Source organism: Xiphias gladius, chromosome 23 (genome assembly GCF_016859285.1).
Source record: "Xiphias gladius isolate SHS-SW01 ecotype Sanya breed wild chromosome 23, ASM1685928v1, whole genome shotgun sequence".
In the NCBI taxonomy this organism is placed as follows: domain Eukaryota; kingdom Metazoa; phylum Chordata; class Actinopteri; order Istiophoriformes; family Xiphiidae; genus Xiphias; species Xiphias gladius.
The window spans coordinates 8,045,286-8,189,464 of NC_053422.1; the positions used below are offsets into that span (position 1 = coordinate 8,045,286).

Sequence of the window (144,179 nt, forward strand, 5' to 3'; positions counted from 1 at the left end):
TTATGCTAATGACCCAATTTCATGAACCGGTGGCGTTCATTTGGTTGAAAAGATCAATTAACAGTTTGGGCAGTTGAGAGAGTTCGCTGAATCCAGCTCGGAACGCTGGTTCAAGCAAATCTTAGTTAGAATATGAAAACAAATATATTCTTGCATGAGGCCAAGTTTGTTGCTGGTCTTTTGCAGGGTATTATTCTCCTAGAAAATTTGTTCATATCCAACTGCACTGTTTTCCCAAATACTTTATGTTTTGTTTTGGGGTTTTTTTTAATGAATGAATGAATAAAGTGCTAATAAACAACAGCAGAGGTCAGTCCCAGCTACAGTTGGGTTTATGCAACAAAAGCACTGTGGTTTCGGTCAGGTGTAAATAAACACATTGTGTCTGATGTCACTGTGAACTTTTTGGATTTTAAGCCAGACCACAATTTTTTCTCAACCAAGTGCTGCGAGTGTCCAAACATAGTCATAACTGTAACGCCCTCCACCCCTGAGTAGCCTGTATTCCCCCTCTCTCTCCCTCTCTCTCTCCCTCTCTCCCTGTGCGTCTGTGTGAGTGTGATTGTCTGAGTGGAGACAGGTGTGCTGGAGAGCCCCACCAGCTGCATCCCATCCTGCAATCAAGACTTATACAAATACCCAGCTCCGCACTTCCACTGTGCCAGAATGTAGTACCTGCTTTCTCAGTCTGCATTCAAGCCATTCAAAGATATATTTTTCTGGTTGCCTGTTACTCCTTGGCTAAATCTCTCCTTTCCTTACAGTCCCTTCTGGTCTGCTCCGGCGCCTGTCTTCAGCCCCTCGTCCTGTCAAACCTCCTCCCCTGCCCTGGACCCCACTCAACTCAGTTTCCTAGTCTAGACACTCTGCTCAGCTCAGCCCTGGCTTTCCCCCCTGCTCAGCACAACCAGCCACCAGCCCAGTCCCCGAGCTCCCAGCCTTCCCCTTTGCCCTGCTCGTCCCCAGCTCAATCTCATTCCTTTAACCCAGCAATAAATATTCTTCTGTTCTACGCCATTCTCTTTGCCTTTCTGTGTGTTCTGCCTTCTTTCTTTTTCTTTTGGACTCACTAGCCTAGCCTTAACAATAACAAGTTTAATAATGTCACTACAAATGCATGTCATACTGCAAGATCAGATATTTTTTGTGGAAAACAAATACATAATCTGTGAACATTTTACTGATACAGTCAGTACCAACCTATTTCCAATCTGCAAAACACTTAAATTAACATCGTCATGACGTTAAAAAAAAAAATGTAATCCAGTTGCAATTACATTTCCTTCAAAATTTATTTGCTGTTGCAAATTAGTTGTACAGAAGCGCAATTTGTAGGAGACTGGGTTGGTTCACACTTGACATGAGTCTAGACATAGCACAACTGCATATAAAGTCAAGGGAGAGACAAAAATAGAGGCAGAGTTCCCAGTGAGTTTGGTGAGCAAAGACAAACACATGTACCTGTTTGCTAGCTAGCTGCAGCTAAAGTCTGTCCAAGCAGTATACTGGGTGTTTGGTGCAAATAAACACAGGCTGCAAAAGTGATTTAACAGTCAGATAATGAACCACGGGAACAAATTGCTTTGTGTTTGACACGCCTCAGTCTGAACCACTTCCTATGCTGTATATCCAAGTATCAACAGATGTAGGATGTTGGAAACCCAATCCTAGCAAGAACTCTATCCTCACATTTCATTGCCCATTTTTTTTCTTGTACATAACATATCTCTATCCCCTCTTAAACCTTTTTCCTCATTCTCTGTCAAACACGGCACACTGTCCATTCAAGCTCTGACTCCCTACTGTGCTATTTCGCTCAGTGGATATTGTCACACTTCCTTTCTTTCGCAGCTGCCTTGTCCTCGCTGATGCTAGTTAGACCATTAGCCTCTCTCTGACCTTGAAGAATCCATCAATGGTCTGCACCGTTGGTGGATACAGTTAAACCAAACAGAGAATTCCAAGACATCACAACAACAACATTCTGGTACCCTTTTTTTTGAACTCTTTCGACCATACATAAGTCACCAGCACCTTCTCTTTACACTCCACATTATGGCTTCCAGGATCCAGGGGAATCTGTTTAGCCTTCCCTTCCAGTTTTCTCATCACGTACTTTCAGTCGATGCCTTGGGATGTTTTAAATTGCCGCTTACTGCTTTAACTTGGCTGCTAAAGTGGATTGTGGTAGTGTGATATCATTAGTAGACCATTATCACTGCCCCAGCACCATTCAAGATCGACTGCAACGTAGTGTGTCAGGAAACTCACTTACGTTCTCCTTTCTCTATATCAGCATTATTAGTCACTTTTACACGTAATGGTTGTAAAGGAGTCTTCCATTCACACTGCCATTGATAAGCAAACATTCATTACACACGTTTAGCAGAGCCTTTTGTCCAAAACAACTTATAATGACAGGAACAAGAGCTACACTTTGTCTCACATTTTTATGGAAATAGATGTTAGTAACTGCTAGGTGCTGAAAAGGTGGGTTGCACCCTGCAGCAGCAGAAGGTTGGTGACTCTACTGTTCTGACCTCAGCTGGGAGTTCATTCAAACACTGTGGGGCCAGGAGAGAGGAGAGCCTTGAGTGAGAGATGAGTGACCACAGGGTCCTCTGAGTGACGGGCAGGCAATCATCCAGGGGCAGCGGAGCACAGTGGTTGAGCTGGGGTGCAGGGTGTGACTGTAGCTTGGAGATAGGAGGGAGCAGTTCCCTTCAGTGCCCAGTAGACCAGCACAGAGTCTCAAAGTGGGTGCAAACTGCAGCAGGGAGCCAGTGTAGTGGTGTTGAAAAAAATAGGCATTGCCACTAAACCTTTGGACTATTGGCACAGATCTAGTGGCACATGTAAGGGCATCAGTAAGGAGTTGCTGTATTGTATTCTAGAAGGGAGATGACGAACGCCTGCATGAGTCACTTACCTAGTGAGGAAGGGGTCAATCCTTCGGGGGCCAGATGTATATAATACAAAGACCATGCATACACCATTTCCCACACACACCAAAGAATGTGTGTTGAGAATGCGAGCACTTCCCCCAGATGTCAGACCAGGTGCACACAGCTTTCTAGAGACAGCTGCAGTTGATATGATGTGGTGGACATGAAATATAAGGTGGGAGACATAACCTTGGACTAAAAGAGGTTGTTTTTCCTTTTTTTTTTTTTAGGTTGCTTGCCAATTTCACTGAATGTGCTGTTGATTTTGCAGTCTACACAACCTTCTGTAAAATGCCAATCAAAGGCATATTTATAAAGTTCATTTTAAATTATCTATGCCTAAGCTATCATTTCCCTGTGTTAATGATTGTTTAATGTTATTCTGAAATGCGACGGCATATGTATCAATATGCAAACAGATGTTTAAGGGCGTTTCTTCATCCATTTATGACGAACTGTTGGAGTGGAAATGAGGCTCGTGCACATGCTCTCAGTTCCACAGTTTCTTGAGATTTGTAAAACAGAACCAGGTATAAACTCGACTTCATAAATCTGGCAAAAAGAATTTAGATGCATATTTCTGCAATGTTTAGGGTTTCTTTTAACCATGACCACAATCGACCGCTAACCTTAACCGAGACAATTTTGTGCCCAAGCCTAAGCGGACCATAGCAGAAAACACTTATTTGTGGCGTCCTAGAAGGCAGTTACAAACAATGTATTTTAGATGATTTGTTGGCTGCGCCAACCTCCCCAGGGACCCTTATTACCTCTAACTCAGATCCGCGATGGTTCAGGTAGTGCAAATTTCCAGCACTGCTGTGGCCCACCATCACTTCCTGATGATCACTGTCAGTGACTTTTCTGCCGACAGCCTGCACCTTTTTTAAGTGGCAAGTTATTCCTTTAACCACTGACTTCAGCCACTTTTAAGACACACACAGAATTGTACAGTGCTGTTTGAAAAGACTACAAATGTACACAAGCTTTTTCCCTGACGTAGTATATGAATGAGGCAGTCATTTTAATTTTGAAAAACATTTAGTCCTTTTATTAGTTCTGTCTTTCAGTATTCAGAAACGCATTAGGCAGTTAAACGAAATGAGTATTTTCTGGAATTGAATGAGAGTGAATGAGTCTGACAAACTGATTTCAAAATATCTTCAATTGTCGCACATTGAGTCTATAATACCCTTGTTTTTTTAAAATTGCGAAACTGATGGCTGTTGCAGAAGAAATTCTTCCATATTCTTTAAAATCAGCACATCATCATGGTTCGTAGACTGCTTTACATTTTCTTCATGCAGCTGTGGTTGAGCCTATAGTAACTATGGAGCATAGATGATGACCTGAGGCTATTAAATGTGCACACAGACACAGGTAGCATCAGCTGGGGAGCCAATGTTTTTCTCTCTTATTCTCCCTCTCTAACACAAAGGGACACAGATACACACCATATAGAGACTGACAAAGGAAGAGGCTAAGAGGAGTTTCTGAGCAAACAATAGAATAAAATTAGATGTATGTAGGGTGTTCAAATGCTATCTATCAGGAATAAAAAAAACACATTAATTCTCCCGTGTTATTGATGATTGACAGACTGTGTCTTCATACAAAATAGATTTGGTATTTAATATTCAATGAAGAAGGTTTGTCATCGCGGGAATGCTGGGGCAGGTCATTTTTGACCCGGAAGACATGTGGTGCATACAAAATAGGAAGATTTACAAGAGTTAAAATAATAGAAAATGAAAAAAATGTTAATAGGAATATATATATATATATATCTAAAAAAACGTGTGTGTGTGTGTGTGTGTGTGTGTTTGTGTGTGTGTGTGTGTGTGTGTGTGTGTGTGTGTGTGTGTGTGTGTGTGTGTGTCTCTGTGTGCGTGTGATTGTTGACTGACAGTTGTTGCCATACCTCAGATATACAGTGTTCTACACTGTGTAGTGTTTCCGATAGCAAAAGGGTTTTGTGAAACATGCGGTGAGGCCAATTTAGGTCAGGAATCAGGCTTGCTGACAAAAGTGTGCTCCGCAGGAAGGAATTGATGTGTAGTATGCAGGGTGACAGGATTCCCGGCTCGACATATATCCAACCTGCTGACAAATAAATGAGACGACTGAATGTTCCAACTGTGGAAAATAAACCGGAATTTCGGCTGACATTTTGAATTGATTGCACTAAAAATTAACTGACCCCACCTGTGCTGCGGAGAGATAAGAGATTTACAATGCACGCAGGTCCTAGTCAGCAGCACATGGCTCTCCTTCCATGTAAAATGAATACAACGTCAGGGAATAATAATACAATTTTATCCGGTTGTTTCATCTCCTTCTTTTTCCTCCTTCTAGAGGGACTTCAAGAACTCCTTATTTAGTCTGTGAGATGAAGTTATTTTCCCATGCTATTGTGTTAGAGGCCACCTGAGTTCGGATACGCTGGAACAGGGAATGTCACACCTCTCGGCAAGAGAAGATCAAAGCCGCACCTCCGGGCTTTGTTACACATTGAGTTAATTTCCAGCGCTCACGACACATCTCTCTCTCTCCCTGAGCTCTTACCCCGTTTTGGTGAAAGAGCGAATTAAACTCGACTCGTGTCATCATACGTAATCCGTCTTCATTTGCGAAGGCGTCGGGGCCGGTTGTTGCTGCATTGTGAGTAGAAACCAAGTAGCCACGCTTGCTTCACGGCTCGTCATTCCACCAGGGCTGTCGCCTGGTCCTCAAGGCCCCTGACAGCGATGCCGCTTTCCAGCGATGGATTTGTCACCGCTGGCAGAGGAGAGGAGAGAGCAAGGCAACAGTGTGGATGCGTGCCATGTTGGTACATGATGTGTGTCGAGCCCTTTTTATCATGACCCGAAGGTCACTCCATATAAATTATACAGTTGCGCACCTTTTTTTTTTTTTCCTACACATACTTCTCTTTGATTAATTTACCTTGCCTGACATTAAGGAGGAAACTGAATCATTCTGGCGGAGACAAAGATGCCACATGTCAAACGCAAAGATGAATGACAATCCACCTGAAATTCATTATATCGTCAGTTACCCCGCTGGCATGCATGTATTTTTTTTTGTTTGTTTTTGTACTAAAAAGTTTTGAGCACATTTGTACCATAAACAAGCTTTGAATATCCATTTCATTTATAATCAAAATGTTTTTTAATACTGCACCTTCTAATGTAAAGCTGTTGTTGAAGCGCTTCATTAATTTGATCTATAATGTCACATCTGTTCAACACCGTACATAGAATTAATTTCCCAGTCACTCAGGGGATGATATAATAGGGAAATGTCTCAAAATTGTTTAGACATGTTACGAGCAGTGAACAAACATTTATTGAGTCCAAAGACCCAACCTCTGGATCAATGTCACCGTATCAACTGCAGTTTGTATCACTTATGACATCAATGTGGTGTTCTGCAAATGACGACAGGGATAAGGAGGAATCCGGAGAAGGGCAATTCATGTGCCCTTAAAAGAGAAATCACTAAAATGGATTTCACGGTGGGTATAATGTAATATACAGAGAGAAGGATAAGTCTGTAAAATGCCTTTTGTGGCAGACAGTTTAAATCTAAAGTTATTTCAAGATCCTGCCACAGGTGGCGGCACAAAGGCGATTACTTAAACAACCCGCACCCGAATTTGATCCTCGATGCTTCTGCACCTGATGAAGAGTCAGTTTGGGCTCAAAACTGTGTTTTTGTTTCATCGCATCAATTTTAAAAAATTAAAAAAGCACACTCACACAAAGTAGCATTTGACTGTGTCGCACAGCTTCCCAGAGATGCTCTTCAAAAATTTTGGACAAAATTGGATTCAAGCCTATACATTTCACACTGAGAAAATATTACTGAACTGCCAGTATTACGTTGAGACTCAAAGCTTAATTAGCGAGAGAGTCCTTGACGATCATTACTGTGCACAAAGCACACATTGATTTCAGTCTGTATTTTTCCTAATTCTTAACTTATCAGTGTTCACCTTGATTAAACATTTTGAAAAATCTGTAGTACAAAATTCTGGGTAAAAATCTGAATTTAAAAATACTGTTTATTTGCAGCACAAACACTGTGCACTGTAGCTTAACTGTCTATTGTTGTTTTTACTCTGTGACTGGTGCATAATCAGCTGCTTGTTTGCTCTTTTCTCCTCACTTTCTATGAGTTGAAGTTGCAGTTATGAAGACTTTTTTTTTTTTTTTTTTTTTGAGGTCACCGTTCCTACTATAAAATCCAGTGATCAGTTTCTTCCTGCTGCTGGAAACAAAGACTTTTTGGTATGTGGTCACAGAAAAGTTATGTGAAAGTCGGATTCAAATCTAGTGGTTTTTTTTCATGGAAATCAGTAAAAAACTAAAAAACAGGGAGCCCTGTTGAAAACAGCCTGCCCCGCTGATACTCCCAATCCAACCTGCCAATCAACCATGTCCCTCTTAAAATGTCTTCATTTTTATTTTTCTTTAAAATATTTCTCATTGGGGTAACATATATAAATAAAAACAACAGGTAAAACTTTTCATTTTCAACTTCAAGCTTTAAGAGGTGAAGGTGCCCTTCATTGTCTTTAGTCTCTGCCTCCTTTAAACTGCCATTGCTTGGTCAGTGTTGCAGCACAGGATTTGCAGTAAACTTCTAAAGAACTATAATATATTAAGTGCTTTCTGAAGTTGGTTCAAGTATTTGGCTTGTGACCCAACAACTCCCTTTAACTGCCAGTTGTATTAATCAGAATTTGTCCCGTGCCAGACCGAAAGTTTATCCTGTACTGAGACACATCTGGATTGACATGACACATGTCAACACATGACAAGTAAAAGTTCCAGTACAACAGTCTAGGCGGGGCTAGTTTTACTACTTTACATACAGTTAGGTAGTTTTGTTAAGTGTTTTCCAACCTAGGGTTAGGGCCCCTCCAAAGGGTAAGATAAATGAGAGAGGTCGTGAGATGATTAAAAACTTAATGCCGCAGCACTAATCTGTTTTCATTTGTTGGACTTTCTTTCTAATCCCTGCCTTTGTTGTGAACTTTTTGGATAATTTGACCTCCTTAGGCCTCATTTATTTTAATGAAACCCTCCGAGAGGTTTAGACAGGAAATTTCTCTTTGGTGAAACTGCTAACAACAAACACACATCGATAGAAGCCCCAACTAGACACCGCTTTTTGGAAGGAGTCACAAGCCAAAAAAAGGTTGGGATACACTGGTTTAATCTATAAACATGTTTTGTATTTTATAATCTTATAATCTCTTCTTTTAATGTAAAATCTTGATCTGAAAAATAACTAGTAACTGTAGCTGTCATATAAATGAAGTATAGTTAAAAAGTACCATATTTCCTTCCGACATGTAGTGAAGTAGAAGCGTAAACTGGAAACAATCTAGTAAAGAACTCTATAGTCCAGTCATTTAGCATTGGACTCAGGTTGGACTCGTGGTTTTTACAGTTTTTCAATTGATGCAGCAGAACAGGGGCGGCGTGGGAATAAAAATCATCTCGGAACAAAACCCATCAGGAGACACGCCATCACATACGGCCCGTGTCACACTTTACAAGAATCATGTAGCGAACAGAGGTTAAATGAACTATGGTGACTTGTAGAACAATGTACATAAATTATTTTCATATCATTTTGTTATAGTCATAGTCTAACTGTTATTTACACAGTTCAGTGACAGATTCTATGATGATTATATTACTTCAGTTTGTGAAGAAAACCTGTATCAGAAACAACTTTTCATATTAGAGTCCACAACTACAACTGAAGGGGCTACAGTCTCAAAAATGGCCACGTAACTGAATTGTCACACTAACAAGTAATAAAAACGGAGCATTAATAAGTGAGGTAACTGCTATTTTCTGCTGTTCAGTTTGAATTGTATGAAACTGTTTTCGTGTTTTTCACTTTCCACTTTCTATAACTACGAGTTAGTAGCTATAGAGAGAGTGAGATTAGAGTCAAATTGCTCAGTACAGCAGTAAATACAGCACCAAACGTATTTTAATTTTAGTGGCTTTACTTCCTTCATTGGATATTTCTGTAATAAAATCCTGTTTATTTGAGCAAATCACGCAGACTGTGAGTACTGTAAGTAGCTCATTAGAATTTCTGATGAATCGAGAGCAGAAAGCAACGCTATACAACATTATCCTGCTAAATAAACTCAGACTAGCTTCCTGTTGTCTTCTGCCTACCGCTAATGCTGTAAAACTTAACTGATGTTTGTACTGGACTCACTGGGAGCTGTGGCCTCTTCCCTCTCTGTTGTCTGCAGAGTTACTGCTGCTAGATGCACAACAATTGGAAGCGTGTGGATTTTTCTGGATTTAACTTCTTTACTCGGAGCCTTTCAGCCACACCTTTGCTTTTGGTATGTTTTTGTTTTTTGTTTGTTTGGTTGTTTTGGGGGTTTTTTTTGTTTGTTTTGTTTTTTTGACTTTGTTATTAATGTATAGTGAGTCAGCAGTCGGCAGTCTGCTGCCGGCTGCCTCAGTGTTTAAACAAAGATAAAGAAAGTCCTATTTCTCCCAATGGCCACTCCACCATTGCAGCAGAGCCAGAGATCATCTATTTTATTTTGCACATTCTTCTTGTTTGTCAAAACCTGGCGCCTACATCAGACACAATGCAACTCAACCGCCGACAGTTTGATCGACTGGCAGACTATTCAAAGCTCCCTCTGCAGCCACAAAAGGCTTTATACAACATTTTTTACATATGCAGCAGTACTCCCCAGGACCTGTAAGCACGCTTTCATGTGTATCGGTGGAGTTCTCCTTCAAGTACAGCACTTGAGCTTAGTTACGTTCCACGATCCATCTTCAAACCACCTGTTCCGCCACACACTGGGCTCGTCAGAGTTGACCCCAGACATGTCACCAGTCCGTCACAGTGGTAACACACAGCGACAGACAACCACATTCGCACCTACAGGCAATTTGTGTGTCTCCATTTCACTTAACCTGCATGTCATTGGGCTGTGGGAGGAAGCCCACACGGATGCAGGGAGAGCATGAAACCTTGTGGCGGGGAGGTGACCACCGAGCAGCCGCGCCACACTGACATTTAACCTGAGCTGCTGTGGTTCAAATTAAATGTATCTTTCCACCTGCCCCTTGTACCTCCACTCTCCCAGTTTTCCCCTGCACCATTTCCATGTCAAAGTGCTCGCTAGGCCTATTTGTCTCCCGCACATAATCCTTTTTGTGGTGGAAGAACACATTTCTCTCATTTTTCACACCAGGCATTTATTTGCATTTTAAAACATCACGCTCATCTCACAAATTTTCATGCATCCAGGCTGAAAGTATTGCAAAAATAAAGCCCGCATGCCGCAGTGTACGGTCAAGAGTATTTTTCTTCTGAATCCAAAGTGAGTGTCTCACTCATCTGAATTTCCTGTTTATTTGTTCCAGCATTCAGAAATTCATGGACTTTCAGCAAGTTATGAATACCATTAAAGTCAGCAGCTGATGCCACGCTGAGATGACAGCTGACACGTGCAGTGTAAACCACTCTGGATAAATAGCTCTAAAAGGATAAATGAGAGCGTGATAACATAGTGTTTGTTGCGAGATGGATAGTAAAATTGCTAGGAATTACAGTTTTGATTTAAACCAGACAATATAACAAACGGCTTTGTTTTTTATAGCCTGTGAAAGTCATCTTCTAACATTTGGGAGTGTAGCTGTGCTGTTGATGTCTCGAGCTGGTGAACGCTGTTATACCTTGGATCTTAAACGCCTCAGTAGTTTTCCTCGTGGCAAGAGGATTTCATACATAAAGTACATTTATTTAAGGGTTACATCTAGGTCCATTCATATGTTCCAGATCCCCTTACACCTTTTAGCAAGACGTAAGGAAAAGTACATTTTTCTTTCAACTTGAATTTAAGTTTTGTGGCTGCAGCCATCACCTCTACTGGTAAGGGCGACATTGTACTTACCTGCATGCTACATGCTGGGAGCTCAGTGTTATCACTGAAAGTCACAGGGCTACAAGAACGAGTAGTCCGATGATTATACAAACCCCTGGGTTAGTCAGAATTATTTGAAAGAGGGAATGAAGGCAAGCTGTGAAATAATGACCCAAAGTATAAACACCCATCGCCGCTAACAGCCTGACTTCCTGGTCCATCTTTGACCTACCGTAGCGGTTTTACTGCGTAATGAGGGATTATGAGCAGTACTACAGGTGCGCTCACTTTTGGTTTTACCTCCAAGTAACGTGGTGATTAAACTGATACATTTTTTTGGTTTGTTTAAAACCAGTATAATTATCTGACCGCCCATGCTCAGAGCTGTGACAGTAAAACCTATGGTATGTCAAAGCACAGTTTTCCTTTTAAGGCCCCAGTATGCTTCAAACAAAATGCTTGAGGAACAGCTTGAAAATCACCACCCTCTACATCTGTCTAACATCAGAAGTGGGCAGGAGGCGGGTGGGGTGTGCTGGTGAATTTTTATAACTTCTGAAAACAATAGTCTGACATTTTAGGGCAGGTTTTGAGCTTCTCTCTCTAGGTCTTCTGTTCGTTTTCTTTTTTCTTTTTTTTTTTTTAACAACTGAATGCAACATTGTGAACGCATTTTAGGAGACAGTGTCCAAAAGTGTGCGCTGTTATAACCATCTGCGCAATCGTGTCCTGCGCCTGCACCTCTGTCAACAGCAAATACATTTTGAAGGAAACAACATTGCGACCAGATTACATTTTTAATGAACGTAATAAGGATGCGTTGTTAATTTACGTATTTGGCAAGTTGCAAATATTGATGTTAAACGTATCATAAAAACGTTAACAGACACGAAACGTATTTGTTTTCCGCTAAGATATCCAGTCGTGCAGTACACGGTCCACTTGTAGTGACTATGGTATTATTAAACTTCTGCTCTTATTTTTATTACAGAGACACCTTACTCAAATTATATTTGTTCTGTTCAGAGGAGTTCAGCTGGATGGCTGATGAAAAAATGGCCCAGGTATATGATTTTATACTATCTTACTTTCTTACTTACCTTACAGAGGACCTGTGGTTTTGTGTCAAATACTCTACAGTGACCATATACAGGGATCATTGAGCGGGTATTTCTGTTCTTTTTGAGGGCACTATATAGTGGATACATTTACACACTCACACAGTCAGTGTCTTTTATTTGATGGTACCAATAGTGGTCACCAAAGTAACATATTTTTTTTTAAATCTTACCCATTGGTGGTTTTAACCAGGAATACCATCTTTACCTTATCTTCAACCAAGTTGTTTTAGTTGAACACTTTAACTGCTGCGTTTTTATTGCTGCTGCATTGGTTTGTTTGTTTTTCACCCCTTCATTTATATATTAGTCACTTTGGACGCGTTAGAGAGTTTAGGCCTTTTTTAAGTCAGACTGAACTCCGTGCACATGGAACAAGGTGAGAACTTGACCTGTCCTCACTGAAATTAGCGGAGAGCAAATTCTGGTGTGACTGCACCTTTTAACCATAAAAATATATGAATGAATGGGAACAAAAAGGTTTGAGCAATGAATGGACATAGCTGATCTTTGGGTAAGATGGTGTAGAGATTCCCTGGTAGACAAGACTTCAATTAACACTTTATAATTACATTTTTTGCATAGATAATAGACAGGTTAATAGTCCAGTGACTATATAAATGTTTTTGTATAAAGGTAAAACTGATTTCAAGAACAGAATGGCGCAATAGTAATTAAGATCAGAAATATCAGATTTTGATTAAAACTTTGTTCTCACAGTGATTTGCATGATTTGCAATTATTTTAATTGATAAGGACACCAGACCGAACTTGCAAATTCAAAACGAGATCCCATGAAGATTTATATAATGGTAGAAATTTATCCTTGCCTAAATGTGGAAAAGTTCTTTTGATTAATGGCACCACAGCGTTTGCCTTTTTGTTTTTTTTCCGAAATGTGCAAGTGGGAATCAAGTGAACTATCAACCGCTACACCTAGATCCTTTTTTATTTCCTTCCAGATTAAATGGAAAACGCTTCCTTTTTTTTCTTAATTGTTTGCCCTCCAGAAAGACATGCAAACATTTTCTGATCTGACAGCCCTATCAGCAGAACATCATCATTTTTCAGTGTCCTTACACATCCACTGTAGGAAATATAAAACAATTTTGACACAGCTATGATTAAAGGATTTTGTGACCGAAGACTGAAAGACCGAAATTTGCTTCCCATGCATTTCTGTGTGAAACGGGGCAAGAACCATTTGACCCCATCTGACGAACTGAACCCCTACCCTGAGTCAGTCTGATTGAATTTTGACCTGTGAGGCTGCAGTGTGTCCGGCTGGTTTGAGGGACTGACCTCTCAATCAGGAAATGTTGTTGTTTGTTTTACGTTCTTGTTTTTAAAACTGCGCAATGAAATAAAACAAGCAGCAGCGGAGGACGCTGATTGGCTGTGGTGGGTGTAAGGGCAGCGACAGAGGTTTATGACAGTAAAATGTTTGATAAAATCACTCTGTAATTAACGACTCCATCCTTTTGATGAAGACCCGGAGATGCAGTTACTAAATGGACCTTGATGTGTTAATGTTTTGTTAATCTACACCCCCAGTTTCTAACGTAGGTTTTCTGCCACGAATTTGTTTTTGCTAAGTCCGGCAACTGAGGAGACCCTGATGACATAACCCGGGGTTATTTTGCCTGACTTTAGAAAGCTCCCTTTAAAACCACTGAAGAAATCGTTCATAGGCTGATAAGTGTTACATCATGATAAGTACACTTGACTTTTATATGTAAAACAAAGAGTTCCCCTCTAATTATGCACCTTTCAGTAATTTATTTAATTTTTTTTACGTAGGTGTGGACTCAGGGCCTACAAACGGATGTCATTTTCTCTCTTTTGGGAAGTGTGTGATCAAATCTCTCAAATCGCCACGAGCCAGGACTTTGTCACATTTTATTCACAGAGAGAAACAAACTTGTGATAAAAAGCTAGCAGCAGTTCTGAAGCCCTGAAATAAACTAAAACTTGATTTTCTTTTTCCAATATTTTTTCACCAGCTCAGTAATAAAAATCTATAAAGCAGTTTTTTTTTTTTTTTTTTTTTTACAAAGCCCAAAGCACTAATTCATAGGCACTCTGAGCTTTTCCTCTTCAAATTGCCTGCTGTAGTTAATTTATATCCTATGTTAAATATTTAGATGACCTCCCTCCTCTCGACTAAATGCAAAGGCCTTGATATTTAATAGTACAATTGTCTGTGATTCCAGTCTGTGAGAGCGCTGAGCATTGAGGCAGAACACTCCATTGTAATATTCAACACGACTGGTGCACGGTGAAGTGATTCATGAGGAGCAGTTAAATTCTTCCATGTCAAGTTACGCACGCTGCGCTGTAAAACCAAGTGATGTTATCCAAGGGTTTTTTATCAGGGCAGAGCAGCGCATTCATTAACGGGGATAAATTATGAGATCAGATGCCTTTTTAAAATGAATTTCCCCCATATCTCATTGAAGTGGTTTGACCCAAGGATTTATGGGTATGTGTGCTATTTTAAGGGCGCAGGTTTCTTTAGAGAGAGAGAACATCTGCTGGGATGTTTTCCGGTTTTAACTGAGTCCTACATAATCTGCACCTACATCCAGCCACCAAAGTATTTTCCTCTATAAGATATTTATTTTCCACCGCAAAAGTGTGTTTCTATGTTTGTGTGTTTCAGGGCATCTGTTTGAAAAGGAATTACTGCCAAGTTGAAACAGGGAATCTGCAGAATGTTTTTTCAGGAATAGAACAAACAGGACCATTTCTCATTGTTAAGTATGCATTTACAAAAGCTTTTTTTCCCCCGACTCCAGTCAAATGCAACACATTTTTTTATTTATTTCATTTTAATACAGAAACCTCTCTACATATAATATTATTCTTAAGGGATTTACTGTATTTCGAAGTCTAATTGACCAACAAATCATCGACATTAAGGCTTAGTAAGCTTTGGTGGATTCAAATTTAAACCAAATTATCAAACGCTATCATGAAAGCTGTTTGGTTTTCTGTTTGAGTAAACACTTATTTACTTTATTTAATTTCAGTTCAGGCAGTGTTGAGTTGCTGTCCTGACACTTTGAAACTAACTGACTAACAGATCCAACCATAGTAAACTGATGCTGCACTTTGTGTGTAGGCTCACACCTTGACCTGGCCAAGGCCACTTGAAGAGCTGCCCGCTACAGATTGTGAGGTATTTTGTGTTTTTATTCAATTTGAACTCTGGTTTCCCAGCTTTTAAATCATTGCATTTACAGTAATGGTTTTATTTCCCCAAGAATGTTAATTAATAGTCTTTGTAATCACCTACTCCTGTTTTTCCCTTTTTGATCTCTTTTATTCAGTTTGGGCTGGACCATTTGTACGCTTTTATTGGCATAATGTATTTCTTGTTGTCGATATTGTGTGTGTTTTAAAGGCTAACCAACATCTCTTTTTAACCTTTTTTATCAGGCTCTTGGAGCCTGGTATGGCTGACAGTGGGCGGGAGTTAAGGGCCGCCCTCCCTCTACACTTGCATGTGGTGATTTTGTGCACATTATAATATATAATTAATTATACATTTGAATATATAATACAAATGTCTGTTGTTGGTTTGCAATGACTTTCCAGTGGAGTTGGATATCCTCTTTCCCTCTAAATATAGGCTTACCTTTTAATGATCTTTTGTCTTTGCCTTTTTAATCTGTATTTGTAATATTAAGCTTATTTTTATAAAACCACTATTGACTGACTTATCTTTCTTATATGGACATGTCTAAATAAATACATGTTGTTTTGAATTTAAGGCTTTAAGTTCAAAAGACATCTGACCTCTTTATAGCCTTACTTGTGTTTGTTAACCCCCTTGTTCTAGTTTTTGGGTTTTTTTCTTGCATACATCCCAAATTTGTGCACACAACAAGCAAAAAGTGCACAAGGGAGTGTGTGAACTGAAATAAAGTGAAAGTAACACATCTGCCTCACACCTAATCTATTTAGCAGTCTATTAGGAACACTGTACTTATATGGGGTAGAGCTTCTCTTTGCTCCCAGAACAGCCTTAATCCATTGTGGCATGGATTCCACAAGACGTTGGAAACATTTCTCTGAGATTCTGGTCGGTGTCGACATGACTGCATCGCATCATTTCTGCAGATTTGTCAGCTGCACAGTCATGCTGCAAAGATCCCTTTCTACCACATCGCAAAGGTGTTCTATTGGATTCAGATCTGGTGACTGGGGAGGTCACTGAAGTTCACTGGACTCATTGTCACGTTCATGAAACCAGTTGAGACGACTTTTGCTTTGTGACATGGTGCATTATCCTGCTGGAAGTAGCCATTACAAGATGGTAAATTGTGGCTATAAATGGTTGCACATGGTCAACAATAACACTCAGATAGGCTGTGGCATTCAAACGATGATTGATTGGTATTAAGGGGCCCAAAGTGAGCCAAGAAAACATTTCCCACACCATTACACCACCACCAGCAGCCTGTACTATTGACACAAGGCAGGCTGGGTCCATTGATTCTGATCCTACCATCTGCCTCAGCTGAAATCCAGATTCATCAGCCCAGGCTACATTTTTTCCATTCTTCAGATGTCCAGTTTGGCCAGTCCGGCCATTCTCCTCTGACATCTCTCATCAACAAGGCATTTCCGTCTGCAGAACTGCCGCTCACTGGGTGTTTTTTGTTTTTCGCACCATTCTGAGTAAAACTCTAGAAACTGTTGTGCATGAAAATACCAGGAGGTCAGCAGTTTCAGAAACACTCAAACCAGCCCGTCTGGCACCAACTATCATGCCATGGTCAAAATCACTGAGATCACATTATTTCCCCTTTATCTGCATGATTTTATGCATCTCACTTGTGCCACATGATTGGCTGAATGGATAATTGCATGAATAAGCAGGTGTGCACCTGTAGGGTCAAGTACATGTGAAAATGCCTTTGCGGGATCATGGAAGATTGAAATACATGTAAATAGAGTCTGTGTCATTTTTACCTCACCATCTAAAGTAGGTGATAGTATATTGCAGTCACTTGTATGACGGCAAATTCAAAATGTCTACAAAAATCCTACACATGCATACATGTACCCATATTATTGTTTCGTGGGGCCACGTTGTTTAATGTCACTGCTCAAAAATTCACAACACGTTAGCTTTACTCATCTTTTTATCCCTAAGTGTAAAAAACAAGTTTGGAATGACACGTCATGGCTGTGTGATGACACCTTGGGTACTTTTCAGCCACGGCGAACCATCTGTGTACTAGAGATCCTAAGACAGCTGTCACTTCACAGCCTATTTAGCTCCTATTTTGACAGCAACCTTTGTATATGAATGATTTTATAACAACAATAAATAAAAACACAATCAGTTCATCTGCAAGATCAAGTTAACTCAATAGCAGAAATGTCAAACACAAACCTCAACAGTTTTATCCTTTTTCCTGACACCTTTGTATATGAATGACTTAAAAACACAATCAGTTCATATGCAGAAATGTCACAGACAATGATCACAATCTTAGACAAACCTCAAGTATAACCTTCTTTTTAAGGAAGTAAATATTATCTTCAGAAAAGAGAGCTCTGGGTAATCTGTAATGACTGAGTTCAGACAAGTGTGAATTAGAGGAAGAGCTCTTCAAGGATCTGTGAGAAATTTATTTTCTTAGGAAGCTCAAAGTCTGTGAAAAGAAGGTTTTAATGATTTCTATCCCCCTGCTCTTGTTAGAATGAGCAATGCACTGGTTTTCTAGAAAGGAAAACTATCAAAAAGGCTGTGCAGCAAATACAAGAAAATTGTATAATAAATATTGGATATAATCACATGATGAACAACAGATACAACAGATCCAGCTATGTCACAGATTAAAATGTACTGTTATAACACCTGCTTCACCACTCACTTACACCTCCTCCAAAAATTGCCTGCGGAGGAGTTTCAATTTTACTCTTTTTTTTTTTTTAACCCAAATTGTGAAATAATTATGACAGATTTTTGCCTGAACTGTGTCTAGTTTAGCATGCTACACTGGATATAACCATACATCTACCAAAATCTGACAATTGCAAAATGTGTGCAAAAAGAATTTCCTAAGTGACCGATTTGTATTTACAGCTCTGATCACATTTGGCCCAACTGTGAAAACTTGAAAATGTTGAGACTTAGACTGAAAAACTTGCAGAAAATGTTGGAAATTTCACTTTTTGTCTTATTTTTTTATTTACTTTGTTATTATTAGTGCACAGATGCTAACTCGTCTTTGTTCCTTTATCTGCTGCCCACCGTTATGTATGACACACGCAACACTGTTTTCTGGACCAAACAACCTCTGAACCTTTTCAGACTGAATTTCCCCACAGACAATAAGCAGCACTGTGTCATGTCATGTGAGCAGAGACCTGAGGAACCGACTGCAGAGAGAAAGTCCTCTTGTGTAGCCAGACCAGAGCTTAACTTTCAGGCATCCTGCCAGGACAGCTGCGCCCGTTTGGGAGACTTGCAGCCGGAGCCACGCGGCGCCTCAGAGGAGCGTTTGATGCATGAATATCGCTGCTTAACCTGAGAGATGAAGCAGGAAGAGGCACAGAGGGGTGCAGAGAGAGGAGACCAGTGCGGTGTGTATACAGAAGATGGTGACAACGGCCACGTCAAGGTCAACAAGGGGAGAAAACAAACCCTGCCTTGTTGCAGGTGCATTGGCTGGTAAATCCCACAATGTGCCACCAGTATAATACCGGATTATACTGGTGGCATGCCTTTGTAGCTCTTTTACTACAAATTTGAAATATTGTCCATTATTGGTGACCATTTTCCAAAGCACACAGCAAGCTAACAGTACATTTAATATTGATTTTCTTAGGAAGCTCAAAGTCTGTGAAAAGAAGGTTTTAATGATTTCTATCACCCTGCTCTTGTTAGAATGAGCAATGCACTGGTTTTCTAGAAAGGAAAACTATCAAAAAGGCTGTGCAGCAAATACAAGAAAATTGTATAATAAATATTGGATATAATCACATGATGAACAACAGATCCAGCTATGTCACAGATTAAAATGTACTGTTATAACACCTGCTTCACCACTCACTTACACCTCCTCCAAAAATTGCCTGCGGAGGAGTTTCAATTTTACTCTTTTTTTTTTTTTAACCCAAATTGTGAAATAATTATGACAGATTTTTGCCTGAACTGTGTCTAGTTTAGCATGCTACACTGGATATAACCATACATCTACCAAAATCTGACAATTGCAAAATGTGTGCAAAAAGAATTTCCTAAGTGACCGATTTGTATTTACAGCTCTGATCACATTTGGCCCAACTGTGAAAACTTGAAAATGTTGAGACTTAGACTGAAAAACTTGCAGAAAATGTTGGAAATTTCACTTTTTGTCTTATTTTTTTATTTACTTTGTTATTATTAGTGCACAGATGCTAACTCGTCTTTGTTCCTTTATCTGCTGCCCACCGTTATGTATGACACACGCAACACTGTTTTCTGGACCAAACAACCTCTGAACCTTTTCAGACTGAATTTCCCCACAGACAATAAGCAGCACTGTGTCATGTCATGTGAGCAGAGACCTGAGGAACCGACTGCAGAGAGAAAGTCCTCTTGTGTAGCCAGACCAGAGCTTAACTTTCAGGCATCCTGCCAGGACAGCTGCGCCCGTTTGGGAGACTTGCAGCCGGAGCCACGCGGCGCCTCAGAGGAGCGTTTGATGCATGAATATCGCTGCTTAACCTGAGAGATGAAGCAGGAAGAGGCACAGAGGGGTGCAGAGAGAGGAGACCAGTGCGGTGTGTATACAGAAGATGGTGACAACGGCCACGTCAAGGTCAACAAGGGGAGAAAACAAACCCTGCCTTGTTGCAGGTGCATTGGCTGGTAAATCCCACAATGTGCCACCAGTATAATACCGGATTATACTGGTGGCATGCCTTTGTAGCTCTTTTACTACAAATTTGAAATATTGTCCATTATTGGTGACCATTTTCCAAAGCACACAGCAAGCTAACAGTACATTTAATATTGATTTTTTTTTTTTTTTTTTCCTACTTTCTGGGCAGCAATAGATTTCATTTCATTTTAATATGGTATGAAAATCATCTCACGAACAACATATTTTTTAAGGTAGTTAATCCATTATAGTGAACCCTGTAGTTGTTTGACAAAGTTCTGTTCGCATGGTAATATAGTTGCGAGCAAAAGCCTTTTCTTAAATATGGAAAATATCTGTTTGTACATTGAAGGGCACTCAATGTATATACAAATGTATATTTTCCCCTTTACAAAAACTACTTTCCTATTATGGCAACACTTTACTTTATTGTAAAATAATGTAAATTGATAAACACTTGTAAATTTCATTATAGCTGCTTACCCCTACATTAAAGTGTGTTAAATACCTTGCATTATATGTTAATATAGTGCTTATGAATGCTGAATAGGGGGTCTTAAAGTAAAGTGTTAACCCTATTGTTTGTCTTCTGAGTTTGATATTCAAACAAATCTTTAGCGCAATGCTTTGTGCCAGCTATCTCTCGGATGGTGGATGAGGGACTGTCTTTAAATGCACCAACAAAGAGTTTCAAAATCATCCCTGTTCACAACTGTATTAAACCACAATAATAACATAACTTTGGCAAAATCATTTCAAATCAGCTAAATGTTCACTATGATGGTATCTTTCTCCAGAAAGTTTCAAACTTCTAATAAGTATATTTTTATATCACTGTGAAAGTTAAGATCCCTAAAGATATTCTAGAAATATTAAGGTATGGTTTGAAATATATCTTGATGAAATCTATGGTGAATTTATTGGCTTGAGGGTCCAAGCCAACCCAGGACTGGTGCGTCTCTCGTGCCTTCAGGTGAGGTCACTTCAGCCTTCGGGACAATGACATTACCCTGCATTCAGCCCCTAAAAAGATGTGATGTCTTCTGCCACCAAATGAATATTGAACAGAGCTATCACGTATTAATCAGTGTATGACCGCAAAACTACATACGTCTGGCTCTGTAATGTTCTACAAAACATGGTGGTGAAACATGCGAGAATACCAAACACAGAGCGTTGTGCAGCCTTTAATAGAAATGAATGGGACGTGGAGCAAGAATTAGTATTTGTGAAGGACATGATTTAGAAGTGTTATACCTTTCATTGTTATACCTTTCCTAATCGAGAACATTCTTGGTATTAAGAAAGTAATTGATGCAAACATTTACCTTGGCCTTTTCTACATACAAACTGCCCTTTGCGCTAGCTTTTAGCTGCACCAAGCGGTGCTTCTGGGTTGTCCTGTTTTTAAAAGCGAGGTGAAGAAACATAGATTTATGTGTATTATTCATACCCATTTCCTGAAAATTATAAAACTAATTTGTTTCACCCGTTATGCAATTGTAATGCTGCCTGAATGTTTTCTTTCAGCGGCAGCATAAGTCACAGGGAGGTGTTTGGGCTGCGTGGTGTGCGTACAAAGTGAAGGCCTTGACACCAGAGACTGGGGTTTGCATCCTGACTGCTGTGTGTGTGGTTTGATTTAGACGACAAAAGCACTCTGGTTAAGGCCAGGGAAAATCTGTGGTATTGGTTAAATAATAAAGTAAACACACCGTGACTCCCGTTTCACATCACCCTGGGCTTTTTCCGGATTTAGCTAAGACCACCATCTTTACTCAAACTGCCGTGAGTACCTAAAAATAAGAACATAAAAGTGTAATCATGATTGTGTTGCAAGAGTGGGTATAACAGAAAAACAAATGACATAAATTGTTTGTGAACATTTTGCTGAATATGTTAAGTATGGGCATTTTGTGACTCGGCAGATGAAGTACATTCCGTAACAAAATCTCCTCATTATGTTGTCAAAAACCCATTCTGGGCACCATTAAGTGTCTTTCAAAATGTATTTGCTGGTGTAAATTATAACTATATAAGTGTCATTTTTAGGGGACAGGGTTATATCTACAGCTAATTTAGGCCAAAGGACAAAAAAGCCAAAAGTGAATTGGCCCAAGGTAACAAGGACTTCTGTGATGCACTGCATGTGACAGTCCATTCCGTTGAAGAAAGCTAGTTGCGCCTAAAAACTGTAATTATAATTTAGCTGCGAAACTGTTGAGATGAAGGAATGAGGCTGCTCGTTCAAATTAGACTAAATCCACATATTCCATTTGTATCTCTGTGTTCCCCTTAAATGTCTAAGATTAGACAAAAAACCCCTGGGTGAAAATGAGTTATTCATGAACAGAGGAACTGCACTTGGCACCTAGTATTCAAATGAAAGGAGCATCAGATAGATGAATACTAAATGGGGAAGTCAACAGCAGCGTCCCAAGAGATTTAGACTCGGAACAGAAGCTTTGGTATGTGAACTACTATAATGGTTTACAAATATATATACAAAATGTAATAACAGGAAAACAAACAACCCAAAATTTTCTGCATCTCTGTTAAATTACTGCTGTTAGAGAGGACAAACACAGACTGGTCTGCAGGTAAAAACATAAACTGAAAACACACCATTTTGATTAAGTTATATCACATGGTAGATTATTGGTAAACCAATAACTGTCACTGGATAAATATCTCGATAAAAAAAAAAATACGCTGTCTTCTGCTAGATGTTATTACCTTTTGATTAACCTACAATATTTTAAGGATCTATTGTGTTTCATTATCAAAATAATTAACATCGTAACAAAAAGGTGAAGGGAAAGTGATGTCAATGCTGAAGTGTCCTCATGCACTTGAATTTTCTGCAGATTCCTCCATCTCCCTGAACACAAACAAGAGGTGAAGTACAGTCCCAGTCTTTATGTAAACTCAGAGTTGCACGAGCACATGCAAGTGTGGGAAGGGTCCTACATAGACGTCGGACCTAACATCTGGTTGAGCGGGGCACTATTTTTGATTTTCAGTATGATATTTATCATTTTCCATATAGTGCTATTTGTTGAGTTTAATAAATCTTAATAAAACTAAAAGTACTCTGTGTATTCTGCTTTTACCTGGGAATAATGAGTAACAAAATATTCGCATTTACTCTACAGGAATTAGCCGGAATCATTTTGAGCAGTTTGAAAAGGTGCAGAGACGCTTCATGACATGATTCAATAATGCTAAATATGTGAAATAATAAATGCAAGGTACGTAACTTTTTTTCTGTTAAGTTGGGTTTTTAGTTTTTATCTCAGACCAACAACATCAAATTTACAGAAGATGTCTTTTGATAATATATATACAAATCCAGAATAATGCATAATATATACACCCACACTTAAGAGAAATAGTGGTGTTCTATCTTTTAATGCTAACTTTTCATTTTAGAGATGCTTGCTCGAGCACTCACTAAAATCATGACTCAAACAGGATGACATTAGGATTCATTGGGAGTACCGGTTCTCCCACCTGTGGAATGCAAGTCAAATTTCCACACTCTTTCGGCCGTGTTTTAGTCTCCACCAACTGCTGGGAGAAAAATCTGTAACTTTAGCTTTTTTGGATTAAACCACTTTCCCCAGCAAGCCGCTAAATTTGTCCGCTCGCAGTTTGGTGCTGCGCAGGGAGCCTACGGTGGGTTAATGAGAGCTATTTTGCTAGACAAAGCTGACTGACTGACTGACTGACTGACTGACTGACTGACTGACTGGCTCTGAGTGAACTACAAAAAAAAAAAAAAAAACACTAAAATGCTCCATTAACCTGCAGAGTTGGATGATAAGTCCCAGTGATGTTTGCACTCAGCATTAAAATAAAGAAAATGATTAATTAAATCATTAAAGAAATTATTTATTTGGGTTCCCAAAAGGCACAAAAATGTTAGAGGAAAAGTTAAAAAAATCTCTGTTGGTAGGAGATGCAGCCAACTATCCACCTCATCTTTCACCGTCAGACTTTTTACAGCTACTTTCGCCTTTTCCACTTGGATAAGGACAGTCATTATTTCTGCAATTAAAAGAGGTCACGTCAGGAAACAGAGGTCACATAGCTCATTTTGAGCAAGCACTTTTGAACAAATTACCAATTCTGTTTCTCTGGTGAGGACAGTCTTAAAAAATGGAGAATTAGGCACAAACACAAAACAGTATTGATTCCATTGAAGCCACCAAGAACCTTGGACAGAGCTCTGGCAGCTGGTAGTTTTTGTCACAGTGTTGTTAGTTTGTCTCGGGAATCTGTAATGACTGCAATAATAAGTCGGAAAATGCCAGTCTCCTAATACTGGCACATGTTTACCAGAGAGAAGAAACTTGTCGAGCTGAATGGGGCCAAGGCTCATATTTTGCATTTCTTTAATGAAAGCACTTTGGCTGACAGATGTTTTTGGATTGTTAATGTGGCGAGGATGAGTGGGTGCGCTGTATGGTGCTTGTTTCCATGGTGTTGTATTCTGCTGGCCTAACTTACATTCAGTTGGACCAATTTACACCAGTGCTGAGAACTTCTGCCGATGCAGTGAGGGATATTTTAAATGAAGTGTTTGCGTCAGTGGTTTTACAGGAAAGCCTTATTTATGGTCAATGAGTTGTTCTCCCAAAAAAAAAAAAAAAAAAACCCTAGAGAGGTGATATTGCTTCAACACTAAGCCTTTGCTTTTAGCAAGGCAATAACAATTAAACTCCTTGATGTTCATGCGACAATAACCCTCAATCCGTCAATATGTCTGTGTTACACAGAGGACTGGTGCCGAGAAGGGTTGATATATAGATCAAATTATCAAGGAGGAGATTAAATAAATCTGTTCTTCTACTTTTATGGCCATCTCTTTTTGTCAGCGAGATGATAAAGCTCAGTAATCCTTTGTCAAAGACAAAAGAATTAGAGCTGGGTTTATTCCAGGGAAGAGGAGTGACCTGTATGGATTGGAAAAAAAATAAAAACAGCGGCTTCTATTGATTTTTACCTCACTTTGTCAAGGTCACTGAAATGACCGTGTAATTAAAGTTTGTAAATGGACCCAATGAAATATTATTGGTCAGATGAGAGGGACCACAGAGACCGACCCGAGGAGATAACCCCCGTCGTCCATGTGTAAATGTATTGTCCAGAGCGGAGCAGATAAAATAGAGTATGTAAGGAGATTAAACATTTACATTAATATAATATGACAAAATGCTGATTCAGCCTCTCGCACGCAGAACTGTGTGAATTCATTAATTTTCGCTGCTTATTTAGTCCTTTGCAAGGTTACCATAGATCTTCAGTTCAGACAAGCAAAGAGAGTCTCCTTGTGTGGCTCAGTGGAGAATCATATTTAATAATAAAGTTTTGATGTCTACCTAAAAAAGATTTGATTTCACACCTTCCCTTTACTTCCGGTCCACCGGTTCAGTCATATATTTCCATGCGGCCGCTCTCATCACATTCGGCGTGAAATGACTGAGGATTTGATTCTTGGGAATTTTCATTTTAAAGTATCAAAAGTACTTATTCTGCAGTAAAATGAGCCCTGTGACCGATAAATGACATTATTAGTTTGTTACAACAGACGCATCGATATGTAAGCAGCATTTTTACTGTTGTACCCGGTTGAGGCGGAGCTGGTTTCAACTACCGCATGTAACCTACGGTAGTTTAGTCCAGTCTTTCCCAACATCACGAGGTGTTTAAAAGGAAACGTAAAGAAAAGAAAATTAAATTCTAAAGTCATCTGAAACATGATAAGGAGCCAAACATGATAAGGAGAGTTGGAAACCACTGGTTTAATCTTTAAAAAATATTTGTATTTTATAAACTCATAATAATGAATATTTTAAATGTAAAATCTTAATGTGGAAACTAACTATAGGCATCAGATAATTGTAGTGCAGTAAAATATATAATATTTCCCTCTGAAAGGAAGCAGTGGGTTAGAATTATAAAGTCTGATCAAATGGAAATACTCGAGTACAGGAGAGGTACCTTAAACCTGTACCCCTCTCAAGTCCAGGTTCATTTTGGCTCATTATTGCCGACTTTCTACGCATTTGTTTTTGTATTTGTTTGGCATCTTTTAAACTGTCCTCATCCTACATGCAGAGTATTTTTTTAATCCAGTCAAAATTGTACAAATCTTTAGTGATAATCATTCAAAATATTACTATAGTACAGTTCAAGGTTTTACATAACTGCTTCTTGTGCCTTTTTCATGGAAAGTCTACTGTATATGTGCCATTGTAAATAATTGAACAGTTCAAAGTGTTAAGAATTTCTCTCAAAAAGAGGTTTATGTTCTGAGGATATACATTTCATCAAAAAACATGTAATGGCTGGGGATATTTATTTTATTTTATCTTTCAGCTTCAATTAAACAGCTCTTTCCTTCTCCTTGGCCGACAAAGTAAGTCAACAAATCTCTTTAATCTACCTGCCAGTACTTTAAATAATCCATTTGTCTGCCACTGTATTCGCTAGCGGCATTGATCGTCTCTTTAATTGCTGTTTTATTCCTATCATGTGCACTTTGATTCAGCATTTGGATGCTATAGATGATCTCCTCACTCATTCCAGGCACAATATGTCCCATATCTGTTCTATGTTAAATTCATAACCTCCCTCTTCTCCTCCTTCATCCACCCTCCCCACATCTAACTTGTCTTTTTTATCTCTATTCTTTGCACAGGCATTGTGTCCTCTGGCAGTCTAAGTAGCTCATTGTTGTGGGGAGAATGTTCTCTCAGGGGAGCCATAGCCAGTCAAGAGTGGATTGCCTCGGTGAGATGCATTTTTAGTTTTTCTGTCACTTGTGATGAGGGATAAGAAACATTGTGTTATTTTGAGACACAAATGAATCAAATATGGGAATTGTGAAATGCCTAATAAAAACAGTTTTTTTTAAATATAGTTGTTAAGGGAAGAGTTATGGAAAGATGGAGCTATATCAATTCCCCAGGTGGTGTAAGACCTGGCTGAATGTATACCTGTGCACCCAGGGTAATACACGCTCCCTGCTGTTTATCATCGTCGCCATGCACTAAATGTGAAATATTGCTGTCCCTGTAACATGTGTATTGGTTTTTGTTACGGTCTCAGTTGTTGACGTGTTGCTGCGCTAATGTCACAAAGAGAAATTAGTGTTGTGTAACGGACCTCGGCAGAAAACAGCGATCTGGTTGTGACCTTGATGGTAGGGTTTTGTACAAGAAGTGCATAATGGTAAACAGGGTTTGATATAACGTACATGCCGCTTTCATACACCTTTTAGTCCGTGTCACGGTCACGTCATATGGGATGGATGTTAGGGATGGGAAAGATTCTTGTGTTTGCAGCTTGCATCACACACTTCAAGAGCGTTGTTTGAATGTAGAGCTGTTATCCAGTTGATTGGTTCATTGCTTAGGGCATAAAATGACTGCAAACCGTGAAAAAAATACAGGTGGGAGACTGGTGATTGGGTTAGGTCTGATTTGTTATGAATGTGACTGTGCTGTCTGGGTCAAACCAGCAACCTGCTCTACTCACTTAACTACCTTAAGCTTGTCATTAGAGCTCAAACAATGAGTCCATTCGTAAATTAACCGGCAACTATTTTATTAAGGAATTAATTGTTTAAGTCATTTTTCAAGCACAAACATTGTCTGGTTCCTGTGTGTTGTGAGGATTTGCTGCAATTCTTTGTCATATGTGGGTTCCGACCGATCGAAGGTGTAAAATTTGCCTTTAGGAAATTGAGATGTGATTTTTTCTTTGCTCATTTTACAGACTAGAAAATTACTCTAATTGAAAAGATTATCTGAAGATTCACCAATAATGAAAATAATTGTTAGATGCTACCCTAGTTGTTGTGCAGCAGTTGCGCCAACAGTAGAGTTTAAATGTAACTCCTGACTAATTAAAAGGGACCAGCTATTACATCCTTTGTGCAGCTTTATAGGAGGTGAGCAAATTACAAATCAGCATGCGTCTGCGTCACCCTAAATGACACAGTTAGGGGTAAAAATGAAAACATGTATATACTAAATTCTTTTTTAAAATATATTATTACTTCGGTGCATTTTTCTTGTTTGTGTTTTTTTTTTTTAGGTTCAAACTGTGAAATTACTGATGAATGATGAAGTTATTAGAAATGTGTTTACCTGATACGCTTGTTAACCTGATGTCCTATAGGGAAAGTCAACACATGTCTCATTACAGTTCCTGCAAACATCAACACAGTTTGTTGATGTTTACCTACCAAGTTGCATGCTGCACACAGCTTCTGAAACTGTAAGGACTCATTTCACTTGTATTGACCAATCATTGCTTAGTGTAGTTACTGGACAATACAGGAGATTTGAAACTGTCTGTAAAGGTGCGATTATAATGCTGCTGCTACTACAATATCACAATCATAATCATAATCAAGTCCTTTGTTTGTTCTAACTCCTCAGTGTTTCAAAGGAGCTTTCAAGGGCCCCTCGCAGTTAAAGAAACCAGAAAGAAAGGGGTCACCATGTAGCTAATTTTGCTGCAGAGCTGTGAGAGCCCACCAGCAACTCCAACTTTGTCTGTGATCTCTCCCCAATCCCTCTGCCCTGCAGCAATCCCCTCAGCAGCCAGCAAGTTCTAAGTGACCCCTGAGGGCTGTCCAGCCAATGAACTCCTCATGAAGGGAGAGACTCTAACACAAAGGGGCTCTAATGATCGAAAAAGAAGAAGAGGAAGAAGAGCAGCTCCGTGTGGTATGAGAGACTAATCACCACACTCATGGGCTTCTCGAGACGGAAGGTGCCAGACTTCGCCATGGAGCTAAAAACCATCCTAAGGGAGCAGAAATCAATGAAGTACACTCAGCCTAAGATATGTGTATGACCTGCTTTCGAAGCACTGTTGTGCTCTAAAATACTGAAACAGCTTATCTCAACGTTTTTCAACTTTCAAATCACTGTCTTGGGAATATGTGTGAGTACATTACTCCAAAGAACAAAGCAGACAGTTCATTGATGGGTCCAAAGTATTCTGCAAAGTATAAAACACCAGATGACGAAGCAAACTATCAAACTCTCAGTCTGACATTGCATATTGTACATTTTTGAAGAGCGCACAAAGGTATTTGATTTTTTTACCTGTGAAAAATCCTTCGAGGTATGTCTTTTTAGGATATTTCCAAATAGTTTCCATCTGTCCAAAATCATCCACAACATTTTGGAGTAAACATAAATGCACATAGTAAAACAGCTCCCTCTTTCAGTCGGTTATGCAGAAAATAACGAGGCGGTGCTACCTTCAGATTGTTCAGGGAAGTCCCACTTAAATTCCTGCACCCTAAGATCACATCAGGATGCGTTTTCCACACAAACTAGATGATTTAGCAATAAACAATAAAAAGCATCACCTCCAGCTCACTAATGACTACCCGTGATCCTCCACTACTTCCTCCACATATACACCAGGGAGAGGGAGAGTGATGTGGGATGTGCCTGAAGTTTTCTGCTTACCCTTATTGCTTTTGCTGCCGAAGACAATATTATTATCTCCAGCTGCAGGCCTCAGAGCACACAACTTGTAAATAATAAACCAAGCTGGACAGAAGCCTGTGAGGCCACTGCTAATCCTGGTATTATTCCACTTTTATTGTTGTTATTTCCTCATTATTTCTCATCTCCTCTGGCTGAAGACAGCCAGTTAAATTATTTTCACCCCATTGTTTTCTTCTGCCACAAAGGCCAAATTAGCATTGAGGATAGGCAACATTTAGAAATTCCTTTATTCCTTTTTAGCCCTCCTTTCCTCACTCTTGACCCCTCTAGCACCCACAAGGCATCACAAACTGTCACTGTGGGTGTTAGCAGATGCTCTAAGTTCTAAGCATAATTATGAATAATGTTTTTTATTATGTTTTAATTTGCAACATCTTCACACTTAGGGAGGATCAGGAAACAGTGGGTGGCAATCTCCTGATTCAAGCTATAACATTATTGGGTCCCTCATGGAAGTTTTGGGAGGATGAGACATAGACAAAGCCAACCCAGATTGATGTTTTTCTGAAATGCAATTCGAGTAGTTATAATCAGCCGTCTCAGGGTGGTGTTTGAGCCTCCAGAGAGCGGCAATATTCTGTTTTTGCTGGGAATGGTAACGTTTCACCCACGTTTGACTCTGCAACATCCTTCTTATGGGAGGAATGACTCTGACAAAGCCTTGGGGCAAAACTAGTTGTTCGCTTCACTGTGCTCATTGTTGCTCTGAAGACACCTAAAGATATGCCGCTAATGAAATGGCTGTGAAGACTCTATATGGAACATTTCTTTCAGAGCGGTATGAATAATTATGCTTGCTCTTGCCACATCTGATAAAAGTTCTCCTACACAGAAAATCTGCACATCTAATTCTAATAAACCAACCCAAGGAAAAAAAAATTACTAATTAGTGATGTTTAAGCTTTCAAGATACTTTACTCATTAGAGTCTGTTTACAGGTTTTGGGGAGTACTACTGCTCATTACAAAAAAGTTGTGTGGAGCCTTTTGTAGCTCCAGAGGGAGCTGCACAAAATCTGATGAATGTCCCCAAGTGATACCACTTGAGTCAGCGTTGGTTGGGGCTGACAACTACAAGTTTAAATATGAAAAAAATCTGGGGGCGTGGAGTTACAAAGAATAGTGTTTACCAGACCTCTGTCACTCGCTCCTCATCTCTGCTTGCGACTACATCAGCTTCTCCCTCAGCATAACACACCTGAATCTCAAACTTAAGTGTCGAGATGCATTAGGGGTAATGTAGGCGCCAGGTATCGACAAGGAAGAAAAATGGCGTGGAGGAAAAAAAACGATATCTCTGGATCTGTTGCATCAATTATGATTTTATTTAACTGTCCATCATTAGTCCAACAATGTTAAAGATGTGCAATGCTAAATCAGTGGAGCACTGTTTACATGTTTTCATCAACTGAAGGTTACCAGTGCATCCTCAATAATCACATGATACATTTAGTCTTTTTTTTTCCTCAAAGTGTTAATTTTAAATCATACACCAGTCTGCAGGTGTGTTACTCCATTTACAATATTCAAAACTGGGGGAAAAAAAGTGGAAAAGAAATAGTTGGTCTCAAGTGGTTTGGAGTGATGATGGGTGAAAAGCTGTGATGACAGCCTTCATTAGTCAGCGGGTCATTCAATTAGGAGAAAAAAATAAAGAGTAGAAGATCTCAGTTTTAATGGTGATGTCTAAATCCTCAAGACAAATGGTGAGGAGAGAAAACTGCGCTCACTTTGAAACATAAAATGAGCAGGTAGGTTGTAATTGCAGCTTTATATCTCTTTTTTTTTACCTCTCTAATACTGATCAGTAAATCCAGCATCTTAAAAACCAGTACAGTCCATGAGAGTCCTGGATTAAGATTACGTCTCTCAGCTGCAAAAAGAACTGGAGCCAAATGTGAGGGAAAACAGACGTAGAGATCCTCACTGTGCTTTATCACGGCTCCAGTGAAGCAGAAATCCTCCTCGGCACTCAGGTATAAGATTCGCAGTGAACACTGATTTCCCAGCGCCAAGAGCAGAGCACACCCAAGGCCTTGGGCTAGTTCTACAGTAACTGTATGACTGTGAAGCCGTGCATTGCTAATGAAGAGCTTGTATGTAAAAACAGACAATGCAGTTGGGTAATTTGCATGTGCGCACCGAAAGCTCAGATGCCAGATATCAGCTTGAAATAAAGCAGGACAGAATAGATTAGGCTGTTTGTTTGTTGAATAGGTATAGCTGCTGGTTTTTATATTTTACAGTCATTAAAAATGCAAACGGTACGTTGGTGCCAGACTTCGGGGAATTGAGGCCTTCTTGTAACATAATTTCTTATCCACTGTTTTCTCGAATTAAAGGAGGCTAAAAAAAAAAAAGTAGGGCATTGTGAAAATCTTGAATTCACTCAATCTGATAAAATTATCCAAGATTATTCTGCTCAACACAGCTAAATCAGATCCAGTATGTAAATTCACACCTGGTTAAAATAGAACTTCAAGCACAACTTTGCATCAGCTCACAGTAAAGAAGAAGGTGGAGACTTGTAGTCAGCTGTTATGCTAAGAGCAGAACAATATGCTAATGAAAAATAAAAATATTTTAGTGGAAAAAAACAACTACCATAAAGTAAGTCAAAGTCGTTAATTATGTGAATTAAACATCTTACAGTCACGGGGATTCCAGTATCTCAGAAATGGCTGATCAGTTGCAGGCTTGGGGCCAAAAAATAGTTCTCCTTCCAGTGAGAAAATGTAGAGGCAATTTGCCAGACCCGCTTACAAGACAGCCACATGCACATACATATATGCACTGTATAATGTTGGGATCGGACTGCACAGTATCCCTGTCTTTCAAATTAGTCACTGTATTAGATTTGACGATCTCAGAGCCATAAGTCATTGCTGAGAGAAATGGCCCGCTACAGATTAGTCCCTAACCAATCATGGCCTGCCATCTTTCACAATTTGTTAAGTGTACATAAATTAATGAGAAGGAGGTACGAGGGACCGACTTCACCGTTCCACCTGACAGCACACACAACATTATTTGCTTTGCCGTGTTTACAGTTGTGCGCAGTCGTATGGTTCAGTGTAATGGAACACATTGTAAAAGAGTCAACAGCCATGGTAGTGACACAGCGAGGCTGTGCTTTGAGCTAAATGCTAACGTCAGCATGCTAACAAGCTCACAATGTCAATGCTATCATGCTGATGCTAAGCAGGTATAATAGCATGTACGTATATAGCATAAACACAAAGTATAGCTGACTCATGGGAATGTCATTAGTTATGAAAGTATTTGACCATAAGCCAAAGTATTGGACAAATTAAAATTATCCCCTGATGATAGTATTAAAGGAAAAGTCAGGGGATCACCAAGGCGATTACAGTTTATCCTGAGTTGTGGTTTGAATGTGTCCAGAAAATTTCATGGCAAACCATCAAACGGTTGTTGACATATTGAACTTGGTGGTGCTAGCGGAAAAAAATCCGAGGATCGAAAAAGTCACGAGGATTCATCGGCTAATTTTCGGCGAGGGATGCATGTCAGTCAGGTCAGGTAATTCCCGAGCTGATAATGTATAGGATGAGTCGGTCATCAATGTCTTTCGGTCCAACACATCTCAGACTCTGTTCTAGCATGCCGAAGTTACTGCTCTGCACGCTGGCTGACCTCAACAGAATGAATTACGACTCCTTCGTAACACGGTATGTGACATTTTTTTGGCATGGCGAGAGATAAAGGAGACAAAGTTTATCTACAACTTGCCACCGGGGTATGATACAGTAAACTCCTCCCAGACTTCCTCACTGACAGCAAGACATACAGTTACATATTGCCATATAACAGTGGCATACAAGCTTAACTGCATGTAATACAGCCATTGTGTTTTGTGTATAAAAGAGGAACGCTGCCATCTTATAGACGACTTCCTGTCACAGACATACCTTTTGGAGAAAGACAGACTTCTGGCGAAGTGGCTGCACCTGTCGCCTTCTTCAAAGGGTCTTCGTGCATCTTGTCAAACCTTTCCCATCCCCCATTGTGTAGGGAGCACAGGCTGGCAGGTCTCCATTGATCTGTTCCAGAGCTGTGATAATTGTGCCATTAAGATCTCAAAAAGACACCCGGCATGGGGCAGAGATAGACTCTAACAGTCTGCCAAGAAAAAGGACTTCCATTAAATACTGTAAGTGTAGGAACAGCATGCTGTTTTTACTTGTTATACTTTGAGAGATAAAAGGCGGTAGAATGGATTAAATAGAGACTTATTAAATGCACTGAAGTAGGCTATAGAGGTAAGACGCTTCCGTGGGAAATTACAATCACATTAACTGACATGTACTGTTCACTAAATGTAAAACCATCATAATGATTTCTATTGAACTGACTTGGCAAAATAATTTAAAAGCTGCAACTGAAGCTCTGCTGACCTGGGACAGATGCAAAATGACCTCAAAGCTGATGTGAAATGACCACAAACAGACACAAAATGAACAGTGAGGAGACACCAAACAACTTCAAAGAGACACAAAATGACCACAAAGAGACACAAAATGACCACAGAGAGACACCAAACAACTACAAAGAGTCACCAGAATGACCACAGGGAGACACAAAATGACTGCACATGACGCATGTCTCTTTCACTCTGAGTTGCTCCTATGTGTGTGTGTGTGTGTGTGTGTGTGTGTGTGTGTGTGTGTGTGTGTGTGTGTGTGTGTGTGTGTGTGGCAGGAGGGGGGGGGGTCTTTTACATGTCCGTGCCTAGTGGCCCGTTGTGTCATAATCTGTCCATGGGTAAGTGTAAAAACTCATTACTGCAAAACTGGAAGTTAACGTTAGACGTGCTCAAGAAAACACACACACATCTGGCTAGCCTGGCAGGGATTGCACGACAGACCCATGAAAAAGCATGGAAATCAGTTGGAAGGGAAATCAGTTGCAACTGCCAACACTAGTAAATCGTGATAAGGTTTCTTTCTGCCACATTAAGCATCTCCACTCTGGTGTCCTTCCCATCAGAAGCCCAAATACTCATCACCCAACTGTATTAAGTGGATTCTTTATCAAATCAAATCCAACACATGACGGAATTTAGATGGGGAAACGCGACAGAGATGTAGCACTTCTGTGTCAAGAATGAACAGAGTCCGTAGATCGTATCTCTGTAAATGATTTTGAAATGGTCCAGCTTGGCCAGAAAGACTGGGCCACCTCTGCATACACAGTACATACAGTGTGACGATGCATCTTTTACACACATAAGAAATATGTATATTTAAATTTTCACAACCAGTTTTGGTCATCGTTTCCATCAGTTATGACAACACTGTAATCACCAAAGTAATGGTCTTATGGTGGGAACGCTTCAGTAAAATGAGAGGAGGAACAAGTGGTCAGATGATCAGACCTACTGTAAGCAAGCCAACAGCTTGGCCAGATTATCTAAACCTCTTCATTTGAGGGAAAAATCTGAAGTGAGCGCACTCACAATGTTTGGGGGAAAAACAATCTGTGCGTGCACAACTACAGTTCGGCAGGTCAAATTTGAACTAGGTATTCCGTCCATAAACTGTCACTGATGGTTATAGGAGGGGTAATCATTTTAATGTTTGCTTCTGTTTCCTTTTCCAAATGAGTTAACCTGGTGGTTTGTGTAAAACCTGTGTCTAACTGCTCATATTTAACTTGTAAACTCAGGTAAGGAAACAATTAGTGGCACCAAAACATCAGTTTGTAATTGTAGAAACATGGTTATTATAAAGTTAACTTATAAAACATGTTATATTTGCTGTAAGATTAAAATATCTTGAAAAAAACACACAAATTATATATTGTCCTGGCACAGTAGGAGACACATAAACAGCAGTGATGTACATATGCTGCTGGAAATCTTTGTCACATTCGTTTTGTTACCACAGCTTTCAGGTGACAGAACACACCCACGCATTTACTGGGGAGTGTTCCTGCGAAGACACATTTTTGCCACTGATCCATACGGACTGATTATGTGATTAGCAAGCTCATTACAGTATTCTATCAATTATCCCTCACAGGCTTGTTCCTAACACTCAACACCTCTGGTTCAGAATCTATTTGCACACGGTTTTAAGTGGTTTTACGTCACTGGCGCTTATTTCTTTGCTTTGTAGAAAGCTAAAAAAAAAAGCAAATCCATTATATTTAGCTCAAATATACTATGGAAAGCTTGTATATGAACCTACATGATGGCCATAGATGCCATCTGTTTGGAATAGGAATACTTTCTAAATTTTACACATCTTTAAATGATCATTTTGGCTTCAACAGATGGTTTAAGTTTCTGTACAACAGTCAGAAAAATGAAATTTAATTGAGTTTTTTCGGGCTGCACTCGATGACCTTGCTTTCCCGCCTGCTCAAGGCTTTCACTCATTGTCGGTGATGGTGTGCTGCCGTTACGTAAGCTTAAGGTTCCTGGGGGGTCGTTTCACTTATGCCATTGTGCTGCAATGCCCTGATGCCCCTCACATGTCTTATCCAACCTTTCCTACACTGCCTTTTTTGCAGATCGTCTCAGATTGAGCAAAGGGGTTTGCTTTTCTAACGGTGTGATGAAACTTGATCAAGAAAAGCAGTCAGAGCAGTCCTTTTAAGTGCTTCAAATTAAAACTCTGAAAACACATACATGAAGGTTGCGCCAGTTTTTAGATAGTTCATTTGTGACAGGATCAGGAAATGGTTTCTTTCTTCTTTTCAACCAGAGAGCAGAGTGCCATGTTTTGAAAAGCAAGAAAAAACAGGATTTGCCCCCTGCTTAACTGACTAATTATTCCATTATGTAACCACTATTACAGGCAGCAGTTGCTACAATTACAGAGACAAGTAAGGAAACATACGATAAGTAATTGTCAGGAAGGTTATATATCGAGTGTTCAAATTTTATCTCATGCAGTCATTTAACCTTTGTTTGTGAAAAATTATGGTGCTGATTAAATCACCACTACATCTCGCAGTAAATGTAGTCTGTACTTATTTTCTGTCACCTAGAAAATCATCTTGAAATTTCCGCTGACCTGAAATAAATCCCTCATTTTTAAATAATGGGATCCGGACAGGCATATATAAGCTGTACTAGTTCACTTCATATACCTACAATATACCTTTTCCCCTCTTAGTATTTTGATATCTGATGCAGAGAAAGACAAAGTTGAAACAACTGGTTTTTAAGTTCAATTTTCAGGGTTTTCACACGGTCAGTGTTATTGCTAGTTGTTTAATTAACTACAACAATTAACAATTTTAGCCAACAGGAATCACACAAAAATTAAAAGAAAAAAGTAATGTATTAGTCTGATAATTTAACTGAATCCTAAAGATACATGCCATGAATCGCTCTGTCTTCTGTATTGGATTGCATTAGATGTATGCAGATGTGGGCAATAAACGAGAACTCCGTGTAATATCACGAAAAAATTCTACTGGTGAAATATTCACAGTCACGAAATGTCACAAAATATCAACTTATGGCAAATTAAGTATTGATAAAAGTTTTGGCAGCTCGAGATTGTTTAAGATTAGGCAGCAACTGGTGAATGTTAGGTTGTCGTCATGGTTAAGAAATTTAACTATTAATTAGTCAACTCCGCCCCAGTTGCAAGATAAGAATGTCAGTATTGGACAAATCTGGATCCCAGGATAACATTCAGTGTCAATTTTGTTTTAAATTCTCACTTTCTACAGTACCTGTGCATGGTAAGTACAAAATGCTTAAGCATAGGAAAAGACTGTTTTTTACAGCATGTCTACACAGAAAGCCTTTCAGCCGTCTCACGTGTGTCTGACAGGACACATACACTCCTGTTTTTAATCAGTCCAGCTTTCCACACCGGCCACTTAACGGCTAAGATTTTACTCACACTATACACCCGTAAGTGTGAGCTGAGGCATATTTTTACGCTCCAAATCTATTTCCATGCGTTTTACGTCTGTACCTACTGTGGGACCTCATCCTTGCCGAAACACGGGTGACCTATACCTCAGTACTGTGCCTGAACACCTCCTATGTAGACACGCACGGAGCACTGGAGCTGCCACTGCTGCTCTGCTAACGTGCTGCCCACGCTACGCCCTGTGTGTAGACACAGTGTCAGGCTACTAAAACACTTGGTTAAGGTTATTGAAAGACTGTGATTAAGAATTTTTGGTGTATTAAGAGGTGAACATTAATTGCAGGCGTGTGACAGGACGGGACCTCCGCTCTCCTGCGTGACAGTTTTGTGGTTTTGTGTGCCACACACCCATCCACCAGCATAAAAACAAGCATCTGCTTGTAGTAACATAAAGGTTTGTTTTCCTGAAACTGCATGGATGCGGTGAGAATTACCTTTTTTAGGTGTTGGATTTAGGGGATGGGTGAGAGCAGTGCTGAGCCTGTAAAGGGAAAGACATGTCTCATGATGGTATCACTTTCAGACTGAAGGTCAGGACAAATGATGTCCAACTCCCCCATGTAATAAATAGTGTTGCCCACAGGAGAAAAACCCGGAAAAGCTGGTCAGTGTCTATGTGGTTTTCCTTCGGCGCCAGGATCAATGCTACAGAATTACTCCCTCCAGCCACCATATTTTTTAATTGCTGAAGTGTCACTTCTGATGGCAACGTTGCTTTGGGAAGTAATTAGGCATAGGGCAAACCTTTGCAAGTTTTCCAACTCGCTCTCATACCAATAGAGATGATACCAATCATTTAAAAGTTAAAGTTTAATTTTTGACCCTGCTAAACATACAGTAGCTTTAGGAAAGTCTGCCTCTGTTTCTTTATAGTTACTCCGAAAAAAAAAAAGATATATTCATAGGTACAGTATTTATATGTATAGATTTATAGCCAGCACTACTATATTATTCTTTATTATATTGATGCTTTATATCCATTTAACCTCAACCCCATTCATGAAAAGTCATTCAAGCTCAACAAAAACACCCTGCAATGAAGAAAAGGTCCAGCTCCAACTAAACATCCCACCAGATTGTTTCTCCGTGGCATCTTTTCATGGTGTGAGGAGTGCGTATTTAGATGTTTGGCCTTGCCCTGGCTTTGTTGCCAGTGTAATTGAGGTGTAGGCTTTCATTGGAAAGGTTCTATCACTACAGTGAAGAGACCTGGCAAGCCATAGTACGCGGGGAGACCAGCACAGCCAAACCCATTTGGCATGCCAGGCGTTTCACATCATGGTCAATTCCATCAGCGCTGTGCCTTAGGCAGACAGGATGCAAAAAAAAAAAAATCATCCTCAAAAATAATTAGCCAATGGAGAACTTCTTGTTACCAGCAACTTGCCATCTTGCTTCTTGTACAGTTTTGAGTGTCCATCTGCATCTTTCACAGATAATTTATTAAGTTTTTAAATTTAGGGGATTTAACTCTCCTTCCCCACCACTCCTTCAATTGCAGGTCTCTCTGTTAACCATGAAGGCAGCGTTCCTGAACACACGTTGAGTACATTGTGTTCTGTTACTCTTCTATTCCTTTATTCTTATCGTCTTTTCATCAAAGAGCTCACAGCTTACTATTCACATGCGTGTGTATTTTACGCATCTGGGACTGGGGCTTCACTTTGAATTTACCAATGTCACTAAGCCTAACCAGCCTAATAGCTAGCCAATCACATGCAGCATCATTAACTCAAACGTTAACTCTACACTCTAAAACTATTGATCCATATGGGGAAGTTGGGCATTGCAGTGGACAATGTAACATCATTTAGCAAGGACAAAGATACAGTATATAACATTTAATAATAATAATGATAATAATTATGTGACAACCCAAATCCATTTTGCAACCCCTTGTGGGGGCTGAGCCTCATCTGGGAAACAGGTATTGGGACCACATGAAGGAGGTTGGGTTGAATGGTTGCTGTATCGGCCTCGGGTTGGTGAATATATGTTTCAGATTGTGTGGAAGTGTAATGTAAGTTGCAAGTGTAATGTAAGTGGCATAACCCAATTACATGGGTTTGAGTTTTTTGCTTTGCTTCGTGGTAGTTCAGAAATTATTTCAGAAACCCCTCACTGCCATTGAAGCATATACAAACTCATATATTTCAGCTTTAATTTAGAAAGGTAGCACAGGTGTCAACATTCTTGATCTGCATGACCTTTAGCTGACTCATCTCTGCTTTACACTAGTCAACACCCACAAACCTCTTCCAAGCTCTTAGTCATGTCCCTGTTTTTGCTGTGTTAAGCCTCAGAAACCTGTTTATCATTCTTTATGGAACATGGATTTGACCTTGTTTGGACAGCCATGAGAAATTATGTTATGTAAATAAAATTATTTTATTAAGCTGTAATTTTTTTAAATCTCGATACCTAAATTAATTTAAATGTTTTGATATGAAGAATTATTCAGAAGTAGTTTAGTCTACATTTAGAGAAGTACAGTATCTCTAAGTTTTTTTTTATCAGACAACACAAACACAAATTTGTGAGTACCCTGACTGTCACACACATTGAGTAAGAAAAAAAAAAGAATATATATGATGATTTTTTTCTTACCACATCCATCTGAAATAATCTGTTCACAACCGCCCCTCTGAGATACTCAAATTAGTTTATGTCAAGCACGTGTTTACCTCTCAAAAGACAAAATCCAAGGAGAACGGTCTTCACAGTCGGTAATGTATAGCATGGCGCTCCGACGCAGCTCTTGATTAAGTGAGTCAATCGGCCCAGGGAGGACATTTTTCTCCTGTTGACCCTGCTGATGTGTCATCAGCAATAATCTCAGCGAGTGTTTGATAGGAAGTGCTGCTTCCATCGAGCAAAGGCATCTCTACTTCCTGACACCCTCATCCCTCCCATGCTTCAGGAGAATTGCCAGATGATTTTAAATGAGGGCCAGCTGACACCCTTCAGCAAGTGTAGATGAATCAAACTGCATGGTGTCATTCAAACAAAGCTATCAGGAGTTGAACACAAAGGTAAGAAAATTACTTCTGGTTGAAAGTTCAGTGTGTACATGCAGGTGCCTCTATCACAAATTCCAGACAGACTCTTTATTTCTATCTGGCTTGACGAAACCAATCCTCGATGACCCCTTGATAACCAGTCTCATAAAGCTGGCTATTAACTGGCTGTTTTAACCCTACATTTTCTTATCCAGATTTGAGTGCGCCCTCATGTTTATCGGAGCACATTAAGATTTGTGACGGATATTAAAAGCCGTCACTCATCATTCTGCTTCGTGTTTCAGAGCTGAATGGCAGACAGAGATGGGAAAGAAAGCCTTTATGTTTTCTGCTCCAGCCTCTTGGAATAGCCTGCAAAAGGAATCTGATATCTGGCAGAATTCAAGATTATTATAAACTCTATGGTAAAAGCCTCCATTGTTAATTGGCTCTGCTCTTAGCATACCTTTAAGCCTCATCTTAATATTACATTATATGTTTTTTAGTATTGTTTTATGTATTGGGTGATTTTGTAATGTTTTGTTTAGGCTACAACTTTTTATGCTGCCATCTTGGCAAAATCAAATATCAACGGACCGTGCGACAGCAGATCATTGACAGATCATGTTGACAGAAGTATAAACTTTACTTTTCTTAATGAACTTTCAAAAACAAATTGAGGAACAGCAGCCCTCTTTCCCAAGTGTGCAGAGTTTACAAAATGAAAACAAAACAATAAAGAATAAAGCAAACAAACAACAATGTTACAACAAAGAATTACAGTTTAGGTTACAAACAGTAATAAAAGAAGCTTTAAGATACCAATAATTAAAGAAAATTATCATGAACGTTATCATAATAAGGCTAAAAGATAGTAAAAACATCATTTGTGAGTATTAATATGTCATTAGTATTTATTCAGGCATGATTATGCTGCTGACACCCCCAGGGACATTAAAATTAAGTTTACTAGGCAAAGATCTAGAATATGAACACACAACAGAAAAAACAATGATAAATTGTCATTATTATTCTTTAATTTATTAAATATTTATGCCTCTTTCAAGCTTTAGCACCATAGTGACTTTGAGAAAGAAATGACTGACATTTCTACTGGTATGTTCAAGGTGAACATCCCATTATAATGAATAAATGTAATAAATACAGAAAATTATCAATTATAGTTGAAAAGAATGCCGCTTCAGCTGCCAAAGCTAAACAGGAAGTTGATCCAGAGCCAGATGCAGATGAAAGTAAATCTAAACACCCTACTATTTTCTATCTATTATTAAAATTCATTACTAGAATTAATTATTCAAATATAGAAGATTATGCAGCCTTGATGATGGTACATATTCTCTGATTAATGTCTACTTTATAATCGTCTTCTCACTGAATCTATAAAAAGATTTTTTAATCACCATGGAGTTACCTCATGTTCCTCTTAGCTGCACTGATGGAACAACAAAGGCTGATGACACTGAACCAGTCACAGGCTTTTCTCACATTTTGATGCAATCTTCTGAACTGATTCTCCTCCGGAGCCTGTTGGTTGTACAGCATGTTGGGGTGGTGATCTATCCCACTTTAAAGTGCAATAGATTTGTGACAGAGCCCGACTTAATCACCGAGTTTTCTGGTTAACCTGCCAGTCTTGCGCTGGGTAGCATCTCACCGCCTATCAAGCTGACAATGTTAAGTTAGATCTGCTGACACCAGGGGTGAGATGAGTCATGGAAAGCTTACTACTTTTTTACAGCTTTTCATTTGAAAGGCTACAGAGGTTGGGACTGTTTCTCCCGCTGAGGTAACAAGAAAAAAACCTAAGATTTAAAAACAGAGGAGGTGAAAAACATTAAAAATTACAACCAGTGTAATTTCAGCCAGGTTAAGACCTTACAATATTAAGCAGTCAACAAGAACCAACCCTATCTCCAGGCAAGAACCTCAATGTTGAACACAAAACCCAGGATTACGTCCGATGCAAACGTTTTTCACATATTCGCTTCCTACAGTATCTTTGCATGGCAACTGTGGTATGGTTTGGGTTAGGAAAAGATAGTGTGACAAAATCATGTAGTGCAGATTCGTAAAATATGAGCATAATTCCTAGGATGCTGGGCCGAACAAACCAACTACATTTTCACAAATTACCAAAGAGTTGAATCAACACTTCTCTGCAGACGTCACAACAGTATAGCATTCAGTTTATTGCATGTACAGCATGTGTAACTGCTGTATTTTACTTAATGCGGGACTTCTTACCAACTATGTGCTGCTTAAGTGAACGTTTAAATCTACCCAAAGTTTAGTTACCCCCATGCACATTAAGTAGCTCACTAACAAGCAGCCCTAGTAATGATCTCACCGGTCAGCTGAATATGATTCTTAAAGTCCCCACAGAGAGACTATGGCTCATAATTCCTGCACTGGTTGTGTGAGTGTTGTCATGTTGACAAACAGTGTTCCTATAACATTTTAGCATATCTATTCATTCATTTGACATTTACTGTTGCAGAAGCAGATGGTCTGAGTGTTGGTTACAAGTTTCTGACACCCCAAGGATTCGCTGCATCGATTACATCAATATGTTGGGCAGAGCTTGTAAGTGTGTGCCTTTTCCATCAATGACATATGAACACTATTAAAGCAGAGGTATTACGGTCTAAATCACTCTTTAACGAGAGCATTTGCATGTGCATATGTACTGCCATATAATTCCTAGCATTTACTTTAACATGCATAAAGTCCCAGATGGTAGAGTTTACAGCATCCAGAGGATTCATATATTCACTGAGGAGTCCTGTATGTAAATTTAACTTTCAAAACTTTCCAGAGAGTCTCCAAAAGTCCTATATTGATCAGTAAGGTCAAATGGACAAATGTCAAGATGAACTAAACTGAGCTTTTTTACTTCTCTGTAGAGCTATAAGATACATTTAACGTTTAAAACTTAAACACTAAAGGTCAGTCGAGGTTTCATTAAGGCAGAACTTCCGGCAGGTTTTTCCATCACATTCCTCATTCCATGTTGCCGCTCTTGCTGATTTGACTGAGTTCTAAAAGACGCTACACATATACTTGAATTTAAAAAATAACCTTTCATATCATGATTCTAAGCCACAAATTTCAATTATTCCAATGACTTTATAATAATCAAAAATGCAATCTGCCGGTGATTGACAATTGATGCAAATCAGTCCTTGTCCTTGATCTTGTAGAAGGTAAGGGACGGAGGAGGGGGGTGGGAGAGGGCAGAGCAACATGGGCAGAAGCTGTGACCTGTGATAATAAGCATGAGATGAATCCAGACCAACGCTGGGCTTCTCTGGGACACAGTAGCGCACTCGAGATGGAGAAAATTAGAGAGTTGTAATTATGTTTTCCTGTGGGGGTGCTGCAGTGACAGCCAGATATTCATCAAAGCGCACTGCAGCAGGTGGGACTACCACATGCTCGCACTGATTTATCACTTGAAGCTGGCTTTCGTCACCTTTCCACTGTAGAGCTCTTTTCTTTAATTGAGCTGTTTGATTTTCTTGAAGCATTGATCATCATTTCCTTCTGAACATGCACAGGCTGCTGTGGTTGGGTGGAGGGTAGCTGTCCATACACTGTGCCCGAGCTTGGAGACATATTGAGCTATCCCAGCAAGCAGATGCCTACAAAATCTAATTCAGGAGCCTTGCCAGTATGGAAAACAGTCTTGTCCCTGCCCTAGTTTCCTTACTGCTATGAAATCATTGATGAGGAAAAGCCAAGTCATGCTGGCTGTAGCCAGAAGCAGTTAATGCTGCAGGCAACAGCCCATGCCTGACCCTTCAATCACACTTAATGCATGAAATGCGTCACACTCTGATGAAAGGGCTTTCATTTCAAATGAAAAATCTCAATTTTACTGCAGAGGCTTTGAGTAGGATTTCAGTTTCCCGGAATTTACTCTAAGCCTGTATCTAAAACTATATACTACCTGTACATGTTTATACTGTATATTGATATGTATGAAGATGCATGTGTAGATTAAACACTAACTGATTATGAATTTGTATAATTTTTGCTTTTATTTGTCATTAATATTTCTTTCCTTTTTAAAGATCTGTGATAATATTCTATGGTGACTAACAAAATATTGAAAATGTGGGCAACAATATATTTTCGATCCTTGCATAAATAGCAGCAGTTAACAATGGCAGTAAACATATTTGTATTGTATTAATGCTGAATCTGTAACTTCTTAGACACTAACTTTGGGGCTGACAATACAAATGACTTAAATTATTTAAACCAGAAGCATCTCGCAGGAACTGACTGAGTTTCTCGACATTTTTTCAGGCATCGGGATCAACACCAAATGCAAGTATAGGGAATTAAACTCTTAAACCTTTGCAGTGACTGATTGGAATAATCGACAGGCTTTGATGTAATCTCCTCCACCAGATGTAAAAAAGAAGTATAATCTGTCTGAGGTATGAAAGATGACAAAACAGAGAGCCAGAAATCCCTCAAACGCAAGAGGGTGAACACTGGTTCAGAAGCCTTTGCATGGTAAAAACAACTAAAGGAAGAGAGAGGATTCAAAGACAACACAGGTTCTTTTGGACAGGTAATGTACTTCCAGTTAATAAAAAAATCTGTGGCTAGGTGGTCAGAAGAAGGATGTACTGTAAATTCCTGAGCTATGCTGACTATCCATTTTGTTGTACGTTTCATACAATCAACACTTACAGCCTGTAAATATGGAAAGTTCCCACAAAAGAAAGGAGCATCATCAGGAACATAATCATTTTTCACCCATCAGCAACTTATTGTACCTTGTGCAACCGAAGCTGCATGAACAGCGATTAGGTTCCTTTTTATGAAGTTGTTGCGTAGTCACTATACATTTTCTCTCTCACACACACACACACACACACACACACGTATGATGAGAAGTTAATGGTTTGTTTTCCGAGTATTAAGCCAAATTGTCCACATTACAGGAGGGCCTGGCTCAGAGCTGCACCGTGACAAAACCTCCTCAGTATGAGGTGTTACTTTGAGCTGCACCGGCAAATTCCAGGGGCAACTGTGAGCTTTCCAAAAGGAATACTCGAAAGATTCACAGCAGCGTGCGATCACTCAAAAACACTGGTACTCTCACGCAACTCTCCTGGGCATCAGGAGTTCACAGATTTTCCAAAAAGTCCTTCTTTAGCCTTCTCCATGAAAATGTTCATGTTAGTGGAGAATATAGTCCAGTCAATATCCACCCTCCCTCCTCTTTGATCCTCTGCCCGCAGTCCTCTTGCAAAGGCATAACCGAACTGCTCAATTTGAAACTGATTCATTAGTCTATAGCTGGACAATGGATGAAGACAAGATAAGGAAGTGGCAACTTTGGCAGGCAAGACGGGTCTCAATAAGGAGCAGGTGTGTTTGAGATGGATGCTGTAAAGAGAGGCCAGAATAATCTCAATGGACTGATTAAAATCATCACTGGAGTTATTTCACAGTCTGAACAGGGTACTGAGGATGTTTCGCCTGGAAAAGCCAAGTATCAGAAGTTATCAAAAAAGAGTACAACAATCATGTTCATAACTCATCAGTGTTTGACATCTATTTCCACTTTTTTTCACCAAATGTGTATCAGGAAACTTGAAAAGGAAGATAATGGTGCATGCTAAACCATTTTCCCATCTGCAGCCACTGCGGTTTTATCTTCACTTCTATATCTTCACGATTGACAGCATGACTGACAATGTCTCATGATTTGGGAGGGTTTATTCCCTGCACATGCTCCACACAAATACAAAACAAAGATGTAGCAAACAAGAATACCTTAAGGACCTTTTTTTTTTTCTCTCCACAGCAGAGGAGGTCGGACAGGGTGCCGAGAGACTATTTTCATCCTGTGCATTAAATATGTTTAGAGATCATTCACCTCAGGAGTTGAGATTTGTGGATTGTATGCAATTTACACTTTATTTACTTTTTTGCTATAACTTGTCAAAGATGTTTTCCACTTAAACAGCATCAGCTCACCAAAAATTTCAATATAGTGGCAGCAGCACTAAAAAACTGATCTTTATTTTATATTTAGACTCTATTTATCAATACTGTGCTCACAGCAACAGAGAGAGACCATCAAAAAGAATAGAATCTGCTTTTTAATCAGCTATATTAAAATTCACTGCAGTTGAGAAAGGACATAAGGACATAACCACACAGTTATAATGAAGCAGCCTCATCACTATTCTAAATTAATAGCTGGAAAGTAACGTTTTTTAGGCTGACAACAGTGGCAGCACAGTGTTTCCACCAAGAATATTGCCCCAACATATAAAGAAACAATACTTTACTTATATTGTCATAACTGGCACGCAGTCATAATTGTCTGCTTTTTTTTATGTGGTTATGGAACCAACACACTTTAGCTGTTTTTTATGAAAACCACATGGCTCTTTAAGGACCTCCAAGTGTCAGGCAGAATGCTTGATTTACTAATATTTATTCAGGGCATGGATACAGAAAATCTCATTTAAAGTCTAATCAGTAATGTTTTTTTGTTACGGTAAAAAACAAACAAACAAACAAAAACAAAACAGCATGCATTGCTGTCTGCCATTTAGACCGCTTAAAATGTGTAAACCGTGGGATCAATTTACCCAAAATTAAACCAAATCAAATAAGAGGAACACGACTGAATCACTAGTGTGATAAATGTTTATAGCTCTCGTGCCGTATTCTTAAAACAGTTTACAGGAGATGATGCAAAAACCACAGCAACCATCAAACTAATTTTTGCGGAGGCATGCAACAATGAGTCTTTTTAGATCGTCAATAAAACATACACTGACAGCAAAACCTTTTCCCATTTCATGACTCATATTTGAAATGTTGACCATATCTCCACGACCTGAGGGCATCAAACTCTGCCATGATCTCAGACTACATGGACAAAGGTAAGGTTTGTGGTTTCACAGACTGCATACAAATACCTTATTTCTGTATTAGGCATACATATTCTGAATATTTGCATGGAATATTAACCAAACCAGGACTTTTACTTAAACAGTGTGGGGAATCCATATTCTCTCTGCATGTGATTCGTCGAAAGCTAACTTAAAATGACAAACTGATGGTAACTTAAGAGTCAACGATGAGACATATGTTATATGTGAAATGAAATGTCTCACATTTCTTCGGTGGATTACGTAAGGCATTCATTGTACATGGGCTGCCTTTAGAGGGAGCAACGATTGAACTGGAAACTTGTGGTTTTACTCAAAATTCTGTTTTTAAAGGAATTTTCAACTTTTCCGGGTGGAGCTTAAGATACACAACTATCGTTTAGTGTAATAGGGTGTTGATGTGCTATAATTTGAGAAATTGAATGGGGACACCGTGGCTCAGGTGGTAGAGCAGGTTGGCCGTTGATCCTTGGGTTGGCAGCTCAATCCCCAGCTCCCCAGCAACCCACGTTGTGTCAGGAAGGGCATCCAAATCAAACATGCAGATGGTGATCCACTGTGGCGATCCGCAGAAGGAGCAGCCAAAAGACCGCCACCAACAACAGGTAAGTAGTTGGCCCACTTGTTGTACGAATGATCTTTTTGCTGGCTGGAATTATTTTGCTGGCAAATGTTTTTATATTAAAATAAATCCTTTATTTGCCACTGCCCTGCATGCAGATGAAATACTGGTCACACCTGCTGCCAGTTATTGTATAACCAACCTGTTAAGTACCCACATTGGATAAGGCATAGATAATTGGTCCGTGCTTTGACAAAGTACTGTATTTTCTTCAAATTAGAAGCTGTAGAATGAACACATGCTACCCTCAGGTGACTCTTGTGATTCAATCTACTGAAAATTAAGACTTTCATACAACCTACAAGCAGTTACTGATGAAAGCTCATGGTAAGAACTGTGCACTAATCTGTACTCTGGCATTATTGCCATGATTCAGTATAAATTGTATTTTTACCATGTGCTTGCTACTGAAAGAGCATACAGTCAAAGTAAAAAAACGCTGCTACTACATAAATGATGTACATTTTGGGCAGTTTTTTTGGTCTATCCCACCAACTAAACTGATCGAAATAGTCTGCCATGCACTATGCGCTTTTTGATCTGCTCTGAGAAACTGCGTAGCAGACGGTGCACACCATTGACATCCTTGACACCAAATTGCTGTGCACAGTTGAATTTCAATAACAAAAAATGAGCTTTGGCACACATCAAATCACCATACCTATCACTATCTCCTGGGTAGCAAAGAGGCTCATTGTAAGGAACTGAAAATACAAAAATAGAGTCTATACTGCCGTATGTTAATAAGTGTATGTGTGAGGTTTTGAGTGATTACTTACAGATATGTATACTCACTTTTCATGGATAAAAAATAAAATACACAAACATATTACATTTCATTTGTAAAAAAAAAAACAATAAGCCAGAGCCTGGAACTTATATGGATCTGAAATTCTTCTGTAGGCTATGTTCAGATCAGTATTAAGTATTTATCAGTTTTCTGTCACAACCTGAAAGATTAGGCAGGAAGACACGGAACAACCTACCCAGAGAGATTACACAAAAAGAAGAAAGTAGGAGGATGTTCATTTGACTACAAGAAAAAATGATACTTTTTCTACTTTTGCTTATAACGAATTCATACAGTAAAAAAAAATCCTTCTACAAACATTCATTGAAGTGCCCTCAAGCAAGGCACTCAAATCCCAATTGCTGATGTTCAGTTGCCAAGAGGAAAGACTGCGCCGGTACCTTCTGGATGTGAGTTTTTGAATGCGTGGTGGAGGGAAGTGAAAGTGTGGAGCAGGGTAGCGCACTAAATCTCTTTTAGTGCTTAGCAAAATGGCTCTGGAAGGACTGAAAAAACAAGAAATGTGAACGTTCATGTTCAACTCATGACTTAACAGTCAGACAGTTTTGTCACTTGCATTGACTCAATCCATTTTTTAAGCATTCAGATAAATAAAACAATGCTCTGGTTTTCATTATTGAGTAAAAACACTATTGATTTTCTTTCACCTTACTTTTCTTAGACCATCCTGAAGTACATTATAAGCCAGACTGAAGCCTCTAACTGGACTTGAAAGGCCAGGGTCTCTAACTGACTCCGGGGGAAGCTGTGAAGGTAACACTGGAGTCTCCTCTAATGTACCGTGTTCCCTTATGATCAGAAGGTTTACCTTTTGAACAAACATACACAAAGCTGAATTCTTTGGCATAGCAAAACAGCAGACACACACGGCCAACTCATATTCCTGACATTTAAAGAGATGGTGTTTAAAACTGTATGAGCCTAATTGTAGTGTTTGATTAAAAAAAATATATATTCCACTTAATATTTAAAGGCTTTGATGTAGAATTGTAAAGCAGTGTCACCAAAGATCTAAATCAAAACACCATGTGACTAGACATACAGTATGCTATAAATTTACCCACTCCTTCAAAATTGGCAAAAAGAAAGAAACTTTATGGTTTTTGTTCTGTCTTTTTGTACAGAGTAGCAACTTGCAAGGCTTCTGCTATAGCCCCCTTGTTGTCAAACAGCCAATGGAATCTGGATCATAAGTGTTCAATCTGCTATGAGTCACGCACCCATTTGAAAATCACATTTTCTAAAGGCTCCCAATGTATCTTGCCCAAGGACACTTGGGCAAGAACATGCAAACTGGAGGAGCCAGGGATCGAACCACTGACCTTCCGGTTAGTGGATCACCTGCTCTACCTCCTGAGCAACAGCCCCTAGCAATAACTTTTTCAAAAATAATGACTTAGTAATTCCAAAATGATTTAGTAGCTCAAAATAATCAAAAACGTTCACAAAATAATGAGAAACTTTCTCGAAATAATGCCTTAGTAACTCAAAAAGGAGAAACTCTCAAAATAATGACAAACTTTCTCAAAATAATGTGTTTCTCGTTATCTTGAGATACCAAGTCATTATTTTGAGAAAGTTTCTCATTATTTTGAGATAAGTAAGTCATTATTTTGAGATACTAAGCCATTATTTTGAGCGAGTTTCTCATTAATTTGAGATACTAAGTCATAATTTTGACCAAGTTTGTCATTATAAGGACTTACAAGACATTTTTTTCATTACATCATTACATTAGCAGGCTTCCGTAGATTCCAGCCAGTAGAGAGGATTTCTTTTTGTTGGCATGGGACATTTTTTTCTGTATGTGCGTGCTCTATGGCAAATTGCTTCCCTTTCTTTTTTACAAAGACCCATCACTTTGATAAGATTTTAAATTGGATTAAGATCTATTCTCTATCCTTTAACAAAATTACATTTCCATATCTTCCTAAAGTGTCAAACTGAACCTCCAACAAAACATCTTCAGAGGAGATAACAGAAATTGTGACAAAAATCAAATGTCCAAAATATGAATGGATAGATGGTGAGGGCCTAGGTCCCTACCTAAGAAGACTGTGAATGCAGGATTTGTTACTGTTACATAGGCAGCCAAGGCAGCTGTAACATCTGCAGCATGTGGAACAAAATGCACACAGGATGCTTCAGGAGTTCTTATCCATTCCCAACAGTCAGTCAGTGTTTATTCTTCCACCAGCTGATACCCGTCGCTGTCATTGTACCCGGTGTGACTTGCTCTGGGAGGTAGTGCAAACATTACAAAAGCAGGAAATTAACTGAAGACCAAGCAGAGATATTCTCTAACACACAACAATGTGGGCTTTCATTTCCATCCAGTTCATCAGCAGTCATTGTAACTCCAGTGCAGAAATTAGACCAACCCTTTCTCTGTCTAAAAAACAATTTTGGCGTACACCTTCTCCCTTCCTCTCCCTTAATGGATGTTAAGTATCGGCCATGTTAGTGAGTGCTAATAATAATTGTCCATGGGGTAAATGTCCCTACATGTACACTGTTGGTTATTTAAAATGATTCTGATGTATGCAGTTTTGTTCAAGATGATCATCACTTTATATTTAAATTCTATCACATCATCCCATGACAGGTGAGACAGGAGAAAAACAACGTCCAGTTTCGAATGACTGGAGACTCTGTCATGAGAGCACTGTGTTCAATTACTGTGCCCATATTGCGTGGCTAATTGACTATGTGCTGGCAAAGACTATAATAAGACTACTATAAAATAAATGAAAAACAAGACATCCTGGAAATCTGGTATTGATGATACTCATGCAAACTTCAGCTGTTTTATTGGATGACGTAGGTTGCTGTTTGACGTCGGTGTTTTTTTCCTTGGTAGTTTTCTTTTATGTGGAAAGGTTGCCTCTGCATCCTGTGTGCTTTTGATTTTTAGCCCCTAATGCCTCTCAGAAGGGGATGGTACTATCAGAAGCATACCGACATGGATTTTCACCAACGCTTGTGTACCCTCTCTGCTATCAAAGCTTTCCCTTTCAGTTTCAATTGGACATAAATCCTACACATGAGCATAAGAAATGGGTTAAGTCCCCTATCTATGGTCAAACCCCATTCAGAGGAGATTTTGGTTGCAGGCAAAGCACTGACTTACACATGTGTAAGGGAGAGAAACTGTATGGGAGCAAGAGAGACTGCATGATTGAGAGAGAGAGAGAGAGAGAGAAACTTTTTTTCACTTTAGTCCTCAATTGGTTCTGCTGCTTGTTGCCTGGTAACCACAATCCCCTTTGAAAGGCACTCTTCCTTGCTCAAAATATCACTAAAGATATATTCACACTCTGTCTACCAGACACTCTTGTCAACAATGGGGCAATTGTCTTCATTTTGGAGAAAACAATACATGCAAGACATTTTTCTTATTTGAATTTTTCTCCTCGAAGACGGTCCTGTTTTGCTGGGTTTTACGGCTAAGGGCGCTGAGAAGCCTTTGTGCGTAATGGAAGATAATGACTGCTTTCTGGCTGAAAAATGTTAGTTTGCTGGTATGTTGGGTGTGACTGCTACAGCAGTAGGTGACACACTGTTGAGAGGAGGCGATCTGGAAATTTTTAATAACTCACTTTAAGTGGTATGGTTTGGTGAGTGTTGTATGCTAATCAGCAGTTTATCGTCAAATCAGCCATTCCACTTACTCCGCTTCTAGGGCAGGTCACCATAAAATAGGACCTCATTTAACCTCGAGCCATTTGAGAGAATAGGACAGCAGGAGATGGAAATGAGTTCAAGAAAATGGTATATGGAGGAACATACAATATTTATATTTTGGAGTACTACCATATGAACACACACTGCCTAATATATACTGCAAAGCTTCCTTACACTGCAGGAGAGGAAAGGTGTATAATGTGTGTCAGTATGTCCTGTGTTGCAAAGGAAATTTTTAATATGTCTCTGCACGAGGGCAGATTTCAATACATTTATTCATTGAAATACTGACCAGCCTTTAATTGAAATGCCAGTAGAATGTGCTGTCTTTCATGGATGTATATCTTCTATATGAAGTATAAATGACCTCATTAAACATTACAGAGAATCCTTGCTGGTCTTGCACACTTTTTTTTCATCATTGCCTGGACTCATTTTCTTATACACCGATTAGCCACAACATTAAAACCACTTTCTGGCTCTAATGGGAAGTTGTATGGTGTATGTATGGTAAATGGTGTATATACACAGTATATATGTGTGTGTGTGTGTGTGTGTGTGTGTATATTTATATATATAGTTAGTCCTATTCAAATATAGAAGATTTCTAGTGTAACAAAGAAAATCTTTTGTTAATTGGTTGAGGTGGGATTTACTACCTTGAAGCAAGGTAGTTCATGGAGAATGTCAGATACCAAATTTTCAGCCTGAAAAACACTGATCATCATGATGAACAGATTAACAGACAAAAAATTGATAAGTATTGCTGACTCACACATCCCCTCTGTATTTTTTCCAAACATTTTTATGTATATATATTTTTTAATATATATATATAATATTATTTATTATTATTTTATTTTATTTTTTTTTTTATATTATTATATATATTTTTTGTTCTAAACCTGCCATCACATTTGTACCCTGAAAAAATAGAAAAATATTACAATGGGAATGGATTCTAATAGGGTTAGAAACTCACCATGCTTATACATTTTACTATTGATTTGGCTGAATGCACAAAGGACAATGACCCATCAATTTTCAGTCAAGTCAGAACAAAAGGCAAAAATATAACACTGAATAGAAAAAAATATAATACTGAATAGATCATTACAAGTTATTGTACTCTGTCTATCATTGCGTTATTGGCTTTTATTATGGTATTCATGGCATAATTGTTGGATTACTACATCTGGGTGAGTTACATTTCACTGTTATATTACTATTTGTCTCTATTAAGGTCTTTATGAAGACATTGAAGTTATTGTGTTGTTGCTGTATACAGAGGCTGCTGAGTTTGTCTGTTTTTTTTGTTGTTGTTTTTTTTCCTATTTCAGAATTTGTTCTTAGTCAAATTCACTGTTATATTACTATTTGTCTTTATTAAGGCATTTCATTACACTTACAGCTGTGGTTATCATATATTGTAATTTTAATAAAATAAATAATTTACTTTGGCCTTTTAAACATTTTAACAATATCAACAAACATACAGATATCCTTAGGCAACAAGATACATGTGCAATTGTATTATTGTGCAAATAAACATCATTCAAGATTATATACAGAATAATTCAATAATGGTGAATACTTATTGAATAAATAATAAGTAAAAAAGACAATAAATAAACAAATTATTTTGGTTTGGGGGACTCACCAAACACCTCATCGTAATACAGGAATATGCGCAAGTTTTTTTTAATGTTTGTAATTAGTCTCAAGGAATCTATATATAAGTGAAATTCTTTCACAAATACATTTATAAAAAGCAGATTTATATATAAGAAATGTACTACTATATTACAATAAAACATAAAGAGTTAATGTTACTTTCAAATGTGATTATAATGTCTTTCCTCACAATTGCAAAAGAATATGAAAATTTTATTGAAAATAAATTCTTGTATATCCATATACTTAATGAGGGACAATGATTAAAGAAACGCATAACAGATTTTGGATCCACATTACAAAATGATGATGATGTTTTTCACAAAACAGCATCAATTAGTGAAAAGCGACATTACTTGTAATGGAGTAGTTTTACAAGGTAATGGTACTTTTACCCTAAGTAAAAAAAACCCAAAAACTTCTGAATACTTCTTCCACCACTGCAGAACAGTCACGGTATGAACTGTCATGTTACAGCCGTCTCTTCCTCACTTTGATTGGGTTTCTTCAAATTGGTGAAACAGCGCCCCCCCCCTCCGGGATGCAACTTCTACGGACGTGTGATTGTACGGTGGAACGGAGTATTGCACCCTCGCAGCTGAAGCACTCACGTTAGCCTGTCCTTACCGACAGGGACAGGTGAAGTCATAGTCTCAGGTGAACGTTAACGTACCAGTCATTTATGGTCAAAATCACGTCAGTAAAATGAATAGTCAAAACTCTGTGCAGGAACTCTGACAATATGGTGAAGTTAAGTCGGTTGCAGTTTGGCCTTAAAAAAAACTGTAGAAATGATCATCTTGATTGAAATGGAGGAGCCAGTTAGCAGTTAGCGGTTAGCAGTGAGCTACTGTTCCAGTATTGCTAATGATATAGAGCTAAGCTGCCGTTTTGGAATATAGATATTAACCACTTTACCTCCATGGAAAAAGAGGAGAAAGACCTTCATCTTCAAATAGCGTGAGTCAGTTTAACTCCGTCTGTCTTCATTTCTACGTGTCTGTCTGTCTGTCTGTCTCTTTAATGGGTCTTGTGATGGCTAATTGGGCTGCCATGACTGTTTTTTTACTTGTTTTGCAGCTGCCGTTAGAAGCTACGGAGGTCATGTTAAATATGGAGTAGCTACTATTGAGAGTTGTTAGTCTGGACATTGAAGTTATTGTGTTGTTGCTTTATACAGAGGCTGCTGAGTTTGTTTGTTTTGTTGCTGTTGCTGCTGCTGCTGCTGCTGCTGCTGTTGTTGTTGTTGTTGTTGTTGTTTTCCCCCTAATACGGCATTTGTTCTTAGTCAAGTCTCCTATTGTGCTGTGTGTGATGTATATGTCCCACAGAGAATTTCTGACAGTTGGTTATTCAATTTTTGCAATACGTTTTTGTTTTTAAGCTGTGCTGTATAATGAGTAATTAACTTTGATGTACAACTAGTAGGTAAGTCATGTATTTGATACATGCATTGCTTTTTGATGTGAGCATTGACTTTTCCAAGTTATCCCTGAATTCATTTTTTGTAGTCATTTTCACTTTGCTGCTGATATGTACTTTATTAAAGTAAACTTTTTGTCAATTATTAGATAGGTTGAGCAACAGAGAATTAATCGGCAACCATTTTGGGAAGTGAATAATCATTTTAGTCAATTTCTGAGCAAAAATGCCAAATATTTGCCAGTCCCAGCTTCTCAAATGTGAGGATTCGTTGCTTTTCTTTGTCATTCATCACAGTGTATTTTTGGGTTTCAGACTGTTGCAAGACATTTAAAGACTTTATATTGGCCTTTTTGGAAATTATAACAGGCAATATCACCACATTCTCTCATTGTATGGGCAAAACAATTGATCGATTAATTGCGAAAATAATTGACAGATTTGTTGATAATGAAATTAAAGTTAGTCCAGCCCGAAATTTTAGCATTACTGATTGTACGAAAAAAAATAAATAGTGTGTGTAAGCCATGTGTCTATGGCATGTATTTTTTTTAATTTTTTTTTTTTTATGTGAACATACAGTAAATCTAAAATCTAAAATCTAAATGTCATCCTGTGATGGTAGTCTGTGTAGTTTTTTGTATTCTACCATGTAACACCACTTGAAATCTGAATATAATCAGTTTGTTTGTAAAAGGACACCAACGGTGTCACACTATATATCTTATTTTTTAAAAGATTTAAACTCCACTTTTTTTTTTTTCTACACCACACTACTCAGTATAGTTTTATTGTTGATTTACATGTACATTGACTGGTCCCTGTAACACAACAGATGCACCCAGTCTCGCCCCTGTGGTTTAAAGGGGCCAGAACCATCACTGCTTCTTGGCTAAAATTTTCTTCACAGTCAAGCTCAAAAAGTAATGAACTTCTCAAATGTAAACAGACATAGAAAATACAACACATAATCTGAAATCTACCGAATGTTTTATAGAATTTTGTTCACAAAACTGGAAGCGTTTCACCTATATTAATGTAAGAAAAAGATTCGCAAAATAATTACGAAGACACTTTTAAGGTGATCGTAAACATGTCTGGTAGATGTATTCCTTAGACTTGTGAGTCCTGAAGTGGCATGAGGAGACCATCAAGGGTCTTTGAGAGGGTTCCGGCTGTACCAACCAAAATAAAAAAGAGTTCCAGTTTGATAATGATTCAATGCCTCAAAAATCATGGAAATGATCATGCAAAATGGTGGTTGTTGTTTAGATGATAAGTATAATTGCCCACATTACTGCCTATGCCCTGCACAGTGCACACTGTTATATAATTCTGTACACATGGTTAAATAATTTTTTACCAAAGCTCTAACAAAGATCATATCAGATGGGGTGCTTTGGAACAAATGCTAATGACATGGGGGTCTTTGGTCTAATGTGCATCTAAATGGGATTTTGTGATGTGACCACATTTGGCGATTCCTCATTTAGACATTGAGCAATATTGCTGCTGAAGCAGTAAAAGTGTACTGGGCTGCTGACTGTGACAATTTGCTACCCAAAAGCTGGAGCAAAAGTTGGGTTTTTAATGGAGCCGGTGTTTTCTGCCAGTAACCATTTGGATACTGTCTTGCAGATTCAATCCACTAACCTGTCAGGAGGTATAAATTGCCAGAGGAAGTGGCGTGGTGTCGACAGAGGGCTGGAGTGTGAGCAGATCAGACATAGATGTGATTGGGAACTTGATCAAAAGCAACATAGATCCAGTGTAAAAGGGAAGCACTGCTCATTCGCATTGCTTGGGGCTGAATAGCAGACAAGGTGATTTTCTTCTTAGTTTACCCATGGGTTTGAATGATTCAAAACATGACTTCTACTTGAAATGTCTCTGAAAAAGATGTGTGTGAGACATAGAGCTAAACCGAGTCAAGACAATTTATTTTTCAGTTAATAAATCTATACACATGATGGAGAGCAAAAGGATGAGTTATTTTTGTTCAGCAACTCATTAAAACATGCTTGAGGCTATGTGATTGTATCACATGTTTTTTAGGGAAGGAGTATGTTGCATGCTCAAAAATAGGCCATCCAGTATCAGCATGGAGTGCTGAGTGAAGTTATTCAATAGGATGATGACTGAATTGTAAAATACAAACACTTTCCTCACTTCTGTGAGAAGAAATTGTTTCATTTTCACACAATTAAGATGGAAATTGTTAAACTGATACCCTCTTAGTGGCAGTAATTTTACAGTTACTGCCCTACCAAAGCGAAGACAAACTCAGCTCATGCAGCAAAACCCACAGCTCTGCTATTTGTATGAAAAAGGTTTATGACAGACTGTCACTCTTTGTACTGCTGAAGCGATTTCATTTTACGATAATCAAAAGTTCATCTTTTACATCTTAAGCTTTCAGATAGTGTGATGATGCAAGGATTATAAGGTGTTTTTAAAGTGCACCGAATGTACAAAGAATCACATATATTTTCTCTTTCTTATGAGGCAAACTACTTTACAGATTTTCCTTTAATATTAGCACAAATTAAAATGCAGATCAGGAGAAGCAGATGATTTAGGTTGTGAGATGCCTAAAATTTGGATTGTGCGACTAAATATGTGAAAAAAAAAAAAAAAATCTAAATTTTTCTTTAATATATATCAAGCGAGAGAGAGAGAATGCAGTTCAAGAATACAGTGTTTCCATTGAATAAACCCATTCTATAAACTACCTCCCTTGTCGTTTCTAATGGGACATCTCAGCTATAAAAGCAAGGTTCCAGTTGCCATAGATGCCTTTACCCATTCAAATGCGTTGGCCAACCCATGCAAGTAGTTAATTAACACACATAAACCATCTGGATACAGACAGCAAGTCTGTCTTTAGGACTGTAAGCATCAGAAACTCATGCAAAGATAAAATTAAAATATACTGTATAATGAAATGTTTTAACGTTAAACATTTTTGTGGCCGGTTTTTACAAAGATTTCTGTTTTTACCTTATTTGTCAGTAAATTTATCTGAAATGGTTTTAGAATCACACTTCACTCACAAGTAACAGTTGTGCTACAGTGACAATAAAATGACAATATGTTGATTTTTCTGTAATTGCCTATCACTTTGAAAATGTATATGCAGTAATTACTTCCTGTGATACTGAGCATATGCTTAGTGTCACTCACACATTATCAGTGAAAATTGCTGGTAACATTTCACAGCCCCTTTTCATGCTCTGAACAGAGTAAACATGGACTTCAGGTTACAACAGGCGAACACTCTGCTTGGATCCCAGCCTATAAATATACCTTGAAATCAGCATCAGTACATAAAGCACCACATAAAGTCTTTCCATTTTGACACGTGTCATGATCTTAAAACTGATAAGTTTAATTTTAAAAAGGCTTGAAGGGCTTTACCTCGCAAATAAAAGCCTCAAGCTCAATTTGAGTCGTTCAGGAAATCAAAACTTAACTTCTTCCATGTATCACCGTTTATTGATCGTTTCACTTGACCAATAAATGTGAAAAAGTGTGATGTTTGCAATGATTAATAATTTTACAGAATGTCAAGTCGATTTTTTTTGGGCCGATTCATTATTGATATATTTTTTCTTTTATTTTCTCTCCTCCTGTTTTGTGACGAAGATATATGCCGGGCAGTATACACATGCACTTTACAGCTAAGGAAATATAAACTTGGAAGTGCTCTCTGATGGATATAATTTGTACTACCATCACTACAATCTACAGTATCTTTGGCATTTCTGTGCTGCAACTTACTGGCTGTCTGATACTTATATCTGCGATAAGCTAATCCCAGCTGATAAAGTGGTCCCAACTATTTATGGATCTGAATCTAATAAACATAGTTGCTTATCTGATTGCTGGCAAGTGGTTCGTGAGACTTTGTAGTTTATACATTTAAAAGATTATTGGCCCTCACATCATGTGTTATTGTTTTTTTTTCTTTCCAATGCTTGTTACAGGTCTTAGAGTATCCCTAATGTTTTATCTGGCATTTAATGCTGCTAACACTCTTGAACTCCCATTTTGCTGGATTATTTTATAAAGACTCCACTTCCTTTTAAAATAGTTGCAGTTGCATTGTAGTCAGAAATCTGCATATTTTCGGCATTTTCTTCAGTAATAGAATATTGAGTAATTTTAGTAATATATTCTACCAAGCTGATAGGGCAGGCAGTTGACCAAGTAAGTGGGCACTTACTAGAGCAGACTGGGTTGAACGCTGGCTGTGTGTGTCTGTGTGTGTGTGTGTGTGTGTGTGTGTGTGTGTGTGTGTGTGTGTGTGTGTGTGTGTGTGTGTGTGTGTGTGTGTGGCTGAAGGAGGAGTTGCCCTTGTGCCCCAAGTGGGATAGTAAGGGCATGTACTCAGTCTCACCACACTCTAATATAGGATATTATTAACCAAGCATACACTTCAAGTCGACCATGCTACTCTACCACTGTAATTTGTGGAGTCAGAGTCCACCGACCTTTGAAACATTTGCTATCTGTGAGTGATCAGTGCATTAAAGATGCATGCAGTCGTGTCTTCAAAAAGATTTGACTGAGCACAAACCAGGCAGAGATTGCTGAGTTTTGCTTTGTGGCGGCTGGGGGTCTCAGTGGGTGCAGTGCATGTCATGACAGTCCAAGGTTCATCATATCTTGACAAATGGAGTTGTTTACATCAGACATAGCACATAAAGGACATGGCACCATCAAGACAGATGGCGTTCATTTTTCCACACGTTCCCTCTCATCTCCCTAATAGAACCAGCGCACGCTCACAGGAGCGATGTTGAGGAGGCTTTCATTTACATCCTGGATAAGGATCAATAACGTCTCTAATAAAAAATCAATCATTCCTTGTCAGCATGGCTGATTGTGTGAGGTGTCTTACAGTAGATAGTGTGTTTTTTCAAGTGACTGCAAATATGAGATGTATGTCAACTGAAGCAACGTATAGAAGATTTTTTTCTTGAGATTTAAGTATGTTTATGTTGGTGAATGAAAATATATTTTAGGCAAAATATATATTTTATGGACAAAAAATTGCAACAACTTAATGGAATAGCTCCATGCAGATAAAATTTGAAATACTGAACAGATTTCACCTTTTGGTGCCTTTGACAGAAGATCTTGGGCTTTGTCAACTGTGGTTTTGAAATGATGGTTTCTGAGACAAACAGGTCACCAGAGTATATCATACAGGGTACCATCACACTGTCTGTCAGGGGCTAATGGTCATACGGTCCATCCTGGGAATTATAAGGAGCTGACATCTCTTCACATCGTCATGGTCCAGGATACATGTTGAAGCAGACGAAATCTGTTTGCCTTGCTGCAGCTAGAGGAAGGATGGTGACCAGAGGAGAGTGAGGCTGCGTGGTTAGTGCTCGCCAGGCAAGAAGAGTAGGTGGACGCTCGATAAGCTGAGCTGAGGTCAACATCAATCTCTCACTCAAAGAGATGCTGAGGAGTTCTCTGGCTGAGGATGATGAATGGTGGCCACTGGAGGAGAGGAAGCAGCTATAATATTTGGCATTGACTGGGCTGCTCTGTAACTCTATGTTGGAGACAAGTTTCAGTATGTTCACAAGCCAGTAGGCACAGCTATGAAACCCTCAATGTCTGCTCTGCTACTTATGCAGCGGGATTTTGTACATCAAAGCACTGCAGGAAAAGAAATCTATGTCAGAAGGTGATGTTTTCGGTGCACACGTAAAATTTAATTACATAATCTGGCCTTGAACATATTCACTCTTCTTTCCTATATTAATATTGTGGCTCTTACAAGAACATGGCTTTGATGCTTTTGAACTGCATTCATCACAAACTTTATTATACAGAATGAATCCACCACACAAAAATACAGTAACACTGTATTGACTGTCACTCAAAAATGAGCCATCTGTTACAAGCCTGTGGGAGGGAGGCGAGGAAGCAATCCCTCGTAATTTTAGAGGGAGATGTCTTGAGGAGAGTCATGGTGAGATGGAGAAAAATGACCCCTCATCTTTGATGGCAATGAGAGAGGGGGGGAGCTGACTGTTATCCAAACAGCTTTCTGTGCAGATCTGCAGCTCAGAATCAGTCACGCAGGCAGCAAGTGTGGTGAACTGGGAGGATGGTGACCCCAGCCAACTGGGCCCCCAGAAAAGAGGCTGTCAGAGAAAGAAACACTTTTCACTTAAGTGATGTCTGACTGCCTCTGAGAGTCAAGTGCTCTGTGCATGCAAGCATACAGTTTCATCTTTCTCCAATGACTGAAAATACGTGCCTGCATTGATTTTGGTATATTTGTAGTAGCAACTGATGGTGAAGTTTCCCTTTGATTCCAATGCATTCAGATGATAAAACATGCAGTCTTTTCGGACGTTTATTTACATTTGGTCTGGCTAATGCTCCAAAATCCAATTGCATTATACTATAAAGGGCATGCCTGACCCGCTAATAAACAGCCCACTGTGACAAAGAAATATTTAAGCACTGTGTTGTCAGAAACAATAAACCGTCATTCAGTTGCGCATCTCTCTTATACACATGTGACGGTTCTGCTTCTTACGCAAATTGTCTCAGTCAAAACAATGAACAACACTACAACAAGTTGATAACACTGATAGAAAATAAGGTTGTAGGCAAAGCAGTCTCAGACATCCTCTCAACTGTCATCAGGCTACAATTTAGTCAGATTTACAGCCTCTAATAATGTGAAGTGTTATCATGTACAGCAACAATTATCCATCCCTTAGAGAATACAGAATTGTGTTTGTGTATCAGTTTTTTCTGTAAATATGCTTGCTGCACAATTATCCAACAGTCAACTTTTTGCAACCAAGAGTTATATGATTATACTGTATGTCCATGCATTTTTTTCATTATCCTATTACAGTTGAGCAGTTACTGGTTAAAATGTTCAGAAGCTGGATAACTCCAATCCTGGATAAAATGACTTCTCTTTTTGTCAGAGGTCTGTGGGATTCCACATTTTACAGAATACAAGGAATAATATTTAAAATTCTGTACTTGCAAAGTGCAAAGAAAAGGATGATAAAGACACCAGTGTTCAATGTGAGACAATGTTATTTTGGAAAAAACAAAACAAAACAACAACAAGGTCTCCCTCTTACAAATTAAAAGTTAAAGTTATAATCAATGAAACACACTTTAGCTTAATTCATTACACTCAGGGTTTCTGCTGCCACACCCTTACTTGGTCTGGTAGCTTATGGTGGCTAATATTAGCAAACATTAGCTAATGATAGGTAGATATTGCTGGATAGCTGACATTACTGAATCAATTTGCTGACTTTATGACTCTTTGCTACTTGTGCTACTGTTATGTTACGTTTTAACATTTGAGATTATCCCATAATTGTCTCTTGTGGCTGAAGTTGCAGCCGTTCAGGAAAAGTTAAATAGTCTCCATTGAAGTCGATCAGTATGACTGGGTGAAAGCAGCACACCAAGTGCTGTATTTTCATAGGAAAAAGCTAGCCTACTAAAGCCTGCGTGAGTTTGATTCCTTTAAGGATTACCTATACCACAAAATATTTACAGAATTATCATGCAGTTACTGTAAGTCTATTTTTTTCACCCAAAATCACAACTTTGTGGCAGAGAGCTTTATAATTTGTACAGCATGTGACTTTCTCTATCACTACACCCTTGATGAAAAAAGACAAGGCCATCCATTTTTGTATATATCACATTTCATGACAAATAAAGTAAGTGTGCTTAAAATGAAATTGCATAAACAAACAAGCAATATGAAAAATGTAATGAGTGAAATGCAAGAAAGTATAAAAATAACTAATAATAAATGAAAAAATCAATAAAAATTGGGAAAGAAAATTGGAGGAACTTCTGAAAGATACAAAGTAGTCTTGCCTTGTCTTGTAAATACACAGACATCTCTGTTGATCATGTGCATCAGGTAAATAGATTTTACAATTTTGACCCATAAAATTACCTTTCTTGAAAAACAGTATTTATTTAGGGTAAATAAAAATAAGAACTAATAGCAATCCATATTGATAAGAGTTCTCTGATTAATACATTTTCATTGCTCCAAAGATGCTAAACAGTTATATAATCCTAATACATTATTAAGACTGCCAATTGTTGTCTTGTATATCAAAACCCCAGAGATGAAACAACTTTCTTATACTGGGTCTCCACCTCTCCCTTCCTTCCCAAAAAATGTGGTTAGATTTTTTTAAAAACAGAAAACTATTCATGTGCTTGTGTACACCAGTCCAAGATGAGTTAATCCCATGAAATAGAAATGCAGCCCATGAAATGTACAAAACTCGACCACAGTTTTATTTTCATTTTTGAATGATGTTAAGATGATCTGATACAGAAAATCCCCCTAAAGGTCAAGCCCATAATTACATTCCTTTTACCTAAGTGGAGAGCATGTCGCAAATCCAATCATCGCTTGAATGAAGGATACCCAATCTTTGAGTGAAAATGAGTGTGTTTCAGAACTATGCTCTTGCATTATTACACTTACATTATCCACATCGAGGCACCTTTAGTGACCAGTGTCTCAGCGTAGACATAATTGATATCTCTCTCTTGATGGTGCTTAGCTGCATAATTCAAATAAGGGGTCGAATAATGATGTATGCCTTGGTAAAATGTATTCCTCCATCCGTCGTGTGCCATGTTACTGTATAATAAAACAGAGACAAGCCTGTTTTATCTCCCAGGTCAAAATCTAAACTGGAAATACCTCTGTCTGGTTTTTTGGTTTATTTCCTTCTTCAAACACCATCCTCTGTATTGTCACCTCTTGGGAAAAATGGGTAGACTAAATGCTTTTTGTGATATTGTGATTCCCCCCATAGGGAAAAAAAAAAATTCTGGCAGCAGAGATTTTTTTTTGTTGCCATTGATTTTCAGCAGGATGCTGTGGTGGTCAAATGATTGCCTGGCATGTGGGATTGGCAGCAAAGTGTTTTCTCAACGTTCAGTCCTTGGGGGAATGCTTTTCTCAGTCAACAAGTCAAAAACCTTCCAACCTCTCGAAATAATAATCAATCCCATGGGACACATAGGAGCTTCTTTTAAAGAGAGGAGTGGTTTTGTTTGTTTTTTGGCATGGCAAAATCTGGCTCAAAAACACATTTTGGAGTTGGAATGCATTTTTAGATACACAGCCACACAATGGTGGCACAAAAATGGCACTTAGAAAAACCATCTGTACTATAAGTGAAACAGCACAAGCTCTGGATGCACTTTGCAGCAGTAGAAGATAGCATAACGGCATTGCATATTGCATATTGATTTAGAATGGAAAGTTTAGCTGCTAGTTAAATGAAATAAGTCAGACAAATTGGAGGTGAAGACAGCGGCACAAATGTCAGCATACTCAAGTGGTCAGTTTTTTCCTTTTCTTACTTGAGTTGGTCATTTAATTTTGAAAACCTTTGTTTAATGAAAAAAATGGCTATTGATTAGAAAACTTTTACCTTTTGCAGATTAAAAGGAGCAAACAGAGGGGAATCCAGAGCAAGTTTAGATTGAAGCTATTCTCTAGTTTAACTACTAATGATTATACTTAATGTGAGGCCCTTAGTGGCTTAAATAAAATGAAAAGTGTAGATGAACAAAAAGGAGTAGAACTTACAGTCAAATGGAGGTTGACTGCAAAGTACAAATCGATTAAAAAGGGTGAGAATTTGGAATTCCTTTCCTCTCAGACCAGTAGAAAATACATACATCTATATTTACATGAGTCTGTATGAGGCGGAATAACTAAAGTCATATTTTACTTACAACTGCATCATGAAACCCAGATTGGTGAAAATCTGCCTGCTGACTCTGATAGAGGGGCAGCATGTGTGAGGTTTGAAACCTCCTAAGGTCCCCTGTAAAGACCCCCTGAATTATTGTAAAATAAAGTTTCCCCTTGTTAATTGAGTGTTGTTAAGAACCAAAGTGATAATGAAGGATTACTGAGTGCTTACACTTGGGCGTTGGAAGCCATGTTAAAAATGCAATGCAGACTAGTTCGCTGTGTGGTGCCAAAAACAAAATTACAGTCTGTTCTTATTTTTAGGTCATGATTAATTTGTGGTGGTGCGGGTTTTGTGCCGTGTGTTAATTAATGCAAAAATAAGCAAGACTATTGAATTTATGAATAACATCACCACAAAGGGAGAAATGGTTGTGCCTACCAGCCTAAGGCTGCTATTCAGCCATACTAAGAAACATAGTTGTCTGGATATGACAGTTATTCAATTTGCATTCTTCCTAAATTAATGGAAACTTGTTAAATATGAATATTTTTTGGTATGTAAGTCCAAACCTGTTCAACCTGAATATTTCCTCTTGCCTGCTGCAGATTAGTTTTATCCACCAAAATCAAATCCACACACTCATGTGGTGCGATACATTCATTACTCTTCTCTAAAGCATTTTGCTCTTCGTGAAGTTATTTTTGTCGTCTTAATGTCTCCTAAAGCTAGTTTGTCATGTTGATACCTAGAGGAGAGGATATGGTCCAAACTCAAATGACTCACCTCTTTCCAGGCCTAAGGTTGTCCCTTTCAATTTGGATTGTAGTTGCTTTTTTTGAAGTGAGGCCATTCTGAATGGCAAGATAACTAAAAGCCTGCTTGTTTATGTTTTGTGGTCAGGGGGGTTCATGTTGAGCATCAAAGCTCACTTTTTCAATGAGTCAATTTTGTGGCATCCCAGAGGCCAATCTCTCAGATTAGCACAATGGGGATTATCCCGCCCAGCCTGTGTTGATCCTTTCACTGGCTGGGACAAGCAATGCAACTGCACCCAGTACAAGGAAGTGTGGGTGGAAGTAGACTCTGGAAAGTTCTGAGCAGATTCACTTGTGGCCTTGCACCAAGGACAAAAACAGGTAAACAAATCTTAAATGGCAGTGATAGACAAAATACATAACGAGCTTGCAAATATTTCGAGCATCTGTTGCAGTTTACATTTGTGCCAGAGTAATTTGCAGCAGTGTCATCTACTCTACTGACTAAAAATGGAACCCTAATAATATAAAACATGTAAAAGATAGAAAATAAATAAACCTCCTAAACTCTGAAAAAAGTTACCTTTTGAAAACATACATCATACAATCAGTGATACACATAGAGTTCAAAAGTAAACATCCATTACTAGAGTATTAGAGTGTCATCATACTGTGAGACCCGCTGACCTCCATCTTTTAGGGAGCGATGTTTACAGTGTTTTAGCCATGAAATGCGTGCTGTAACAACACCATATTCTCTCCTAGTTTACATTCAGTGGAGGGATAGCCCTGTGCATTACATGTACATACAGCCCAACTGTAGAAAGAGAATAGAGGAGTAACTCCATAACATGATGCTTTCAATTTGACAAGTGTTCTTGCTGTATGTTTAGACAGAGATATGTACAGCCTACACCGATCAGCCACAACATTAAAACCAGTTTCCTGGTTTCAATGTTGCAGCTGATCGGTGTATATTTTCACTGCATATGTTTCTGTGTCTATGCTCTGTGTGTAAGGTCTTTGCGGCATTGTATTTTCACTATGTGAGTCATTTTTTTACTGTATGGACTGTGTAATTCAATATACGTGACTATCCAAACTGTCAAATATCGGTATGTAGGAAATGTCACCAAGACATTTCATGTGCATTGCAAATACAGTGAGTCTGATTCTGGTGAATGGTGCATGAGTGAAAAGAGGGTTAAATGTTGCAGTAATTGTAGTCTCACTGGAAATGCAATGATTGTTCTTGTCAGCAAAGATGACTGCTCTACCTCTGGAGTATATTTAAGAGGTGTCAAACTGGATCACTATTGCTTCCAGGAGACTTTGTTGACGATGAAAATAATAGCTTTGGATGGCTTTCAAAATTAAAATGCCAAAGGCTTTTATTGGTAATGCACCAAAGTCAAAAGTCCATGACAACATGCCCTTCTCTGTCACTTATAGTCTATAAGTAGTGCAGGTCATACAAGTTTTATTTATTATTTTATTCATTGCCACTGCCAATTTTGTAAGCACCTCCCGTGATTTTTGTTTTTGTTTTTTTTGTTTTGTTTTTTGTGTGTGTGTGTGTTTGGGTTTGTTTTGTTTTTAAACAAATTAAAACCTGCTGCTTTTATGTGCACAAAAGGACTGGCAATTGACACTGACAACTTTGCTTTGAATCACAAAAACAGGGAGATCATTCTGTGACTATAGAGCACACATTTCTTTTTAATTGCTATTAGTAAAAAAAAAACTAGTGGTGAAACGCATGCCTTGTTGGTCCAGTCATGCTTTTTTTACACTACAAACAGACAGCAAGTCTGGCATTTAAGTAGGAAACAATTTGGCACCAGAACATAAAAAGAGACAATACATAGAGTAACCAAGTTTAAATGTATTTAAACAGTCCTTTAACCCAAGAAATTACACTAATATATTCTTGACACTCCCGGTATGTGGAATTTATTAAGACAGTCATCTAGTTTTTGATAGTGTAAAAACACAGCCATTGACTCAGCAGTAGCTGATCATTTCACTGGTCCCTCTAGCCTGCTGACATTAGGCTAAAGTATTTAAAGTGTTGAAGAATTTTCTACTAAGCTTGATCTCAGCACAAGGCTGCGTTTTTTTTTATATGAACATGCACAAGTAAAAAATGTCATAAGTTCACACTTTGCATAGGATTTACAGGTTTTTTTTTATAAAACATACTACATAGATAAACCAACAGATGAATCGTCCAGGCCTTTATATCGGCTGATGCTAACTAACTCACTGATATCTGTGTGTATGTCAGCCCATAAATAACAAGAAATTGCAGTTTTTAAGGAAGTGTAGGAGCAATGAGCCACTGCTAAGCCACTGCACACTAATTTGTATAAAGTATTCCATTCATATTATATCATGGTCTTAATAACCAAAAACAAGTTTTTTTAAAGCAGCTATAATCTATATTTTTATAATAAAATGTGTAAAATAATAAGGTGAAAACAATGTAGTGATGTGTGCTTGTAGTGATGAACCTACAGAGAATTACTGCCTGAATCTGCAGATCCCCTCAATTTTCCGTAGCTTTACAGTGAGTTTCAGCTCATTGTTTAGCTGTCCAGCCCACAACTGTACTGTTATTCTCTGCCATCACTCTGAAAGCGTCATTTTTGGCCACAGTGGGCAGCTTTTTTCAGCAAAAAAGCTCTAAAAACTCATTGTATGCTACCTGCCCTACGCCAAACGGCAGGGCATTTAGCAGTGAAAGAGTCAGATAATTCCCATCATCAGGTGGACAGAAACACAACTTTAAATCAATGATAATGCTGCTTTGTACCTACAGGATGTATAAATAAACAACTATTCACAAAATCACCTTAGCAAGTAATGATACATCAGTGTTGTGTTCACAACTTGTTTCTGCAGACCTCAAGTGGCCAAAAAAAAAAAAAAAATCAATTATTGGAACGCTTATCATAAATGTTTATTATTGTAATGTGTTGATGTGGAAAATCAGATAGGGTAGTATTATCCAAGTATTTAAAATTTCAAATATCAACTTGACTGGGCCAATTGGAACAAAGGTTTAGTACGACAGTATTTTTTTACCTTACGTACAGTTGTTTCATCCTTTTTTATTTGTAGGAAGGTAAGAAATTATTCAGTGAATTTGGTATGCTAATGCAGCTATATCTACAGTTCGGTGTTTCAATTGTGTTTTTCTGGCTTTGCTGTGGGGCATATGGTTGTTGACATACAATTAATGATCTCATAACATGAGACAAATGAGCGTGCCTGTTTATGTAGTGCTGTGTACAAAAATAAATTAGTATTAATGTAGTAAGCCCAAAGTATCACATTGGGTTTGATAGTGCATTTTAAAATTTTGTATAGCTTATGACTGTACTGCCTAAACGTTTGATTTGCGGGCATAGCTATAGTTTGACTCACTGTATGACTCACAGAGTCAGTTCTCCGCTCATTGAATTCAAGACATGGACACAATGAGTTTTGCTTACTGCGGAAACACATTAAACCCACCTTTGTGCAGCAATATGGGCTTAATTTGCATCTTAGCTTCATAGTGTTGTTGTTGTTTTTTTCTTTAACTGGTAGTAGTGACTTCAGTAGTGGCAGTACTAGTAGCATTTTTTTATATAAAATTATTTACAAAAACTTAAATTCCCAAGCTACAGTTTACAGCTACTACTGGAGTCAGGCCCACAAAATAAAGATGAGCAGTAGCAATCAGCTGAGCAGCATAATGTTGAGAACAGAATCTCTCACACCAAGGCTGAATCCCGTTGTATGGACTCTGGACTACAAGGCTGAACGCTTACGAACTTGGATGACACATTTCTGAGATCTGAAGGCTGCAAGTCCACAAGAGGCTAAGTGCCTGGGTTAGGAGAGAATGTGCCAGTCATTATGAATCATAAAGAGAAGCAAATGTGATCTCAGCCACCCAAATGTAGGATATTTCATGACTAAAATAAAGGTGAATAACACATGATTATAAAGGCAAGTAAACAGTGGTACATATTTGCTGTATCAGACACTAACAGGAAGTTACAAAATATGTGTGCAGTAATATTATTGCGGGTATCAAGTGGGCATCTCCTATAAGAAGTGTTTTAGTTCAGTTAGACACATACAGTATAACACCTCCAGGACTCTCAACAATGAATCACCGCATCCCAGAACCACTGTATAGCTGCTCTTGGCTCTGAAAATATATACATAAAACCATTCAGGTTGGATGGTAAACATACGGAAAATTTTTATTGCATAGCAAAACACTGGTGATGTCTGAGCCGTGTAAATAAATATAGTATTGCATTTGCTGTCATGGAGAGTACCATTTTGCCATTATAAGAGAAAAAACTGCAATTGTGGCCCATTTATCTTCCACATAAGACGGAGATGGAAGTGATTCTGTATTGGCTTTGGAAACTAGGGACTTTTTTGATAGGTATATTTGATATGTATCATATATCTATCATATATCATATCATACTCTATATGTAAACATAAATATAAACATGCTATGTATTATGCACACAGTGGATCTCATTGTCTGCCTTACAGTGACGGATTCCTGAGTTTTGCTTTGAAATCCTATCAAGATTTCAAGACTGTCCTCCCAGAAAAAATGACCCCATAGTTCATCTCTGCAAGCAGCTTATAATGTCCCATAGTTACCTTTTGTTTTTAGGCAACCTCTATTGGCTTTAATAATTATGCTGGGAGTAAAGGAGGAATTTAGTCGACGTAGTATACGGAGCAACACAGTCTACGTTAGGGGAGGTCGGGATGGGTAGATGGGTCAACAAAACACAGCACTTTCACAGAGGAGGCTGCTGTTCATATCCCGTTTCAAACCGATAGTCAGTGTTGTTTCTTTTATCCATGACCATTCGACGGCCTTAACCAAATGTTCATAATTGTAACCGTGATGATGGAGGCACTCTTACTTTAGCGTTGTACTTATTTAAACCCAAACCACAATCTTTTCCTAAACTTAATTAAAATGTTTTTATGCCTAAACCTAACCAGACCATGATGGCTTCATAACCTTAATGACTTCTTTATTATTGTTACCATGATGACGGAGGTCGGGTATGCCTGCCGCTGGTAGGCTCCTATGGGTTGTATCCAAAGGTAGGGGAAATGACCGTATAGGTTGGTGAACTTAAATGCACATCTTCACATTTGGCCTGTGCAAAAGAAAAGCTAAGGACTCCTGAATGAAAAGAGAAAATGAGGATCAAAATGCAACAAGACAAAACAGTCCTTCTCACTAAGAGCTGGATTTATCTGTATGACACAATTATATTTTACATGGTTAAACAGCAAATTGTTTAATCAGATGAAAACATATGAAAACTTGAACAGCAGTTGAGTATCACAGCTAGTGAGGCCGTCTTTCCACAAGAAGACCCAGTGTCCATGTGTGGGAAACACTGCTAGAAGCCATATTAAAGGTCCTCAGCTCTTGGGAATCAGTGGCAGAGTCCTGTTTTTTTGCCTGGTTGTTATGCATTACACCCTCATTTGTCCAGAGCTTGTGGACCTTCGTACAGTGCCATCTCTGGTTGCTAAGGATGCAGCTGCAAGGTCTCAGTTCATGATTTTCAGTGATGCCAGTGTAATTTCGATTCTGTCATCTCAGCTTCAAGTAACTCTACCAGCAAATTGACTCTTAAAATGCCATTCTACCATAATGGCAGATAATCCAATACATAGCAAATGTCTGTCCTTGCTTCTGAAAGAAAACGGAAAGAGACCGAGGTCCTTGAATGATGTAATCTTTTGAGTCACCATTGGCAGAGACTCTCCAATCTGTAAGTTCAAGACTCATACAGTATTTTTTTCTTTACAGCCCAGCTACATATTCTTGATTAATCTATTAACTTCAACTAGGAAATGTCAAAAAATAGTGAAAAAATGCCTATCACAATTTCTCAGAGACCAAGGTGACACTTCAGATATAAAGTTTTGTCCAATTAACTGTCCAAAACCCAAATATGTTTAGTTTACAATCATATAAATCAGAGAAAAAGAGGAAATCCCCACATTTGAGAAACTGGAAACAGAAAATGTTTGGCTTAGAAATGATCAAAAATAGTTTTCCTTAGATGGACAAATTAAATATTCAACTAATTGTTTCAGCTACATTCCAAAATACTTCATCTTCATGATAAATGTATTTCCTGTTGACTGAGCAGATAAGATAACTATATTAATAAATTGTTGCGAATTTGTCAGTGGGCAAACAATGAAATTTCCCCTCCTCCATCCTGACATAATTAATACAACTGATGGCACAACATACAGTATGACAGGCATTTTAATTGGCTTTCAGTTAAGTGATGTGGTTTATACAATCATAATGCCTTGTTGTACAGTAAAGTTAACATCAGAACATGGATTTAGTCAATCAATCCATGTAACGAGTCTCTCACAAGAGAGTGAGCATGTTTATATCTATTATCAACTTCCATTAAGGACTGATTGTGAGGTGTTTGTATCGTACGTTGCACGTCTTGCTGTCCTGTTTATGATTATTGTCTATTGACAGAAACATCATGATTGTAATTCTTAAAGCGTACACTGTGTGACAGAAGACATTAGCAGTCATCTTAGTTGGAAGGTTCAGGATAAAGGTAAAAAGGTTCAAATTCATGATCACAATGATGGTCCACCTGGGAGTCAGTAGTCAAATCATCAACAGTGCCATTAACAGTGGTCAGAACAGTGTTTGCACTTACATCAAGCAAATGAATGACGGTAGACTCTAAATTAGTTTTACTTCCATCTCTTTCTCTTTCTGTCTCACTCTTTCCGACTGTCAGTCACATCCGGCCATTACCTTGCCAACCACCTCCCTCAGAGACATTCAAGTTTGATGGTTTGATCAGACAAAAAGGGAGACTTACTATCAAGGGATTTTCTGATTGATGGCACTAGCGATCTGTCAGTAAAGTACAGGACATGGGTAAAGGATTTAGCGTGGCATTTGTAATACAAATTCAACACAAACGTGGTTGGCAGGTGCCATCTACATACATCTTATACCACTAAATTCTATATTAACACGTCAGGTTATTTTGTATTAGTGTCACATTTGTCTTCTTTCTTTGTGCTGTGAAATACATCACCATATGACTGGAATCTGAGCACTGTAGAGGGCTGGTCAGCAAATCTGGAGGAATGGAAACATAGTATTTACTTCCTGAATGATGGGAAAACGCATTTAACTAGTAAACACTGGCCTAACCATATCACCTAGATATTATCTGAAAATAAGCTTAATAGTGAAGAGATGTACGGTTAGTTGTTTCTGCTAATTATTTTTCCATAAATAAGCAATTATAAAAGGGCACCATTAATGACATTTTACTTGCAATTTGACTTTTCAAAAGATAACCTACAAAAAAATAACTTGTGGATAATGGTTTTTTATTTTTTTTTTTACAGAGAAAAGATTGTGTTTGTTTTTGATCCTCTACAGAGTTGTTTGGGGAAAGTAGGACTGCTTTTATAATGATTTCAAAATAATTTGACTTACAGCAATCTTTCTTTAAAAACAGTTATTGTATATAAAAATTTCTGGTGAGATAAAGCTAAGAAAACAAAACTTTCTCTGTCTCTTTCTACTTTTTCTGTTTCTTTCTGTTACAATGGCAGATGCCTAGGGAACAGAAAATGATAGCCACTTGTTTGTGGGGGATTTTAGCAAAGGGAGGAGAAGTGCACCTCCAACGCAAAATCTTGGCTTAGCGACGCCTGATTTTGTATTCGTCTGCAAACTGAGTCGGCAGGACCTTGTCATATTCATTTGCTTCAGAAGACAACACAGTGCGGCACCCACAGCTCCTGAATTCAAGTCTGTTTCTCCTCCTCACTCTATTTCTCTTCCACTTCTTTTCGCTGTGTCGCTGGTGTGTGGCAGCATGCTGACTTGCGCCTTAAAAGGTCTTTGGCAAGTGTGTGAATGATAAATTGTGGCCAAACCTCTGACATAAGTCTCCCTAAACAGTGGGGTTCTGCCTGCAACCATGAATGACAAAGGCTATATTTGTGGCACTCCTACCTCAGCACCTTGGTGTCCTGCATTGGGAAATCAAGCTTTGAAATGCAACAGTGCCCCCACTTGGTTGACAGGGGAACCACACCAACAACGAGTCGACATTCTTGTGGGCACAAGAAGTATAATGGGCTGGAAACTTTTCAGGGGTTGAATTTAGAAAGTAAAGTGGCAGGAGATGCTTGAGGTGATTTGGGGGATTTTTAGACAGCTGTGAAGTTGACAGTGTTGCAGGGTCTGCAGAACATTCAGCTCTCTGGCTAACAAGGCGTAGATGGGGTCCCAAGAAAATAGAGCTATCCCGGAAGTAAGAGGTCAATGCTGACAGGGTGGAAATTAATTCCAGCTTGAAATACCTGTGGATAGTGTGTGTGGTGAATATGTCGAAAGAATTAAACACTGTTGCATCGCTTTTGCTCTCTATTAGCTTGCTGTTGTATTGTCTATGGTGAGGTAAAATACCGTAGATGCTGTACTGAACTGGGAGCCAACTCAACAAACTCTGCAAGCTTTGGTTTCCGTGCAAATGTAAAAGCATGCACAAACAAATCTGTAAACGTGACATCTGACATCATCTCCTCTTTGCATGTCAGTGGAGATAAAATGGCTTTGAGATGCTTTGGTGATAGTCATGTTAATGACTTCGTTTTTGTAGCGTTAATTATTATATTAACATGCACTGGCGATGATAATGAACAACACTTTCTTTTTTTTCCCAGCGTGTGTGTGACATTTGAAGGATGACTAAGGTAAGCTATGGGGCAGTTCATTCAGTGAAGAAGAGACATCTTTCTCCTCTAACCATTTGACTCATCTCCTGCTACATTTAGATTTCGGCAGTAGGCAACAAACTGAAAAAGCATTTATGTTCAATGAGAGTTGATGGCAAATTCTGATTTCCTACCAGTGTCTGCAAGCAAAGAGAACTGCAGTAAAAGTTCAGATTATTCTAGTTTTCTCCCATGCTTCATTGCAGACACAACTGCAAACAGGGTAAACAGCCAGACACGTTTGGCAGACTAAATTTAACTGATTCCAGAAAACGTCTTTAGCTTTTTATGAAGGGGGGCAGACGGCCCACTTAACATAACTGTTCAGTGTATTTATTTATTTATTTCACATCAGTAGTTGAAAAGAAGAGAGGGAGGCACAGGAGAAAAAGCTCTGACAAAAGCTTTGATCCAAAGGTGGGGATGTACTCTCTCAGGGTACAGGTTTTAATCCATTTTTAAAGCCATTGCATCATACAAATGTAAACACCTCATATAGAATCTCTATAAATACATGTGTTTTATTATCAAACGTATCTAGAACTACCTTTGGTGAAGAATTATTCAGATTGTTTATTTAATTAAATGTAGCAATACCACACTGTAAAAATACTCCATTACACAAAAAAGTCGTAAGTATTATCAGAAAAATTACTGAAAGTGTCAAAAGTAAACATACTCAACGCAGAAAAAAACTGCATTATTATTCACATTTATTAAGGAATACATTTTAACTATTTTATACACTATTAGGTAGATTAATCTACAGCAGTGTATTATATTTGATGACTTAATCATATGTTCTGTGATTAAAATCTTGAATTGACTAAGAGCAATTAAATGTATTGAAGTGTAGTGTACTGAAGTAAAATGTTCAGTTTTCGTTTGAATTTTAGTGTCTACAGTTCAAGTATTATATAAAGTGGCATGAAATGGAAATACTAAGGTACAAGTAACACAAAAATTTTTATTGAAGCAAAAATACTTAGGTACATGTTTTTTGATTAATGAATGTTACAACTAACAATTATTTTCACTGTAGATTATGGGGCTGTAGTCTTCTGGTTGACTGGTTGATTGATTGGTTGATATTCTCCCAGAAAACACCCCCACAACCAAAATTGCATATTATCTAAAAATGGTAGGCTAACTTGTCTGTGTTTGGGTGCTCTGTCAACTTTTGTGTTTAATGCTTGAGGCTTTGAGTGTATATTCCTCAATAGTTGCACATTTTTTTCCCCCTGTAACCTATCGATTGGTTGAAGAGTAGGTACGTTTTCAGTTGACCAAGATTTTCTTGGGTTGACAGCCCTAGTAGATTAATCAATTAATCAATTGATTTTTAAGTATATTAACTTTCAAAAGATAAGATGAAGAAAAGATGAAAATGCTCAGAGCCCATGGTGAAGAAAAGCAGCAAATCTTCAAAATTGAGAAAAGTTGGACTTAGCAAGTGTTTACCATTTTTGCTTAAATTACCTAAATGATTGATTATTACATTTATTGTCAGTCATTTACCTCTAAACCCATATTTTGGCTGGCAGCTTACAACTCAGGTATTTGTTGGTAGTGTTATTAAGTTTGTTGTTCATATATCTGCAGGACAAAGTATTGCTTATTTAAATGGATGGACTACACTTATATTTAGCGCTTTTCTAGTGTTATCGACCACTGAAAGCGTTTTACGCTACTGCCACATTCACACGGCACTTTTTTATACAAACAACGCTTTCTATATACACACATTCATTCACAAGCCGGGGCAATTTTTGGGTTCAGTATCTTGGCCAAGAACACTTCTACATGCGGACTGGAGGAGACAGGGATCGAACCACCGACCTTCCTGTTAGTTGATGACCCGCTCTACCTCCTGAGCCGCAGCCATCCATTGTGCATGGTGAATAAAGTGAATCTGATTCTCATTCAGAGAGGGTATGAGCTAATAAAATGGTATGAACCAAATGTCCAATTGGTATTCTGTACCTGTCTGCTGAGGTTCCCAAAACATTAGCTGTAGAAAGGAGAGGATAGTTCTCATCCATACCCATTGGTATCTGTTATCCTGTACCACGTTTATAGATAGGCACACTACCAGTCAAAAGTTTTAGAACACCCCCAATTTTTCTGCTTTTATTGCAGAAAAACCTGCTTTAATTTCAGCAGTTCAAATACAGTGAATAACTTTAAATGGTGTAAAGGTGAGTGGTAAATTGCCCAAGGTAAAAAAAAAAAAAAAAGTTTGTCACCGAAAACTAAAAAATCACGTACATTTTATAGAACACTGACCTTTTTCAGGGATTAAGAAATTGGTTAATTTACAGCTTTTTCTGCAGCAATGGAAGTAAATTAAGCCTTCCAAATGACGGAAGACCAGCACAGATTAAAGTTGATGCAAACAATTTCAACAGGTGTCCAAATTTTGGTGGATTACTTTCAAACCCGTTGTCTGTACAAAGCTAGTGTTGGAAAAAACTCTCATGCATTACTAGGTCAGTACTGTACTGCAGGAACTAGTACTGTATAGTGCTATCAGAATGATGAGAAAAAGGAAAATTACAAAGGAAGACAGACTGGTTGGTCAGCGGTTCATCCTACAACAAGATAATGACCCAAAGAAAAGAACTAGACGGTGACTTCAAATGATGGAAGACCAGCACAGTCTCCATGAAGCTGGTTTGGGATGAACTGGACAGAAGGTGAAAGCAAAGCAACTTACAAGTGCAACACATTTGTGGGAACTTCTGCAACAGTGTTGATTGATTCCTGATTACTTTTTTTTTCTTTTTTTTTTAAGGATTTTTTTATTATAATTTAAGAGTACACCGAGACATTACACTATATAGTTCCAGTAACAACTACAAAAATTGAGTTGTTCTAAAACTTTTTAGCGGTAGTGTAGATGAGCAGCAAGTTTATTGATGACGGATCAAAACTTGTGATTTATTAGTTTTGTGAATGTCTGTTTATGCCATGCTACTGCTGATGATGACGATAATAATAATAATATTAATTATTAATAATATTTATAATAATAATAACAACAATAATGATAATAATGCTTACCATAAAATCTTTGGCACGGTAAAGATTGATTTCCCCAGAAGATTGTGTGACCTCCAAAGTTCACCATCACCAACTAGGTGTCTGTCTGAATATGTTTTGAATATTTCCCTTATACGATTTGACAGATAGAAAACAAACAACAGCCCCCAGGAGAAACTTTCCATGTGAGCGCCTTGCTGTGCGGACACACGTGCAAAGACACACACACACACACACACACACACACACACACAGTTTCTCTCACTCTCACACACACCTAATCACACAGACACGCAATTCCCAAGTGATTCTTCGCAGAGGTGGTTTCATTTTCAATCATTTCAGAACCAAATCATTTCATCCGTATTTCTCTCAGTCTCCATCTTTCTTTTCCGTCCTTCTCCCACTCATTCTGCCACCCAAATGACCCCCCACACATCCCGCCCCCTTACTTCTTGTTGGTGTTTGGTCTGCCTCGGCTAAGCCTTTAGATACACAGCCCCCTGCTCTCTTTGATGATCTTACACCGTGTCTTCCTCGCCTCCAGTTCCCCTCCAGCGCTTGGTTGCTGCCTGGTCCAGCTGGCTCCTGACTGACTGAATGACTGACTGATCGGTTTGTTTATAAGCATACTGTGGAAGCCTCCTTCTCTAATTCAACTGGAAACAATCTTAACTGATGTCAGTCTACTTAGAGCCATAATGATTCAATCAGGATTATTTTAAATGAACCCACAGAAGTTGATTCTAAGTTAGAGACAAAGGCAAATGAGTGAAGTTGATACAAAGCCAAAATGTTGACTAAAATCCATGAAATAATGAATAAACAAACACAATCAAACTAGCTTTTTAAAAAATTTTTTTGTCATGTTTAAAGTGTCCAGTATAAGTAAACTTTTGACCTTTTGAATAAATTGTAAATTTAAAAAATTTGAAAAAATTAAAATTGTTAAGCTTTGTAAACGAAACCTCACATCTGCACATCAACCAGGGCCTGAAGACCAGCTGTAGAGGTGATCTGGAAGCTATGAAGCAGATGGGGTCGCAGCATGATGTCAAGCTTTTTGGCAAGCAGAAAGGAGAGCCTGGGTTCAGAAATGAATTGCAGCAATTAGGTCTGAAAGAGAAACAATCGCAGTTATATAGACACGCAAAAAAATGCAAACTACCTGTTGACAACAAAATGTGCAAAAGTATCCTTAATCCAGTGTTTTAAAGATCTTCTGGGATATAAGAGATTCCCAATGTAATAAAATGAAGCAAAAGCGACAGCTGGATGGCTTCTGCAAACAGTAGCTGTGAAGTAGCTGTTTCATCATTCCAATATACGACTTCATTGACTTACTCTTTCTTTTGCAGCATCTGTTTATCACTGAGCCATAATCTTGTGCATTCCCTGTGGGTAAATATTCATGAGATACACTTTTTTCTTCATACAAAACTTTCAGCTATTCAAGCATGAGCTGTGACACGTAGTGCATTTAGAAAAACAAAGTCCTTTTTCTTCAAAGAGTAATCAAAGCATGTTTAATATGTCAGAATGAATCACTACAGAATGATGAAACTGGTTGCAAACAAACACATAGCACATTTGAGACCACATTTGCTTATAAAGCACATTATTCTAGTGAATTCAAATCCCGTATAGCGGAGGAAGCCTACGGTTAGATTAAGTCGCCAAAGGCCCCCAATTATCAAGCTTGTGTGCCTCTGCAATGCACCACATCCATAAATGCAGCAGTCACCCTCTTCACTTTAGCCTAACAACCCTCCTGTTAGTTCAAGGTCTATGGAAAAACGTCATTGTATGAAAAATCTCAAGGACAATCAATAATCTAGTTGCTACACCTTTCTCAGACACAGCAGCATAGGAGGCTAAATTGGTCGGTATGATGAGCCATTTTTGAGCCCAATTGGACTTCAGTGGGCAACAGAAAAAGGTCTTGTTCCTCACCGGGTAATGGTTAGCTGCCCTCTCTTGCAATATTAGATGTCATTCAGTGGGCTGTTGTGGGGACAGCAATTACCCTTGTGCTAATGTCTGCCTGCCCACTCTATCCCCACTGCCCACTGGCTTCATGATTTCTGCAACTGGCTCCGCCTGGCCACCCTGTTTACAGTGGAGACCTCATCAGACACAGATCCTCCAGATTAGATCAGAACTCTGACCTGCACGTCTGAACAGGCTCAGCCTCTGGCTAATGGGCACAGCTGGCTGGAGATCAGGTGAATACAAACACGTACACATAGACAAAAGCACGTACATGTACAAATACACACCTTTTACAAGGACATGCACCCACATCATCACAATTACATCTGTTAAAAGGCATACACAGACATGGACCCACAGATACAGTAGGGCTCCATATAATTATTATTTTCACAACCGAATATTCTACTGATTATTTTCTGAATAAATGAATTAATTGTTGGGTCTATAAAATGTCAGAAAAAAAACCCAAACAAAACCCCTCACAATTTCCAAAATCCCATACTGACATATTCAGATTGCTTGTTTTGTCTGATCAACAACACAAAAAGATAAAATGGATATTCATTATGATGGAAGCAATTATTCATGTGAGAATGTGGATGCAGTGAAGTTTTGGCATTTTAGCTTAGTAAATTGATAGTAATTGACTGAAAGTAATCAGTTGCCAAATGCCAAGATATGATTGGGGTAATTTAGAAACAATGTCTCTATTACATAGTTTGTCTGCCAGAGAGCAGCGATAAGTTAATTTAAAACTGTAAAAGTTGCCTGCTCAGTACATATCTTGATCAATAATAGCCATATTTAAATAATCTATATCAAAAATGTTATACCTTAAGTTAAAAAATGAATGTTGGCTGATAAATTGTTATCAGACTTTTTAAACTCAAATGTTGATAGCGGTATCAGTTTAAAAAGTCTGTCATTGGTTGCGCGCTGATATACTTACAAAAGAACAATGTGTTTACAGAGGGACTAAAAGATACTCAGTGCAACTAATTGATGTTCATTGTATTACATACAAACAAACATACCGTACCATATGGGTGCCCTCTGCATCACATATGCAGGGGACGCTGGGGAAATCAGCTTCTATAGCTTGTGCTGATGAGACAGAAGCTTATGGGCTAAATGCTTCTTTGCCAGCCAGCCCTCGTACAGTATTTAGCTTACACATCCTTAGCACAAAGGAGCGGCAGATGTGAGGAAGACATTGGAAATAGCTGCACTTTTTCTTCAGAGACATTAGAATCAATTTTTATTCATGCCGTCAGTGCATGAAGTTCACGTATTTGCACATGCAGCCTCAGAGACGTGTGTGACTACAGGTATTACCCAAGCTCCTTGACTTCTAAGTTTCCTGTTCTTGCGCTTCACACGTGTAGCTGCCTTTCAGCCTTTTCAAATCTAAGCCCCAGTCACAAGGGTCCCCGCCAGAGTCAAGACTGCGACCCCAATTTCACCTGCAGTGAGTGGATGACTGAGAACTGTCACCTTTGTTCAGAGCTAACAGTGCATCCGTCTGTTTTCGACACTCTATAGGAGACTGTGTGTGGCTCTCTTGTGCCCACATGACAGGATAAAAGAAAGTGTGCCTCAGCTGGCTTTGTATAAGATGAATCCTTGTCAGGAAGGAGAGGGATTACTTCACAGCAGGAGGCCGGACCTCATTTATCTCCCTCAGGTCTGAAGCTACAACTGTTGCGATGCAGTTGTAGCATTGATTCATTGTTGGACGGAGAGATAGCAGGTAGATGAGAAATTAGAATAATTTTGCAGGAATGTATCTTGACGACTATGGAAACACACAGCACAGGCATAACAGAACTTAACATTCAGTGGAGGGTGGAGAGCCTGGGGTGTGAAATATATACATTCATCTATGTATAACTCTTAAAATCTCCATGATATTGCATATTTAAATTTGCATACACGTTCACATTTCAACACTTATTCAACATGTTTTCAGTCAAATCTGCAAATTCAATGGCTGCAGCTACAGAGCATGATGACGATAGTGAGCAGCAGTGTACCATGTGGAAGTTCGACACGAGTAGGTGACAGGAAATGGAGGTATTTAAAGAACTGGATTCAGAGTGAAGCTGGCTGAGAAATGCTGGCTGATATAGGGTTTTCTTCCAGCTGTCTTGGGATTGAATAAAGCAGGGCACATATATTTCTGCTATAGTTAGCAGACTGTGTTGTGGTATATGCTGAAAGTTATTTGCTTATTCTTTCCCCTTACTGATGCATTTCATCCGGTTGTAGTGATGAAAGTGGCTAAAAGAGGTGTGGATTGATGCTATACTGTGCTATACTGTACTCCAACTTTTATTTATATTTTATTTATAAGGCAATTTAGCTAATGGTCTTTTACACAAACACAAAGAGTGCGAGTGCCCTCCATATACGTGCATATAAAGTATATCTTCAGTCTGCTTGTGATTTCATCTCCATTTATCAGTCATCACCCACTTTTGAATGACAGAACCGTCTGAGAGAGTGTTTCTACACTTCGCCATACAGCTGTGCGTCGGCTAAGTGATACTTCCGTTCGCTTCATTTCCCCTGTTGCGGATATCTTTGCGCAGGGAACCACAGGTGCCCTTTCAAGTAATCCATTTCCTTGTCTCATATTTGCATATATGCATAATTCATGACAAAATAGCATCCCTAGGAGAGGGTCCAATGAGAGAGCACTATTTTTAGTATGCACCTGGCATCTGTGACAACCATCCTGATATCTCAGGTTCAGTTACAAAGGTTTGGTGTGGTAGCAGTGGTTAAGGGCTGACGTGTGTGGACCAGGGATGGATGTGTAAAATTCACCCAGATTATTTTCCCTTCACTCTGTTCCCCAGAGTTAAGAGTTTCCTCGCAGTGCAATCAGGCAAATGAAAATATTAACACGCATTGAACAAAAAATCAGTCAGTCAAGGCAGCGGTGTGAGAATAAAGGATGCCTTCATCCTGCCAGTTTATCAAAGGAAAGGAAATGCAGAAAAAAACATTGCTTCTCTCCCACACAAATACAGAAAGAAAATAAAAAAAATACAGATGAAAAGAAATTGTACTATTTTTCATTTTGGCATATTTTCTGTTAGATTATTGTCCATGCCCTGTCTGTCTGTGTGTCTGTCTGTCATGTTCCTCTTGACGAACTCCTCTGTGTCTTCTTGAGACATCAGTTACATTCAGTTCAGTGGGCTTTGCAGGCATGACAAGATAATATTGTCAAACTATAACAGTAAACATATTAAAATCTTCAGGCTGATTTCCGCACTTTCGGTTTGCAGTTTGTAGATTGTATCAAATGAGTAAATATATTAAACTCTATTCCAAGATAAGTCAACCTCATACAGCAGTGAATTTCATCTCTCTGTTTTCCTGTCTTTGTCTCTATCAATTTTTGTTTCACCCTGTATTATCGGTCTGACATGTAAATATACTTAATCTTATTTACTGGGGGGAGTTCAAATAAGTGCCATCCAAAGAAAAAATCTTAACCTTACAGCACACGACATTTCCCAGAAAAGTATGTAGCAGATGCCTGTTTTATCCCACAGACGACTTTTGGTTTTGGGGACATAAGTTGTGTGTGAAAGAAGTGGGAAAGCTTCCTTATCTTGTGCAAAGTCCAATCTGCCTACCTGGTCTGCTGCACACAGATGTCTCTTCAGTTTCGTAGCAGACCTGATAAAGCTTCCTGATACAGTCCAATGTTACTTGTAACCAAATCGAGATTGATCAAATTTTATATTATTTTGTTTTGTCATGCTATATTTCCAAGTAGTCCCGAATTACTTTGTGCATTAATGTGCATGCGGCTGGCTGTGTATGTGATGACGGTAAGTCTATTGTAGTATGAGGGGACAGATTGAGATTGCTATTCCCATGATGGATTGCCAAGTGCAGATGCTTTAAAATACTATTAGGACATAGTCCCCACCTTGCTAAAGGGTGTTCGCTAATGTATTGCTTCTCTTGGGACCGAGTTTGTGTCTGCTCCAGTTTAAAACATTGCAACAAATGCACCTACAAAAACAAGACAGAAGGGTTTTTTTGTGTGTGTAGAAACAACTTGTGCAGAGCAAGAGAAACAGCAAGAAAGCTTGTGTTCACTGATACAAAAACAACCGGTCACACTCATTGCTGCATCTTCAGCTTTCCTTGTTTTAGCAGGACAGTTTGGTTATGCAATTAAAGCATATAAATTGATAGCACAGCAAAACAACAGTCCCACTTTAATTCCTGCCTAATGACATTGCTGCTAAGCAGACCCCTGCCTCTAGAGGTGTGGTACAGGAAAAACCTCATTAACTTTTTTTTTTTGTGCTAGTGCCTCATTATTGTTTTTTTTTTTTTTCCCTGAGAAAAGCCCACCCTTATCTGCTGAATGATTAGAAATGCAATGAGGAAAATTTTTAGTACACATGTAACCCACACAAAACCCAGCAGGGATGTCCCCCAGTGAGATGCAAATGATCCTGTTTTTCTCTGCATAAGTGGCGAAAGAATGAGAGAGGGAGACGGGATTATAAATGGTGGTGGCATTTTATGTTAGAGGAATGACGGCCCTAAATACACAAAGAGATCCTACTCTCTACAGGCCCTGTTTATGTGTGCGTGCTTGTGTGTGCACTTTTGTTTTTGTTTTTCCCCATTTTGAGTTCAATAACTGAGCCATGACATAAAGGATTTATGCTTGGTATCATCTGAAATGTTGGCTTTAGCATGGTCCAAGTATCGATCTTTAGGTATTGATTGAAGACCAAGGTGTCAGAATCAGTTTGGAAAACATGAGGGTGCTGTGCGCTTTTTTGTTTTTTTTGTTTTGCTCATTAAGCTTATCCTCAATCCTCTCTGTTTCTGAGTCTATTGTTAGCTGACAGGAGCGTACAAATGATGTGCATGTATGTGCCGTTGATCTAAAAGTTTATTTTCACTTCACACTGATGCACAATAAATAACAGTTTGAATAAAATACCATTTTGTTACTCCGAATGGAATTAAACATGTGGGATGGTTTTCAAGCAATTAGTTTTGTCTGAGAATAAAAACGTCATTTTTTTTTTTTAATGATTTAGCAGCCCAACTCAAAGTGTTGTCATTCAGTTTACTTCTCGTACTTGTCATTTGTGCCTTTAGCTTTTGTAATGTAATTTTGCCTCCTTTTCGGTTTTATTGTCAGCTTGCAGCCTCTGTGAAAAAACAAAAACAAAAAACACCCAAGTCTTCACTCTTTGAGATGTTTTTAAAGCCTGTCTCTAATAATTTATCTCACCTGTACAAATAGGTGTCTTAGCTTTCTTTAGTTTGTGTTTTACAATTCATATGTGTGAATAGATAAAATTCAAAACCAGGAAATGGTGTTTTGTCTGAGGTTTACAAACTTAATCCACATTTGCCACCATTGGCCAAATATTATTCCAGCACCAAAATGCCAGAGTATACCCATCTTTTGAAATTGAAAGCCCATAGTCCACATGGCAAAAAACCCACATTTTGTAACTGACAGAATACTGTTGTTATCCAAACACTGCTGCACATACAGCCAACACCCTTTAGCCTCAGGGCTCACCGTTCGACCACTGACAGGTACAGCTGCTGGTGAGAAAAATGTCTGTTTTAGTTTTTAGTAAAATTTTATTTAATGTCAAAAATAGTTTTTTTATTGAGCAGCAAGTACACCTTTTTCTCAGTGAATAATTGCCATGAGTTTATCTAACCTCTAAATAAATAAGCAACTATATCTGGTGGTCATGATTTTCAGTTTTCTAGGTACACTATGTATTTGAGTGTTTTTGTGCAGCATGTGTGTGTGTGTTTCTGTGAGTGAGTGTGTGTAAGTGAAACTTTTAAGTATACTGATTCTGGTTTTCATTGACTAGGCTGTTCTAAGAAGACATGCTTATCGCGAACCCTCAGGGCACCTGTGTTAATCCTCAGGAAAAGATGACATCAAATGGAAGCAGAGCAAGGGATTATGGGGGATGTTGTGGAGCCTGATCAACTGCCACTGAGACCTGGATGGACAGGAAGGAATCCTCCTTAGGTGAGAGCAAACAAACCCCAAAAATACTATGCAGTGGAACAAAAAAAACCACACAACCAGCATATGAATTAACCATTACAATGCATGGGAAAGCTTCGCCACTGCCGAATCAACCAGACTGCTGCATTAATTTTAATCAGACCAATATGAGTAAGTTAAGGGGGGAGAGTAGTTTTCCCACCAGTCTCTGCCTAATTCAGACAGTTCTAACTCCACTACCTCTGGTAAGTCCTGGAGAGTGCCAGGTATCATCTTCTTTAATGCAGTCCCTGTGAAACCAAATTTTCTTATTTCACACAAACTGTAGTCCAGTGTGAACGGAGCTTTTCTATCTGTTTACAGAGATAAAGATGTTAGACTATAGAAGATAAAGTTAGCTCAAACCCCACTCAAGTTTGATTTCCAGGGTCCATTTATAATTCCAATAGAATTTCAGATTTTGGAACTCTAGTTATGGATGCAACTTTTTGGTACATTATTCCCTCTGGCAGTGCCATCCAGGCCGACATAGAGAGGACAGACTTCTTTAAGAAAGACACCCGATCTTAGAGGAACCAATAAAGAAGTAAAAAGCATCCATGCTCACATTTTTTAATTTGTTTATCCTTTTACTGTTACCCGCTTAAAGCAGATTTGATTAATATTTTTCTATTAACAATGGATCACGTGACTGCATGTATGTGAAAGGTGTCTCTACAGTTCCCCTCAACTCTACAGAATTGATTGCTTTGATTTTACAGCCGGCAATTTCATTATTTTGGTTTAGTCTCCATGCTATAGTCAGCGTTGTTTTCAGCCAAAAAGCTGTAATGATCAACAGTGCAGTACATGTCCAGCCACACGAGACAGACAGAAAAAGTTAATGACTTGCTTAGCGACTTGCTAAGTTAATGATTTCAAATTGCTTGCATTGCCTTTTTCAACAAAATTAAATTAAATACATTAATAGTATTTCTATTAAAATAATATAGAAATACTATTAGAAAATAATAGTAAAAAGTTATCTTTATATTTAGCACACCTCAACAGTGTAGCACTATATAATAAATCACAGTGAACTCTCTCCTGTAACCTGAGCTGATCACTACAACTTAAATTTGGAAACCATTAATAATCCACCAATGAAGCTGCTCTAATGAGCAGAAACACTTGTGTTTTTAAATATTTGTCTGATTCTTTTCTCTAATTACACATTAATGGGCCCATGCTGGGGTTCATTTGTCGCAGTGTCAGCAAGCAGTACATAATGGCTCTTTAAGGGTAGAGCCTCGCTGGAGACTCGCCTCATGTACAAAGGGCCTCGCCTATTGATCCCACCTTGAGTTATTTGGCTCGCAGTGAGAAAAAGTGGTACATGTCAGCTCGCTGTTGGACTTTCTGGTGACGGTCTTTATTTATCAGTGTTTGTGGTAATCAGGCTAATTTGAGTGCACAGCCAGAGGAAACATGCAAATTGAACAAGGTCATGTATTTTTAAATCCAGACAACAGGCCTGTGTCAGATAGTTTAAAAAAGTTTGGTCTCAAGCAAAAGACATACCCTTAGATACTGTTATATATCATACATTTTTATCTTTTCTTGACTCTTCTACTTCAGTAACTGACTGCCTTTTGACTACTTTTACATAGGGTCTGGTGGTGTGACATTATATACTGTGAGACGATTTGTTTACCACCAGAGATTTCTACACTGGTTGAACAAAGTCATTGTGGGCAATGTAGCAAATCCATGAGCGGGACTGTTTTATAGCCGTATTGGATTTATATGTATGTTTGTAAGAATGTTTTTTTTTCCTTTTGCACAATTATAGACGACTAGATTTATTCCACCCACTCCTATTCTATACATCTTAAATCTGTGATGTTAAGTGCAATTCAGTACACTTTCAACTATCTTTCAACCAACAAGTCCTCCAAATTAAACAACCAAATATTTTGTTTGTTTCCCCTTTTAGGACAACATATGCGAGTTATTACTAATCTTTTGGCATCATGACATTGTTTGCAACACCTGTAAAATCTATAAAAATTAAAAATCAGCTTTGAAAAATTAAAATCCATTTTATTATTTAAAAACTCTGGTTAAGGTTTGGTTGGGTTTAGGCACAAAAACGACTTGTATAGGATTAGGGAAAGATCATTGTTTGGGTTAAAGAAAACAACATCATTAAGATTAGGGGATCTGACATCATGAATTGAAATAATAAACGGTTAAGATTGTGGAAAAAACGTAGTCATAGCTAAAAGAAAACAACATTGATTGTTGTCTGTAGGAAACGGGAAGCAAACTACTCCCAGAGATCAGGTGTGAACTGGTCATACTGTATATACCTTAGCACTGTCAACCCTGTCTCCTATAAATTATATATCTATACTACAACAGTAAATACATTTTGTAAGAAACGTAATTGGGACTGGATTATGTTTTCTGTAATTATTTTCTATAATTATGAAGCTACTTCTTTGATTTATGTAATTGGCAAGTTGCAAATATCTTCATACTGAACATAAAACATATTTGTTTTCTGCCAAAACATCTGATCTTGCAGTTCAATATACACTTGAAGTGACTACACCAATATTACACTTTTTATGGTTATGTTGAGACACTCACTTGGTTAAGGTTAGGGAAAGATTGTGGTCTGTTTTAATACAGAAAAAGTCTATAGTGACTTTAGACTCAACTTGTTTATTTGCATTAACCAAAACCACCTTCTTTCCCAAACCTTAACCAAAGTGCTTTTGTTGCCTAAACCTAACCACAGATGAGACTGTTGATGCGTAACCCAATCTCTGGGATGACAGTCATGTGTTTGTACACCTGCCATCTACGCCACCCAAATCCTAGTGACTAAATTGCCATTAATAAATGAATAAACTACTTTAAAAAAAAACAAAAAAAACACTTAGCCTCTGATCATAAACCAACCAGCAATTACATTGCCACTTTAGCGTAACTGGGAAACCAAGTCGGTAGTATATAACATAACTTCTAGGAGACATGGTTGACACTATACATGTAGGGGTAAGAAGCAGGAACAAAATAACCTACTACGAACAGCACGAACTTTTTATACACAATCCATTCATGTGGGGAATGAATTATGTATAATCACATTGCCTACAATTTGGATAATCAATTAGCTGTAATAAATTGTCACGTGTCAAGAAAAAATGCTTCTCAAATGTGAGTGTATTCTGCTTTTCATTGTTTTATATAATTGTAAATTGAATATCTTTGGGTTTATTGGTTAGATAAATTTGTTTTAGAGCCCAAAAGTAAATTGGCCACACCGATATATCAACCAATATTAGCTTATAGCAGATATATCAGTATTGGCGTATATTTTAGGCATTAAGTAACAAGAAATTACAGCACAGCAATGCCTAAGATATGTATAAAGAAAGAGTGTCAGCATTACATACTTTGCATACTAGAAAGCACTAACAAGTTCATTTTTCTAATTGTAAAATGTCTAGTCAGTACATAGCCAACAGTAGCTTGGCCACAATTTAAGGTATCCTTCTATATGTGTAGGTACACAGCTACACAGTGAGCTGAACACATTTTCATTACAAGTCCTCCAGTCAGTACAGTAGTACTGGATTTAACTTGAATACATCACCTTAGACTTTGTGATGGCTCTTTTCACTGTTTTTACTGGTTCGTATAGCATCTACACATAAAAATGCATCCTTCATCTCATTTCCTTACCGTAGAAAAAGTGGAGCGTACCCTGGCCTGAACTCTGTCCCTTACACCTGTGAAGTCTATTTTAAGTTGTGGTTGTTTTCCGATTCAGTAGTCATTCATCATGACTTTAGACACCTACCTGTTAGGGGCATCAAAAGAAGCAAATGGCTAAACTTGTACTGTATACTGACTGAAGTGATCAGTGTGTCATCTGCATTTTTTCCCCTATATTTCTCACAACACTTTTTTGATTCGGTGTAATTTATTTCCGAGAGCAATTACCACCAATGGACAAAATGTAATATTAGTTTCAATAATCTGCTAATATTATAAAGATAATGGATAAGTAAGCCATCATGAGGACTAAAGTGGAGCTGTTTGTTAAATAGGAGACAGATGAACGTTTCTAAGGTCAAAGACAACACTTGGCTTCATCCAACTAATTATTTTTCCAGAATGTTCATTAGCTTAGGAAGAGACTTGTGGGTATGGCTGTCCTGTCAACCTACTTTACAGTCTCTCGCAGGAATAAGGCTCATCCAAAAACTGCGTAGTTCTGGCCTCTACCCAAGACTGCAACACAGTTGGAGAGCAGAAGGAGGCAGGGTGAGGAGAGATTGTAGCAGCATCTCTACTTGTGCCTGTGAGTTAGTGAGGTTTGCTGTTGTGTCACAGTTAATCACCAGCTCCTCCTTCAGTGTTTGAGGGGAAGGAGGGCAGCCAGAGCACCCCTCTAGGCCCCATAACGGAACTGCACCACAGGGTCCGTCAGGTGTCTGCAGAAACAAATCCAGAATCAAATTGATTTCAAATCCCAGGGGACCAATGTGTTTACCTCATCAAGCACGCAACCGAGTGGAGAGCATAAACAAAATGAAAGGAATAAAAGAGCGGGTAGGGTTATCATGTGTGCAGTGACCCTCCAGTAATGACACTCTCTGCTTCCCCACCTGCACCTTGCCAGTTTCCGTATCCCACCCTATTGGCATAAGAGGAAGGTGGTTTGCTGATAAAATTCCTACTGTTCCTGTAGCTGGATTTTCTCCAGGTACAATTATCTTCCCAAAGCAGTCATTCCACCCTCTGTCGGGCAGATGTGAATTGCTTCAATAAGAGGGCTGCTTCCCTCTTTCCCTCCCCTGCTCTGGTTGTTGGTTGCTGATCTCCCTCATGGCTTCAGCTCCAGTCTGTCAGAAAATCAGCCTCAGGCTTAACTTGCATTATCAGTGTGGTTGATGCAATCTGTTTCTTCCAGACTCCCCCAAAATGGCTGGTGGACGACTTCTGAGACCTGACTCTAGATTTTGAGATTTGACTGTGAATTACAAGGAAGTACAACCCTTTAACAGTTGATTTGAAAAGGGAAAGGCTGTGAAAATGGCCACCAAATTAAATAGATGATACTGTAGTGAAAATATGTTTAGGGCAGAGTACACGGCGGCAAGATAATTGAAATAACAACAGATGTGTGGATATTTTCTCTTTTTTGGAAATCCTAAATGTCTTTATTTGACTGTAACTCACTGGATGAAACTTTCGAGTTCTTAAACCAGGAGTTAAAATGTGCCACATGCTGACCAAGTTTGCAAAAGAAAAAGGTTTTGCTTCGATTATCATTTGTGATTTCCATGCAAGTCTTTTTGGATTTGGAAGATCAAAGTTTCCCTCCGTATTGAGTGTGACAGTTTTAAGAGGAGTTACGATGTCTTTGAAGAGAAATGCATATAAAAACATGTCATTATGTAAAGTGAATCTTGTAATATGTTGTTATAATGCCTTCCTGAATTCTGTGCAAAGGTGTAAAAGCCATAAAGGGGCAAAGAAAAACTCTTTGAAATCAAAAGGTGTTAGAAGTTTGGTCTTAGATGTTAATCTATAAGTAGCCATTTACAGAGTACAGAGACAAAGCCTACTGTCAATGTTTGGTGGTAAATTTTCCATCTGCATGTGAAGGAAGAGGTAATGATGCTATTATGTGGTGTAACCAAACAGTGGAACAGCTTGATATGTTGTAATATCCTCACTGAGACCTCTGTTAAAACCCATTTCCATAAAAGAAGCGGGGAGCTACACTTATTAAAGGAAGAGCAAGATTTCTCTTCTCAGAAGGAGACCAGGGAGGTGTCTGTGCACCATCATCTACACAGCCCCTCTGTGGTATCTATTTCCATGCTAAGGCTTGTTTCTGTTCGCCCGCAGAACGAAGGTATTACTGCCCTTCGTTCAGCAAGCTCCTGCACACATGACAGTTCATTTTCTGCATGATCTCCCAAAAGTCGATACCATCTTGTAAAGACAAATACCAGATAGCACTGGCTAACTGATGCAGTTTGGGGGGAACACCATTAATCATGCTCTCCTGGGGGGCGGGGGCGAGGTATGGGTCTCCCCAGTAAGTCTTCATGCATTAATAAAATCACCAGATGATCTATGAAAGTATTTGCAGCTGGCAGTGCCTTCATTACCCATGGTTCTGCAGGGTCTGGGAGCACAGGTCTGTATCAAACGAGCACAGAAGTAACTGGAGAAATCCCTGTTGTTGAGATAATGTGTTTGCTCAATTAAGAAGCAAGAGACAGGAATGTCATTCCAGGTCGACCACATTGTAGATGTGATATTTCATTGAATGAAGACACACATTGTTAGTGATACAAAGCATTCAAAACCGAACTTGCACTCTGAACGAACTGCAACCTTATAAATGTGAATGTGTGTCTGTTAGTTTCTCAAGCTTCGTTGCATCAAAAAAGACTGAGCAGTGACCTTCCGTCATCTTAGCTTCCCTTAATGTTTGCTTTCAACATAGCGGTTATGCAGCATGAGATAATCATCAGAAAATTCATGATGTCTCATTGCAGAAAAGCATTAGAATACCAACAATTGTCCTAATTTAGTTGATCAGGTGAGTGGCATAACAAATGAACAACCACTACACACTTAGTAAACACTCAGTGTAAAACACTCATGTTTGAGTACCTCAGCCGTTTTCTTCATGGATCTCCACTGTTGTGGTGATTGGGAATGTCATTCACTTCTGTGTCTTGTCTTTATGACTGTAATTACACCAATCAGCCAAAAAATGATGACCACTCACAGATGAATCAAATAACGTTGATTATTTTGTAACAGTGGCGCATGTCACGGTCTGAGATGTGATGGATGCGGGAGAAATAGGCAGGTTTAAAGACCTGAGTGACTTGGACGAGGGCCAAATTGCTATGGCCAGACAACTGGGTCAAAACGTCTCCAAAATGGCAAGGCCTTTTGGGTGCTCCCAGTCAACAGTGGTTAGTACCTATCGACAGTGACCCGGAGAGGGACAAACCATGAACCAGCGACAGAGTTTTGGGGATGTGCTGGAATAAGTCTGATCTGCTGCAGCTGCACTTCACAATTTATAGGACTTGTAGGAACTGCTGCTACTGTCTTGGTGCCAGATACCACAGGGCTCCTTCAGAGGTCTTGTAGAGTCCATGCCTTGGTGTGTCATAGCAGTTCTGCTGGCACATGTAGGACCAATAGCAAAATAGACAGGTTGTCAAAATGTTTGGCTCATCAGTGTTTACCATAACCAAGACTTTCCCAGGTAACCAATGACAATAATCCCATACAAAGATCAGAAAATGTAAGTGATCATAATGTTTAAAAGACAGAAATTGTGAATTCAAACCTTTCTAAATGAAAAGATATTTGAAGAAACAAGAAAGGCAAGCTTCTGCAGGTGTGGGAGGGTTACGGAGGGTTACTGGATGATATTAATTCAGGTTAGGTGATTTTAAACTACAAATCACATAGTTATAGTTTTTAAAGAAACATCACCCTATCAATTTATAGTACTATTTAAACGGTATACTGAAAGGAAAACTAAACACTGTGTGGGAAGTGTACCACATCTCTCTCAGGTTGTACGTGTGTCATTACTTACTTTTCTCAATTTCTTGTGAGGAGTAACAGAACTGTTAAAGTGTAACTTGGCATTCAGATGATCTACAGTAATCTGAAAAACCAGCCATCATGTGTGGCTGTTGACTCTCATTTACAGCACTCACACATGAAAGCTACCCAGCACTCTCCTGTGTGATGGCCATTGAAACACTCCTGCACCCCATAAGTAAGAAAAGCCCTCAGTAATGCATGGAATTATTTTACTTCGGCCAAGGAGGTTATGTTTTCACCCGTGTCTGTTTGTTTGTTAGTTAATTAGTTTGTTTATCAACAGGGTTACGCAAAAAGTATTGAACTGATTTGCACCAAACCTGGTGGAAGGATGAGACATGTTCCAGGAAAGAACCCGTTTAAATTTTGGGGGCAGATCTGGATCCTGCACTTTGAATTTGTATTATTTCTTGTGAAGTCTGGTGTATGTTTTCTGACATTGGCCTTAGCGGAGGTCTACAAACTACTGAGCGCATTTTCTGATTATTGAATGGTATTATTTTATCCTTGTTCCACGAATCTACCCCTGTTCCAGATAAGTATAAGTAGTGAGATTAGTCTGAGGTCCCAGAGCAAATTCATCATATGTTGAAGCAGACTGATAATCAGTAGAGCGCATACCTTCTCCAAGGCAAAAAATGCCCTATGTCGCAATGTTAAATAACGTGTAAAAAAAATTCCTGGATCTGCCCTTTTAACCAGATTCGCACCAAAATTTAATGGGTTATTCCCTAGACCATGCCCCATCCCTCCACCAAGTTTCGAGCAGACAAGCTCAGTACTTTGTGTGTAATCCTGCTGACCAACAAACAACCAACAGACATGGGTGAAAACACAACTTTCATGACAGAGGTAATAAATATTTCTTCTGGAGAGGACCATTACGACAGGGTTACTAGTCCTGTTGCATAATTCTTTAATGCATTTAAAGAGGTATACTAAGGTCTTAAATGACGTATTAAATGTCTACCAGTATTTGTGCTGGTGCCTTGAAGAATTCTGTCCATTGACAAAGCCTGATGTGCAGCGCTCTCAATGTATTGTGTTGCAATGGTGACTAAAACTGCTTGGTATCAGTCTGGGTGTATAAATAGAAATATTTTGTCTTCTGGTATGGTTGAGTAATTATTCACACATAAGATTAAATGAATTCATAACTTCTGAGAGCACTGAGTCATATATTTACTAAAGCCAAGTGTGAGCTGTACTGTATTTAAGATGGTTTGACATTTTTGTTTATTGGGTTTTTTTTTTTTTTGTTTTTTTGCTATCTCCTAAAAATTTTGTCTATTTTAACACTAATGGCTTTTGCCAGATTTGTAATTGATGCATGGATTATGTTGAGTGGCAGTGTTTTTCCTGTCCACAAAGTGCTGTGTTGTTAAAGAACACAGAAGACATAGGGTAGTGGTATGGGTAGATGGAGAGCTTACAAAATACAGAACGATGTCTCCAAAGACTGTCGTTTGTTTAGGCTACAGAAGCACTTTCGTTAAGGTTAGGTTAAGTAAATATAGTTTGGTTAAATATAGAGAGAGAAAATATGTCCTGTCTCATGTCACTATTGACTTTTTAAAATTTAAGCTAGATAATTAACCAAGTGCTTTGAGTTGCTTAAACACACCCATGAAAATGTTAATTTATGTCTTATTTGCAAGCCTGTGACACTTTCAGTATGAACATTTTGTGACTTTGTAGGTAATTTTATTCAAAATATATTCCTTGTCACATTGCTCGAGTGGCTTAAAGTGTGTTTGAAAGCATATTTACTGATGCAAATCGGTAGTACTGTATATAAACATAAGTTTCAGCAGTGAAGATATGCACAGCCATTTAGATCTCATGTTCTGGCCTGTACTATCATTGTGAATTCAAGAGCCAGTTAAGTTATTCAGCTACCTAGTTCCATTTATTTTTTTGATGCGTTTTCAACTGCTAGGTAATGAGAAAACTACTGGGAAGAGTTTTGTCATCATAAACGGCCATGAAGCTTAAAAAGTCTTGTTCCTACAGCCATTAGCAACAAGACTTTTTAAGCTAAGGCATTAATTACTGTATGTGTTGGTCGGGGCTGTCAATGATCTTTCATTTCTGGGTTGTTCATAGAGGTGGAAAGAAGGTATAGATTACTTAAATCATTGAACAATGTATGCATATCACTGCAAATATGAGGTTTTGTTGTGCTTGAAGCTGTGTCAGTATACAGAGGAGTGTTAGTAGAGAAAAATAGATTTAGATTTAGGGTTCAGATTATTTTGCAGAGGAACTCGGGAAGCTACTATAGAATCTGTCCTGCTTCTGAAATTAGGCTTTGGCCAAGATAAAATATAATCTGTACAATAGACTGTACATTGTTCTGACTTTCGTTTTCATCTGTGCTTCTGTTGTTGACATATTGGTAGAACAGTTTCATGTACTCGACTGCACACAGTTGTGATACAAATGAATACAATCCCAGGCCATCTCCTTCTGTCATAGAAACTGTTACTAAGAGTCTCGACATCCTGACACAGTGTCAGAGCTGAATAGCTTCCATTGTATCTCCACTTATCGCAGAGTGTGAATTAAACATGGTAAATCAGTCTTCTGTAGAAACTGAATGAATCTGTTTTCACACTGGAAGATAAGCATTATAGCATTAGATGGGTACGAAAGTTTCCATTTGGAAGTCTTTTAAATCTTATAAGCAGCATTCCAATTGTTGGCAAATCAGAGCAAAGAGTTACGATATGTTATATAATGAAGAGCTGATAAGGGTTAAGCTCTCCCACAAAACTCAGCCAGCCCACACTGATATAGGACAGGCATAGGAAGAGCGAAACCTGAAAAATGGAGCTCATACAGTGGAGAGTCATTGAATATACCGGAATCAACGACAGACAATATAAATGCTTGAAATTAAGCATGACATGCAAATGAAATATATAATTTAACGACGTTGCATTTCTGATAACTGATTTCCTCATGCATTGTTTGCATTTGCTCAAAGCGTACTTAATTAACTGTCAAGATACAATACTGACGCTGATCTAAATTCTGAATGTATCTCATCTTTGCATGATGCATGATGTGCCTAAAATTGGGAGCACAAGCTTTGATAAATAATTTATCAGTTATTTTCAAATACAGTAGATTATGTGGCATGATTTATTTTTCATTACATTTCCATCCCATTCATGATTTTCATTTATAAATCATCACCTCTTTATTTTATTTTGACTAAGATTAAAATGTTTACAGCTGATACTTGGTTCGTTGGATAATATTCCACTTACTTGGGAGCAGCTCGTGGATTGGGAGCAACAATTCATTTGAGTACTAGCAAATAAGATGTAGAGCCATCAGCGGAGTTGATGACAATGTCATTAGCATTGTTAGATCCCAGAATACGACAACATAGTTGTTGACACTGAGCAATGAGTCACTTTCCATAAACAAGAGCTTCGCAATTATGATGGTACGGTGAACTTTATTTATCCTCAGGAGAAGTAGGTAATTGCAGCTGCAAAGAACACAAATGGATAAAATACTGAAGAATAAAGAAACAACATCATTATCATAATACTGAGTTTTTATTGGTGGGAATGACTCTCTGGTGTTTTTTATGGGCTAATTCACAAAGAATGGCAAATTGCAGATTGCATCTAGAGTACATCATAATGCCAAATAATGCCATAATGTTTCATTCTGCACTGAATGTCACATTTTCAAACACAATTTCTGAATGGGTCTAATTATAGAGTATGTACATAAAAGTTCATTTTAATTTTGACCAAATTATAAGGATGAAATGTAAGTACTATACCTAAGTACAATTTTGAGGTACTTGTACTTTTCTTCAGTACTTCAATTTCATTCTGTTTATTACTTCTTCTCCCTAATTTTCAGTTGGAAATATCTTAATTTTTACAGCAGTACATTTGTTTGACAGCTACAGCTACAAACTAACAAACAAACAGACACAGGTGATCATATAACCTCCTCAGCGGAGGAAATAATGGTCAGATAATATAATACAGTACTCTGACAGGAACCATTCTGCCACATAAGGAGTACTTTTACCTTTGATACTTTAAGTATGTTATCTAAAAGTTTTGTACTTTTAATCAAGTAAAATCACAAATGCAGGATTTATAATTAAGTATTTTTTATGGCTATTTCTACTTAGCTTTGTTTAAAAGAAAACTCTTTTAGGGGCACCTCTAAGTTATGTTTACATTCACTGTTACTCACCAAAATGGATTGTGTGTATCGTTGAGGTCTAACAAATGTGTTGAATGCATTTCCCTTCCTCATAAATCATTTGTCATTTTTTTTTTTTTTTTTTTAAATTCAGTGTTGTTTATATCCATGTTTACCAAGCTAGCAGTCTTGTTCACTGCCTTTGCTGGCGCATTGCTGCGTATGGTGGTGTGTTATCGCCGCCTGTAGATCACTGTGATAGTGTGAAACCATTGGCAGGAATATTTCCTTCACAACTGTTATCAGGTTTTACTGATTGAAATAACATATAGCATATGGACCACCATGTGTAACTCAAAGAACCTGCTAGCTTTTTATGATCTTAAAGGACCCTAAGCCATGCACTGGGCAAATAAACAAAATTTAAGATTTGTTTAATTCGAAATATCTGACAATGAAACCTGTTTACGACTTGCTCCATCAAAAAACATGATATGTAACTGGTGCTAATACAAGCCAGATGGGTTGTTTTCCTCCAACACAATTTTAATCTTCTTATAGAAATATTAGAAAGTCTTATCACAAGGACCTATTTATTGTCAAATGTCATAGTTTCTATATCTGACGATCAGAAAGATTGTGCTACTTAAGAGGAAAAATGAGTGGGCAATTATTATGTCAAGATTTTAAAATTTCAGAGAAAGCCATAATAAGATAAAACTTTGCTAGGTTAAAGATAATAGGAAAGGTTAGATGATAAAAGGGTAACACTGTGATCTTCATGGGTATTCGTGAATCCCTGGTCTCTTCGCCTACACGTTTGCTTCCTCCATATTTTTCAGATGAAAATCCCCATGTATAATGAAGACCACATAGAAGATAGTTGTTGGCTGCCAAGATATCGCTCTAAAATGAATTAAGCTTCAGAATAATTTAAACATGGCAAGATCTGCATAAATGGAAAAAAAACCCCAGGGGGAAGACAGAGACCTCAGCATCACCTACAGAAGAATAAATGTAGATTTAACAAAAAATAATACTCTTGCTACGCTTTTGCATAAACTTAACCTCAGGCAGCATGTGCACCAAAAGGCAGCAGTCCAGACCTATTGGCTGTAATAACTCTGTACTATTTAAAGCTCTATCAGTTTGAATGTTCAACCTGCAGTGTGTCCTGTAAGGCATGCAGGTTAGCATGGAGCAGCTGCACTTTTCTATTCTGTTGGCTACACTATTAAATATTTTTTTTATCTTTTCTGTTAGGCTGATATCATTTCAAGTATGGCTCATCGTGGAGCGAAATCCCATTTTAGCTGTAAGTTTTTACAACTCACTTAACCACACACATTCTCTTCTTCCATCCGCCCTCCCTCCCTCCCTCCCTCCCTCCCTCCCTCTCTCTCCTTCCCACTTTCTCCCCCACTTCGCTCCCCTTCCCTCCCTCTCTCTCTTCCCACTCTTCTCTCCCCAGCTTCCTGTGCTCTCGGAAGAGGATGATAAGTATAATCATAAGTGACTGGTTCAGCTGCTTGAGCTGTCTGAGTTACAGAGACCGATGTATTCTCACGATATCCAGGCACAGCTGTAAATGCGGGCGCACAATCCTCACAAGATGAGCCCACAAACACACAGACACACACAAGTATGCACACGCCCACACTCCAGGTACTTCATTTTACATGCCAGTTGTTGTTAAAATGCCATAAACATGAGCGGATTTACAACAGAAGGCAGTTAGAGATCATTTCTGCAGCACTACAGAGAGGCTTTCTCTGTCTCCAGGGAGAAGATCTCTGCCCTAACTGTCTGCATATAGTCTTACTGCGGTAGTTAGTATCTTTATTTGCATAAGATGAACATGCCCGCTGTGTATGTGTCTTTGTATTTGTTCAATGCTTAGATCTGCGTGAGAAACTGTAGGTATGTGTACGTAAAGAGTATGTTTACACATTCACAATCATTTCCTCTCATGCAGTGGCCGTGCCTGGCTGAAAGTCTCCCACTATGCCATAAAACATAATTAGCCATCAGCAGAATGGGACAAAGAGGCAAAAGCATGACTTGTTTACAGAATGAAATTTTAAAAAAAAAAAAGAAGAAGAAAAAAAGAATGAAATAGCTGGCTTGTTGACAGTAGATTGAAATTGACTGCAGGGCTAGTAGACCATTACCACGGTAGTAACCTATTTCATTTCTCAGTGATCTTCACTGAACGGGGAAAGTGATATTTAATTGTGTGTATGGACAATGATCAGCCAATAAGAATCATTTTTCAATGAAATGGAATTTAAATTGAATCCTGGAGAATGTGTCTCAGTTTCGGACGAGATATCGATCACAAGGGAGACATCTCCCTGTACACGGGCAATGTTCAAATGTTGTTCATCTGGTCAGCATAGCTCTTCGAGATGAAGCTCCAAGGGAGTTCCCACTCTATTCCTCAGCACAGAATGAGTCACCAGGGACAAGATGGAAAGCTTTTTTCCTCAACATGGCACCTGCACTTAGTATCTGTCAGTGGCTAGGCTGCATATCCTCGGGCTCAATTAATCAGAAGCCCACCTTTGGAGAATTGTGCCCTGGCCCACGTTTAAAGGTACCTGCTGCCGTCTGTGCCAGTTGTAACCCTGGAAAGGGACAAGTGGAACAGGGTGGCCTAACTTGGCAGGGGGGCAAGATGGTGTTAATACAGATTTTGGGAGATGATTTCCTCTGAGGGAGATCCAATCCAGTGTCACAGCGTGGTGCTGAGGAAGTGGTTGAGCATCCGACTGATTTCTGAGTTTCTAATTCAATCTGTTCCAGATCAGCAGGGGGGGTCAGTGTTCATGCCAAGGAGTGACCTTCCATTATGTTCTGTGGTCACTGAGGATATGTTAGGCCTATTGATTAGAGACGCAAATAGGCAGCAAATAAAGGTCCCAAGAGCGAAAAGAGCAGTGGATTTGTCCTTCTCTCCTTTAGAATTTCGGCAATAGATAATCCTCTAGAACTCAACTATTTATTATCCAGTAAAAAAAATATGTAACATTCGTGTGTGTTCAGCTCTGCCTGAAACAAAACAGACTTTCAGTGTCATTGGAGTGAACATCTCAAGAATGATGTAGTTAGATATCCTGTTAGACTGCTCTGATACATTGCTGCCATCTAGTGTTTCTAATCAAGTGCATAGTTTGATGACCAATGTAGGCTACAACTGTGTACTAACAGCCTCAGTAGCAAACAAATCTTTTCATTTGCCTTAGAATTAATAAGTGACACACAACCAGCACCAGTAGATGCTAACGAAAAGCCCTGTAGAGCTATAATTTGAATTAAAGTGAAGATTTTTTTGTGGTTAAGGTGATAACAAATCATTTCTGTGTTGTTTACGACATCTGCAAATGTGTATTTTCTGCTTGCAAGCTGTAAGATTGAATTCATAAACTTGGCTGAGCCCAATCTTAATTAAGAAGATCTTTGAAATAATTCAATCTAAATCATTTTTATAGTTGAAATACAATTATCTTTTATGTGGTCAAGAGGTCAGCAGCTCTTCTCATCTTCTGGACACTGTGACAGTCGTCAGCATTAATGTGACGGGGCAAACAGTAAGAATCTCACCATCACTTTCTGCAATTTTGACAATCTCATTACCAATAAAATGTATTATTCTGTGTGTCGCTACCAACTAATCAGCTCCACTTATAAAATCCTGATAAAAGTGTCCATCTAGTTTCACCTCTCTGTCCCCGGAGGAATACCTAATTGCCACCGCCTCCCTTTTCAAAGTACTTCTTCCTCTGCTCCATGTAAACTTGTCACATTAATCAAAAGGAGGTACATTGACTTTTATCCTCAAACACAGATAATATAAATCTCTCTGTCTAGGGGTGTAAAGAGTCATCAAAAGAAATGAATGTTTGAAGGTTTGAGTGTTGCAATTCATGCTCTCGATTCTAATCAAAAATCTGCTGAGGTGGCGATTTGGCAACTTTATTAAACAGAAGAGCTGGTGTGTAGTCACGTGATTGTCGTCGGTGCATTTTCTAGTGCAGAAATCATAGGCAAAAAGACATTTTTTTCACTTGTAATTACAGTTACATTAATACATTATTGACCTGTTCGCCTTATACATTCATCCCACCCCGTGTCTGCTTGTTGTTAACATTTCTTGTCAGGAGTTTTCAGTTAGACCTCCTCCAGCACCGAAAAAAATCCACAGATCTCCCCATAACTTTTCTCCTGGTTTGCTTTCTCCTCTGTCCTTCTCCTCTACCTGTCTTTCAGAGTTTTCCTTCAACTGTCTTCGAGACCGTGATGTAGGGAATCGCCTTCATCAGAGTTTCTGTCTTCTTCATCTCTGGCCTTCTACACAGATCTCGCTCATTTCCTCCCTTTTCAGCCCGTGTCTCTCCACCCTCTCTCATCTTTCAAAACCTTCCCGGCTTCTCTCCCTCCATCTTCTCCATTTGCTCAGACGCCTTCTTTAGCTCCCTTCAGCTCTGTTTTATTATTCTTTTCATCCCTCTCGTCTTTCATCTGCTTCCCTAGTTCACTTGTTCGCTTGCAAAGATTTTTGAAGTCTTGAGGTCATCAAGAAAACTTCTTCAACTGTTTGCTTCTTTTCTCCAACCATTCCCCTCTCCCTCTTTTTTCTCACTTCATTCAGAATTATTCCTCAGTAGTTCCCCATTCCTCTCTTTGGAGTTCATCCTTACTTTCCCACAGTTGGGCTTTCACATTCTCATTTTGGACTTTTTCTTTATTGAGAATGTCTCTTGTTGGTGTCTCTTTCTTTTTCTGCTATTTGTTCCTTTTCCCTTCTTGCTGTCGGCGCCTCAGTTACAATGCAATTTCAGTTTTTCACAGCATTTCCGCTGCAGTAGTCTTTTCACTGCCTCTAGTAGTTTATCCTTTGATTGAAGCTCTTGCCTTTTCCATGCTGCTCTTTTTCACCTGTTTTCATAGTCATGGTTTTTTTCTTAATATTGCTTCATCTACTTTCAACACTTAAAGTCGGGTCTTCATTCAAGACCCCACTTTGTATGTTAACAAATTGTCTATATATACAGTACATACACACATTACATTGCATAATCTTTAAATATTAATATTAATAGAATGCTCTAGAAGAATTAATCAGAATTCATTCATTCGTGGTGCCTCCACTACCTCACTTTGTCAAGCTAACCAGGACTTGATTTGTTGTTGTAATAATGTTAGTGTTATGTTGTAATGTTAAATTAATGTTACAGCAGCCAGCTGTGTTTCTAAAAGACAGAAAAAAATCAAAAAAGCTGCCCACAAGCCATGATAAATAAAAACCTCTTGCACATTTCCCGAGCCATCGTGTTACCGGTATTATTTATTCATTCATGTATTTATTTATTTATAAAAAAGGACAGAATATATGAAGTTTATGACAATAGTGTTAGTAAATTGTACATTCACCACAACATAAGATGAATCGGCATTACCCACTGCTACTGCAACAAAATTTCCAGAAGAGTAATCAGGGACCAGAAGAAACCAAGGTAAGTCACCAAGTGGGACAGACAATAAATGAAGAGAGAAGCACAGAGTCTATTGGTTGGCTGAGCAAGTGTCGGGTACTCAATGTCACTCTGGGCACAGACCTGCATAAGTGCACTTGTTAGACACCCTGTCCCCTAATATAATCCACAAAAAGTCCCCCAATCGTAGCAAACTTTGTGACAGTTAGACATAGAGTACCTTATCTCTGCCAAGTATAAACAGGAAGTCACATCATTGAGCCATTTTTTTTTTTAAAGACATGGAGGGGATGAAAATTTACAATTTACATTGACCGTCATGTGGTAGTTGAAAGCAGTATTCAGACCAGTATAGCAAAAATGCAGTCAGGGGCGACTTGGTTGCAAAGTATTCCCCTGTGCCATTGAAATATCTCCAGAAGAGGTGAGTTAAAGTCCCATCCTCCAACTCACATTCGTAACATTTAGGGGAAACAAAGGGGTAGATCTTATTCAGCTTGACCTTTTGAATAGTGTAATAGGGTGCATAGTTTCAAATTGTATGAGCTGAAGTATAGCATTAACGGAACAATCCTTAATTCTACTTAGCCCTTTTCCCCAAAGCCCAAGAGGTATTTTAGAGGCACTTTCTCTGCCCCATGCATCCTTGAGAGATTCAGAGGAGATGTTCTCTTTAAAGATAGTGACCAGCTGTGATATTAAATGTTTTGAGGTGGGAGCTACAGATGTGTTCTTAAAAGGCATAGATAGTGAAGTGGCGCTTTCTGATGGCTGTGGCGCTCAACCGCAGCGGGCTTCGGTCTCAAGCTGCGGTTGGCTCTGTCATTTTTAACAGGCTTGTCAACATTATCCTTACGAAGGTGCTCAGGAATCAAACGTATTCTGTAGGATGGCTACCCTCCTGCCCTTCTTTAGTTGGACTTTAGTTATCTCCGTACCTTGTGCGGTGATGGCTGCCATTATCTGGTCTTTGCTAGCTGCCTTCAGGCTGGCATTGGTCGGTGGTTTCTGAGGCTTTACTTTGTCCTTTTTGGGTTTCATGGTTAGCAAATATGATAAGCATAAAGCGACAGGTTTAACTCAGTGTTCAAACAAAACATAAAAATTGGCGCAGTAGTTTAAATAATACTTTAGGGAAGAAACAACAGAGCTCAAGAAAAACCCGACTATACGATGACAATGCTCCTCTTTGCCTCTTTTGCAGAGCTGAGCACATACGTTTATGAATTTGATGATAGTAGCATTAGAGATGTTAAAGGGGAATGGTTTTTGGGGAAGCTCAGGTACCCTTTTTTTTGTTTTTTTGGCAGCGGAGGACCAGTTTTTCATTTCATTTCATTTTCAAACACATCATTTTCACATAACAGCTTTGAGAACTGAACCACAGTTACAGCCAATGTTTTCTGCTGCACCAGATCATTATAAGATACAATCATTATGTGCCGCAAAGATCTGCAGTTGCTGTGTGATGATCTGTAATCTACTGCTCTCTTGATGGCAGTTTGAAAGTTCAGTCAAGGACACAAAAACAACTCATAGTTATCCTTGGGCCAAAATTGTACAAGAAGTATTTCAAATCATTTTAAACGTGAAAAAAATAACTCAAGCATTAATTACTCAAAGCACTCATGCGTGATTTGATGACACAAAGTCTAAATTTTCTAATGAACCTAATGTCACATTGACTCTCATGTCTTTAATAATTTAAGTAAGAAAATGTGTCTAACTAAGACAGATTAAGAAAGGTTAAGGTATTAGTCATTTAGTTGTTAGTCATATTAGATTAAATGCAACAGAATCTGTATTACTGAAGCTCCAGTGTAATGTTTAGTGTGATGTGTTAACAGTGTGATGCCTCTGCAAAATGAAATGCACAGCGTGGCTTTTGTTGTACATGTCAAGGTTAATAAATGTATACTGTCACTGCAGACCATTTAGCTCTGAGTGTAAGTCTCACAGCAGCTTCCCTTGTCTGTTTTACACAGACAAGCTGACAGATGTACAATCCTCTGTGCGACTTCCGCTGCTCCTCTCCCGTGTTCAGACTCGGTCGGCTCTCAAAGCCCCTCCCCTATGCTACCACCTTGACATTCCCAGACAGGTAAATATGAACAGTATCTACCCTGATTACCCCGAGCAGAAGCGGAAGGCGAGGACAGCAGCACAGTGAAGAAGATTACGCACAAAGCTTCCCGTGACAAGTTCAAAGCCATCTGTTGGGGTGAGGAAAACCTTGGTGACAAAACTCAGGAATTTAATAATCACAAACAAAAAAGAGAGTGGCACAGCAAATTTCCCCACTTTACCCTTTAACACAAAGAGAGATATGTGCAGAATCCTCAGTGATGAGTTCAAGTGAGGGAGCACGTTTTTAAAAGCCCAAAATTAAATTGTTCCTCTGTGACTTTTACTCTTTCAATACGAGAACTCTTTGATGTATCTGCAAAATGTGCAGAGGAATACTAGACTATTCACATGGCACACTAAATGTTCCGAGAAAGTTAAGTGAATGGAAATATAACTGAAATAAACCCATTTATGTAAGAAAACTATTTTGGAAATTGAATTCAAGATTCAAAGATTTATTGTCATGCACCGATTAGCCCTGTTTGTCTTCTCCATCATTTTCTCTTCTCTCTAGAAAAATTTACTTACGCACTTAATTTTTTTAAAAATATCAAATAACTCTTAAAACAAGTATAAAAAGGAATTAAGTATAAAAATTAGAAACCTGTGTAATGACAGTCCAATGTGCAGCTAACTTGGAAAGTCTGCCCCGTGTAAATGTACCGTATCTTGCGTGCAACTACTAGTTATTTTTGTAATCAATTAATTTCCTGATTACTTTCTCGATCAATACTTTGTCAGAAAATAGTACAAAAATGTCCATCACAAGTTCTAAGAGTCCATGGTTAACCTTTCAAATGTCTCGTTTTGTCAGACCAACCAGTGTTTCTCAGACAAAACCAGAAGATAAGTTTTACTATCGTAGAAGATATAGAAAACCAGTAAATATTTACATTTGAGAGGCTGGGACCAGTTGAAACTGTTGCCAGTGATTTTTTTTTTTTTTCCTCGTTTCACTACTCGTTTCAGTTTTATTACATTTAGATGTGCAACGCAATACATTAATGCAAATGTTAACTTCTAACTATATTGAGTTTGGTCTGGGGCTAATTAATAGTGATTATTTTCATTGTTATTCATTTAATGTTAAAAATGTAAGAAAATAGAAAAAAACATTCATCCCAGTTTCTCTCTAAAACTCAAAGATATTCTGTTGACAAAAATATAAAAGTGGAAAAGTTTTGGGAGGGTGCTGATTTAAAAAATAAAACAGCAGTTTTTTGGAATATTTGCTTGAAAAATTACTTAAACGATGAACCGATTATCAAAATGAGTTGCAGATTATTTTTCTGGCAGTCAACTAATTGATTAATTGACTAATCCTTGCAGCTCTAGTATGGTCATGATAATATGATATTGACCTGTGATATCTTTTCATCAATAATAAAGTGAACCTTTGCAATTGAGCACATTCTCATAAGAGCAAATTGATATACAGAATTCCCTTTTAATTACATAATATCAATAATTTGTTTCCATATACTGTGTATAAATGTCATCACGTGTTATTGGTCTGTCTGTTTATGGAGATGACTGTAAGAGTAGTTAAAGCAGAAACAGACAAATCAATCAATCAAACTTTATTTATAGGGCACAAGTCATACAGCAAACGCAACTCCAAGTGTTTAGCATGAAAAAATAAGTGAAGTGACTTGTCTGCTTTTTACAAAGTTGTTCTGTCAAATGATCTAGTCAAACTATCAAACTATTTCATCCATAAAGTGAATTTAGCAAATCACAAATAATGATGCCCATGCCTAGAGTCTGATTAACCGCTCGTTGTGAATCAGCCACTCATATGACTCATATGACTCACTCATATACATTAATTAAATTAGTTCTTTTGCTTTTGTTCGTTAACACAATGTAATTTGTGTACATACTTAAGGTTAATCTTGTTTGACAGTTTGACAATTTCAGTTTTCTCCTCATCTCATTGTTTCTGCAGCAGCCTCAAGTAAAGCCTGTTTATAAAGATGACATGAGCTGACTTCCAACAGCAACATTAAATACCATATACTTGCCAGCTTAAATTAAGCCACTAGTCGTGTAGATTAAAAAAAAAAAAAAAAAAAAAAGCACAACAAGGACATTAGCTTTAATAGCTGCAGTAACATGTATTTAGGCAAATTCATAATTTGCTAGGAGATCTGAGAGTCTCAGTGGCACAGCAGCACAACAGAAGGTAGAGGCCTCTTCAGGAGTGATTAAAGTGGTATTTCCAGCAAAAAGGAAACACGGCAGATGCACACTGATGGTACTGAACACTTTTTCTGCCTCCAGTTTTTTTTTTTTTTCCCAATCTGCACTATGAACTTAATTTTCTTAAACATCATTTGAGTTATCCCTCGAGCTTCATATAGCCAGAAAGATATAGAGGAGTGTTTTGAACTAGAGGCTTGATGTTTCAGTTCAGACTGGATGGGAAAATCTGGTTGAAGAGGCCGGATAAAAAAGGTTTTCTCCTACTTTAACAGCGACCGTGCGTTTGTGTTTAGTCTATAAGATACGACAAAAATAAGGCAAAAAAGAAGAAATCTCATCCAAAACAATGAACCTTGATGAACAAGTCTTTTATTTTCAAGTCAGTAATACCCTGTAGTATCTATCAGGAATTAAATCTGTATTGATTTTTAAACCACTCTCAGTCAGCTTAATTAGATGTAAATATACTGCAGCACTGAAATATAATCACCTTATTGAGTTGACATGGTGAACGTGTTAGCAAACAGGTGATTGACAAGGGCTGTAACTAATGATTATTATTACGATCACTTAATCTGCTGATTATTTTCTCAATCAGTCGATTAATGACTGAGTCTATAACATGTCAAGACGTATTCAGAATATTTGTTTTGCCCAGGCGATAGTCCAAAAATATTCAATTTACAATTATAACAAAGACAAGAAGCAAATCCTCAAACTCCATAAGGTGCAAACGGACAATTTTTGGTGTCATTGAAAAATTATTTTTTATGATTAATCAGTCATGAAAATAGTTGACAATTAATTTTGTGTTGAATGACGGACCGTTTATTTGACTAATCATTTCGGCTGTGCTTTTTCAAGCGGAGGTGGAGCAACGTTGTATATCTGGCTCTTTAGCTGATAAATGCTCCACTGTGTTCACCTGCTAGTGGCTCAGCTTTGTCAGCTGTTTGTTGCTAGGCTGCTAGTGGACAGTGGGTTTATTGCAGATTTTGGCAAAAAAAAAAAACCAAAACAACACCTGCGCTTCTGCCAAGGGTTGATGTGAGTGTTAGGGGTGAACCAAAACAATGTTGTGGATCAAAAAACCAAAGCAGTGCATAGAAAGACGTTAAAACGCTCCAGAGAGCTGAGGGGAGTTGCAGAGTAGGTTTACAATTTCATCACTGTGAGCAACACATTTTACATGACATGCAGTCATATTAGATTCACGGTTATTAGTGCAGCTTTAAGGAATTCTGTACTCCGCCTTATTCTGAAAACTGAACTCTGCCATGTCAGCTGCATAAATGAGGAGGGAAAAAGGTTGCTACGAGCCGTTTTTAAATCATTTGTGTTGCCTCTCAGGGACAGCTGCTGTACAGAAGGTGTAGATTAGACACACGCTATTGCCCTCAGCAAATTTCCACATTTGCAAAAATTTAACAGATTCAAAAGAATGTTTCCTCTCACATACAATAAAAAAAAAAAGCATATAGACTCAATAAGCAGTAATACCAGACGGGATAAATTTTGATCCAACTCGTATACAACTGCTTCAACTCAGCGAGCATGAAATTCTTGTTTCGGAAACCCGCCACATTTCAGAGTGATTTAGGTCCAGACTTTGACAAGGCAATTTAAAAACTTTAAATTTCTTCCTCTTCTGTAGTCAGACTGAAGTTCAGTTTGTGTCCCAGATCATTTTCTTTCCACATGACCCATTTACCCCTCAACCTCAGCTGTAGAAAGATGGTTTCATGTGCTCCTACGAGAGAATCAGTGTTTTTCTCTCTAGAGCCGGATTCAGTGCTCATCCAATAATTGCAGCCATCCAGGTTGCACTAAATCATCCCCTTAACTATAACCCCTCTGCCATTTTCTTCGACTTCTTCTCATATTCCACTGGAACTTTATTAATTTTATTCATGTTTTGTACAGCATGTAGTGATTTCTGCCTGGATGTTCCTCTGAGGCCTTTTGCTTCTTACCTGGGTGACTTTCACTTGCTTTTGGAACCATTCTGGGAGGCTGACTGATATTCGGCCCCAGTATGATTGATATTTGGGGTGTGTTCTGACTCCCAGAGCTTGGAGTAACCTTGATTAGTTCCCGTTACTGAAGCCGTAGTGACAGATTTTGGCCACTTGATGTTGCCACAGTTCGTGTGTGTTATCTGTACCAATTTAAACAAAGATTGTGACTAATAATTGCGAGATAAAAATTAAAAACATACTGGGAAAGCCAGTGGAAGAGGACAATTAATTATTGTCAGGGAGCCTAAAGTTTCACCCGTTTCTGTAACACAGGCATATGAAGAGCTAATTTATGTACTGCATGTTGGTGTGTGGGCAGCATCTGTATCTGCCTACAGTTACTGGTTGTATTAATGCAGTGCAGTGCCAATTGCAACCTACAGAGGTCACTATTGACATACAAATTATTGATAGGTTTTAACACATAGGAGAAGCCACAAGGCAGGGTATGAAGCTACTGTTTAAAATTTTTTTTAACTCGACAAAGAAGGAGTGGTTAATAATTTGTGCTAAAATGGAATATATGCCATTTCTCTGTAATTGATTCAGAAGTATGGGGACAAAATGACAAAAAGAGACAGACTGTGTGTGTGTGTGTGTGTGTGTGTGTGTGTGTGTGTGTGTGTGTGTGTGTGTGTGTGTGTGTGTGTGTGTGTGTGTGTGGAGACAAAGACAGGTAAGAATGAGAAAGTGAAAGAAGATGCATTTGTGCATTTTACACAAATAAATGGCTGTCAGGTGAAGTATTGCCCCCTCTGGTGGCCGTAATGGAGATCTACATCTTCTCAGCAGAAGCTGATCGCTTTGCTACACATACAGTTTAGCCATTTCAGCAGTGTTAGAGGGACATGGGTTATTCTTGATGATGTGTTGATGCTTTATTTTATGCATCCTTTATTTTCCTAATAATTTCTTGAAGGTTCCTGGAAGCCACTTTGTAATTTAGTAATTACAGGGAAAATTGAGGCAAGTTCTGGGACAGGTATTTTAGTTAATTCACTTAGTTTATTGTTGATTTCTAGAGGATTTTTTTTTTTAAAGAAGGGCAACATTTAAACCCCTAAATATTAATTTATTACTGGAAACTTCTTTTTTTTTCTTATTAAGTGTACGCTGCCTTATTTAAGCCATATTTGCATGTTCAGCAGACCTTCTGTGCACAGAGCAGAAGGGAAGGGAAGGTACGCTTAGCATAAAGTGTACTTGATGATGGCCCTCTTTTTTCCCCATGTTAAGTAAGTAAGTTAATTAAGTTTTTTTCACGAACTTCTCTAGGAAATTATTCGCAACTTACGGCTCCATAATATAAAGTGTTCAGTTCTTTTGCTGTTTTTGACCTTAAATTGCATATTTCCTGATTGATATATTGATATATGAAATCTACAAAATGCTGATGCTGTGTGTAGATACTGAAACTTTTTAGCAGACTAATCATAGTAAACAAACCATCATGGTCTTGTTAAAAACATAGTGTGTTGGTGCACAGGCCTCTTTAATCCAGCCATAGTACTTGTTGTTCCAGGTCCTGGTCTTTTGGGGGGGGCTGCAGGAGTCATTACTACCTCAGAAAAAAGGTTGCCCCCTTGCTGTGCTTGCAGGGGTTTGTGGCTGAAAATCAATGCAAACTGAATCCCAGTAGTGTGTAGAATATACTGTAGGTTCAGTGGTGAAGCAGACAAGTGAGGCTCGTTGATGGTGCTGTCTCAGTACTGAAGGTTGCTAATTCAAGTCCTATTTAGTATAAACTCTTCTTAGAATTACTACTATTTGACAATACCAAGGTTGGGATTGTATTTTATTTATTTTACCCTGAACTGCCCTGTGTCAACATCATGTTAAAATTATATGTATTTCTATTAAACCAGAAAAAAATGCCCCTGTTATAGTTTCTGGTACTCCCTTTGTATTTGTGTTTTTTTTTTTTCTGTAGTTGTTACATTAACATCTGTGGCTCAGTTAAAAGAGTCTGCTCACGCTATCAAACCTAGAAATAAGGGGTTTTTTTTCCCCAGCTGTTGCAGGAGGGACCAAAGACAAAACGGTTCACAGTGGCACAGCTTCTTATATTTGGAAACAAATCTATCTCCGGTCACACCACAGGGCAAGCAAGTACACACACACACAAACACTGACAATGTGTCCAGTGGCTATTGGACTAAAAAGTACTCAACCTTGGACGTTTCAGCAGAGGTTAATCTCAAACTGACCTGAATGATCAACTAGGAAACCACACTAATGAGCCTTGAAGTGATTTGTTACAAGTCATGGGATAACGAGTTTGTGTGTGTGTGTGTGTGTGTGTGTGTGTGTGTTGGGGGGGTGTCTGTGGAAGGAAAAAGTGAGAGAACAGATGTGTGTGTGTGTGTGTGTGTGTGTGTGTGTGTGTGGTGGATCAGAGAGCATGACAGGCAGTGTGTGAAGTGAACATTTCCCACCACACAGTTGGTAATGGTTGCCATGAGAACCGACAGGGGCAGATGGTGCCCAAATGGTGCCTGGACAATCCTCACACACCCACACACACACACACACACACACACACACAAGATAACATGGAGTTCATGGTAAGGACTTGGCAAAGATGGATCTCATTTTGCACTAATGTTTTTCAGTGGTACTGTATGTTGCACTTTCTTTTTCTGTACTTTGGCGGATGAAGAGTTAAAACATGAAAAGTCAAACATGAGTGAACATGAGTTCAAACTCCAAAGGAAGCCATCTGGCCTCTGTCCAGTAATTTCTGTTTGGCACCGCCAGTTAAAGGTGTGCTTCCTTCACTCACACAAAAGTCATTTAAAGATGCCATGTTTGGTTCTTCAAAGTTGTGAAGTTGTGTCAAACAAATAGTTGGCAGATTGAACGATAATGAAAATATTCATGAGTTGTAGCTCTACAACCAATAATCATTTGACCCTACAACCAGTTATTGTCCATGTAGCCAAAACCTGATATACGTACTTTACCTTGTTCCTTTGTGTCATAGATCTTCATTATTGTTCAAGGACTATTAAAAACACATTAATCAACCGCACCTTTGCACTGGCTGACATGTTCCTTCATTACCATGAACATGGCCACTGTATTTTATTTTGAGTTGATCCTACATAATCCCTCGTACTGCTATTAATACTCACCAGTGCAATCTGCTAGTCTGCAGCTGAAAATAGCCCCAAACAAACAAACCCTATTTACTCCTGTTTGAGTAACTTTTGCTAACTGGCTTGGGGCCAAAGAGCCAAAACAGGCTGTGGAAAATGGAAAGTATTGACAGATGGACTAATGCATTGTTCCTTTTTTGTCTTATCAGGCGCTTTGTTGACAGTAAGAACTAGAACGGCACTCAGTAGAGCGCATACCTCCGCCAAGGCCGAATATTGACGAAAACGTCGATAGATGCCCTATCTCGCAATGTTAAGGAAAACGGTTAAAAAATTTCCTGGATCTGTGCTTTAACCAGATCTGCACCAAAATTTAATAGATCCTTCCCTGGCCCATGCTCCATCCGTCCGCCGAGTTTGGTGCAAATCGGTTCAGTACTTTCTGCTGACAAACAAACGAACAAACAAACAAACAAGCACGGGTGAAAACATAACCTCCTTGGTCAGAGGTAAAAATACAGAATATCGCCAACCTTACCCTTTCAGAAAAAGCTTGTCACAGGTAGTTCTCTTGGTTGTCTCTTATTAAAGTTACGATGACTTGGAGACTGGCAGAATCAGATTTATGCCTTGTAGATCATCAGGATGCGAAGCAAGTCGTAGTAGTAAACGTGTGCCATTAAAGACTATTATATTAGCCTTTGCATATCTATGAAAGGGTTATAAAGAATACTTTTAAGCATTATTTTGGTTAATGCTACCCTCATAAACAGGCCTGTACAGGTTTTGTAGATAAGAGTGAAGAAAGCATAGATTTTACTTAATAATCTAGTAAGGTTGTCTCTCTATTTTCCCCTCAATGCAGTGGCCCTCAGCCACCTCAAATCTTCGTGCCGTAGAAATCTCAGGCGTTATCAGGAATGCTTCCTGGTAAACTATGTATATTGGTAACTCTAAACTTCTGCCTGTAAGACCATTGCATACTTCCGTGTCTGTGCTTTTGATGTGTGAGAGAGTACAGAGCCACAGCCGAGCCGCGGGGCTTTGGCTCCAGAAGTGTGGCAATTGATTTGGCCCGATGTACAAGGTCAGACTGTGGAATAACAGACACACAGCGAGAAGGGGAAACGACGGAGGCAACAGAAAATGGACACGGAACACAAAAGAGGTGTTTTTTGATGGTCACAAGGAGATTGAAAAGAAGGTGACGATCGGTGTAATAATAAGAATAATAAGAATCAGACACATTTAAAACCTTTACTCTTTTTTTGCTGGGGAAGTTTTTTTTAAGTCCTTCACTTCGCTACAATAAGCAATTAAATAATAAAAATCTTTTCCTTTTCCCCGTTTCCCCCGTCTCTCTCTTTTCAGGACAACAGGGTGTCCTCTGGTTGAAAAAGAACAGACTCCCCCCCTACCAGCTCCAAGGATACCGATATGCAGTTGACCTTTGACCTCCCATAAGGAGTGCCTGTAAAAACAGTCTTTGTCAAGACAGAGTGGCATTACAGTAACTCGATGTGAACTGAATTAGGATTATTTCTTTTAGTTCTTAGGGTTATTTTTTTGGCATTTTTACTTTTATTGGATGATGGACAATAGAGACTTTGATGAGACAGAAAAAAGGGTTATAACATGCAGAAAGAACTGGACTAGGGACATTTGGATTGTTTTTTTTTTGTCTCCATGCTCATAGTGACACGTGAAGTTTGAACAGCTTAAATAGACAAGAGCTCACTTTGGGAATAGTGTGTGGATGCACAATGCTGTAGGCGAAGCTGTTTGAACACCTCACTTAAAGGTACCTTTGAACTCTGAAGTATCTCTGTCATAACTACAAATATTTTTTCAGCTTTAAAAGAAATGTGGCAAGCAGCTGTTTAAAATGGGACATCTCAGAAGAACGTGAAAGAAATTTGAGGCTCTACAGAAAAACAAATATAACCTACCGTAGGTTAAACAACAACTGTGTAGAGGAAGAGACAGGGGTGGCAATTTACAGATGCACACGATAGAGTATATGAAGTTCAGAGGTACTGTATATGAACCCTATCAGTCCTGGTGGAACGCCAACGTCCCGTTCACTGTTTAAGCAGCTTGTACGCGCACCGATTGGTCTTTTTCTCACCGTCAGTCAACATCTCCCCAGCCATGGTCCTTATGAACAAAATTAACTTGGTTGTAACCTCTCCTTGTGTGTTGTTATAGCAACCCAAGCAACATTTAAGACTCACTTTTGGCTATGTCCCATTCTTTCGAATGGGAAGTGAGGCTGCACAGAGTGAAGATTCTTTAGTGAACGATTCGTTGTTGTTGCCCTTAATCAGATTTCACCAGCGCTATTTATCGGGTGTGAGACTGAAGCTCATAGACACTTTTAGTTTCACCAAAAAACTCCCTCATAAATTACAGTGGTTAGCTGCTACTGTTCGTTTTTTTTCTAGGCGAGCCTAAATTCGACGTGTTTACATAATCCATTGAAAATCTTGAGTCCATCTATTCACTTAAAAGAAAAAACTTTATTTTTGTAATAGTCCTTGTTATTCGGAAAAAAGAAACTGTGCCACAAATCCATAATTGAGGCTTTGAATAAGTGGCTTTGAGAGGGACAGTTTTGGCCTGGGACTGAAATTAACTTGATATGAATGACCCACCATTGTAGCAGTGCTTGTAAAGATGATTTAATCAATGTTCCTATTTTGTCTTCTCAGTGTAAAAGTACAGTTTTTACCACCTTGATGAAATCACTTACTTTGACCCAGATTGAGCTGAATTTTACTGTGTTCCCAGTTTGATACGTTTGTGTGTGTGTGTGTGTGTGTGTGTGTGTGTGTGTGTGTGTGTGTGTGTGTGTGTGTGTGTGTGTGTGTGTGTGTGTGTGTGTCTGTGTGTGTGTGTCTGTGTCTGTGTGTGTTGAAGCATAGAGGACAAGGAATCATGGAGAGGCAGAGTTTGTAATTTCAGGCTTTGACGAGTGTGAAGCTGGTCCCAGCGTGGGTTGCTTCGTGTGTGTTGTTACGTGTGAAGTTGAAGGGATGGGTGCGAGTGTTTACTTGTCCTCTCACGTACAAGTACACACACATACACACACACAGAATACATATGCACAGAATACCCACTTTCACTTCTACACATATTCACCCTCTCACACTTGCAAACAGAGACTTTTTCAGTGGGCTACCATCTGTTCTCACCAGTCAAGCTTCTTGGCATCCCCTCAGGCCTGGGACACCATCAATGACTCTCTTTCCCTTCTCTCTCTCTCTCTCTCTCGCGTACGCACGCACACAAGCATGCACACACGGACACGCACACACGGACACACGCCAATCATGTACAGGCCGACAGACTGAGAGTTCACAATCACTGGCTCAGCACTAATAAACTCACTACTCAGTCACTCACTTTCAACAGTTCCAGATGGTAAATTTCAAAATATGTAATCTGTGCTTTTAAAAAGGTACATATTGTTTGTCAGATAATGTTTGCAAATTTTTATTTGCACATATTTTGACAATGCGACCCTCATCACAGGTGACAGTGAAGCTGTACTGTGAATGCATCTGCCCTCCAAAGTAAAATATGTTTTAAAATTCAAGATAATAACATTTGTGCACATTTTGTGGCATTTGTGCAACGTATATATTATATACCATGATAAATGAAATGCTACAATAATTAATTTATAAGTGATACATTTAACATGTTTTAGATTAGTATAAAGTAATAGTAAGAAAGTAATTGTAGAAACACCATGATGATATCCTCGGAAAGTATACGCCATACTGAATCAAGAAATATGTGTATCATGTCTGTGTGTACAGATTTGACTGACACTTTGACACAAAGTGCAGGACTTAGGGGCGAAGGGTTATTAAGGTACTGGACCTAACCTGCCACCTCAAGCAGTATCTTTCCCCTAATGCCCCACCTTCAACCTTCCTGCACGTCTGTACTTGTCTGTACTCGGGCACAAACTGTTTGGTGTTGGGTTGTTTTCAGTGTTTTCAGGTTACCCCGCCCGGGGGCATTTAGATATTGTTGTCAGAACAATACAGTTGTAAAGATTTAAACAAGAATTGTTTAGAGAAGTAGGTTGCTCCATTTAACGTCTTTTGTTTGTCCTTCACAATGACCATGATCCTTGGCAACACCCAACTCTGATTACAGGAGGAATACATGACCTTTATTCACTTCTGTTGGTGAACATTGCAAGAGCAGTGATAGAACTTTTCCTACGCATGACCCTGCAACATGCACACTGACAACTCTAACGCTCTTTAACTATGGTGTCCCGTAATTGTCATGAACAACATCAAATTTTGATAACAGAGATGAGAAAGTCGGCTAAATAGAGGCAGAAAGCCAACGAAAAGCTCTAGTGTTGAGGTAATATATCATGATGTTAAAACAGGTTCTCAGTGCAACATTTTGTTTTTCCTTACATGAACATAATACAGACAAAAAAAAAAAGGAGACTTGGCGTCATTCATCATTTACCGAACAAGCCGCTGTCACAGATTTAGGCACAGAGGACGGCTTTCACAGCCCCACATGCAGACAACTCCTTTAAAAAAGGAGTGGAAAGAGAGGATAGAGAGAGAGAGAGAGAGAGAGTGTGTGTGTGTGTGTGTGTGTGTGTGTGTGTGTGTGTGTGTGTGTGTGTGTGTGTGTGTGTGTGTGTGTGTGTCAAATCAAAGAGTAAGCCTGAGTGTTTTTGATGCTATTGTCATATCTAAGAGAGTCCCACGCTCTGTATGATACTCTTCATGAACCCAAGGCTCACGCACACACACAAACAACCAGAGACACACACACACACACACACACTTATACCCTCTTACCAGAACAGTAAAGCACAACACACAAGCTCGAACCCACACTTACTGCCAGAAGCACATCGAGCTTCAGTGGCCAGCAGAGTGTTTTGAAGTGTGTTTTTTTTGTGTTCATGGAAACTCATGTCGGCAGCAACAAAAGGCTGCAGAAGTGTGACACTCTTGATTGATTAGTTGGGCAGATTCCCACAGATCAAAAACCACAGCAATAAAAAGGGATATATTGTAGTGACTCCTTCACAAAAATGTGTTTTTCTTTTCTGTTGATTTTACCTTTATAATTATATTTGCTTCCTCATAAATGTGTAATAAGTTGGACCATTATCAATGTTGTTATCTGTCTAAACAAGATTAGGAAACATATGAGAAAAAAGCAACCAAAAGTTTGACCATAGGAATGTTTTTTCTATGTAAAACCAAAGGACTTCCTCTAGAAAAACCAGATGAAAAATGTTTTGCCACAGCAAACAAGCCGTTGCCTGTGTACAAGGTGTGCGTGGACTTTGGGCTCACAGTGGGAAACTGTTGCTACAATTTGGTTGCTGTTCAGCGAACGACTACCTCAAAATGCAAGTTTTGTTTGGTGTTGTTTTAGCAGGGGTACATAAAGACATTTGAAACAATTTTGTTTACTTATATTCAAAAATAGTGGTCGCTATCCTTAACCTTGCAGATAGACTATATCGATTTGTTATTTTACTGGTCCGTTAACAAGTGAAACCATAGATCCTTTTTAATTGGCTGAATCAACTGAATTATAATTAATATATGTATTTTAGTTGTAATTACCTGCCTAACTGATATCTCTGATTTAGATTTACACCTACGGGCTAACGTGAGTAGTTAAGGCCAATTCATAATTTTCAATGCGGACCCCGAATTGTAATATGAATGGAACTGCGTGCACATCCGCACGACGTGAGACAAGTCTGCGGCTGTCTGAGGAAATTATGTCCGAGCCTTTTTCTGAGCTAGTCACTAGAAGGAGGTCTATATATAGTTAGCAAATTAGCTTGCTTGCTACCTTACTATTCAGTTAGCTCACTACCTTTCTTGCTAACTAGATAGCCTGCCAGCTAGTTTGAATTATGTATATTCAAATTTGGACCAGTACCAATATTCTTGGCATTTCAAAAATGCAGCCACTTCTTGGGGGAACCACTTCTAGGAACCGAACCTCAGTAGTGGACAGGAACCTTTTTGCACCAACCAGAATGGACAGTTTCATAAGTGTCAGGTTTAGTGGTTACAAGAAGCACACGGAGAACAGCAGACAAACTTGTTAGCTTTTCCGTTTTCAGGGTTTGGTTGAGATTCCAACTAGAATGAGGCAGAAACGCAAAGAAAACAGACAGAAAGAGCCACAGACAATGAAGGAGAGATTATTAACCTTGTGCCGGAGGGGAAAAAAAACACCTGACCTTGAAGCAGAATATTATGGAGGGCAAATTCCCAATAGAGAAAAAATAATGAGTCTCATTTAATTGCAAGTTTAATGTGTCTCATGATATGTACAGAGGTGAATTAAATATATATTATATCTTTGAAGCCCTAATCTGTGATTGCTATACAGTGTCCTATTAAAGCAACTGTCGCAGGATGATTGATTTTACATGGTGGATCATGTCCATGAGGCTGTACTGCACTCTAGTACCAGGACCAGCAACCAGCATTTTTTTCAATTTGAGAGTTAATAGTTACTATAATTTTTCGCATTTGCGACCGTCATGACTGTGAAGATGGACCAGATAGAAATACAGTGAACAGTGAGACAAGGAGAGAAAAGTGCGTACACTGAAAAAAGAGGAGGATGTAGTGGTAGAGAGGCAAAGAAGAAAACTGGGCTGGTTACCAGACCCTCAGCTGGTTGTTGATAATCATGTTATCCGGTAGGCAAACACATTAGCAGCAAGATTCACCATTTACCACTCATCATAATCCCATGTAGTTTCAGTGTGATCTAAAATCTATATCATGACGAACTGTCACTTTTACCTAGATAACATTTAAGTGTAAAAATATTTTTTTAGTACACATCAGTATGTGACACATATTCTCCTGTTAGGATCATTTTTTACACGTCTTTTTAGATTAATTACCATTCGACCGCTAAAATTCCGGACAGTTATTGGACAGGAGTCAGTGGCACAATACATCTTTTGAATAAACTGTGTAAATTTATTGTCCCATTACCGATTAAGCTAATGACGCTAACATGCTAAGGAGTTTGCTAAGTGACTTGTAGCAAGTTTTTTTAGCTTGTTAGCTATTGGTATTTTAAAAATTTTAAATTTGTTCATTAAAATTCTTCCAAAAGATTCAAGTACAAAATTATAAATGACTTTCATAAGAGAAAGAAACCAATGCATTTCGAAGGGTATAAATCACATGTTGAAATAAAACCCTGCACGTGAGCCTGAAGGTTGGAGTTATGACTGTGACAATATCCTTCATGCAGTGTTCAAAACTATTTTTCTTTGATGGACCCCTTAATTCATTGTCTCCTTGTTTCCTCCCACCCTCCCTCCATTACCATTGTAATGCACATAATAATGATTCCTATCATATAAATCCTCTCTGCCCTTCATGTCACTCTCCCTCTCCTCTGTCTCTCTGGTGCATGTGATGGTTCTTTCCTCTCCACCCCTCTCTCATCCTTCCCGCTGTCCCTTTTTCCTCCATCACATCTTATCCTCCTTCTCTATTTCTGTACCACCATCTCCCTGCTCATTCCTCCCCTCTCTTTCATTTCATTTTCTCTCCATCTTGTCTTTCTACCTCTCTGTATCTCTTTCAAGAGTGCTCTTTGTGGTTTCTATAATCCTCTTTCTGTGGTTCTTTAATCTCCGCTCTTAAAAGGCAAGTAGCTGGGGGCCTTTTGATGGCCCTCGGATAACTCCCTGTGTGTGTGAATGACACTGTAAGTTTGTGTTAGTGTGGCTGATGGTGAAATTTTGCATAAAGAGATGCTCAGATCGTATTACTCCGTTGGCTCTTTGTGGCACTTCTGCTTCCAATAATAAAACTAAAATACATTTTGTCAATTCGCAATATCACTGTCAAGGTCGGGGCCACATCTCTTGCCCTCATCCCTCGATTTTCAATTTTTTTCCTTATTTTTCCATTGCCCACGCACAGTACTCCTCATTCTGTCTCGTTCCCCCTTTTTTCTTTTATTCTGCTGGACTGTCTCCTCAAGTTGAAGAAATACAGTATGTCTATTGATGGCATCCAGAATTTTAATAGGGATCCTAGACTGCCAGACATATAGTCTGGCAGAGAGTCTTTAAGTCCAAAATGAGATGATATATACTTTGCTGAGATTGATTTAAAAAAAAAAAAAAAAAGTTAATCCTTACCTTGCTGACCTTCAGTAAATACATCTTCCAAATGAGATTGAATTGAGAGTTTTTTTGAGATTGTTTAAAAAAAAACAAAACATAAGGAAAGTAAACAGGATTACTCAACTTTGATAAAACACACCAACAGAATGAGTGTGTCCAGCACATTACCTATAGGGTCTAAGCCAAAGTTGTGAACCTGTTTGGTGCTGTGTTGTTTTCATGTCTGTGTTCATTTAAAACATTTGATCCATCAAGTGAGCTTTTCTGTAGCTTTATTGTCTCCCAATAAGTGAGAAAGTGTTTTAGTTAGCAAGAGTAAAACAATAAATGCCCCTTGGATCTGTTGGATTGGCAATTGCCAAATTGACCTTTCTCAAAAGTGTCAAAGTCATTTATAGAGCTGTCCAGCAGATAAGTCTTTAAATCATACACACACACAAACTGGTTGGCAGTGACAAGAAGTATGACGGCATCAAATTGGTTATTTAATTCATCAGACTGCCTCTCTCTTTTTGTGTCTCTCTGTTTCTTTGTATCTGACTTTGATACTGTGTTCAGATTTGACTGTGATAGTGAAGAGTGGTGATATGAACCCTCACAACATAAAGGTAAGTAGGTCAACAAGTTTAGTTGTACCGGTGTCTTTTAGACCTTAAATGTGATTTGCTGAAATGGTCGCTTGCAACGCCTTTTTCCGAACTTAGAAGCTTTGCTGTGTGTTAAAGCAGTTGTACTTTAGAGAGCAACTTCAGCTCTGCGAAATTATTTATTGCCCTGTTATTTCAACTGGTTGTGTAAAGAAAAGGCTGAAAAAAAAATGCAACTGTGTTAAATTGTGCTGTTGGCAGTAGAAGACAGACATCTGTCAGAGTGTACATAGTGCTTCTCTGTTGTCTGAGTTTTAATGCTAATGCTTTTTATTTTTATTTTTTTATTTTTTTATGGATCCCATATATTTCCGGCTAATTTCCTAAAGTCTCCTCATAATTTCCTAAAAAATTGGCTGGTATTTAGCTGTATATGACAAGGTTATGTCCAGGGAAGGCCTACTCATTTTGGTGCTCGTTATAAGGGAAGTGGAGGAAGTGTTATTTAGAGTTTTTAAGGAAAAACTGGGGAATAACATAGTAGGTAAGTGAAAACTAGTTCATAAACGGATTAGGTTAGAGGACATTTGTTGTCGTGGTTGCGATAATAAATATGCGGTTAAGATTATAGGACGATCGCGGATAAAAGAAACACTGTTGACAGTCGGTGTGAAGCGGAAAATGAGCAGGGGTCTCCCGTGTTAAAGTCCAATGATTTGTCGGCCCACCCATCCACCCCGATCTCCTCCCCGTACGAACTTTGTTGCCATATAACATCACCTGACTTCATCCTTTGCTCCCATCATAATTACTACAACCACTGGAGAACTTTGTCACTTTCATTGTTCACATGTCATTTTGGGGCACTTGCTGAAAAGACTGATGATGTCTTTCACGACTGTGTGTCGCTTAATGACACGTAATTATGGGTCTTAATGAGCTGCTTACACATAAGATCTATGGTTTTTTTTATTTTTATGGGAGGACAGTCTGATTATGTTATAACAACCTACTGAGAATTGATCAACTGTATCATAATGAGCCGTGTGTATAAACCTATAAGTCTTTCATGTTATACAAGTAGAAGTTTTTCTTTGACAGGGTGTTTTTGTTTTATGAGCATCTGCTCTTCACAAGGCTGACCTCGCTCTGCCCTTCTTTCTGGACCTCTGTCTACACTCACTCACTCACACACACTCACACACACACACACACACACACACACACACAGACAGCACAGTCCAGGCTGGGTTTCTGGACCTCATTAGTTTTCCAATTAGCTGCTGTCATCTGTCAACCGTCCCCTCAGTTTCCTGAGGCAACCATGACACCACAGCCAATTCTCTGCCCTGATTCGTCTCGTTGGGAACAGGTGGACTTCCTGTTTGCTTTCCAGGGGAAAGTCAAGATGATTCCTCACCCTGAAAGTTCTCATGGCATGGTTTTCATGGCATAATAGATATTAGAACTTTTATTTTTTCTCTGAGCACTTAAAAGGATTTCTTGTCCATGTTGGCTTTCGGTTCAGTGTCAGAAACAGCCTAGGAAATAGCTGCCAAATGAGTGTTTTCTCATTTGCTGTTTCCAATGTCAAAAAATAATTTTTAACCTCAAGATCCTCCAACCTATTACGACTGTAGGAGACAGAATGTCTTGCCATTTTCTGCCTTTGCTAGTGAACATAGACATACGGCATGTCTTTGAACAAATAGCCAATGCCGTCAATTTCTCAAGAACATTCATTATTTGTATGTCTGCTTGTCATGAGGCCACCTGTCAAGAAAATGTCAACATAGCCTTAATTATAAGGTCAGATTTTATTCCACCACAATTTTCAGGAGGGGAAACTTGAAATTTGGAAACACAGTTAAAGTGAAGGAGTTAACCGAGATATTGACATTGGCCAGAGCTGGAGACTCTGGGGCCTAAAAACGAGAAAAACACAAATCACAAGATGGCCAACATCACAACCAAACATGGTAGTTAAGGGTGTGTGTGTGTGTGTGTGTGTGTGTGTGTGTGTGTGTGTGTGTGTGTGTGTCTGTGTGTGTGTGTGTGTGTGCGTGTGTGTGTGTGTGTGTGTGTGTGTGTGTGTGTGCTGCTGCTCATATTCACACGCCTGTGTGATTATGTGAATGTGATAGGTCTTGTGGTTTAATGATTACTTTGTGGGAAGAAATACTGTTCGCTGGCATTACGTTTAAACATGAATTTTGAGGCGTAGCATGTGGTCACATACACGCACACGCACGAACAATTACTCACACATCAGCCATAAAGTTGCTGTATACACACAGTAAATCAACAATAAAAACAAGTCTAACTGGCACTAATGGATTTAAGCTACCACTGAGTAATTTATCTGTACTGTGTTGCTATATCATTATTTTACTATTTTTTATTTTATATTTGTTTTATATTTGTTTTGTCTGTGTTCTGTAAATCAGCCACTCTCACAAAGACATAACTTTGCACAGCTCAGATGTGGTTCTTATTAGTTCACATTGGTTGAACTCGGCTGTTGAGCTCCCATCGCAGGGAGGGGAGAGGTTTGTCATACCACCAGTAAACCTTTGAATAAAAAAAATAAATAAATAAATAAATAAGGCTTCTTAGTGGAAAACAACACACACTGATTTTATATCCAGGCATTAATCTGGTCTGGTTATTGCTCTGTGAAGAGAGCTGCATACATTTGTGTATATCATCATAGTAACAGAAAAGTCCACATCTATCACATGTTAAGCTTGGGAGGTTTTCAGTCTTTTCCAACCGAACCAAAATGATCTAAAACATCTGAACCCCACCGAACTGCCACTACAACGTGGTTAAACCAGACACGGTTAATTATTTAACATTATTTAAGCCTGTCAACAGGGTGGCTCCATTTTTTTCAATTGTCAGTAAGGAAGACTTGTCTCAGTTGGTACGGTTGTTATATTTTATGACAACTTTAGATATCATAGTTGAACTTTCATTGCTCTGTCACCAACATCATTATCATGGAACTTAAAAAGTGGCTGTCAACAAAAATTTGTGTTGATGATAGTTGTCTACAAGGTTAAAGTTGGTTTGACAAACACCACAGGTAGGGCTGGGCGATTAAAATTATCCCACTAATAATCACAAGGAAACAAAATCCCACAGTAACGATGATAAACAGATGAGTAATTTACGATAAATGTATCGGTTCTGGATTTGGGTCGAACCCCGATCTGCACAATCACCTCATTACGCTACAGCATAAGTGCTTCGTAGCTGACACATGCGGGCCAAACCAAGGAAAAAGAACACACTTTATTGGATCTCCGCACAAGACGAGGAAAGTGTGGCGAGGAGAGGTCACGCAACATCGGTGATTTGGAAAAATGGTTTGGATTTCTGAAGCCGGATGAAGAGCAGAGTGATAGTATCAGCTGCAGGATAAGCAGGCGACCTGCGCCGATAAAGATGGGAGACAAAACAAAACTTCTCCACCATTTTGAAAGGTAACGTTACCATCCCACCGTGTATACAGAGAGTGTGAGTTCCCAAACAGATTGCACCAGCACCCAAGCTCACAAACAACAAGCCTTGTGTGCTAAAGTTGTTTCAAAGCCCAGCGGCAGTTCAGTGATGGAAAAGGCTCACGGTTTCCTTTTCCATCATTTATGAGTCTTTGATGAGAACATTTTTGAACATTTTGAATTATTATGTGGGATATAAAACTAAAAACAACTGCCAGTACCAGTGTGCATTATGTGTGCCATTACGTGTAGCATAACATGTCAATCTTTTGTGTGATGTTTATTTAAAAACATTGTCGCTGTTGCCCTGTTGAGGCGTAAATGTTCTACCATGTTTTCTTCTTCACTAATGATGTTAAATTTATATACTGACAATCATCAATATATCGAGCAATATGAAAAAAATATAGTGATAATGTTTTTGTCCATATCGCCCAGCCATTACCACAGGTATACTCAGTGCAAACACAACCTTAATTGCCATTCACCTCGGGTTTACCCTTAGTTTCCTTTTTTTCTGCTCAGATCAAACAGGACATGATTCCGTCAGCCCAGACACGCAGCCGTCCTCTGCATATTTTAAGGCGATTAAGTGCATATCAGTCACCAAAGAGGACCTCAGGGGGCTGTTTGTGAGAAACTGAACTGCTGTTTAGTTTTTTCTCTTCGAGTCTCAATAATCTGTTCCACGCACATGTTGTGTAAGCATACATGCAGTGTGACTCTGCTCACTCAAACCCGTATGCAAACACAGATATAAACAGGAAAGTGTGGGAGGACTGTTTCGATGCTGTTTTATACTGTACACATGCTAAATACCAAAACTCAAGTATCGGATACTGACGAGGTTTTGCCGCCCATTCAAGATGCTTCTTCAGTGGAAAGTCAGGAGTTTGAACCTTTTAACAGCCAAGTGTTTAAGTGACCTTGAACAGGACACTTTTATGTAAAAAAGCAACAAAATCCAACAAAGGAGCAATAAGTGCATGTAGGAAATGTGAAAAATCAACATGCCACATTTACTGTAGTTTTCAACTAATCACTGAAATCATAAAGATGGCTGTTGGCTTCCATGTGCTGGTTTTGTGGTTCTGAAATGGGATCAAACCCAGAACACAGTCTAGCATTTTGGCCTTTTTATGGTATTTTAAAATACGTTTTACACCACCATGACCATCAGGTGATTGTCTTCATATAGGATCATTCTAAAGTACACGGTTTCAGTCCAATGTAAACATTGGACTCTTTGACAGCTTTCCCAGCTGGTTTGTACAGAATTTCCTTCCTTTTTTTTTAAATGACTCTTAATATATACATTTCTATTATTTTGATTTCCTGAGTACTTTCTTACTGATTTAGCCTCAGTTTTTTTATATGTTGTGTCTATGCGTTTGCGCTACAAGCCAAGCTTTCGGCAATTCCACCTTCATCGGGGGCAAATGTTTGACAGCTAATGATGGCATCAAATAGGGCTCACTGGTGCTATGTCATGCACACGTGGGTAATGCACTTGCATTAGACTTAAGTATGCAGAGCCGCCTTTTCTCATTATTTTATTACTTTGTGCTCATTTGTGTTGTATCATTTACACATTAGTTGGAGGGAATGTGAAAAGGAAGTGATCTGAGGAGTGATAAAAGAAGTTAGAAATGGGAAATGAAATGACAGCGCTCTCTCTCTCTCTCTCTCTCTCTCTCTCTCTCCCCCTCTCCCTCCCTCACCCCAGGGCACTGCCATCTGGCCCTGCCATCACTATACCACCACACACATAGATTCTGTATATACTGTAAGCTAATTCTTGACTTTATGTGCCCATATAATATTTTATGAGCTAAATCCATCTTCTCCAACATCTCAAAGGTGCCTTTATATTTACGTTGCCTCAGGTTAGATTCATTACCAAAAAAGGAGTGTAGGTTTCTTTTTTAAAAATTTTTTATTTACATACGTAACCAAATAGTATCAAATGTACTTTGGCTTCGTTTTTTTTCCCTTTCCAAATGACGTACATTAGATATGACATCGAGTGCAGATTTATTTTGCTTCCCTGTCCCTTTCTTCTTTTCTTCTAGTCCGTCCTCTCTTTTTGCCAGCGGCTTTGTCTTTAATCACAGAAGCATATGTGTGTATCACATTACTGTTTTCCTATCAGCACAAAACAGACCTAATTATGGCGCAGTGTGGCCACCGCCCAGACAAGAGCTATTGTAGTGTGTGTGTGTGTGTGTGTGTGTGTGTGTGTGTGTGTGTGTGTATTACTGCCCAGTTGGCCATATTCCCAGTGGAGAGCTTGGATAAACGTTATGACCCTCTCGCTAGACCAGGATTAAATAGCTCTCCAGTATGATTAAAATGTAAGAACAAAACACAATGTTGGTTTTGTTGAGGAGAGCCATCACATCGAGGACACCTCAAAACAACATGGTTACGTTCGAGTGACAAAGCCCTCTAGTGGCTGTAGTAGTCATGACGGGAGCAAAGTAGGAAGTAAGGTGACGTTGTCATAGAGTGACAAAGTCCGTGTATGGAGGAGGTTGCGATGGATGGACGAGTGGACGAAACATTGGACCTTAAAAAGGAGACTGCTTTTTCATATCCTGTTTCCAACCAACAGTCAACGCTGTTTCTTTTAACCATGAACATCCTGTAACCTTAACCCCCCTTTGTATCCATGACAACAAACGTCCTCTAACCTTACCAAAGTACTTATTTTAAACAAAACCAAGATCTTTCTGTAAACGTAACCAAGTTGTTTTTGTGCCTAAACTTAACCGAACCCATACATAGCATTGTGTTAGTTATATATTTTTCACCAGTGATTTTTACCAGTTTACGTGTGGCATATCTCCTGCTGCCATAGGGGCTCTAATTCAGGAAACACTCCGTGGATCAGTCGTATCAGAGGGTGGGGACAAATGAGACAAACACCATCCTGAACAGATGAGCTACATAAGAAGCAAAAATGGAACTTGTGGGTTTTTTTTTTCCAGAAGTAAGAAAATCTAAATCCAAATCACACTAACATTTTTAATTAACTAAAAATCCAGTACTGCAGGCTGTTGAGTAGAAGTCAGACGTCTGCAGTTAGTTTGAACATAGTCAGGTAGAGTTACGCTAAACCTTGGTAAAAAGGGGCCATACAGAGCAGGTGTAACTAATTCCTTATTAATTGTTATTGTGGATTTGTCAGACAGGTGGGAGAGACTGATGATGGAAGAGCCAGAGGAAGTTTTTTTCACTGATACATTTAAATTACGACTGGAGCACATTTCTTCTAACAGACTGCATCCATTTAAATTTATGATCTCTCTGCCGGACTTGTTTGAGGGATTGTATCAATCACATATACTCGTGTGAAAAACAAGTACGACAGAGGCAATCAATATGTTATCATGAATTATTAAGTAGTTAACCGACAAACGTGTTGTATTATATGTTGTATGTAAACAGAGTGAGTACGACTGATCGACAGTGTGTGGGGTTATAATGGTAATTTTTGAAACCGGTAGTCAGTGGTGTTTCCCCGACCGCGTGTTTATTATTGTGACAATGACGGCAAAGGTCTAGTACGCCTGCTCCTGTGGGTTGTATCTGAGGGTAGGGACATACAACTTATATGGTCATTTTAGGTTGGACGACTTGGTGGCCATGCACATACCTGTATAACCCATTTATTGAAAGTTTACTCTTGAAGGACTTGAAGAGCAACAACAGTTTCAGGGAGACAAATTTTGTTTTCCCCAAAATGGTTTTCTTTGAAGTCTAAAGGTTAGTCTTGTAACATTTACTTAGCAGGGGGAGGGGGTTAGTGTCACATCAAACTGCCACCTTAGATGATGAATTACATAACCACTGCTCTGGCTTTTATAAGTATATTTATGCCATCAACAGTCGGGCTGTTGTCACTATCTGGACAGGGATTTATAGCCAAATGATGACACAAATCCCCACGTTTATCTGCACTGCTTCTTACACAGTATCCCTACATGTTTATTGGTTCCGTGTCAGACTGCTTTTATCTTTTGTCTCGTGTGTGCTTTTGCATCTTGTCATGAGTGACAACCAAATCCACCAGGATTTGTGGATGCAAATGAGGAGGTGGGAAAACCGAGAAATGCAAAAGTGTAAGTCAGCTCCTGTTATGGCCTCTGTCTACCTACTCCAGGTTGTTTTAAAAAGGTCATGCTTGCAGCCCTTGCCTGGTAGAGGGAAGGGTAAAAGGAGAAGGTTTTTATAACTAAAGGAGTTGCTTTAAAGTTTGCTGATGGATTGCAGAGCTGCTGCCAGGGCTCTGCAGAGAGGTTTCCATTCATTCCAATTTTATAAGCTGACGAATCCACCTCCACCTTCATTTGCAGTATTTTTTCTAGATTAGTTGGCATGCGTAGTCTATTTGCATGTCTTCCCTCTGGACGTTCTGTCAGTTGGACAGTTTGACCACAGAATATGTCTCCCAAGAGTCTGGGGGGGAGGGGCTGTTATTTCAAAATGTCAGAGTATCCCTGTAATTTTCAACAAATCAACCACTGGGAAAAAGGGTAAACACCAATAGCTTATATAAACATGCCAACCCTTCAATAAAGATTGATGAATTTCAGATTTTCAGTCTGGCCCCATCACACAACCCTCTCCTCCTTCTTCCTCTTGCTTATCAGAGCTGCTTTCATTCATTTCACAGCAGTTTGGGGTTATTTTGTGGAAGATGTGACAGAACAGGAGAAAAATGCTCAGAGGCTGAACACATATTTACAAGGAGAAATATCTCCTTACTCATTACTGGTATGATGACTGATTAGGCCTCAGACAAACATCCTCCTAGAGAGCAAAGAATTCATTTTAATCTAACAGGAATGTTATCATCCTATCTGCAAAAACCTTGATTAATTCAGCTTGTTGGGCAAGTTTGAACCACAGCTTCCTATCATCCAACATGGCAGTCTGTCTTGCTGTCACTGTTTGGCACTTTTTCAATTCTACTTACCCATACAAAAACTCAGTTTTGCAAAAAAGTATGAAAAGAATTATTCGCCCACTTCCCCTTTTTGATCTCGTAACACTACCCAAGCCAGTTCTAATCACTGATGAAAACAATGAGATGTGGTTAAAAGCTGATCCCAAGCTCAGTACACATAGAACTTCTGTGCTCAAAAACCTAAAACATCTAGTTTAGCATCTACAAAATACTGTCTTCGGGGTAAGAAAAAGATCCACTGACGTTGCAGCTGTGTGGTTTTTCCTTGAAACTTTACTTCATTGTTCAGGTAATTACTACTTCAGCTCAGGTCCATGATGGCAGAGTTTAACCGAAGAAACTACACCTACAATAAATTGGCAACAAGGATTTAAATAAAAAAAGAAAACATGGACAAAAAGGAATAATCAGTCATACTCACCTCTGGCTTCACTGGAATTTGTATTCTGTGTGTTACTCATGTTTAGGACAGATCAGTTTTCTAAAATTATTTCCCAAATGAATCTAACTTGACAGGACAGGTCTAGTGATGGTTAGCTTGCACGGTATGTTGTATAAACACCGTTCTCCCATCTCTTCCCTGTCCTTGTTTTCCCTCTCTCTCATTTTCTCCTCATGTGTCTCCCGAACAGTTTATCCCCACAGGTTTCTCTCTCTAGCTGACTGTTTCAAAGTCAGTTCAAGTTTAGTTAGTTTTATTGCTGAAACAGCACCAGTCAGAGGCAGTTTTTCGTATTCTACCACAGCGGGATTATAAATTGTTTGGTTTGTAAAGAAATTAGAAGAAAAAAAGAAATTATAGTTTCTGCATTCACATACCTGTGACTGTGATATATATACATTTTTGTGACTTGCCAAATACACAAATTAAAAACATTTCTTCATTATGTTAGTAGAAAAAATCTAATCCGGTAACAGTTATGTTGTGTATATTTTTTCATCACTATAACTATCATTTTAGTTCATCATCGTTTGGAACACCCTGTCTGAGCATCTTTGGCAGACTTTAAAATTCACCTTTATAGACATATTTTTTATTGTTGTCCATTTTATGATATGCTTGCTTTAATTTGCTATTTCCCTGTACTTTTAATTACTCCACTTTCTTGACGTTCGTCTATGTTGTTGAATGTGTATATAGAGATATGAGTGTAAGAGGAAATGTTTGATTCAAGCTTACAGCTGAGAAACAAAGGGGAATCCAGGATACTGCTAGTAATACTCTGACCATGTTGTCAGTACATGTTCACAGTACAGGTGATTCTGCATACTGTAATGTAGAAAAATCATCTACGATACAACACAGGTTCTTTACCGGCATAGTGACAGGGCGGGCTCAGACAATCTAGAAGGGCAGATGCTCCACATGAGCCGGAGGGAATATAAACTGAAGCTGGGTCCAGTCAGATCCTGATAGAACTCAGACAACGAGGTTTGCAGGGCTCGAAAGTAAGTGGGGTCCAGATGCTTTGAAGCCCGACAGTCGGATTCTTGGATAACTTGTTCAAAGACTTTCTGTGGCTGCTTGGAAAACCAGAACAACTGCTGAATAGTTTCTTCGATTCAGATATCACCTCCATCTGATCTAAAAGACATGAAAGCAACCGGCTTCAGTTCTTCCATTATTCATCCAAACTGGACATGACAGGCCCAACGGATTTTCTCTGTTCACTTGGAATTAGTTCTCTCTCTTAACACACTGATGTGTAAGAATAATCACCACAATAAAGGATTTGTCCACTTGTCAGACATCAAACATTCGACATTTTGGGTTTTGTCCTGATCAACCTACCTTGAGAGTAATTAAACATTCTGTTTCTGTTAATGTGAGTGTAAGGGGAGACTCTATCAGTGAGCATTGCATTGTCTGGGGCGTGGCCTTCATGACCATGAAGAAGGACTCAAGCTGGAACATGCTGGTCTCACGTAGAATTGTTCTTTATACCACCGGTGTTGCTGGAGTTTTGACCTCCTCAGACTTTTTCCCTTCTCCATGCACCTTGGAAGAAGGTGACATTGTGCCAGAAAACTCGGCTCTGTGACATCCTTTTCTCCCCATTTTTCCCCTCAATCTCCACAATCAATAACAAAGGCAAAAAAATATCTCCGAACACAAATATTTTACACCTGACATGTAGCAAAGTATCTTTAATGTAATGAGTGAAAAGTGTCTGTAGCAAATTGTATAGAAAAAAGTCAGTCAGACTTGATGATTGCTGCCTGAGCTTGCCATAACAACACACAGTGTACAAATAATTGGTTCTAAAAGAGCCCCGCGGACAAAACATAAAACAAAGAAAGACATGAAATGCCCCGAAATGAGAACAAAACACAGGCACCAAATTCCAGATGATGAAATGCATGCCACGCTAACATTAGTTAGCCTTTGGTGGGCACTTTGATGAGCCGCCATGTCCCTCTTAGTGGATTTTAAGAAATGACTGAAAGAGAAAAAGACTGGTGGAGAAGACAGTACCAGGAAGGAGAAGACACTATGAATGTCTGAGAGGAGAGGACAAACGAAACAACAGAAGAAAATGATAGCAGCATGGAGTGTCAGAGGAATACTGTGTTGATACCAAGATTCTCTGAGGGAGATGGAGGGAGATTTGGGGTACAGGAGATGACAGGATCAGCAGAGGGCACGTGAGACTGCGTGGGCTTGCGTTTAGAGACGACGAGCACGTTTTCAGGCAATAATCTATAAACTGCGAGTGCAGGGAAGAGGAACGCGTGAGCATGTGAGTCTGATGATCGTGCACACGAAGCCGAGCCCGCTTGGGACGGAAGAGAAGCTAATGAATGTGGATGCACGTGAGGTGGACCTTGTGTGAATGTGTGTGTGTAAGAGAGAAAAGTAGAAGAGAGAAAAAGATGGAGAAAGGAGAAGAGGAAATGGGAGTCCCGCTCTACTTCATGCTGGAAGGTAGTGGGAAAAGGTAAGACCCACCATGCTACAAAGATTTATCTATAATACATTGTAGGCATATGGATATATTTACTTTACTTACTTACTCACATTAACTCATAACGACAGATCCAAACTTCTTTCTTGTTAAAAATCAAAAAATGAAATCTCTTATTCACGCAAGTATTCAGTCCCTTGGATATGGCACTCCAAATTGAGCTCAGGTGCATCCTGTTTGTCTGGTGTGATAGATAAATGTATTCAATTTATATTTTTTTATAATATTATTATTATATATTATTATAATATATTACAGAGACCCAACGTTCCCCCATGAGCAGGCACCTGGCAACAGCGGCAAGGACAAAATCCCTTTTAACAGGTAGAAACCTTGAAAAGAAACCGGCTCGTGGTGGGCGGCCGCCTGCCTCGACCAATTCGGTTGAGATAGAAAGAGAGAGATTCCTCTGAACATAATCCTGACAACGATTACGTTTCTCAGCAACGTGGTTGGTTAAGCAATTTAGTAATACAAACACAAAAACTGAACTATTAAGCCAAGTGGTCTAAAGCCTAGAATTACTCATCTTCCTTATTGTGAAGCACGGTGGCGGCAGCACCATGCTATGGGGGTGCTCCTAAGTGTCATTTGAAATTTAATCTATAATACCATTAATCATGCAAAAAGTGGAGAGGTCTGAATACTTTCCAGCTGTTTGTGAAAAACACCTTGTATTTACCAAGACAGGATACTTAACCACACTAATTTCATGCCTAACCTACCATATCTAAGCTAACACGTAAAATAACAGATAGGCGCAAATAACCTTCCATTTTAACAGGGCGTGTCACAGTGCCCCTGTCTTTCCTGTCTTGGTAGGACCAATGACCTCACCAGGAAGGTCAATCACATATTTATTTATTTATTTGGTCATGATGTCTGAAAAATAAATTTTCTCTGAGCGTGAAAACACACCAAGGCTTACGAAAAACGAAAGTTACAGAGTTACAGAATGATGTGTTTATATAGTTTTCCCTGTGAAAAGGTTTTTGTCACCCATAGTGAGTATCCTACAAATAGTGACCTTGTCTTGGTTCAGGTTGGAGCAGACCAACATATGTTATACATTGAGTAAACTCACCATAACAAAGCTACAGCCTCAGAAAAAACAAACAGTTGCAACAATCCACAGTATTCGGTGGATTCTGTAAGCTTTACACAAATTTAAATTAACTGGATTATACAGACTGACCTTTAGAATTTAAGAATTCATTACATTCATAACATAAAGGAAGTTCTTGGCAAAACAAGTTGGAATCTTGTTATTTAGCTTTTGCATTTTTCTATATATCTCTTAATTTTTTCCTCTTACAGGCTGATGCTCTTCTTTCTGATGTAACCTGGAAAACTTGGACAACTTAGAATAGAAGATATTTAGTGTTGTAACATACCAAGTGATATTGTAGTGTATGAGGATGGAGTAAGTATAACTTTCAGTCAGTGGCATATGTGTGTGTGTGTGGCAGAGACATGTCCTCTTGCGTAAGACTCCATGGTCCTCTCAGGAAAACCCCTGGGAAATACTGCAGCACAGTAGTTAATTATCTCCTGAAATGTGTGTTTGGTTTGTTGTTTTTTTTGGAATCTTGCAAATAATCCCCGGCACACAAACACGTGCACGCAAGGCAAGTCACGTGAGCGGCTGGCAGGTCGGAGTCGTCCTTTACCAAACCCAGCGTAGCTGATTTCGAAACTCTCATTGTCATTTGGATTTTGATTCATTCCCTGTCTAGATGGACAGAAATGTAGGGTAGCACATATACACACACAACTGCATGTTTGCACAAACATTCACAAACACACCTGTGATTATTAAAATGATAAGCACCTTCAGGCATTTTTATAGATCTTTAATGGCATGTTGCACTCAGAATATTATACCATCTGCAGCATGTTTAGTCTTATGTGTTTTCCATGTGGGTTTACTGTCCTTCTCAAATGTTCTCCACCCACAAAAGACAAACAATGCATTTTTGCCAAGTGAAAATCATGTTAATCACTATCATTAACTTCATAATGTCACATTTCCTCACAGACACCCTGACTGCTAGGTGGATACTTTCCATTGCAAAACAAAGGTCTCGGTTTTCTGTTTGAAGGGGTGACACCATGCAAACAGTGACTTTGCTTTTTGCAAAACATGTGGCAGCTTCTCTCTCCCTTCTTGCACTCAGTCTGACCCTCCCAACATCAAGTTTCCATATTCGCTATTACTCCATTTTCAAATAAATGTACCTGTTTCTGGATATGATATTATGCCATGCTAGTCGAATCCAAGTTATTGGCCATAGTTATTGTTATTTAGATATGAAGACAAAACACTCAACCATGCTTCAAGTTATGGTCATGTTTTTCAATTACTATTTTAAACTGTTGTGGCTTCTGTGAGTGTGGCTGCTCAAACATGTTTAGGAAAACCTATGGATTTTTTCGTACCGTGCGCGGGAGGTGTCAGACCTCAGCCATCTTTTACCATTCATTTTGAGAACAGTGGACCTGGTCAAGCAAGATGGGCATAACTACGGTGGAGCAGTTGTCTAGGCTAAGCACACTACGAGTGAAGGTTGAGGTCGGCAGTCAACCCTGACCCCTAAAAATTTTGTGTTTGTATTACTAAATAATATATAATAATAATATTATAAAAAATATAAATTGACTGCATTTATCTATCACACCAGACTCACAGGGAGCTGGTTTGGGTGGATGGTGGGTGTACAAAGCGCAGGACTGACACACCAAAGACTGGGCTTTGGATCCTGACCCCCTTGTATCTCTGGTCACCTTGGACTTCTTCAGTATTAAACCAAGACAAAGATCTTTTTCCTTAACCAAGTGCTGTGAGTGCCTAAACATAACCATAAAAATTCTGAATAATACTTTAGTCACCATGAGAGGATATTATACTGCAAGAGCAGATATTTTGGCAGAAAACAATTTAAGTGGGTTTTCAATGAAATTTTTACTGATAGGTTCAGAGTCAACATTTTTGTGACTTGCCAGATCCATTAATTAACAACCTTTCCTCATTATGTTAATAGAAAACATAATACACTCACCATTACATTTCCTTCAAAACGTATTTGAGGTTGCAATTTAGTTGTATAAAAAAAATGTACAGTAATTTCTACGAGACGGGTTTGCAGCAGTTGGCAGTTATGAAACTGTGGAAACAATATTCAACATAAGTTTCAATGACAGTGAACAAATTGGATTCACAAAAGTATAGACTAACTGTCGAAGTACTTACATTGTCCCTGATGCCAGGAAGCAGCAAAGTACATAGAGTCCACAATTGTAAAAGTAAAAAAGTGACCATATAACAGTTAGCCCAACAGTAAATTAACAGTTACTTAGAATGTTGATTAGAGAGCTGGAGTGAAATAAGAAAACCTCATTCAAAATCCCCCCGTGCAAAGTAATCGTTGTTTAACTTTGTTAAAATCACGGAGGTTTCCATTTATTACAACTGTTGTAGTGGATGGGGATTTTTTTTTATAATATGAAAAAAGAAAATCCCATGAACACGCTTCAGTTTGTCATAACTGATGAAAGAAACGCTGAATGACCGATTTCATTGAGTTACTTATGCAAGTGGAACAGAGGCTAGCCTGGTTAACGTAGTTAACATTCAACTGATCACAAACAAACAAAATAAACAAATTTAAAGTTAACAATCCCAAAACAGCTGCAAATGAAAATGTCCACCTACAGATAATGCATTTAAGGAGAAGATAAAAGACTTTGTCAGCATTTGGTCGGCAACAGATCTGACAAAATAGTGGCTGTAACTGGTTCAGTAGCGGTCGCTATAGCAACAGAATATTCAACCGAAACCAGCTGCCGTTGGCTGAATGAACCGATTCAAGACTGAGTCAGACTTTTTCACATGTTGTTGAAGCTGTGAAATACAAGTTCTGGAAATCTTCGGCGCTAACATGAGGCCATGCCAGGCTGTTAAATGAGTCTGCCTCCACATTAAGAAATACGTTTTGTTACATATTTCAATGGAAAATATCAGGAAAAAAGTTAGATGCTGTAGCTTGTATTTCTGACTGCGATCAGATTGCTCAAAAATTTCCAACTGTAATCTTTAGTGCAGCTGCAGTCAATTATTTTAAAAGTTTTAATCCCTTTAACGTCAGAAAGTGAAAGGTTCCAAAAAATGTGCCTTTATTTCCAAAAATCTCAAAAATGAAATGCTTTGTCAAATAAGAGAAGTACCCTCTACTTCAGACACAGAGTGCAGACTGCCAGGTATACAGCAGTCGTGATGGTGAAGTTTTTTTTTTTCCCCCTGATACTCTGTTAGCAAATGAAGCCTCAGATCTCATCGCTAAGAGGATTACTTGGGAGAAGACTCTGATATCTGGGAATCACTGCAGGGGAATGCAGAGTATGCTCATAAATCCCTCTGTCACTCATGCCCTCAGGACATAAGACGACTTCTGGACGTGAATTTCCTCTTTCTTTTTCTTATAAATACTGAAATCAAAAACGCATGTGGATTGAGTGATACAGCTTAAAGCATGTAAATGTTGCACATAAAACATACTGTTCTGCAAATCATCATCAACTGTGACTCTACTAAACCGGGCACAAGCACCAACATCTGTTTTCCTGATTGTGCCGTATTGTTTTCTTACAAATCCCATGAAAAGGCCAAAACCAACAGTTAAGTGATCCTGCCAACAAGTATTGTCTCTGTAGCCAAAGCGAATTTAATTTATTCCTCTGGGCCACAGGCTTTCCATAAGTGTTCAAAAACTATAAAAACCTTTGTTCATTAAAACCACCTGTTAGAATAGCTTACTTATTAGTTTTAACAGTATGTACTCGACAGAACATTAAAAATACAATTATTAAAGCACGTAATTAATAATAATTTGGTGTGTTTCCATTAAAATGACTAGTATTATTTTAAGTAATGTTTTTTGTATTAAAAATGTATTTATTTATTTGTTCACAATAGCTTTAACGTGAATGTTTTCTGAAGAACAAATAAGACCTAATGCAATTACTGCCCAATCAGTTTTTTAAGATAAGTACTGTAATGGGGTTTAGGTAAACACCAGGGTAAATCAATTAATCCAACATAAAGTTTGAATAAATGTCATCATATTTACAATAAATTTTAAAAAAGAAAATACCACAAACAACTAAAAAAATGATCACAGTCTAAATCACATGGAAAAACAACTCATGTGAGAATGTGAAATGAACAGTGAAGTAGTCTACTCCTCATCATCGAGTCCGTCCATGCTGCAACTCTCTGAGACCACTCACAAAAGCACGTCAGGTCTCGTCTGGCTCCAGCAGCAGCCCGTGGTGCCCTTTCATGGGTCAGCAGCCCGGGATGGAATTGTCTCCTCACTACTTGCCGTCTCCATCCACCTCGTTTCGTCAACCCAGGGGCAGTTGTAGTGTCCGTGAAATTAGGTAGTGAGGCATCTAGTGCGCCTTCTGTTAGGGTTCATGATGCTGTGGTCAAAGCCGTCATGTAGGCAGCCGAAATGCTAAGAAGATGCGATTGCACAGAGGAATATTGTCACCGCTGGCGTCTGTGATGTGCTAGTCAAGGAGGAGAATGTGTGATGTATGGCTGCGCGTGATGCATCAGATCATCAGACTTATTCCGACTCATTCTCAGCTGCTTAAAATGCATTTCCTTTCCAACGTTTTTTCTGTAGTCGCACTGAAAAGTCTTCCTTCTCTGACCTTCACAAGCATAAAACCTTTGGTGCTGGGCGCACCTTGAGTGCAAGATGTGCAGAGAAAGGCGGAAGTAGTCAGCTGTTTACAACAACATTATGACACTTGAATTTTGAGGACACTCTCATTCCAGTTTCCAAGATTTTCACCCTGATGTCATGGCCTTAGTGGGGTGAAGCTGATCCATATCTGGTATTTTACAGCCCACTCTAGCATAAAACTCTCAATACAAGAATTCTCTGTAGGGTTTTGTCTAGTTTTAGTCAAAAGCACATGCTCGTGTGGGTTGACTCCCCTCAACTTCCTTCTTTCAGTCAATTCATTGACTGTGTACAGGCAAAATACGTTTCAAAGATGATATCAAATATTAGATGGCGAATGACTGTGCTGCCACAACTCCCACTCAGACCTGGGAGAGGCTAAACGTGTGTCATGAATGTTTATGTCAGCCGAGTAGGCGTGGACCGATTCTGAAGTACGTCAATCGCTATACACAGTCATCGCGGGGCAGAGAAAAGGACGCTTTGTTCAACATCCAGTTGTTTCCCATGGAGCCAGAAGCCACATAAAAGCGTCAGAGTGACTCAGATTTAATAGACATTTACCATTCAGTCTTTATAGTTTAATAAGAAACAACAAAGCACTGACTCAACACAGAAGCTGAACCTTTGTACTTCCATCCCATTCTTCAGACCTTTTGTGCTCTTCTGTTGCCCTCATATGACTCATGAACAAACATGATTGTGAACTTAAGTGTTGGACGAAAGTATAGCATTGTTGTACAATTTATATCATATTTTGGGACGTGGTGGGGGAAAACAGTGAAACAAAGACAGATGAGACACTTGACGAGTCAAACACAGAATAAAGGATGTGCAAATTTTTTTTCTTGTGTTCAAAGAAAATCTCATTCTTCTTATTAAGATTCTGTCAGTTGTAACATGAAGCAAATTTTTGCCTCACTTTGTGAAAATATGACCACTGGAACATTTTTGCAGTCCATCTTTATTAGGCACAAAAGTGAAAATATCACGGAAAAAGTTTCAACACTTGGCTGAGGTGGAACAGTTCATGTATTGACATAATCAAAGAGCGACAACGTGCAGCGGAAACAGCGGAATCATTTCGTATGTAACATAAGAAAGGAAGCAACGACCCACCTGTGTGAGTAGAAAATGTTTCAGCCTGAGCATAAAAATTTAAACTTGTTCATGTTCATGAACATACGGAGACACAAGGAAAAGACACAGCTGTCTGAAGGTAAAATAACGGTCAAAACTTGGTAAATGTGAAAATCAGTCCGAGGCCTGGTTGTCAGGCAGCAGAGCCACATCAGCATAGACGAATCCGACGGCTGATTCATGTGTTGCGAGCACTGCCACCGTCACTGCCGTGGCAGAGCGCCGCTGAACACATTTACACTAACAGTGGAGGCAGAGATGGAACAGGTGAAGTTAGTCTGTGTGAATGTTGAAGTTATTCTGTCTCAAGATACAACCCTGAAATTAGTTATGACAGGGGCCTTTAGACTAAAAATGTACTGGTGCTGTTCGACATCCGCGGTCTGGCATCATAACCGGAAGAAATATTTCATAAAAATCAGAAACGCAAGATGCTGTAAGAGTAGAATTTTGGTCAGCGAACATAGTCCCGTGTAGCAGGCGACTCAGTCTTTATCTGTCCCCGGTCGGTCCTTTGTCGGGAAGCCACGCAGAATACAAACGAAACATGAGGGTTAAACAGTAATGAAGCTTTATGAAAGTAAAATTGCTTTCATGGAGCAGAGGTTTTATGGCTTTTAGTTCGTTGTTGGAGTGGCTGCAGTAATAACAGCACGGCCCCAGTATAGACGTCTACTCGTGTTAAAACTGGACAAAATACTGTTGAAAAGTGTAAATTCTGTAGATTATAACCTTTTTACATTAAAGCCATTTTCTCACTGCATTTTCACTTTATTGCCACTTCTACAGCATCTCCCGGACAGATTTCTCGGCAAAGATGCTTAAAAAAATGAAATCGTTTCCATACATACAGGGTTTTTAAGTGAGGTAACGGCTAATTATGCACTTGCGTTTACAATTCAGTTAGACTGCAGTGGCTGTTTAATCAACATGGACTGCAAACATACTCCAGCAGTCACATTCAAACAAATAACATAATAAGTTGCTTAGCATTTATTCTGACCACACAGAAATAATCACCAGCTGACACGGTAGTTAGTGGAAATTGTTTTGTTAACATTTAATTTGTAATGTACATGGTTTATATCTAATTCGGTTAGATTTTGTTGTATGTATCATTAGTGCTGTACGCACATGGCCATGGGATTTTCCCAGATGATGAGTCCTACTGACATCGCTGCCTGTTCATGCAGCACCAGCATGAAGTTGACATTTGTCTTTTGGGGTGAAATGTCTCCACAACTGGATTAATTGTTATGCGGTTTGACACAGAAATTCATGTTCTTTGTGAACTTTTCATCAAGCGAATTTCAAACTTTGTCCGACACGCTGGTTTTTCCTGTCTAACCGCTTGGTTTTACTTTACAATGAGCATTACAGTCTCACAGAGCCACTACCGTGGCTGTGGACTTACTCTGTCAGTCCCAAAGGTCAGTTGTCAGCCAAACAGTGCAGAGAGTAATGCCACATGTTGGATTTGTGGAAATGTACAATCCATCACTTCCTGTGAACCAGAGGATACATGTATTTCCCAGGAAAAACCTACCTGACACCAGATTATTACAACAAAGCCATATGCTCCGTTTACAGAGTGTATAGGGACATGAATCTGCGTGTGTGTGTTCACGTGTGTGTATGTGTGTGAGTTCATGTGTGTGTATGTGTGTGTGTGTGTGTGTGTGTGTGTGTGGCTGCAATCAGTACCATTAGACTAGTGGACATCTGCCTGGCCCGTGTCTGCAATCCCAAGTAGCCTGAGCCTAACAGCTACATAATGAGGGTACAAAGCAGCTGGTCTCTGTGTGGATGTGTGAGTGTGTCCTTGCCTTCAAATGTGGACACAAAGCAGTCATTAGGTGTGTGTGTGTGTGTGTGTGTTTAGTAGATAGTCAGGACACAAAGCAGCCTTTATAGACAGAACGAAATTGTCCCATTTGCACTGAGAGGGCTGTCTGAGGACAAGCGTATGTCTGTGTGTGTGTGTGTGTGTGTGTGTGTGTGTGTGTGTGTGTGTGTGTGTGTGTGTGTGTGTGTGTGTGTGTGTGTGTGTGTGTGGGTGTGCATGCATGCGTGCCCTTAAAACATAATGTTGTCACAAACTAGTCATTTGGATGCTGTGTATGTTTGTGGCCAATGAAGTGAACCGCATGCAAACATGTCTCCTTGTGAGGGTTTATATGCATGTTCGTGTGTGTGTGTGTGTGTGTGTGTGTGTGTGTGTGTGTGTGTGTGTGTGTGTGTCTCTCACTTTATATTAGTGCATCTATGTGCTTGTGCATATATTCCTCCTGGCTGCACACGTGTGAATGTGCATGCATCTGTGTCAGTCATAGGACTCCGTGTCTCATTCACAAATAGTTTCCACCGCAGGTCAATAGCAGTTGCTTGGATGCTGGTGGAGTTGGTGGGCACACACACACACACACACACACACACACACACACACACACACAGACAGAGTCTATGCTGAAGGTGCCTGTGTTTTTATGCCAAAGTAAAAATCTCAGCACAGCAATTGGTATTTGGCTTGTTGTGAAAGCAGAGTTGCAAACAAGTATCTGTGTGTGTGTTTGTTTTTGCGCATGTACTTGTATGGCTATACACTGTGAGGACCAGTTTGACTTGGATTGGAGGACATTTTGGTCGGTCCTCATTTTCTAGCACACCTTTAAAGGGCTGTTTGAGGGTTAAGGCTTGGTTTAGGTTTAGGGTTAGAATAAGGTTCAGGATAGGATTAGGGTAAGGGTTGGGGTCAGGCATTCAGTTGTGATGGTTGAGATTAGGGTAAGGGTCTAGGGAATGCTTTATGTCAATGTGTGTCCTTACAACTAAAGTAAGATAGGTGTGTATGTGTGTGTGTGTTTGTTTCTTTCTTTCATGGGCTACTTTTCGGGACAAAAAGGGTCCCCAAAAAAGTGCCCCTTTTCAGACAAAAGACCAGTTCATTGGGGATGGCTTGTCCAATTGGGGACAAAAGCTGATTTTTGGGTCAGTGGTTCAGGTTAGGGTTAGGCAAGTACTGGTTAGGGCAAGGCTTAGCGTAAGTCTCCAGGAAATGAATGCAAGTCTATGTAATGTCCCCGAAAGTGACCAAGGTTAACGTGTGTATGTGTGCGTGTGTGTATGTAAGGGTTAAGATTAGGGTTTTTTGTGTGTGTGTGTGTGTGTGTGTGTGTGTGTGTGTGTGTGTGTGTGTGTGTGCGAGAGAGAGTTGATATTCAAATTCAGCTCCTTGCTCTGGTTCAGTGGGAGGTGAGTGTGTGTGTTTTTCCTCTTTTGTGATAACATCCTTCGGCTCCTGCAGCTCAGTACTGATCGACCAAATCTTAGATTTAGATTTCCTTTAAAACTATACGCAAACATAATTTACATATCATCCAAAAAACTAATCAATGTACTGTATAGATTGGGCCAATTAATTGTTTACCAATGTTCACTCAAAATACCCAGATTTTTCAAATGTATTGATTTCACTTAGAAAGATTTACACCCTGATATACAACAATATAAAGGGTGGAAATAATAACTGTACAACTATATGCATATGTGTCTAGGACCGCAACTGACGATTGTTTTTCATTATCGATTAATCTGCAGATGTAAGAGTGTAAGAATATAAGAAAATAGTGAATAAAGCCCATGATGATGTATCCAAATTGCTTGTTTCAGTCAAAAACACGAAAAACCATTCAGTTTACACTCAGATATGACAAAGGAAAGTAGCAAAATGATTAATCGATAATCAAAATAGTTGCTGATTAATTTTCTGTGGATCAACTAATCGATTAATTGACTAATCATTGCAGCTCTTCGTGTGTCTATGTGTATGTGTTGTACATGACTGTGTGTATGCTTTAACATCTCAGTGCTTCAGAGTGTGGTGACGCTATAGTGCAACACTACAGCACAAAAAGGCTGTTGGGATTATTACACTGGGTACAGTTACTCTTTGCCATTATTTAAATGATAAGAATAAATAAAAATGAGAAGAAATGGCGATTACAGAATAATTGAGCTCCAAATGTATAATTATAATTAGATTTTTACTATTTCTAACATTAAAAATACTAATTCATCAAAACTGAAAATAATAACCCCACTTATGGACAAAAAAATTGTGGTGACGATACTGGGAGAGACTCTTCATGGTGTGAAATTACAACAGTCAGCATTACCTCCTGCTCCTTTGTGTGTGTCCCGCTTTCCTGGCCTGTGTGAACCAGGTCATTCATGTTGGTGTGTGTTTGTGTGAGCGGAAGCAGGTGAACGATGCCGTGGTAGGCGTGGTAGGCTGCGATGCTCTGTCTCATGGATTTCAGAGTCGGGAGTTTTGAGTAGCTGGATGTCGGAGTTAATCACTTGGCCGATCAATATAATGGGA

General features: G+C 38.8%; 1 long non-coding RNA gene across 2 annotated transcripts; it reads left to right on the forward strand.

Moving 5' to 3' along the window:
- Nucleotides 1–54,642: 54,642 nt before the first annotated feature.
- Nucleotides 54,643–105,745, forward strand: LOC120785495. 2 transcript variants are annotated; one of them, XR_005706613.1, is made up of 3 exons: nucleotides 54,643–55,039; nucleotides 85,775–85,938; nucleotides 105,230–105,745. It is a non-coding gene; the product is annotated as an uncharacterized LOC120785495 (long non-coding RNA). The 2 variants fall into 2 exon arrangements; XR_005706612.1 differs by lacking the exon at nucleotides 105,230–105,745 and adding an exon at nucleotides 99,221–99,343.
- Nucleotides 105,746–144,179: the final 38,434 nt, after the last annotated feature.